The 121,896-nt window shown below is 41.7% G+C and overlaps 1 protein-coding gene across 1 annotated transcript; it reads right to left on the bottom strand.

The window, feature by feature from the left end:
• Positions 1 to 5,646: 5,646 nt before the first annotated feature.
• Positions 5,647 to 92,828, bottom strand: LOC129169658 (ephrin type-A receptor 5). Its single transcript, XM_054756241.1, has 19 exons — positions 92,572 to 92,828; positions 80,613 to 80,677; positions 70,200 to 70,914; positions 53,878 to 54,033; positions 50,672 to 51,010; positions 42,555 to 42,679; positions 41,526 to 41,615; positions 39,470 to 39,539; positions 39,235 to 39,337; positions 30,944 to 31,011; positions 30,270 to 30,395; positions 28,988 to 29,173; positions 28,700 to 28,761; positions 25,395 to 25,462; positions 25,171 to 25,312; positions 23,703 to 23,852; positions 19,170 to 19,363; positions 16,237 to 16,401; positions 5,647 to 14,917 (listed from the first exon to the last, which is right to left on the bottom strand). The coding sequence occupies exons 1-19, from the start codon at positions 92,660 to 92,662 to the stop codon at positions 14,806 to 14,808; spliced, it is 3,027 nt and encodes a 1,008-aa protein (XP_054612216.1). The 5' UTR covers positions 92,663 to 92,828; the 3' UTR covers positions 5,647 to 14,805.
• Positions 92,829 to 121,896: the final 29,068 nt, after the last annotated feature.

Below are 121,896 nucleotides of genomic sequence, written 5' to 3'. Positions count from 1 at the left end.
GAGAGAAAATCAAAACAATTTAAAGGAGCGAGAGATCAGCGCACAGCAGCATGTCTTCATTAAAGCACATGGCTAGAGGGGCTGGAAACCTCCAAAGGTGTAATCCACAACCACCTAGTTTGTCATGAACGTCTGCAAAACACCTTTATGCGTAGCTTTTGCTCGTTTGGTGTGCACCAGTTGTGTCATGGTTCTTTGTCTCGTGGCTTATTTATGTCTGGAGGATATCATTCAGTGAAGGCTTTTAAGCAGTGTGTGTGCGCACACAGCGTTTAAAGCTGTAAATACGAAGCTCATGAATCGGGTGACTATAACAGGACAAAGGCCATGGAAGGTTTTACACACAACATGTGAAGTAACCAGGCAACAATTTGCCCTTTGTCATGAACATTTTTATAAAAAAAAAAAAGTATTATTTTAACGGTTTATTTTTAAAGGATTTTTAAAAATATTAATTTAAAATACGAAATATGTATGATTCATTTTCTTTGACTCACAACTGCCTGGGAGAAGTGAAGTGTAAAAAGTTAACTAATAAGCGACGCTATTCCTCCGCACATCGTATTCATCCGCCGAGCATCCACGCCAAGCTAAAACTCAACTCTGAACCCTCAACATCCCTTCCTGTCCCCCCCCTACTCAGCTCCCCTACACTGGAACACATTTACAGGAACACGCACGAGCACAATAACATAATAGGGTCATGACATTACATTGCTGAGACAATAGCCACCACAGGAAGTACTGTACAGAAGAGGAAGTACAAAAAAAGAACAACATCAAGAGACTCTACCAATGCTAACCTGCATGAGCCTATATTATGTCTTATTTTCTCTTATTATGTCTGCTGTATTGGGTAACAAGAGTGTAAAGGAGACTATGGGGTGTTATTTCATGTCTAGAGGGCTCTAATGTTAAAAAACATGTTTAGAAGGTTGTGAACAGGTTTTCCATGCTCTAACTATGAAAATATTCCATTTGGAGTCCTACTTCGAGGACATTCACTTATCAAGAGGGATTCTGTACGCTGTAAATACTACAATTGATCAATGTTAAATCTAAATTGTCACACACTCGCCCAGCATTTTTCCTGTTTAAGTTGATTTCTACGGCAGCCTGTTCAGACAGCAGACCAATGTGTGCGCCCTTCGCTGGCCTCTGTCACGTACTCAGCATTACTCCGCACGATCAGAAAAATTCAGTGACGAAAAAGCACTGAATTCCGCCCGTTTCTAGAAGGTAAGGTTTCCTTTTTGTCCCATTGCTTGTCAGAACATACATTTTCATAACGCCGTTACGCTAGATTTCATCATCACGTGTGACTATGAGTGTGATTCCACAATAAAACTAATTAGGATACAGCATGGAGAAGAACAAAGAACATGTCTAACCAGGGAAAATCTGTGTGTGTGTGTGTGTGTGTGTGTGTGTGTGTGTGTGTGTGTGTTCACATGCGTCAGACCTCATTACCCAGGAGCAATAGCGCAGTGTGTGTGTGTGTGTATGCAATAGAGCGAGGTATATGTGTAGCATTTTAGCTATTAATATACATTTATATCCTCCTTGTCTCCCGATAACTGCTTTTTCATCTCACCTTGACCGACCTTCAGCATGCGCTCATGCATGCAATTGCGGCGCACACACCCATTACACTAAAGGGACACCGCATAAGGGACAATTCCGTTCATGTATGATTGACTGCTTGGAATAAAAGACCTTGGAAAAACATCTGGGCAAGTGACAAATACTTCCCTCTGGCTGCCTTTGTATGAAGGAGACAGATACCATGCACGCCAGACAGGGTGGGGGTGGTGTTTGTGTGTTGAGTTATCTCCAATGCTACACAAAGACCTGCCAGTAAGCTTTCTGTGTGCGTGTGTGTGTGCGTGCGTGTGTGTGTGTGTCCTTGCCAGCCGGCCAGCCAGCCACTTGACATCACACGGCCCTCTCATGGCAGGCTTGTCGGATCACAAACAGAATGGATAAGGCTATTTACCAGCGGCTTATTTGGTCGGGGTCAGACCTGCTGTAACAGTTTCGTGTCCAGGATGGATGCTGCTACACTGAGATCATCTTGATCTGCTCACACGCAACTTGAGCTAACATCCACGGAAATTGTATGAAGGGAAATCATGAAAACAGAGGGACGAAAATAAAGTAAATAAGGCATCTCAGGGAAAGTACATTGGCAAACCCGGTCTATCGAGTTGACGGCTCGGGCTGTTAGCTCGAGCCGTAGCGCTGCTCAAGTCTCATTTTGGATCTGCGGGCGCGGGTTTGAGCCCAGTCAGTATGCACACTTGCTGTTATGTTTAATTAGAACATTTCAGCAATGTTCAGATCAGCGTGTGAGAATTCTCTAGTAATTGTAATAGTTGTGCCCTCTTTTATCGCAGTTAATTGGTTCCATTCCCGACAGTGAAGTAGGATTCAAAATTAACAAATGGAATATTTTTGTATTTGGAGCATAAACAAGCTGTTTATGGACTTCTAAAAACACTATTAGAGCCGTGTAGACATGAAATAACACCCCTATAGTCACCTTTATACTCCTATTACCTAATATAGTAGACATGATCAGCAATAATAGGACATAATAACTCACATGTTAGCATTGGGAAAGTTCCTTGTTGTTGTAGCATCTCCAACATAATGTGGGTCGACTTCAGCCTATCATCCATCCTCGCTATGACATTTGTCACTTGATTGATACAGGACAGCCAGTGTGGCATACATACATATACATCTGTCAAATAATGGACACTGCTGTGTCCAACGGACACAGTGTGCGGGGGGAGCAGCCTTAAGAAGAAGGACGCCACGCGCCTGGACAAACCGGAGAGGAAGGCAGGCTCTGTCATTGGCACTGAGCTGGACAGCTTGACATGTGTGGCAGAGCAAAGGACACTGAGGAGGCTCCTTTCCATCATGGACAACCAGCATCATCTCCCGACAGAAGAGCGGTTTCAGTGGCAGATTACTATCACTATCCTGCTCCACCAAAAGACTGAGCTGATCATTCCTGCTCCATTCCTTTTCAACACAACAGAAGGGGAGCAGTAAAAACACACACAGGACTGGACTTATTACCTTATTATGTATTATTATTATTTATTATGTATTATTGCACTGCAAATTTGACGTGATCTGTTCTGTATTTATTTATTCTACTTTCTTGTTATCGTTATTTTTGTTGTTATCGCTAATGTCTTGCCTTCGTTGTTTTATTTTGTGATTTAGTTCATTTGGGCATTTCCACTTCCACATGGAATGGGAGGAGAATATTTTTTCACTCTGTCGATGGCTGACCATGCGGTGCCAGTTAAGGTAAAGTCTTATCAGTGGAACATTACTGACGCCTAGTGACCACAATACTACATACGACTTGTATTCTTATATTTTTTTATTCATAGTCCATAGTCAATAACAAAACAGCAATGACTGCACGACTGTAGTGTTGTTTTTGTCAACAATGACAACATTAGTTTGTTGACACCCCTTTTTAACGCAGCGGTAAACATGTCACTTATTGGCACGGTTCTCTGGTTATTTTCTTTTTATTATATTTACTCTAGCATCTGCTTAGATAAAATTAATGTGTGTGAATGATGGTTAATTGATTTAATCATTGTGCTTAGCAGCCGAGCATTTTCTGCGTCACATTAAATTTAAAGGTTTGGCTCTATGGCTGTCGTCGCAAATTACCTCTTGGCCGTCACTGGCATCACAAAAAATAAAAAATAAAATAAACGTCAAGTTTTGTTTGTCTTTTGAAACAGGTTTTTCCCTGAACATGTTGGTAGCACTTTTGCAGCACTCAGCTTTTGTGTGTTTTTTTTTAAATATATATTTTTTTATTTTTGTCAGTTTGTAAGATAATGGCTTTGGCACATTCATTAATAGAATAACTGATGTTTTTCAAGTAAGTGCTGTTTGTTTAAATCATGTTTTTCTTCCTTAAACGTGGATTATAAAAACAAAAATATATATATATAAATAAAACAAAATAAAATAATATATATATATATATATTTAAACAAATAATATATTTTTTTAATGTAAAAAAAATATTCCCTGCATTTGTTTATTAAAAAATAAAAAACATCTTATTCCCCTTCTGCAGGACTGCATCATTGCACCCTGAAAATACTGGAAAACATCAGTAGATGCTCATGAAATGCCATCATCCAGTCTTTCATGTCCACAGAGCCACAGACATCCTCACAACCTCATCCAGACTGACAGCTAAGGGTTCTGCTGAAGGTCATTTATCATGATTAAAGGAGGTCTCTCTGCAATGATTTCCAAATGACCCATGGGATGTCTCGGCCACTGACATCTCTTCAAGAGAAAATTACTTTATTGTGCCCTGGGACACCTGATTTTACACCGACGCCGTGGCCGGGACAGTGAGGAGTGCTGTTGCCAGGAATAAACTATGTAAAGGCAGCAAAAGGCCAAACCTGATAGAGTCAAATATGGAGATGAAGAGGCACGATGCTGTCAGGAAGACGAGGATGATCAAAATATATGACAGCGTGTACGCTTACAGAGACGGCCGTGCTAGCCCAGAGCCAGATTCTGGTTCATCCAAGAACAATCCCACTCAGCACCAGTGGGAATACAGGCCCAGTGCATTCCCAACACACACACACACACACACACACACACACACGCACGCTTGGTCTTTTCTTGAAGGCGCTGATACAGAGGTTTTTAGTAATAGCGGCACTGATGGTGTGATGGCCAATTTCACCTTCATACACTTTTTGCACGTGTGGTTGTTATAATCACCTTGAGCTAAGAAAGCAGGAGATTCCCCCAGAGATCAGCCCACCCCGCTTTCATTTGCCCTCATCACACACACACACACACACATTTCCTCCTCCTATCTAGTGTATATGTAAACAAACACTGTCAGAACAGTGCGACCTTCACACAGCATACGCGTGTACATGAAAATCAGTACAAGTGGCATAAAGGGAGGAAATGAAGACATAATTAGAGTAATGCTTAATTAGAGTAATGCTGTAATAAGTAATGCTTATTACTTACTTTTTTGGTCATGTAAAACCGCACTAGAGCTTCACTATTTCCTGAAGTAATGATGGCCTCAACAATACTGTCGAGTATACTCTGAATGCAGGCACGTTCACATTCATGTACTGTACAGATACGCTGCACATTTGGGAGTGTCCTTTTATTGTGGCCAGCCTAAGGCACACTCGTGCAACAATCATGCTGTCTCATCAGCATCGTGACATGCCACACCTGTGGGGTAAAAGTGCAAAAAAAAAAAAGTTGACCACTGTTAACATTAAAACACAAAACATTATTTAAATATTAAATTAGGGGCTTTTTTTTTTTTTTACATTAAGTGTCATACAAGTGTAAAGATAAGTTAACCACATTAAACATTAAATATTTCAATATATTATTAACTTTAATGACTAAAGGTGTAAAAATAACGAGTATTAATATTAATATTAATTAACAAACATTAACACAATAAACATGCTCTACTTTTTAGCAACTTTGACTCAAATATTTTGGACTTTGTCATACAAGTGTAAAAGTAAATGATCCACTGTTAATATAAAAACAATAAAACTCTGTTCGCTTTGATGATTTTTTTACTTTAGGTGTCATACACGTGTAAAAATTTTCTACATTAAAATACAAATGTGATTTATTATTAAAAAGGTAAAACAATAATGACTAAAACTGAGGTATTTTAATGTTGTGTAATACAAGCGTGAAAGTAAGTCATTCGCTGCCAGTAAAACAATACAAAACAGAAACAACACAATAAAACAGTAAACATTCACTTTAATGTCTAAGGCGTTTTAAATTCAAGTGTAAAAAGAAGTAAACCGCTGTTAACAGTAAAACAGGGAAACTGTACTTTAGCTGACACGTGTATCGCAGCAAGTGCTTTCCTTTTCCTTCCTCTTAGTTGTGTGTTTTGGTAATAACAAAATAAAATGGGTGTGATGATAACCATAGAAACAGAAATGGGCCTTACTGGGAAGAAGTGTTGACCAGCCTGGCTGCTGGGGTCTTACCAGAGGTGGGAGAAAGTCAGTGTTTTGCAAGTCTCAAGTAAGTCTCCAGTCAAGTCTCAAATAAAGACATGCTGATCGAGTCAAGTCCAAAGTCATTTTCGAGTCCTTACAAGTCATAAGCACTGTTAAGTAAAATGCCCTTTTAACAACGTAACAATCCATTACATTTGACAATTACAATGAATGCATTTGATTTTTAAAATAAAACAAGACCAGTGTGACAAGACTTGTCTTATTGTTACTGGAAATGACATAACGATCATGTTAGTTGAATACTTTGAATGGGGACACATTTTACTCAACACATTCACTGGAAGCCTCAAGCATTTTAATATTATCAATATTTATATTTACTGTAAATCATCAGACTAAAGTCCCGAGTCATTGCTGTCCAAGTCCAAGTCGAGTTGCAAATCTTTGATGATCTTGTCAACTCGTGTCCAAAGTCATGAAAATTGTGACTGGAGTCCAAGTCGAGTGTCTGGAGCCCACACCTGTGGGGCTTACTGTTTTGGAATTGTCACAAAAAGCCAAAGAAAAAGCACTTAATGTCTTCTGAAGTGTGATTTTGTGGCATTTTTCGGTCCGGGTAGCGCTCCTCCAGTGGATTTAGCAGGTATCCCAGCCTTTCTAGCCAAAACGCTCTCAAAACACAATTTTGTTGTAGCCACAATGTTGCAAAATTGGCTAAACATCAACGCCTGGATAAAGTGTCTTACTGGAAATGATATATTAACAATCATGTTAGTTGAATACTTTGAATGGGGACACACTCAACACATTCACTGAAAATCTCAAGTATTTTCAAGTCATCAGACTAAAGTCCCAAGTCAGGTTGCAGGTCTTTCATGATATTGTCAAGTCAGGTCCAAAGTCATCAAAATTGTGAGTGGAGGCCAAGAAGGAGGAGGAGGCCAAGTGTCTGGAGCCCACACCTTTGGTCAAACACCAAATTTGACTTTAGAGGCACTGAACTGTCAGTCTGCCAGCATGGCCTGGTACTGTTCATGCATAGTAAACATGGAAAATAGACATGAATAATGAATGATACAAAAATCCAGTGGAGTTTATTAAAAATGGCCTCATTGATAAAGTATTTATGTGGGATACGTCATCTCTCATTCTCTCTGTGATTGCCTCAACAAGCCCGGAGGCGTCAGCGGAGCAGCTAAATGATGGTCATCACCTTGATTATGCAGACTGCTACCCAGCTATTTTCTCACCTGCAAGAGGAGGTGCCCTTTGACACGCGCTGCCGAAAGGGTTTTTACCAAAACAAAGGCATGCATTCTGTAATCCCTCTGGTTGGAACGTTTTCGCACGCAGGCTGCAAATAGGGACAATTCCCCAATCATAAGTTTGTACAATTTTATTGCAAAAATATAGAATTTGAGAACACGCTACAAAAACAGCAACACAAACATAATACATGACAGTCTCAAAGACAAACTAATAGCACAACAGTTACTGAGTATGCTTTACTGTGCTTTCAATCAATCCAAAACTGTCGAGTCCAAAAACAAACAAAAAATATTTTTTTTCAGCCTGGGGGAAAATTATCAGCCGCACATTTTTACATATGAAAATGTCCAGATTCAACCTGTCTTTTCTTCTCGTTCGTCATAAAAGAGCCGTGTGGACAAACGTACAGCAGGCGGCTGCCGCATCACAAAGACATCAGCTGGACCCGATCGTCAAGTTCAATCAAAAAGCACATCACAGGTGGTAGAATGCTTCTTTTATGACTATTATGATCGACATGACAAGCATAATCATGACATTTGAGTTATTTCTCTTAAACATGAATTGTGCAGGTGATTTTCAGGATTGGTAAATGATCAAGTAACGCCATAACGGCATTGTATGTTTGACATAGGCTTGAAATCGCACATTGCTTGTTATTTGACTTAAAGATTCAACTACAGAAGAAGAAACACCAACAAATACATCTGCCAACAAAAAACCCTTTATAGCTCTCATATTGTTGTTACTTATATAAAAGGTATTGCTTTTGTACATTGGCGAAATGGAATCAAAACCTGCTTTAATCAGCAATTAAACAAACTTCCATCGCGGAACCTCAAAATGCGACCACCACAAGGATCACTCCAGGAAAAAAAACTGTAACACTTTACAGTAAGGTACAAAATTACAGTAGTTAACGAGGAACAAACATACCTAACCCTAACCACCACTCATTAGTTCTTCATTAGTTCCTCACCAACTACTCTAAATGGGCTTTAGTTCCTCAGTAATCCCTCTACTCATTGGATCCTCAGTAAGTAGTCTAAATTTATGTGCCTTAGTCATTGGTGCTTCATTAGTTCCTCAGTAACTAGTGTAATTGTATGTGCCTTAGTCATTAGTTCCTCATTAGTTCCTCAGTAACTAGTGTAAATGTATGTGCCTTGGTCATTTGTTCCTCATTAGTTCCTCAGTAACTAGTGTAACTGTATGTGCCTTAGTCATTAGTTCCTCAGTAACTAGTCTAAATTGATGTCTTGGTCATTAGTTCTTCATTAGTTCTTCATGAGTTCCTCAGTAACTACTGTAAATTTGTGTCTTCGTCATTAGTTCCTCATTAGTTCTTCATGAGTTCCTCAGTAACTACTGTAAATTTATGTGGCTTAGCAATTAGTTCCTCATTAGTTCTTCATGAGTTCCTCAGTAACTACTGTAAATTTATGTGGCTTAGCAATTAGTTCCTCATTAGTTCTTCATGAGTTCTCACTAACTACTGTAAATTTGTGTACCTTATTGTAAAGTGTGACCAAAAAAAACAGCAGAAAAACTCGGAAGCCTGAACCGTCACCATCAGTGTGAAACCTCAGTTCAGTGAGTAACGGAGGGACGTCATACAGAGAGCATACAGAGAAATGAAAGAAATACCGAGGACGCCTTTATTATTAAAGTGGATTAAACCGACAGTACTTTTACAATGTGCTGTGGCCAATAACGAAATGCAAATTGCAAGGATGAAGCGTTTCTTTTACCTGGTTTGCACCAACAATGGCAAAAAGGAAAAGTGTGATGACGTCCAGTAGTGACAAATGTGGTACAGTTGTTTCAGTCCCGGCTGCTAAGCACACCATGGCATTAAGTGACATTCATATACACCGTCAAGCCTCGTACAAAATTTCCTTACAATATTGAGCATAAAAAATGAGTCCTTTCTCATTTTCTATGCCGCTTATCCTCACACGGGATGCGGGGGTATGCTGGAGCCTATCCTTGCTGACTTTGGGCGAGAACCGGGGTACCCCCTGGACTGGTCGCCAGCCAATCGCAGGGCCTCCTATAGACAAACAAACCATAATGGACAATTTAGCCTCTCCAATTAACCTAACGTCCATATTTTTGGAATGTGGAGTACCTGGAAATCCCAGGCACGCACGGGGAGGACATGCAAACTCCACACAGAGATGCCAAACAGAGTCCAACCCCAGCTTTTCCCAATCTCCTGACTATGTGGCCAACATGCCACTAGGCCAGGGGTCATACGAAAGAAAAATAGCCTGGAGCCGCAAACGTAACACAAGTTTTAGTCTTTTTAAAATTTTTTACCCATTACAACAACAGAACACAACAAGTGCAGTTTGCAAAGCCTCTTGGGGGCCTTCCTGCAAAACTAAAATCAAATGTAGCCCACTTGAAGATAATAAAATAAAAAACACAGTTTTAGAAAACACATAAATTGAAGAACATTTCTTTAGGACTGAAACAAGATGTGTTTCTCTGAAAAGTGAGTGTCTGTTTCATGTGACTTGTGTTTCTGCTCAATACCGATCTTCCCGATATCGGGGCAATATAAGTTCTGATTACTGTAGGCCGATATTGATGAATTATTTATTTTTTGGAAGCATTCATGGTTAGCTTACCATGGGGGAATGGCCGCTCAAGAAGAAGACTTTTTAAAAATTCACTTGGAGCACCAAGATATAAAATAAACCAAGTAAAGTAATATAGGGATAATTACATGGATAAATCATATTTTTTTTCTTTTGTCGCGACTGAAAGGAGGCACAAAAAGGAGGCTGAAGACCGTGCGACCCGCCTGTACTGTAACGTTCCGTACGCATTCCTGACTCACTGTCCGTCCATTTCTTATCGAGTATGGCTGCAAAATAACCCGCCATGGGGTCAAACAACGTTAGCTTTCACATGTTTCAGTTTTTGTCTGCGCTTTTGGAACGAGTTCATAACGAACAGCGAGGTACCACCGTATGCATGCTGTAATGTCAGCTGTTGCTAGTGTTAATGGGCAGATGCTCACCTCTCGGGCACACACAGGAATCCAAGAATCATCCCTTAGGACGTTCGCACCGTAGTTCACTTCTTCTTAGACAGTTAAAAATGTTAAAACGTCATCTCACCTTCTGTGATGCTCACACAACAAGCCCCATGTAAGCAGATGTAATCAGTAGTTTTATATTATAGTGGTTTAGCACATACTGATTGCTATTTGTTCTACACGGTCCATAAAGGTCGCAGGATGGCACGTTTCCACCCCCACTTTTTTTGTCAATGGGAAAAATTGTTTAAAAAACGCAAACAAATCGGAGGTTGACTGACGTTCCACAACGGTGTGGTCGAGCGTTCAGGTTTCACTGTAGTTGCTTTAGAGAAAACATCCCAACAATGACAACAGACACTTGGCGCTGGATCTGTCATGTTACGCAGGACAGGAGCGAGTACTTCCTGTCCTGCGCCCTTATTCTGGCGAGCGGTGCTTCCGCTCCACGCCTGGTGGCCGCACAGCTGCGGCCAATGTTCATTAGTGGCAGTTAAAAGACCAGCGCCGTCGAATGCGTGGCGCTGGTTCATTGTTGTTATTGGACCTCGTTGCCCTACCGGTGCTGTCACCTAAACTTACCTGTTTATATTACTTTTATATTTTTCCCACAGAGCTTCTTCTCTGTCGCTTTTGGTTTTGTCCTTTTGTGATTCCCTGCACCTGTGCAATAAAATTACTTTTATTTTTGCACTTCGCCGCCTCCTCTCTGCATACCGGGGGTTAAGTCTCCGACAGCTACCGTCAGTCGTGACAGGATCAGGATTAAAGACTAAAGGCGTACTCACACTGTTTGCTTTTCCCACTTCTACAGTCATGAAAAAATGATGACAGCACCCTTTTTTCTTCAGTTTATTGATCCATTTTAAAGGCAGCTACAACTAAAGGTACATTTGTTTGGACAAATATAATGATGATATCAAATATAGCTCATTGAATTTAAGAGCTGATATCCAGCAACTTCCATGCTTTTCTTGATAGCCAAAATCACTTACATGAACAGCTATAGCATTGTACTGCCAAAAAATGTGACTATTTGTGTTGTCCTTGTTATATTTGTCTATACAAAGGTACCTTTAGTTGCATCATGCGTTCAAATGAACAAGAAACTGAAGAAACAAGGGTGGTCTGATCATTTTTTCCATGACTGTGTATTGCTGTATTACTGCAACTTCCTTGACTTTGTGGATTATTTCCAGTCTTAATTCAAGCCATTCTGACTATTTACATTGTGCAAGGATGGCGGCTGTCGTAACTTACTTGCGAGAGGCGCAATCGCATGAATTAAATGACGCGTCTTCTTTACCCAAACGCACGTTGTTGCATGCGAGCGAGCGTGCTGTGTTCTGTGACTGATTATTTCGAGTCTTTCTTTGCATTTCAATTATGAAATGTGTTGGTTATCATTAAGAACTTGCGAGGAGCGATCGCGTCATTCTATGACACGCATGTGCGTGTAGATGTGCCGTTTCCTAGCCCGCCAAAGGTGGGTAGGTGTGCCGTGCCTGGGCACCAATCGGTACACTAGCCGGACTTTAGGCGTGATCGGTGCAGCGTGAGCACACCCTGACATGCTGGAGATAACTGGAAATGAACCTTTATGTTTATCATTGATTGTAACAAAAAAACAATACCTACTTCATCTTTTCAAACTCTGTAACTTTGCAGTGAAATGCTGTCCCACAAACATGGTTGTTATTTAGTGTCTACGCTACAATCACACCCAAAAATTGTGCCATACATGAGAAAACAATGGTCTACACCCCTGAATTTGCTTAAAAAAATATTTCCACAGCTTTGTGCTCATGTGTCAAAACCCGATATCGCAAACCCAATTTTGCACCGACTTTCTGTCGGCGAATGAAAAAGCAGGGCAACAAATTGATCATAAAGTGCAAATGAAATTAGTTCCAACATACACATTGTCTGACATTCTTCTTATTGCCTGCGGATAACGTTGGCAAAAAGGTACATCAATAAAAACGCCGGGCACCATGGGGGGCGAAGCATTTTGGCAGGGGGGGAGGAAACGGTGGTGCTAAAAAAAGATACGAGGCACTTGTAAGAGTGTACAGTTTTCCAGTTGTTCATGCCCGAGGCACAGCTTTCCGAATCAGGGTGAATAATAGTACGGTTGCGTGTCGTCAAAATGTTTTGAAGTAATTATGGTGTGAATGAGGAATTTAAGAAATGCTAGGCCATAAATCAAACACACCCAGCTCAGTGACTTTCACTGTACTGTATGTCCTCTCCACTGTACAAATAATGGTCCATATGGCTGTTACCTCCCACTGAGTTGTACATATACTTTACTTCTGCCAATAAAATCATGAATCACTGAGCCGTTCACTGAAAACTCCGCCTTGTTTTCAATTGTTAACCAATAAAAGTACAAATACTTTTATATTAGGGAAAACCGATATCTAGCAAAACAGGGACATAATTCAAAAAGCAGACATACTCTAAGTTTTAACACCATAACTGCTTCCAACCAACCAACATGTTCACTAAAAAGTGAAACACCCCTTTAAGATCGTACATTCTTCTTGTGTGCTTATGGAACCGTCCAGTGAATGTCCCTCCGATCCCGTCTCTTATAAAACTAGTTTGTAATTTCCCCTCTTTTCCAGCACATGTACACCACAGTACAAGCTTTGAAGGAGTAGTCGGGCCACACTGCAAAGAAAAACAATAATCCAAGGACGACAAAATCATGGAATTATAAGAATCAAGCTGAAATAAGGACAAAGTTGGGAATAAATAATAACTCGGCATCCACGGCTGGCTACGTCGAGTGCAAGGTAGGGTAATGTAATAAGGATGGATGTCTCATTACTGCTGCCTAGTGACCAGAATACTACAGTACACATCGCTTGCATTTCGATATGTTTTGATGAATAATAGTAGACCAAAGTCTCCCACCAAACAGCAATCTTTCATAAATTAATTGATTTATGACAAAATGTGATATAGCGATAATGGAACTGCGATATTGCGAAGGACGCCTGGATATGTTAGTATGGCCCCAGTACTCCTTGTTCACAAGCAGACAACAGTGTTTGAGCAATAACAAAAACAATTAAAATAAATTAAAAACAGCACGTCATGGACAAAGTATATGCACTTTTCATCCACACAAAAGGTTCATATTTCTTTCAGGCTGTAAATATGACATAGTAAAATATGTACTGGTACTGTATTGAAATATCACTAGACTTTGGAAATGACTCGCAAAACTCGCAAAATATGAACTTTAACAGTGGCCCTCTCTTTCATGAATGTTGCCATGGTTAACTAATAAATAGAAATTCTTCTACTCTGAGTTGCTTGATCAATACCAGCGTGTCCACATGATGATAGACAGAAGTACAATGCTCCCTGCTTTAAATATCTATCATACATTATATACATGAAATACACATATAGGCGGAGCTTCACAGATAAAACACAAAACATTTTTTGCATTTTTCTATAAATATCAAGAAATAATAAATAAGTGATTATCCATTTATTTTATATTGCCTCCGTTTGCCAGCGGTTCCAGTTGGAGTGAGGTGTGTCCGAGGAGATCCTGTTGCATGAACTGAAGAGACTGCTGAGTTTGCCGTACCTGAATCCTGGTGGAAGGCAAGGATCCGTGAGAAGGTCAAACAATTCACTCGAATTCTTCACCAGCGCTTGAATGTTCCATTGGGTTCGAGTAGAATCCTTCCACTTCAACCAGCGCAGCCGTCAACTAATCCCGATGAAACGGTGTGGCTGATCTGAATGAGTGGCGTGGACACAGTTCGGTGCATCTCCCCCCCCACCCCGGGGAAAAAATTGGTCATGCAATCCGCGAGCAAACTTTAGAAGAACCTTAGCGTGTAGAAAGAGTGCTTAAACCTCCTATACATTCATCCAGAGCAGAGACAGGTCCGTAGAGCCAGAAAGGCGCCATCGCACCTTTGATGCATTTCAGCTTTCACTCATCCTTGCCACTCATTGAAAGGTCATGATGGAAATGTGATAGGATGGGACTCGGGATCTTACATTTGTTTGACAGCCAGTTAAGACCCCCAAACACACATCAACATGGCAGATGATGGTCCGTTAATACCACGCCGGTGATCACTTCAGAGACTCCCAACACGACTGTGCTTCCAGATCCAATTACCATACAGAACCGCTGGACTCAAGGTAACCTGAGACAGGCCTGACATATTTGTGATTTAGCCAAAAAGTGCTGGTTGCTCTCAAAGTCTCTGAGAGTCTGAATCGAATGTTGAGTCCACCGGATTCCCTTCATTGTAAACCCACTCAGTTCCCTTCGGTTTGGTCTGCAACACCAAAAAATCCCCTTACTGGTCCATAAAAACTGTGTTTCCTCGTCATTAGAAAGTGCTAAGCCGCTCTAGGTCCATTTTTTCAACTCACACTAGGTCCACATGTATTGTGCGTCGGTTGTCATCAGATGTTTACACTGGCATTGGAGCTGTTCATATGGACTCTCATCTCCTGAATACTAGTGATGATTTTTTTCTGATGTCCTGCTAGGTTCACCCCAACTCGCCGCAAGTCCCTAAAAACAGCACACAAACATGAAAATGTTACAGAAAGTCACTGAAACACAAATGACAGCAACTGCAAGTTATGAAAAGCTGGTACAGTGCATACACTCAAATCTAAGCAAGATTAAATATTGGAAATCATGGTAAAAAACACTTTGGTTTGATTAAAAGAAATTTGCCTTGCCTAAAACGCAACATGAATGACAGCAACTGCATTTTTGAGTAATGTCAGTCAAGTTAAGAAGAGCTGGTACAGTGCATACAGTAAATCTAAGCAGGTTTAGCTTGAAGAAGGTTTGGCTAAAAGAAATTTGCCTGGCCTAAAACACCATGCCAATACTTGTTTTAAGCATTTTGTGATATTGTTGAAACACAAATGACATTTCTGAGCAATGCAAGTTAAAAAAAGATGGAACAGTACAGAAACTAAAATCTAGACAAGAATAAAGATTGGAAATAAAGGTCAAAAATACTTCTTTTTGACTAAAGGAAATTTGCCTTGCCTAAAATTCCATTTCCATACTACTGCGTTCTGGTATATTGTTGAAACACAAATGACAGCAACTGCATTTTTCAGTAATGTGATTCGAGTTAAGAAGAGCTGGAACAGTGCAAAAACAAAAATCTCGGCAAGAATAAATATTGGAAATCAAGGTCGAAATTACTTCTTTTTGACTACAGGAAATTTGCACTAGCCTGAGATGCCATTTCCATACTTGCTTTCAGCGTTTTCAAAGCATTTTACTTATTTTAAGAAGTTCATCTCGCCATTTAGCCTGGGACGCGAATGGTGGTCACACTAGATGCTTACTGTTTTTCTAAACACCCAAATACAGTAAAACTGCACCTTTTGCAGTGGCCTTTTATTGTGGCCAGCTATGGCACACCTATGCAACAATCTTGCAGTCTAATTAGCATCTTGAATATCTGGATAGCAGATCTATGAAAATGTACATTTTATTTATCCATGTAAAATCTCTGCTCCCCAGAAGACAACACCCCCACCACTATAAAAACGGGGGTGTGGTGGTGGATGTCCATGTTTGACTGTGTTTTTAGAGCCATTGTCGTTATGTCTAGTAGTACTGCCACCATAAAACACCCTAGTGATGTCGACGCTTCTTTACGTTGTAGTATAACATCCGCAACATTCCTCACTTTTAATGTGTGCATTGAAACTTAATGTCTTCTTTGACCTAATGCGGAACCCTCCGCTGAGTTTTGGTTTTGACTATCTGCCAGGTACTTTTAGCCACGGCACCGGCAGCCATGCATAGAAACATAAGCTCTCTGGAGGAGACGAGAAAACTTTCAAACTACGTTGCCTTACTCTGAGGTCATCTGAGTGACTGTTTCCAGTGAAGAGTAGCCTCCTTCCATGAAGAGTTCGGTATAGCGGCCCATCTTGATGGAATCCAGCCACTCTCCCACAGTTTTGCTCCACACGTTGCAGTCCCCGTCTATGCTGGCATGCTCCACCAACAGGTTGGACACCCTGATACAGTCAACAAGCACAGACAGTAACGGAGATGTTGGATTGATAGTTTTTAGGTTGCACATGCAAATTCCAAGGTTATCGCTAGGGGTGCCATGAGACGAAACGATGCACGAGACTGGGTCCACCAGAAAGAGACCAGATGAGATTTCGACATTCATTTTAAGAAATAATATGACCGGACACACAAACTTTTATTTAACGTCACAAAATAATGCAGGTGCGTTTTAAAATCTTTGCCCCGCAAAACGACATTGTTGTCAACATTTTTCGAGACCAAGTAAACCAATTATGCAATATTTATATTTATCTCTGACTCTGTGAAGTTGAGGAACTGTCGTTTGTGACATCTGTCAAACGTTTGCAGCATTTCTGGAAATGCTGGCTTTTCAACAGTATTAAAGCGCAGCATTTCCTTTGCCATGACTTTCCGTGAACGCACACAATTTTGCGCTGTTCTGTTTGTATTGAGTGAGTGAACTCTCTTCCTGCCTGTTTGGAGGCAAGAGATGAGAAAAGCAGACACGCGTGCACACGGCAATAAATAGTGGCGGGAAAAATGATCGAGTTCATTCTCATTTATCGTGCGTTTAATCAATCAATTTATTATCGCAAGACTTATTGTTTTATGAATGAGAAACCTTGAACGAGTCACGTTTTCATCTCGTGACATGAGATCTCGTGCCACCCCGAGTTACCACTAATCAAAAAACCCAAAACAAAACATTTGTCACCTTGAAAATCGAAATGATTTTGAGTGTTTTCTGACATTTCCTCCCGCAGATGTGGAATAAATGTTGGAATAAACTTGCCTTATGGTTATTGGGTTTATATACTTGCACAAAACATAACCTCATCTGATGAGAATTGACAAAGTTTCTGAACATGGATTTATCTTGTTAAACTGCCCAGATCAGGATGACACTGGATTAAAAAATATATATAATTATATTATATATAATAATATAAAATATCTATTTTTTCCATTTTATGTTTTGTTGTTTAAGTTCTACCCATTATTAAGTAATAAATAAAGTATATTATATAATTTAATTTAGCATATGATTTTATTTCTTTATATTTATCTATTCATTTCTTAATTTTACAATAATAAAGTAATTCTATTTATTATTTCAGTTTATTATTACAGTATAGTATATTTGTAGTTTTTCCGGTATTTTTCATTTATTATTATTACATTATTGTGAATTTACAAAAAAAAAAAAAAAAAATCCTCATGAAAGGAAACAGAGGTAATAATAAGCAGAGGATGATATTTGTGCCAGTTACAATTGTGCCTTACACACACTGCTTCATGCAAGGCTAAAAATACTGTCCAGTCATGACAACCGTAACATTAGACGACACGATTCAGGTCATTATTCATGCCAGCATCAAACAAACGTACAAGCTTGCAAACAGCATTTTACATGCTGCAGCTGGCTAATAGCAGCATCATTATGCAGTATGCTGCTTCGAGGTCCTTTCAACTGTCATCCACCATTGCATGGGTTGTTTCAAAGGGCACTGACTGATTAGCAGTGTTTCTCTCTTTGGAAAGGGCGCAAAATGATCCCCCGTTATTTCATTTGCTCTACAAAGAAACGAGGACGAATCGTCTCCATTACAGCACTTTAATGTCATGATACGCTAATGTACACCCAACTAATTGGACGTTTGAATGCTTTGAGAACCAAGATGCCCCACTGAAAACAATTGAAACTCTTGCTTATTCTTAAGAAAATCAATTTCATTTAAGTCTTTGCTTTTTTTTCCCGTCTTTCCCAGCATGATTGCAGTCTTTGTCCAAAGTGATTCAATTATGCAGCCACACAAGACTGGAACAGACTCTATTTACATTTAATCTGAATGGTGATGAGTTTATTAAGCTCAAAGCTGGCCGTTGAATTCGCTTGAGAAGGAATATGCAAAAGAGAGGGAGGAAGGTGAAGAATGTGTAATTTAGCAGAGTTTCACTAGAAAAAGTCAAGGAAAAGGACGGGCAACATATTAATATAATCAAAATTAAAAATAACATGCTATTTCTCATTTTCTTGAATTTGATCTAATGATTACATCTGACATGACAGTGAAAGTAAAACTGCATATTTTGGAGTGGCCTTTTATTGTGGCCAGTCTAAGGCACACCAGTGCAAGAATCATGGCGTCTCATCAGCATCCTCTGCAAAGCAAAAGTGCTCAATAAAACACAAAAAAGGTTTTTCTTGAAAGATGGAAGCAAAAACGGAAGTGTTGCCTTCATATTTTTTTTTATTTAACAAAGCTTTTATGTTGCGATACCAAGGTCAGGTCAAATGCAACAGTCACCTGTCTTGAGTGATTTGACATGTATGCGAAAATATGCCATAACTTGAAGAAAAATGACCAAAAATATCATTCTTGTCCGTTGTGCTGGTAGAAACACACGCTGTGCGCAGGACCCCACGATCCATGGGGGGGCTCCATTTTGCGCAAGGAGCGCAATCTGGCAAATGACGCCTTTAGCTGCTGTGAGGCATGTAGCGCCAAATCAGCCCGAGGCCGAAGAGAAAAAAAAACGAGTTATCTGACCTCCTCAGTCCCTGGTGGTGTAACGGTACCGCTGCTGCCTTTGAAGGCAAATGGCTTCATCCCAGCTCAGATTTTTTTAATTCTGCTGTTATTTTGTAGTGAACGCTATTTGTATTACTGCATGTTATGGTGTGTGTGTGTGTGTGTGTGTGTGTGTGTGTGTGTGTGGGGGGGGGGGGGGGGGGGGGTGTTCTCACCTGTGCGAGGAGTTGACCAGTTTTTTCAGCGAGCAGGGGTTGCGAATGAGTTTGTCTAATAGACAGACGATCTCATCAAACTTGGGTCGGTTGCTGCGTTCTCGCTGCCAGCAGTCCATCATGAGGTGGTACAAGGCCTCGGGGCAATCCATGGGACCTGGTAACCTATAGCTTTCTTCTACTGCTTTGATGACCTGCACAAAGGCAGATGGGGGAGGGGTTAGTTGGTTGGTGAACCGACAGGACGGCTAAACACCCGAGGACAACTCCATCCCTGTGGAATGTCTTTCATCCCCTCTGGAGTTGGGAAACAGTTGTTGTGAGATAAATTGAAACGGCACAAACACCAAACAGTGGGGTGGTTACACCTTATCCCTTTTAATATCTCCATAACGCAAAGTGGATTAAAAGACAAATCGCTGCTCCAATCGTTCTGAAGATTAGTTTGTGCGTGGCAAATCTCCAGGCTATGGACTAGAAAAGCCAGCATCATATTTCAACAATGCCAATTTCAGGTCTCTTAAGCAAGATGCTAAATCCTGATTCTAGCTCCAGGGGGTGTGCACTTTCTGTGACCTGACTGAAACAGCCCTGAAATCAATGTGTTCCCATGATATCATGCATAAAAATAAACATATCAGCCAGATGAGCAGCAATGGACGCCGTTCCCAGTACTTCTATTTCTTTAAAATTGATTTGGGAAAAGTAGCACAAAAGTAACACAGAAGTTACAATTACCATCCAGATACCAGATGGAAGAAAAACAGCTGTAATTTTATGACAACAAAGTCTAAATATTAAGAGAAAAAAAGTCATATTCTAAAGAGGAAAAAAAAGCTGCAACTTTAGGAGAATAAACTCAATCGTATGAGGAAAAATAATGTCATTTTAGGAGTACAAGTTTGAAATATTAACTCATTCAACACCAAAGACGTAGATATACGCCCGATCCCAACAACGTATTTTTGCACGAGAGGCTGACGGAGGTGATGATGCAACTCCCCACCAATGTATTATGCTTCAGAGCAACTTTAATGCCAGAAAAACGGCCACTAGGTGGCAGAAGTGCATTTGACGAGAGCTCGGCAAGGACCAGGAGAGGACCGAGAAACACACGACAGGAAGAGGAAGTGGGAGAGCGTGGAGGATAGATAGATACTTTATAGATCTCCAAGAGAAATTCACATTTCCAGCAGACGGTTATTTAAATTTTAACGCAGGAACACACATAGTTCAGTTCCAAATGTGAAAATTGTAAATGGTGTTATTTGTAAATAAATTGTTATTTTGATGTAAAAAACAAACCCTTTTGTGTTGTTTATGTTGGTATAGTTGTTCAGATATTTGAGCTGTCACAAAAGCAAAAAATTTGTGCCAAAGTGAAAGTTACGCTTGAATGCTTTTCTCCCTTTTTTAGTCGGGAACTGATATTTTCCTGAAACTTCCCTATGTTCTACTGCTGACGACTACAGAACGGAAAAAGGTAGAAACAAACTTTTTTTTCCTGATGAAAGACGGGAGTCCAATCTTTGTTTCGGTAGGTTCCATGTTTATACTGTATAGCCATACAACACAATATTCCATGTGCCTTGACAGATCAGTCAAAATCGTCTAAATTGGCCGCTACTGACAGGGTTGTCTTTTGAAAAATGGCTGCGATTGAATGAGTTAAAGAAAAATGTGTTTTTTTAAGTCGTAATACTGTATTATGAAAATCAAACAGACAAAAAAAGTAGTAATTTTTGGGGGAAACGTTCTAATATTATGGGATTAAAGTCAGACTATTACAAGAACAAAATTTACAAAGATTTTGTAAGTAGAAAGTTTAAAAATTCAAAAAAAACCCAGCAAAAATGGAGGAAAAAAGGGCAAAGCCCGAAGTTGATACAAACAATTCACCTTTTCACCTTGATGACAACGCTGACGTGCAGCTTTTTCTATAACTTCTTTGGATATCCACACGTGTTGCTTTACAAAGTGGCCCTTGCATCTTTTTATTTTTCACTATGCGGCCCTCGCTGTAAAAGTTTGGACACCCCTGTGAAAAAGCATCCTCCATTTCCAACCCCACGCAACCCCGTTCATCATTCGTGCAAGATGCAGCGCTGGCTGGCTGGCTGGCTGGCTGGTTCAAAGAAATAAATCTGAGCTCTCCAATCTGATTCTGCAGTGGAACGTCGCACGGCAGGCAGGCAGGCAGGCTGAAGGTCTCAGCCTACTTCTGCTGGTGCAAGACACTGGAGGGGGATTGGGTCGTTGAGTTCATGACAGCCACTACGTGTCAAAAAAGCCTGCCGTGTATGAGACGTGTATGCGGGGAGTGAAAGCCCGGCATGCTGAGAGGCAGAAGAGCTCCACAAGGCTGACTGTCAGGGAGGCAGAGATCAGAGAGAAAGAAAGAGAGGGAAGACAAGAAGCAAGAAAGGATGAAGACGGAGACGGTGGTTTTGTGCTACAAAAGACGGAGATGGTGAGAAAGAAGCGAGACGAAGAGACCAGGGTGAGGAAGAGGAAACAGAAGGAGTGGGCTTACAGAAAGAGGCTGGAAGAGGCTGCAATTTCTTGTGCGGATCTGAGAAAATCCAGCATAGCGCTTTCAATTAAACATCAAACGTCTTCCTCTCCTGCCTCTCTCCTCTCATCCTCCCGCGCCAGCAGACAGACGGCCTAATAAGCAAAAAGAGGTGGGAGGGGCCTGAAGCGAGGGGATGAGGAGGTCACTGCAGGGCTGCGCGTGCATGTGAGTGGGAGGGAGGCGAGTGCACGTGTGCTGGGGGTGTCTGCTTCCCACTAACTCATCACCATGCGACACCACTGAAGCCCTTCCCATTAGGATGACCTGCAGGTCATGCAATCCTTGAAGATCCTGCTCCTCTGACACACTTCATCTCCTCACTAGAGAGTGATTTAGGCCGCTAGCACTCCGCCGCCACTTAAAAGTGTCATGTAATTTCCTTCTACTCTGTGTTCACAAAGTGTGCCACACTACAGCGCCGCCTCCGACAAGGTTCTGCTGAGCTCTGCAGCTTTGTGTGCGTTCATCCGTTTCATTCTTTTCCACACATGAGACGAGATCGCTCCCTGTGTTTCCATTAAAGCTATTCATTCTCACTGTCAACACTTTGCAGTAATTGATTGACAACAATTGCTTCTGACACAAGTCCCCGGCGGAGAAAGTCATTCTGCCTGTGGAAATTAAATGGATGCATTTTACCTTCAGCGCAGCGCTCCCTCCTTTTTGTCTTTGGACATTGCAACAATGCATGAAGCTTGGTTCTGGGACCACCAGCGGATCCCCGAAATCCACAAGTGATTGAGACGGCCATAAAAATGTCTGTTTTTGACACACGGCTCACTTCCTCCCCCTCCAAACTCTCCTGCTCGCTTGACATTAACATTCTCTGATTTCAATCCAATTGCAATACGTAATAATTATAATTATTCGATTGGGTTCAGCCCCAGAGCCTCTCGTCAATGCGCCTCACACACTTTTTAAAGTAATATAAGGTTCACTTTTGCATCTTACAGCAACTACGGTGCGTTCAAGGACAGCCAAACAAAGTGTCAATGTAATAAAACTCATTTTGTAATAAATTGTGCTGCCTTTTGTAATACCTTATGACATAATGCAAAAAGTATAAAATACGGCTGCTTCATTCAAAATGCAGAAAAAAATAAACATTCCAAATCCCGAGAACCAGAATCTTGCCCCAGGTGGAGGAGTTCAAGTATCTCGGCATCTTGTTCACGAGTGAGGGAAGGATGGTGCGTGAGGTTGCCAGGCGGATCGGCGCAGCGTCTGCAGTGATGCGGTCGCTGTACCGGACCGTCGTGGTGAAGACAGAGCTGAGCTGGAAGGCAAAGCTCTCAATTTACCGGTCGATCTATGTCCCCACCCTCACCTATGGTCGTGAGCTTAGGGCATCTGGTCCGGATGCCTCCCGGACGCCTCTTTGGTGAGGTGTTCCGGGCAAGCCCGGCCAGGAGAAGGCCCTGGGGCAGACTTAGGACACGCTGGGGGGATTATGTCCCATAGCTGGCCTGGGAACGCCTTGGCGTCCCCCGGTGGAGCTGGAAAAGGTGGCCGAAGACCAACAAGCCTGGACTTCCCTACTGAGACTGCTGCCCCTGCGACCTGGACCCGGACCCGGATAAGCGAAAGAAAATGGATGGATGAATGAATGAAAATAAACACAATAATAAACACCCGTAAAAACGTCTATTTTGGACAGCCTGATAAAGCCTGGGCTATGCTGCACAGGCTCGCTCCTCCCCCTCCAAACCCTCCTGCAAACCTGGAACATCCTGGCTGTGAGGCGGAAGTGCTAACCACACTCTCCACCGTGCTACCTTTTATCACAGGTTTGCAAAAAGTTTGCAGACAGTGAGCCATGTCTTCCCATTGGGTAAAAACTGCTCATGTGACTTTTGCTTACGGAGAAACCCCGTGTTAGGCGTCAGGTGCACAAAGCTTAAATCGAACACGAAGGCCATTTTAACCAATGAAGAACACCCAAAAGTGACGGCACTTACATCTTGATTGGACATCTCCCAGTAGGGCCTCTCTCCGTAGGACATCACTTCCCACATGACAATGCCGTAACTCCACACGTCGCTGGCCGAGGTGAACTTCCTGTATGCGATTGCCTCCGGAGCTGTCCAGCGAATTGGAATTTTCCCGCCCTGTGAGCGCATGCAAGCACATCATATCATCTGGTGCTGGAAATATACTTGCAGCATAGAAAGCCAGCGCAGACCTGACTGGACACAGCTGTACTAATGAACACTGATTTAGGAACACGCATGGGATAAAAAGCTTGGCTTTCCTTTCCAAATGATCTGTCCAAACGCCGTGTGCGAGACCTCATTATCGAGCTTTCATTGCAAAGACAGAACACTTCCTCGGACGACTGCTGAGTTCAGAGGCAAATGTGCTTTCAGTCAATGGGAAGTGAAATTAGCTGGATGCAGCACTGATGAACGCAGCAGCAGGATATCTTCGAGTCTGGTCCTTTTGAAGGGTCGGGGACAACATTACTCTTGCCGAAGTGTTGTGAGAGTGCGCGTGTGTGTGTGTGTGTGTGTGTGTGTGAGAGAGAGAGTGTCGAGCTGAGGTGCGCAGCCTGCTGGGAAGAGGTGACTGACGGGGGATTTTTGGCGCTAAGGCAGCGAGACTCGGTGCTAATTGAGTGTTGGAGAGGCCGACTTGAGCACTAATTGGCCCTCTGTCTGCAGGAAGCGGGAGATTCCTATGACAGGATGCCACTCTCTGCGACACAGTGCTCGTAATAAAGACCTTCACTGCTGTGCGACCCACTGAGTGTCGCCGACTCGACTCGATATCACACAGCCATTCAGGGATCTCCAACTTGCTCTAAGCACACATAGCACACATAAACAGGTCACTTCTGCAACTTTTTAGAAAGCAAGTGCCGCAGAGCATGCTGGGAAGCCTGAAGCACTCCCAGCATGCCTTGCGGCACCTTTTTGTAAACAGTTTCTTCTAGATCTAGATGTGATCTAGATCTAGATGTCATGCATGCCAAGCAAGAGCGGTAGAGGATTATTCTGACGTGAAGGAAGTGGTGTCCAACGCGCGGCCTGGGGCCATTTGTGGCAAAGAGCTTGCTTTTTTGGACCCTCGGCACATTCTAAAAACAAAATGAATACATTATTCATGAGCGATATTATTAAGTATTACATGAGCCTGCTTTGTACAAGCTTTAGCACAAGGCTAAGATGTCCACATCCTTTCATTTTTCTACATGCGCCCGTCGCTGGAAAAAATGTGGACACCCCTGCTATCTTTCAGAAGCCGTGAGCTTTTTCTTCCACAGTCGGCCACTCTTCTTTCAGTGTTTCATTGTGATTTATAAATATAGATTTTTTTATTATAGTAAAAGGAGCAGTTGGTCAACTTTTCAAATGTCACCTTGGGCTGTGGGACAAGCAGTTTCTTTCATGAGAAAATGAAAAACTGCCAGATGCCGTCCGGCCTTACCCGGGTGGTGTACGCAGCCTCGGGGTCGTCCTCTAAGACGCGGGACAGGCCGAAATCAGACACTTTGCACACGAGGTTACTGTTGACCAGGATGTTGCGAGCTGCCAGATCGCGGTGGACGTAGCCCATGTCGGACAAGTACCTGCACGCGTTGGCAGCAGAAAGGGGGCGTCAAGATGCGGTGATTTGTTGCAGTGAAGACACTGGCGTGTTTGTCTTTGTACCTCATGCCAGATGCGATGCCACGCAGCATTCCCACCAGCTGGATCACAGTGAACTGGCCATCATTTTTCTGCACAGAACATAAGGACATCATTTGAAAAAAAAAAAAGTCAGAAATGGATTTGGGTATTATTTACTTCAAGGGTGTCCAAGGCTGATTTTTTACTGGCCCGTTGAATTTTCTAAAAATATAATTGAACCCAACAGCAGCAACAATGGAAAAATCAGCAGTAATTTTACAAGGATAAAGTCCAAAATATTAAGAGAAAAAAACGGAGTAAACTACTTCCAATGCCCGACTAGCGCTCTTTGTCTCCGTCACCTTTACGGCTACTTTTCCCAAAAATCCACCGCAGAAGATCCCATTTCCAAGTGAAATTAGACGTTAAGCCTGAGGTGTGAGGTGTGAGCATCCCTCACTGCTTTGTCAAATGCTGCAACAACTAATTCGGAAGCCCATCCAGACCCTGGCAGTGTCATTTATACAATCCTCAGTACAGCGGCCATCCATGTAATTACTTGACAGGCTTTACTGAGCTGCTCTGCCTGCTTGCTCCTCCTCCTCCTCCTCCTCCTGGCACTCAGGACAGTCCCGTAAGCACTTTCCACTGACCGCGCTTTCAGTCTTTAGTCTCATGGCATCCCGGGAAATTTACAGCGCTGTCTTGACACTGCCCGTGCTGCATCACAGGAGCTTATTTCTATTTTTTTTTTCTTGAAAGAAGAGATGATGGAGCCTTAACTGCCTTCATTGAGCACGGCGGCGTCGGAAGCGATGAAAAGCTTGAAGCAGCGTGTAAAGGGATCATTCACGTTGGAGTGTCTAGACAGCGTGAAAATGACTCCCAATTGTGTCAATTGTGTGAAGTATGTTTGCAGCATGCAGGTACATTTCTGTCTGAGTGCCCCCAGTTAATGAGGCATTCATTTGGAATAATACAAGCTTATTTGGGCGCTTGCGTCGCTTTGCCAACAACTCTGCTGCAGCTTTCAAACAACTCCATCTTTCGCTTTTTTTTTTTTTAATGGCCACTGGATTAAACACTTTTCACACCAACTGTTCCTTCTGGCTTAAAGCAGCAGTGCTCCACTAACGACACTTTCACTGAGCTGCTACAGTACGCTATGCTATGCTATGCTATGCTATGCTATGCTTCAGGCGTGCTTCACAGGATACATGAAGGAACGTCATCTCTGAAAGGAAGTAGGAAGAAGCAGAAATGATTGAATCCTACCCCTTCTCTGGACCTATTCCTGCTAATTAAATCACACCAGAACTTTTATAATCCTTCCTTTCATGCTTTACAGGTTGTTCACTTCCTGTCTTTCATGTTAAAAATAGGGATACAAATAGAATACACATTGAATAAGAGTAATAAAGTAGGAAAGAACTGTTAATAATAGAAAATATATCAAATAAATAACAAGATATAATAAGTTGTTGTTCATTTATTGGCCCGCAGAACATTCTAAAATGATCAATTTAAGAAGAAAACTAAAAAAGAGAGAACAATTGGCAATGATTTTACAATAATAAAGTCAAAATAATTTTAAAAAGTTGAAATCGAACAAGAAAATGTCATAGTTTATGAGAACAAAGTTGCAATTTTACAAGAAGAAACTTGTCATATTATGCAATAAAAAGAACATATTTTAGTAGCATTAAGTTAAAATTTTAAAGCAAAAAACAGTCATAATATATTATGACAATGAAATCAAAATACAAAGTTGTCATTTTTGTCAAATTAGGTTGGGGAAAAAGTTGTAATGTTACAAGAAAAAAGCCAAAATATTATGAGAATAAATTACTAATTATTACCAAAAAAAGATGTTAGAGTGTTGAAATAGTTGAAAGAAAACTTATAATAAAGTCAAAATATTAAGAGAAAAAAATGTCACATTCCAATGAGAAAATAAGTTGCAATTTTACAAGAATAAACTTGTAATCACATGAGGAAAAATAATGCCATTTTAGTAGCATAAAGTTAAAATCTAAAAAATATGTTTAAAAAAAATCATAATACTTTGAGAAAGAAACAATTTTGAAAATTAGGTTTAGGAAAAAGTTAGAATATGGGAATAAAGTCACACTATTAGGAAAAAAATAATGTATAAGAAAGTTGAAATAGTTGGAAAATGTAAAAAAAACAAAACAACAAAAAACAGCAGAAATGGAGAAAACTTCTGTAATGTTTGAGAATAAAGTCAAAAATATTCATATTCCAACATGGAAAAAGTAGCAATTTTCCGAGGATAAACTCGGAACATGAAGAGGGAAAGATCATGTCATTTTAGTAGCGTAGAGTTAAAATATTAAAGAAAAAAATTATGATCAAGGAAAAAGTTATAATATGGGAATAAAGTCAGAATATTAGGAGAAAAAAAATTGTTAAGAAAGCTGAAAGAATCCCCTGCGATTGGCTGGCGACCAGTCCAGGGTGGACCCCGCCTCTTGCCCCAAGTCAGCTGGGATAGGCTCCAGCATGCCCGCGACACTTGGGAAATAAAAAAAACCCAGCAAAAATGGAGAAAACTGCTGTAATTTTACAAGAATAAAGTCCAAATATTAAGAGAAAAAAGTCGTATTCTAGCAAGAAAATATGAATTACAAAATTAATTACATTAAATTAATTAAGTATTAATATTATGAGGAAAAAATGTAATTTTAGTAGTATAGAGTTGAAATATGAAACAAAAAAGTTATTTTTTGTTTTAAAGTCGTAATATTATGAGAAACAAACAAAACAAAATAAAGTTGTAATTTGGGGAAAATCAAGATTTGGAAAAAATTCTAACGTTATGAGAATAAAGTCAGAATATTACAGTTATTTGTAAAATTTAAAAAAAACAACAAAATATGAAAAATGTGCAACTTCTAAGCATACGTGCATGTGTTGCTTTACTAAAAATATCAAAGTGGCAAAGTTGCATCCTTTCATTTTTCACCGTGTGGCCCTCACTGGAAAAAGTTTGGACACCCCTGCTACAAGTTATCATCTGTACGTACAGCGTCGGCTCTCAGTTACTTTCGATCATGCCCCCCCAAAATAAAATACGACTGAGACACTGATCATATCCATTCATGTATCTGTCCTGTACAGACTGAACTCCACACTGACAGCAGGAAAACACCATAAAATGGGAGGTGTGACGCATACGCGCATATTCAAGAGGGAAATTGCATGTTGAGTACCATAAATGTGTACATGTTGACAGTTCTTCACTAACGCTGAAAGTCCTCCCTGCCTCTCACGCCCCCCCTGACAGTTCACCGCACATCGACTCTGTGTGGTCTTCCTCATCTCACCTTCAGGAACGTATCCAGTGATCCATTCTCCATATATTCAGTGATGATCATCACTGGTTTGCCTGAAACAAATAACATCCAGGATATAAAAGCTCCTTTGGACGCAATGATGATGTGTTGAACACAATGAATCATGGATTAGCATGTCCCCAATATTTATATTGTTTCTTTTTGTGGTGTGTGATGGCGTACAATTGCAATGCATCATCCTGGGAACGGTTTCTCCTATTCCGGTTCTAAAGAATATATACAAATACAAAGACAAATCAATCATTTAAAGACACCCACTCTTGGTGACCACGCCCTCCAGGCGGATGATGTTAGGATGGTTAAACTGGCCCATGATGGACGCCTCCCACAGGAAGTCCCGTCTCTGATGCTCGGTGTAGCCGGCTTTCAGTGTCTTGATGGCAACCTGCATCTCTCTTTTCCCTGGCAGTCTTAGCGGGCCGCTGCATACCTCGCCAAACTCCCCTGAGGGCGAGCAAACACAGCTTCACACCGCAGCCCACCTTGACCTGCAAACGTCTTATCTGGTGGTGCAACAAGCTGGAACATAATAATGCCGTTCTGTGATGGTGTTACATTTTTAGACCTGAAAGAAGCGGGTTATTTTTTGCAGCCACCTACATGCGCTCTTGGCAGTCTCTCTTGCTGCGGAGTATTTCATCCCTCAAGTCCACTTTCACGATGCGTTATTACTACTCCAGTAAGCTCGCTTTAGTGTAATTCTTTACATGCAAATGCTGATGCTGCACTTCATTTGTGGCATTTGTGCATGAGCCGCTACTTTGTTTTTCTTAAAGGGGACCTATTATACTCATTTACGGGCATTTTTGTATTGAGTTCTGGACTCCTATAGAGCAGCAACACACGGAAGCTTTCTAGAGCTTTCAGAATCCACACCTCCTCCCGCAGTGTTCCCTGCCTCCCGTCTGTGTAATTTACTCCCCCCCCGCCCTCCTCCAGGTTCACCTCCCGCCGAGCCCACCCCGCTCTGATTGGCGACACTTCCAAGCTCTCCCGAGGACAGTTTGCTCTTCGGACTCTTTGACACGACCAAGCAACGTTGGAAAGGCGTCAGACTTCCGGACTTCAGCAACAGTTTGGCGGATAGTCCAGCTTCGTATTGGCCCATTATATATAACAGTATAACAATATAACAGGCCCACTCACTGTCATCTTACTAAGAACACTAAACTCATCACACAGCAACTTAACACTCGAAAGGAATACCTGGGAAATGTACCAACATGAACCAATACAAGTTTGAAATGAAAAAAAAATCCCAACTCTTTCTCGCATTGCGTCTGAGCAACGTATTCATTGGGGCACTGCAATGACGTCTGCCTCCCTCTGGGCTCCTCTGGCTCCCTCTGGTGTACAGAGGCAACAGTGCAGCACCATCCATCCATTTTCTATGCTGCTTGTCCTCCTATGAAATGCTTTGCTCAAACGAAATGCATTATGGGAAAACTTTAAAATGTAAAACGTGTATTGGTACATGTTTGTATATTTATTATTATAAAAATGTTGCATATACAGTAAATTAAAAAAAAATGTAACTCACCTGCTCCAATGATCCTTTCAATGGAGATGAACGACACGTCAATCTCTTGGGTAAACTCATGCACAGCCTGGTTAGGGTCTTCGTATGTGAGGGGGTCAATGTAGGTGCGAACTCCAGGGAACTTGACTGCAGACACACATGCATGGCATCATGCAACTACAAGGACTCCGACCCCGTTATGTGTATGACAATATTGTCTTTCATTGTGCGCACCAGTGTGTGAGAGCAACACACACACAGATAAATACACACTGGCAGTGCCGTCCCAGTTGCCCCTAATTGGAACAGATGGGGAGCAGGACCACAGTGCCAAAATGTTGCCAAATATATGAAGCTGTCAAGACGGATAAATGATGATCGCTCTGGTTGGACTCCGCCAGCATGCCAACAATGAAAAACCCTCAGGATCATTGACTGTCCTGTCACACACACACACACACACACACACGCACACACACACGGGCCTTCAGGGGTAAACTAACCCATGCAGACATGGCCACTGTTTGAACCCTTGAATCATGCACCCACCCACACAAAAAAATCATTGGTCTCCAATCAACATCGTGTCTCTTCAAATTTGTTTTGCTGAAAAACTCTTTGTTATGGATATAAACACAATAAAAAAACCTTTGGCGATGCTTTTCAGCGAGCAGGAATGGAATAGACACACTTACTGTGGCCGTTATGGAAGTGCATTTTCTCCTCTTCAGGATCTTGCTTAGCTTTGCTGTAGCCACAGCGCCTAGGAGACAACACATCACCATGACAGAAGCCAAAAAATAATGCTTTTCCCATTTTTTTAAAATGAAAAATTAACATTGGGTGAATGGTACATGCTTCTGGCTTCCATGACAGGCGGCACGAGTTCGAGTCCCGGCCGGTGTTGCGTCAAGAAGAGCATCACGAGTAAAAACGAAGCCAAAATGCTTAATGCGATTGGCGACTCCTAAGGTAAGAAAAAAACGTTTCCCAGCAAGGGCCACATAGAAAAACAGTGAAAAACAAAAGAATGCAAGGGCGATTTTGATATTTTCTAAAGCAACGTGCAGATGTGCTACGAAGTTACACGTATTTCAAGAGAAACCTGCATTTCAGCGGCCTCATTTTCCACGTATTTCAACGTTCTTCTTAAATAACCTTTGTAAATTCTCTACTCATACACCTTTATTTGTTTTGTTTGTCATAATATATATTATGACTTCAAAAAAACAATTTTTTGTAATATTTGAACTCTATGTTACTAAAATCACATTGTTTTTGATCATAATATTACAAGTTCATTCTCCAAAAATTGTGACTAATTTCTCGTTCAAATATGACTTTTTTCTCTTCATGTTTTGACTTTACTCTTGTAAAATTTCTCATGTTTTTTTCCCCCATTTTCCCAATATTTCAACTTCCTTCTTGTAAATTTTCTTCTCGGAAAATTCTGACTTCATCCCCAAGATATTTTAACCTTACTCCAATAATATGCTTTAATATTCTTTCTTTTCCTCTGAAAAAATTTCCAAAAATTATAGCCTAAATTGTTTTGTTTCTCGTAATATTGCGACTTTAATGTTTTAACTCTATGCTAGTAAATTGACATTATTTTTCCTGATAATATTATGGGTTTATTTTTGTAAAATTGCTACTTTTTTTCTTGTTAAAATACAACTTTTTTTCTGAATATTTTGGCTTTATTCTCGTAAATTTACTGCAGTTTTTTTTCTCCCCATTTCTGTTTTTTTTTTTTTTGTTCAATATTCCAACTATTTCAATTTTCTTCTTGTACCTTTTCTTCTTATAATATTAGGACTTCAATCCCATAATATTAACTAAACTTAATTAATTAAACTTTTTTCCCCAACCTAATTTTCCAAAAATTATAATTTATTTAGTTTCTCATAATATTCCGACTTCTTTTTTTCCTTTAATATTTCAACACTATGCTACAAAAATTACATTATTTTACGTCATAATATTACGGGTTTATTCTTTTAAAATTGCAACTTTTTTCTCCGAATATTTTGACTTTATTCTTGTAAAATTACAGCCATTTTATCCCCATTTCTGTTTGTTTTTTTTCTCCCAATATTCCATCTATTTCAACTTTCTTCTTGTACATTTTCTTCTCATAATATTATGACTTTATTCCCAAGATATTTTCAATTTATTCCCATAATATTATAACTTTTTCCCCAACCTAATTTTCCAAAAATTATAAGTTTATTTAGTTTTCTTTGTTTCTCTTAATATTTTGACTTTATTCTTGTATAATTACTGCCATTTCTTTTTTCCATTTCTGCTGTTGTTGTTGCCAATGGAAAAAAAGGCCCCTCCACAAACGGCCCCCAGGCCACACTTTGGACAACCCTTTTGTAAGCAAATGACTTTAATCTTCATGTTTTCCGTGTATCCAAAAATCCCCTTGTGTGTGTCCACATGTGTGTGTGTCCACACAGTTCCTGTATGCCAATATTTACACATCCGAGCCATCAGAGACAATCAGATAATCCAGATTAAACAGCAGGATTGATTTTGTACTTGATCCAATGTGCGCACATACACAAACATGCAGTTTGGCGCAGAGCTAAAGCTAAGTAGGATCATTTAAGTGATCCAGAAGCAATTACTGTATAACTGTATCTCATTAGAAAAACACAACATGTACTGTGCCAACAAAAGTGTCAACATAACACAAAATGCTTCTTTTTTATTTTTGGACACTTCCAGTCACTTTCTCTACCACTTGTCCTCTACTAATTGTATTCTCATCCACTTGTGTGTTGCAAGGCTAGAACAGCATTTATAGTTAGTACACTATGTTGCAGGGATCTCCAAAGTGCGGCCCGGGGGCCATTTGTGCCCACGGATGTCTTTTTATTGGCATGCGGGAACAAAAACTGCAATAATAGAAGTTTACAAGATAAAGTCAAAATATTAGGAGAAAAAAAGATTGGAATTTTTCGAATATAATGACATTTTAGTAGCACAAAGTTGACGTTGAAAAGAAATTAAAAGGTTGCAATTTGCAATATTATGCGAAACAAAACAAAAAAAACAATGATGTCATGTTTGGAAAAGGTATAAAGTCAAAATATGGCAATAAAATGATAAGAATAAATAAGAAACTCACAAGAAGAAACTTGAAATTAAAAAAACCCATCAGAAATGGACAAACAGCTGTAATTTCACGAGAATAAAGTCATATTCACTGGTGGTGTTGAAACATCATACAGAAGAGAGGTGGCGGACCTCATAGCTTGGTGTCGTGATAACAATCTCCTTCTCAATACAGATAAGACTAAAGAGATGATCATCGACCCAAGAACAAGGGAAAAGGAGCCACATACACCCCTGTTTATTGATGAGACTGAGGTGGAGAGGGTGAAAACCTTCAAGTTCCTTGGCACACACATCAGCGAGGACCTCACCTGGTCTCACAACACCCAACAAATTCTGAAGAAGTCCCAAAGGAGACTGTACTTCCTGAGAAGACTGAGGAAATTTGGCATGTCCACCACAATCCTGAGTTGCTTCTACAGATGCACCATCGAAAGTGTCCTTACCGCCTCCATCACTGTTTGGTACGGTAACTGTACAACACGTGATAGGAAGGCACTCCAGCGGGTGATCAAGACCTCACAGAACATTGTTGGGGCAGCCCTCCCCTCACTGCAAGACATTTATACATCTAGAGTCCTACGCAGAACACACAACCTCATCAAGGACAGCACACATCCACAACACTCATTATTCACACTCCTACCGTCAGGCAGACGCTACAGGAGTTTGAAGTCCAGGACCACAAGGCTGGCAAACAGCTTTTACCCACAGGCCATCAGGCTTCTCAATGAAGCACTCAGACACGCCACACGCAACACACACTCATAGCACTTTATTTATTTATTTATTTATTTGTATTATTTACTTGTATTAATGTCTCTTCTGTTGTTGTTGCTTAATTTCTTGGTATTTATGTATATGTGTTTATGTTTCTTATGTTCTTATTCTTTCTTGTGTTTTTCTTTCTTTTCGTGGGAGAATGAACAGAATAAGATTTTCATTGCATGGTATAACTGCTGTTTTACCATGCACATGACAATAAAACTCTCTTGATCTTGATCTCTTGATATTCCAACGAGGAAAAAAGTCACTTTTTTACGAGAATAAACCCACAATAGAGCAGCAGCTTAGAGTTTAGTAGCATGCAAAAATACATGTTATTTTTTAAAAGTCGTAATATTATGAGAAACAAACAAAACTAAATATTTTTTGGAAAATTGAGTTGCAGAAAAACGTTTTAATATTATGGGAATAACGTCAAACTATTATGGGAATAAAATCATAGCAATAAAATCAATCAATCCGAAAATAAGATTTAAAAAAACTATTTAAGAAGAAGGTTGAAATATTTGTAAAGTAAAAAAAATAAAAAATAAAAAAAAAATAAACAAAAAATTTGGGAAAAAAAAGTTTGCACACCCCTGGTATATCATATGTAGATTTGGTAACACTACAATGTACAAGGTACACAAAATTGTAGTAGTTAATGAGGAATGAACCTACCTAATCCTTACCACTACTCATTAGTTCCTCCTAGTTCGTCAGTAACTACTCAAAATGTATACTTCTTCATTGGTTCCTCAATAACTACTCTACATTTGTGCCTTAGTTATTAGTTCCTCATTAGTTCGTCATTAGTCCCTCAGTAATTACTCTAAATGTATAGTTCTTCATTCGTTCCTCAGTAACTACTCTACATTTATGTGCCTTAGTCATTAGTTCCTCATTAGTTCTTCATTAGTTCCTCAGTAACTACTATAAATTTATAGTTCTTCATTAGTTCCTCAGTAACAACTCTACATTTATGTGCCTTAGTCATTAGTTCCTCATTAGTTCTTCATTAGTTCCTCAGTAACTACTATAAATTTATAGTTCTTCATTAGTTCCTCAGTAACAACTCTACATTTATGTGCCTAAGTCATTAGTTCTTCATTAGTTCCTCAGCAGCTACTCAAAATTTATAGTTCTTCATTAGTTCCTCAGTAATTACTGTATTTTTGTGTACCTTATTGTGAAGTGTGACTGTAGATATTTTTTGTAGTTGCTGTTGAACCATCCCCCAACCACAGTATTTGGATATTTGACATGTGTGTGTGTCTTTCATGCACGTCATGCGCCGGGGGGTGTCTAGCTTTCCAGAGCTGTTGAGTCAAGAGGTGGCCCACTTGGCCTTCCGACTTCCTGTATGCGCGTGCATGCACACGTTGACTTATGCAGACACGCATGACTGCACATAAGTGTGGCTACACATGTGCACCGTGTTTCTATGTCAATGCGTGGGTTGGCCTGGGGGGCATACAGTGGACGTCGGGGGGGTTGCGTGCCCCAAATTTCTATTTTTTGGCCGGGCTCCATTTGTACCCTCCCCCGCACATTGGCATCTTTGTGCACTAAACATACACATCCTCCTTTATGCTTTTTTTGTCCCAGATCACCGCTACACCCGCAAATGATATCGATCCAGTTCAAATAACATCGGTAATCTGCCATACTGACTGTTAATGTATTGTTATTTCAATGTGAACACATTTAATGGTCTAGATTCATTTTTTTACAATATTTTTTTTGTTTCAATGCGCAAGCCAAAGGTTTTAAAAACAATTAAAGCACACATTTTGGGATGGCCTTTTATTGTGGCCAGCCTGAGGCACACCTGTGCAATAATCACGCTCTCTAAATCAGCAGAACTGGATGCACTATGAATGATGAATCCTCACTAACGGCGATTTACACACATTTGTGAACAATGTATGCGAGACATAGGCCTTTCTGAACAAAGACGTTTTTGATCTTTAAGTTCAGCTCAAAAACAAAAGTGTTGCGTTGATATTTTAGGGGCATGATTTAATCGCGTCCTCTCCAAGTTGTTCCTAGAAAGTGCTTGTGCACAGCAATGACAGGAACATTAGAGGTTGACCGTAAGTTGATGAATGACTTTATGATGCCCATTTCTAATTGGTGCGTTGGCTACTTCCTCAGACAGGTACGATGCACTGCAGGAAAACAGCAAGGCTCAGCATAATCCACATAGAAGAAGGTGCAATGATATTCATGAAGCTGAGCCCTGACAGTAAAACACTGTGACCACAGCAGCTGCTCTACTTGACCTCCACTGCGGATGCGGCTGAGGGCTGCAGGTTGTTCCGTAGCTGCGATGCTGATGGATGCATCGGCTGCACTGCGGACGCTCTTTACTGACCTTTTATATAAACAACATAGGTTTAACGCTGATGTGAATCGCCGACTCGGGTCTAATCAGCAGACCTGCTAACCTTGAGGACATTTTATGAGCACAAGGCAAACTTGAAAAATCAAAGTATGCAGTGTGAGATTTGTATGTATTTTTTACTTTTTTTTAAAAAAGGCTAATATATTGTGATTTTTCCCCATTATATTGTTCCTTTTGCGCAATTTTTCCAATTCTTTCACTTTAACAAAATGTCCATTCATCCATTTTCTTCCACTTATCTGGGTCCGGGTCGCGGGGGCAGCAGTCTCAGTAGAGAAGCCCAGACTTCCCGGTCCCTGGCCACCTCCTCCAGCTCCACCGGGAGGACACCAAGGCGTTCCCAGGCCAGCTGTGAGACATAATCCCTCCAGCGTGTCCTCGGTCTGCCCTGGGGCCTCTCCCGGCTGGGCATGCCCGGAACACCTCACCAGGGAGGCGTCCGGGAGGCATCCAGACTAGAAGCCCGAGCCACCTCAACTGGCTCCTCTCGATGTGAAGGAGCAGCGACTCTACTCTGAGGCCCTCCCGGATGTCAGGTCACGGACACGACTTTCGGTCACGACTCAAAGCTCATGTGGTCCTGATGGTGGGGGTGGGAACATAGATCAACCGGTAAATTGAGAGCTTTGCCTTTCGGCTCAGCTCTCTCTTCACCACGATGGTCCGGTACAGCGACCGCATTACTGCAGAGGCTGCGCCGATCCTCCTATTGACCTCACGCTCCAACCTTCCCTCACTCGCGACCAAGACCTCGAGGTACTTGAACTCCTCCACCTGGGGCAGAACCTCATTCCCAACCCGGAGGGAGCAATCCACCCTTTTCCCACTGAGAACCATGGCCTTGGAAGCTTCGCACTCAGTAAGCACTGAAGGTCACAGCCCGGTGAGGCCATCAGGACCGCATCGTCTGCGAATAGCAGACACGAGATCCTAAGGCCACCAAACTGGACTCCTTCAAAGCCTAGAAATTCTGTCCATGAAAATTATGAACAAAATCGGTGACAAAGGTCAGCCTTGGCGGAGGGTAACGTTCACCAGGAACAGGCTTGACTTACTGCTGGCAATGCGAACCAGACTCCTGCTCCGGTTGTAAGAAAAAAAATACATGTTTTAATTGAATTTCCACGATGTGGCGCAGGCCTACAACAAACACACCACATCAGGGTTGAGCCTGTGATGTTTGCGTCCACTCAGTGAGCAACCTCAAGTCTCGTTGACTGCTTAGCTCATTAGCTTCCTTTGTAGCGAACCAACAGTGGTAATTAAAGAGAGATGGGGAGTGTTAATGCAGCGGGAACTAATCAATGCATTACAACTAGGGGTGCAACTAACCATTATTTTCTTCTATTTTCGATTAATCTGAAGCTTGTTGTTTTGATTCATCGAGTAATCGGTTAGGCCCTAGACGGACCAAAGCCTTATGAACCAAACAGTTAGTGGTTTGCTTGGAAACATGAGAAAAGAGGCACACATTTCCATCACTGTTTTCCAAAGTCAAAGATGATGTGTGTGAATATCTTGTTTTGCATAAAACATAAAGATAAAAAGGTCTGCTTTCATGGATGACTAAGGAAATAAAAAATATTCACATTTGAGAGGCTGAATTCAGAGGATATTTACATTTTTAAATACAAAAACTAATTAATAAAATTCACATTAATTACATAATCGATTAATCCTTGATCGATCAATTAATCAATGCACCTGTAGTATGCATATCCCCAGGGGTACACAAATTGTCATGGGGTAAGCAACTAAGCATTGAACACAGCATGACTACGTTGGTGTCAAGACTAACAGAGTTACGCAGTGCACTCAAACACCTCATGGTGACTGGATACTTGATCAATCATCGATTAATCGATTAATTGTTGCAGCTTTAGCTACAACACCGATTTTTATTGTAATTGTACATCCGAAAACGTGGGAGAAGGCATTCGTGCAGGTGAGCTGTCCGCCTTCTGAACCTCGGTTTTGCGATGCCCCAGTTTTCGTATGATTTGGTTTTCGGACCAAAACATTTTGCATTGGGTTGTTCATGTTTTTGGGTGTCTGGCTTCGGTTTCCGCACATTTCGGTTGTCGTCTGAGCTTTTAGAAAAAATTAATAAAAACCGAGATACCCCTGTAATATACTACAGGGGTATAATATACTCCATTTTTTGGAGGTGCAGGTCACGCTACGCAACAGAGGCTGAACTCCAAACTGAAACCGGCAAAATGCGAACTAAAAGCGGACCTTTAAAGCAGCGAAGCCTGTTTAAAGGTCAAAATAGGATATGGGAGGTCTGCATCAGCTGAGTAAAGCCTGTGTGACGGCGCCGCACACATGCAGCCTGCGTGTGCTGTCAGACCCATCAAACAGCAACAATCACAGGTTGTCATAACAATGTCAGCCAGGCCACAGATGGGAGCTAATGCAATGACTTGAAGGGAATCACAACAAAAGGCAACCGACTAGCCAGTGGACGTTTAAACTCAAAACCAAGCATTTTTGCCGTCGAGCCAGATCATCCAACCTCATTGCAAAAATGCAATTCATAAATGAATTGATCGATTTTCATGATAGCGGATGTGCACTTGTTCGAATGCATTGTGAGCGTTCGTGGTTCCTGTCGTAGGTAACAATTAACGTTGCTCTTTGTAACAGGAGACTCACACAATCCGTAAACTGTATTGTTTGCCTCACCGTCCGCTGAGTAGAAATCCAGCCACCACTGCCAGTAGGACCAGCGCCAGCGTGATGGCCACGGCTACAATGGAAGCTTGGGCACGCTCGCTAGTGGCTGTCACTGCCAATGGAAAGAGATAAAAACACAAGTAAATCCACACGCACACGCACACGATGAGCTTTCAACAACAGTGTGCTGTCAAGTACAGGTGCGAGGTTTTTGTATGGCCATTCTTGCTCGCTGCGAACTCACAGTAAGGACTTGTCTGGAATTCAAAACGTCTGCTGAAAGCACCGTAGCCTGCAGATGTCCTGGCTCGAACCTGTAACGCACAATTCAGGTTTAACTTTTGCTGAAGCGCTTGGACTATACGATGGATTATCATTGTGTTCACTGGAACTACCAAACTGGATTACCTAAAACTGTACTTCCCAAGCAACAACAGTAGTAAATATTTCATTTTGTTATTTTGTTTACACAATTAGACAGAACGTGGGCAACAGCGCTCTCATTTTGAAGGCCGGAAGTGTGTTGTGTGTGTTAAGAATGTCTGTTGACGATTAAGAAGAGCGGGTGCAAGAATAAACGTGTCTCTCGTCTTTATTTCACTCAGAACTTACACAATGTGGGCATCGTAACAACGCTCGGTTACATTAACGCATTCAATCAAATCACAACCCCATCAGTGCTGTCCGTTTTAGACGATTTTGACTGATCTTTCAAGGCACACAGTAAATTGTGTTCTATGGCTGTATAAACATGGAACCTACCAAAAGAAAGACTAAGCTCCCGTCTTTCAACAGAAAAAAAAAACTTTGTTTCTACATATTTCCATTCTTCAGTAATCAGCAGTAGAACATAGGTAAGTTTCAGGAAAATATCAGTTCCTGACTAAAAAAGGGAGGAAACCAGCTTTTTGTGAAAAGATACTTTTCAAGCATAACTTTCACTTTGACACAAATATATTTTGCCTTTGTGACAGCTCAAATATCTAAACAACTATACCAACATAAACACAAAAAAGGGGTTGTTTTACATCAAAATAACACTTGTCCACGCTCTCCCACTGATTTTTCCGTTTACATGAGCCCTTCTGAGCTCTCATCAAATGCACTTCTGCCACCTTGTGGCCATTTTTATGGCTTAAAATTTCCCTGAAGTGAAATGCATTGCGTCTCATGCAAAAAAACGTAAAAGACGTATAAATACGTTGTTGGGATCGGGCGTTCAGGATTACAAAAAGGTATAAATACGTAAATACGTCTTACACGATGTAAACACACTCATACAGCCCGAGTTGCACACACACAGCCGCACTAGCATGCTCTGCTAAACTAAGCTGATCCAGCAAGCTTCAATTCAAGCGCCGTAAGAAAGGAGTTTTGAAGTTCGACAACCTTTTCGGGTGTTTTGCGGTCCGCCGGGGTAATACTTCCCCACACGAATGTTCCTTCTCCTCACAATGCCAGCATTTCATTCACATTATATCAATTCACGCGAGATTGCGTATTTAACAGGAGATTCCGTTTTCATTGGCCAATTCCGCCAGGGCTCTAGAATAGAATGGTTTTCACTGAACAGAATGTAAACGAATAAAATATTGGCTGAACAGTACATTATGAACAATGAACTAGTACTATAAAACACCCAAAAGTACAGTACATGTACTTTGACCATGTCGAGGTTAGGGGTCTACACATTTTTTCCACCAAGGGCTTCACACAGACAAATTGAAAGATGCGGGAGGCCACTTTGATACATTTCGTGCATTGAAGATACTAAAAGCAGTCCAGTGTAGTGCAGTACATGCTAGGACGGCTAAACAAAACATCCATATCTTAGCTTTGTGTGATAAGTGACAACGCAAATTAGTGTCATATCTAATAATATATTTCATTAATAATGAATTTATTTTTAGAACATGCCGAGGGCCAATAAAAACAAGCTGCGGGCCGACAATGGTCCCCGGGCCGCACCTTGGATACCCCTGTCTAAAGTAATAAAGTATTGACGCACTCTTACAGTGCAGTTTACTGCAGGAGCCTGTTATCCGGGTTATTCTGTTGACAATTACTTTGAAACATGAACAAATGATGGTGAAGAACATCGTTTTGGGATTTTTCACTCTAAAAGCGTCCAATAAAATGTTATTATTTCCGGATATATTTCACACATACTGCTCCGGCAGGGACCGTCTGAGTTATACATCACTTTGAATAAGCTGCATCTTTGCATATATTGCCAGATTTGTCTTTTTCTTGTCATCTCATTATCATGAATCAATGTCCTTATGGATTGTGTGCTGGACCTGAAAGATGTAGACTGAAGATGGCTTCAGGCCTTCCACCACCATCTCCGTCTCCCTGGATTTGATGATGGTGTAGCTGGAGTCCTGCTCCTGTTGCGAGACAAAGAGAAGGTGATACTCTTATTCGCGCACATTTCTTTCCACACAAATGCATCTTGTTCTTTTTTCTTTTTTTTCCCCTGCATCGCGAGAGCTGGATCTGAGTGTGTGTCTTCTGCTCGTGTGTAAGGATCAGTTTCCCAGCTGTAACCTCATCAGGTTTAAACAAGGCTAAATGCCCACTCCATTAGCCAGAAACCATTAGCTAACCACTGACCACAAACCTCGCTTCTCTCCCCCCCCCTTCTCTCCGGTATACCTTTATTGTGACCTTCCCAGAAAAGAATGCTTACAAGGATGAAAAGGAGAAAAAGAGGAAGTGCACAGGAGCAATGATCTGAGCCCAAGCATCAAATTGCTCTCTTTAACAACGTCCACCTTAAAAGGAAGAGCTTTGTGTGAGTAAGTTGCCTGAAAATGTCTGCAAAGCGATGGCACTACACAGCCGACACGATGCAGCAAATAATGTATGCTTACATCATCACTTTAACAAGTTATTGTGCAAATTATGGCAGTGGAAGATTGTGCTGTGCATGTGCAGAGTGTTTACCTTACGGCTCGGTCCAGAGCTACAGTGGTACCTCGGTTTTTCTATGCCCCAGTTTTTATAAGATCCAGTTTTCAACAAAAATTATTGGCAGAAATATTTCTCGGCCTTAAACTAACTAGTTTAAACGAAGCAGTCCATGGAATCGGGTGCCCACAGGAAGTATCCACGAACTGGTGACTCAGAGTGGGACACTATAGGTAGATTCCGTCCAAAGAATCCTTTAATCATCTCTATCATGTGTGTGTGTTCATTTATTCATAGAACGTGCACAGAACGATGAACAACTCTGGATCTGTCTCCATTATTCCTCACACTGTGCGCCCTGTGCTGATAAGGTGTTCGAGTGCACTGCGTATTTCTGAGTGTTAGCTTAGCATTACCTTCTCAAAATACTTGATCTCATATTCCAGGATGATGCCGTTCGGTCGGTCCGGTTCTGCCCATGAAAGCGCGATGCTGCTCTTCCCGGCATGACCCTTTCTCACCACACTCACGGGGGAAGGTGCTGCACACGCACAAACACACAAACAGCATGAATACCATCATTCAACATCAGCGTCTTACTAAAAACTGGTGACAAAGTTGCTTTGAAAGATGTTTCATGGCAGTACTCGTCCATCATGCGTTCCCCATCGCTTCCTATTCAAGCTCCTTTGGGGATGCTTGATTGTTTTCATCCCACAGAGCTCTTCCAGCCAATGAGCTGATATTCTAGGCCAAGGCAGCTTCAGCTACATTTTTGGCATTGAGAGCCACCAGCGCCTAATTAAACCATCCAGTTAAACCTTCAGCTATTCACTCAATGTTGGCAGACAAGACCACAAGTTGAACCATGACTCTGTCAATCTGGTGCTGTGTTTCGAGGGGCTCAATTGTTTGGAAGCAATACAGAGAAGCACAGTAAAACACGACGACTAAACAGCCAGCAAAAGCTAAAACGCTCAACAAAGAAGAGTAAATCAAATATAAAGTTGCTTCTTAAAAACAATATTTTACCTACAGTACAGTGTGTATCCGCTATCTGAACAGGATCCTGGTTAGACTTTGGACTGTACCATATATGATTCTGGGGAGTTTGGAATGGTTCAACTCAGATGACAACAATATATACATACTGTGGCCTTTACTGTGCCATTTAACCAAAGTCAAATTCCTTGTTTGCGTAAGCATACTTAGCCAATAAAGCTGATCCTGATTCTTTAGAAGTTTCGGAACAGTGGGGTCTTAGACGATAGCTCCTTTTGTTTGAACCCACCCCATTTTAAGTGGTAATGTTAAGAAACGTACTTAGAAAGTCATAAACAGGTTTTCTGTGCTCTAATTACAATAATATTCCATTTATTAACATTGAATCCTATATTGCAAAAATTAATTGATCGTGGTCGGGTCTGGAACCGATTAACCGCAATAAACGAGGGACGACTGTACAGCGACGCAGCTAATTCATGGTCGCGTTCTAATCTCGCAACATCTTGTTTCTGTCAGAACAGTCATTTTGCGCTTCACGCACACACCCTCGTCACGAAAAACACACATGCGCATGATGCAGATTCTTCCAAGTTAAAGGCGATCGATCGAGCAACTTTTGCTCAAGTCTGCCGGTGGATCCTGACAGTGTGGAGCCGTGCCAAAAAATGATGGAAAGGACAGGCAGCGCAAGCTCAAGGGCTAATTTGCCTCGACACGAAAGTGACACTGACAGCGTTAACGAAAGAGCGAGAGAGAGAGACTGACAATGCTTGTGACGAAGGAATTATGAGGCTCTTCAATTCCAACACTGAAGAAGACGCAGGAGGAAGATGACAGCCATGAATGACTTTCTGGTTAGCTACTGTTTAACCTGCCGTATTACATGCACTGTTCGGCACTGTTTGGAAACATATTTCTGTGGACACTTGCGGCTTATAGACAGTAATACTTTTTGTGAAGCATCCATGCTGACAGATGCACAGTACAAGATAGAAATCCAACTCAATTTACATAACATTTAGTTTGGACTCTGACTTTAACTATGATGTTTTTGTTACAGGCTAATCTACAAAGGTACATGTGTTTTTCCCATTTACGGTGTATCTCTGTAACCCTAACAGTGACACTTGTGGATTTAAAGTGCTGCAATATCTCGCAGTGCAGAACTTTCTACTCTCAGGTTGCTATTCGATTTGCAAATATTTCCATTTTTAAACGCGGATTTGGAGGTAATTTATTCCAAAAGCTCTCAAGTCAAGAGAGCTGGCTCGCGTGAGTTAGCATCCGTCACTGAGCCATCCTGTTGTAACCCGAACTGTTGGCCCAGCTCTCAGAGGGACAGTTGGACAGTCTCCGACACATAAAGAGGCTTTTAACCAGGCAAAATGCTCCCTTTGGCAACATCTTCACTTTATATGTGTGTGTGTGTGTGTGTGTGTGTGTGTGTGTGTGTGTGACACCCAACGACGTTTAGGTTTCAATAGTTTCAGCAGAACTCTACAGGGAATAAATCATTGCTACAAACACAGTAACTGTATCCTGAATAGATGGTTGCACAAAAGTGTTATCTGCGACATCTTAAAAGCCTGAAACCAAAAACCAACACACACACACACACACAGCTTCTTTTTAAATACTGCTAGAAGGCTAGGAGGCAATGATGAGAAAGTGGGGCTCCTTTTTCCCGCAGCTTAACTTGTAACAATGCATCAAAAGTGGGTTTAAATCCTACAAAAATGGATGCAGTGCGCCATGATACATTTAATCATACATTGTGGATGGAATTCTACATGCACACTCCAAAGCCCTGTGGTGCAAACACAGGATTTAGAACTACAGTACATAAATATACTTCATTTGACACGCAATGTTTTTTGCACAAATAAAGAAAAACATATTAAAAATATATATTTAAAAAAATATCAAAAAATCATCCTGCGCTGCCATTTATCTTTCTTTCAGTAAAATACAGTAAAACATGCACATTTCAGACATAGTATATAAAGTATATTATATATATATAATGTATATAAACAAATGTATTTTTAATTATTTTTATTTTAGGTATTATTAGTAATAACATTTAGTAATTATTTATTTTTTATGATATTTTTAAAATTAAAATTAAATAAAATATTGTATTTATTTATTTTATTTTTATTTTATAATCTGTTGTCTTAAACCACATGTAACTCATACTTGTCGGTTTTGCGTTCAAAAAATGTGACCCAAACAAGTAAACACGCACCTTTTTGTTGCCCTATTGTGTGAGACAACACGTTTTATGGCCACAAATGAGCATTTGCGTCCAATGGAACAAGTGTTTTAAAACTAGTGAATTGGAGAAGTGTCCGTGCGGTGGGAGTGAGCGGCATAACGGTCTGTGTTGGAAGAGGAGGTGCGAGAGGACAAGTGAGCGCTTTGATAGAAGTGTGAGAGAAGTAGTGGAGTATAGACAGGCCCCCAGCAACACTTTCATTTTAGCAATACACCAGATAAGAAGCCGTCACACTTCTTGTGCATGCTGCTAATGAGCACAGAATCTTTGGTATATAAAAAAAAAAGTTTCCAAAGCAAGCTTACGTTGCAAGACATTTGCAATGAAAGCTTCGAAAACACGGTGAAGCACCTCACAACATCACAGTGCAGACAAAAACCCTCTAGAGACCAGTTTCTCTCAGAAGCATCAGAAAAAAAATCAATACAGACCTTCAACTATCTAACTGTGTTTTATTACGCTTTAACTGGGCTGCGGGAAAGATAATCAGCGGTTGAACGAAAGCGTGAGAGAAAGGGACACGCTTTCACCAGAGCTGATCTCATCTCTTCTCACTTCGTATCTATCTGCTCTATTTCATACCATTGTTATCCAATGTGTTCAAGCCATCCATAAAAACAAAAAGAAGATAAATGTTCAGAATGTGGAAGCCAGAATTGAATGTATATGGTAGAAAAACAGGGTCAGGCCGTCACACGCTCGACTCAAAGTTCACTTTCATCCAAAATTCCATCAAGACGTAAAATGAAGAATCTCAATTTACTCTGACTTGTTCCATGAACCATCTCAGTATCATTTCTGCTGGCATCGTATTGGTTTTATTTCATCTTTTCAGCACATACTGTTGCCTACAACAGTGGTTCTGTGTTGACTTGTGCTGGTTTTGTTCGCACCGCAAGTTAGACAGGCGTGGGTCTTGATGACTTCCTGTCTGTTTGTGCTGTGTTGGCTAAACGCTGCAAATGAAGCACATTTTTTTTGCCCCGGTAAAGACCCACGACCCACTTTTGGGTGTGCACAGTCGACACTCTAAAGTCAAATACTCCTGAGTTTGTACAATTCAGAATTCAACCAAAATGGTCACAATAAATGAGCCTCAATTCGCTCAAAGCAAAGTTTGGAACGTCCCGTAGGACTCTATGTTTGTTGAGCTATTTCTTTGGCTTTTTGTGGCTTTTTTGCAACACTAAACGAGGGATTGCTGTACCTTCAAATTCGTTTGTACCAAAAAGAAATAAAAAGGGCACATGTAGACAAACCATTCACATTCACACCTCCAGCCTTCAATGAACCTAACAATACCCAGAGTAGAACCGCACAGGCACGAGAGAACATGCAAACTCCAAACAAAGAGGTTCAAGCTTCAAGATTCAAACCCAGAACCCCCTGGCTGTGGGGCAGACGTGTTAACCGCATTTCCAATGCGTTTCCCCACTATGAAGCACAGCCAATGATGTGACAAGACTCGAGGTGCGAACAGGCGCTTTCCACCCTTCCTATGCTCTCGCACACTCCACCATCATTCTTAACCTGCACTTTGGCTGCTCTACATGTATCTTCAGCACTTTTGTCGCCTCCCCAGGGTCCCACCTGCCCTTCACCTCCAGGTGTTGCGAAGCTTTATTATTCAACTCAGGGACGCAGTGAAACCGCCCATTTCACTGACCCCTCATCAAGCATGACACTTCCCACACTTCACGGGGCACATCTGCTCTGCCTCTGCCTGTCAGCTCGTTGCCCTCGACTCTGCCTCCTCTTGCACCCTCAAAACTGTCGTACGTGCAGCACAGATGCTTGCAGGGCTGATCCCAGCCATCATCGCGTAATTACATCTGTGATGTGACGCAGAGGCGACGCGGGAGGCGAGGGATTGTTGAATGGGACTGAAACGGTGAGGAATTGTTCATCGGAGTGGAGAAAGCCCGTATGGAAAGTAGGCTGCTTTGAGGCTACTGTTTTTAATTGTTATTCACCTAAGCCCTATGGCAATTTGTGTACCCCAGAGGGTATGCGTCCCAGAGCTGCAACAATTGAATGAATCAATGATTAATCGATTATGGAATTAATCAACAACTATTTTGGTATTCCATTAATGTTTTTTTGATTTAAAAATGTAAATACACTCCAATTTCAGCCTCTCAAATGTGAATATTCTTTAATTTCAGTCATCCATGAAAGCAGACCCATTACAACTTTTACCCAACCAAAATTTCTTAAAATTGCAACTTTATTCTTTGTTTTGTTTGTTTCCCATAATATTACGACTGTTAAAAAAATATCTCATCTTTTCCCCCCAAACACCTTAATTAATATTACAAATTTATTATCCTAATATATTTAAATAAATATATTTCTTTTTATAAAATCACTGCTCTTTTTACCCATTTTTAGTTTTTTTTTTACATTTTCTTGTTTAATTGTATTTTTAGAATGTGTCAAGGGCCAATAATAACTTAAAAAAAAAGTTAAAAGTGGCCCCCGGGCCACTCTTCGGACTACCCCGGTAGGGTTTAACCGATTACTCGATTAATCGAAACTCCAAGATTCGGATTAATCGACTTAGAAAAGAATTGTTAGTTGCAGCCCTAATGCGTACCCCATATTGGGAACCGAAGGCTCTAGAAATGAACAAAAGCATTTGGTCAGCTCTCTATTTGTCACAACGCTGTGCTGATCTGAAAGTTTTTTTCCTTTTCGGGATTATCTTCCAGAGCCATTCATTTTGAAAGGTATCTGGCACACAACAGCAAAGGGAAGGTCAAATCTATACATGTTCTTTGACACCTCCAATTTCCTTCCAACTCTCAAGGACCATTGATCTAAGCCGACATCGTTTCCTCCACAGGCCCCAAATCCAACCCAAGGCTGGGTTTACACTTGACCACACTAACTACACTGTTAGAGCAATTGCAGGCACATTCGATTTAACCAAACCTGTCAAGCATGAAGGCCACCATCCACTGGTAACACTGGTGCACACCAAACGAGCGGTTCATACACTTACAAGTAAAAAACTTACCATCGAATGTGAACGCGACCAAACATCAGCTTTAAGATGACGGGAAATCACGGATTAAGTACATAACATTACAGATCTACACAGGGGACCGGAACAGTCGTGCCTTTGCAGCTTCCCTGGACTACATTTTCACCAATATTGAACCGATATCAATCTTATCCGACATCAGCACGAATCATACATACTTTTATTACCTATTTTGTAGTGTGGAATGTTAGAAAAGGCTCACCCTAAGTTCCGAACGATAAGCCGCTACTTGCAAGTTCTCCCCGTGCGCGGGTGGGTTTTCTCCGGTTTCCTCACACATCCCAAACCATGCATTTTAGGTTAACTGGAGACTCTAAAATTGTCCACAATTGAATGGTTGTTTGTCTGCATCTGCCCTGCGAGTGATAGAAAATGGATGGATGGATGGATGGATGGATAAGCCGCTACTTTTTTCACACGCTTTGAACCCTGCGGCTTAAACTAATGATGTGGCTAATTTATGGCTAAAAGAACTACAGTTCCCATAATGCTCAGAGTGCAGATTCAGGAAGTAGTTGAAGTCTTATGCAATGATTGTGTTTTGATCGGACAAATGTTAGGTAAGTTTGATCAAGTTTGGCCTTACTACAGCTTCTGCTTGGACTGTTTGGGCCGCGGCAGCTGTTAAACTCTGATGCAAAAAAAACATGTCTCACGTCTCACCCATTGGAGCCAATGAGTGATGCTGGGAACACCGAGAGTAGGCAGGATTGCAAAGTGGACGCCTACAGAAAAGTGCGGCCTATATGTGTAAAAAAAAAAAAAAAAATTCTGTTTAAGTTTGGTGGGTGCGGCTTACAATTTACGGTAATCAATTGATATTACTCACAGAACAATAGTCAGTAACGCTAGGTATGAAAAAAACTCATCCTCACACGCTTTGCGGACGTTTTGGACAGCGTTGGTTGTTTGGGTCGACCAGAGATTTGTTTGTCTTCATTGTCATACGAGGATCCTCATGCTATTTTTGTGGTCATGTTGAACTTTCCCGGTTCTGTGCCACCTTGAGGGGACTTGTGCATGGTGGGCTTTGCACTCGACTGCGACGTCTCTTTTGGACTAGCACTTGCCACACGCAGATGCTGTGATCATGTGCATTCCATCCAGATAGAAGTGCTGGAGCGGAGCCTGGAAGGGACTGCTTGTATCGGAGTGCTGATATGATATGAGATGCAGGCTCATATAATCCGCTACTCATTTTTTTGCCGATATCCAATATCAATATCAGATTGGGACACCCCATTCTCAACTGCTAAAAGTATCACCATACAATACAACAAGTTCATTTTTCATTGGACGAAAATGTAGTTGACTTCAACAGTGTTACAGTGCCGTTCCACCCAGTGCCAAGAAGCAGAGACTTTGCCTGTCATGTGTAATCTGACGTAATCCCTAATCTCCAATTGGTCCAGTGACTGGTTAACTCTAATCCCGCTACAACTCCAACGCGAGTTCTGCAGTGTGGTGTAATCCACTCAGTCTGCTGACAGTCACAGTGACAGCAGGGCTAATGGTCCGTCAGCCCTCTTGACTGTCAGACCACCATCTGTCGGACTGACCATCTACGTATGTCGTCCACACCCATCCTCTAACTACTTCCTCCTATTCTACGATGGCATGCAGACCATCTGTCAAGAAGCAGGAACATGGAAGCTCCTTTACAACTCTTTATCAATTCCTCCCCAGGGAGCGACACAAACATCGTATGCATATTTCATCATGTGCCATGCTAGCTATTTCATTACAAGCAAATAAAAATTTAATATACAAGCATAAATCGCTTGTTTGCACAAAACTCCAACAACTCCTCATATTTTACAACTGGAGGGAGGCCCATTGTCCAGCTTTAACGTAATCTTTTATGGTTAAATATGGCATTGCTGATTTGCTGAATGCTACTTGCTGTTGTCAGCAATTAAGTCCACAACAACTTTCCATCACACATAACATAATTCATCATCGTTGAGCATCCTGACCACACATCATCATAAATATGGAGACTTTCAGAGACTGTCGGTTGCTTCCCAGAGTAGAAAAAGAGTCACTGCAAGAATTCAGCGTTGACTGGAAGTAAATACAGCGACAGATTTGTTTAAGTATACTGTCATATCATCATCTGGTGTTTGCTACGTATTCATACCAGGAGTTTGAAAGGGTCCCAAATGTTACAGGGAAGATACAAGGGAATAAAAAGGAGCGCATACCAGCCTGATTGGTGGTCACATTGAGTGACACGTACTGCTTAGTGCGGTCTTTGGCCAGCTCCGACACGCCGTTGATGGCCTCCAGCAGGAAGCTGTAGTTTGTGTGGGACTGCAGGTCGGCCACCATCACAGAGGTGTTGGACAGGCCCACGTGGCGCGGGAGAAAGCGGACGTTGGGGCCGCACTCTTCCAAGCCCCTCCCGTCCGGCAAGACTCGTCTGCACAGGACGTTGTAACCGACATCCTTCCTGCCGCCTGTCTCCATGGGAACGGACCACTCCAGAAAGACGCTGGTCTCGTTGACGTTGGAGATTGCGTTCCGAGGAGCAGAAGGAGGTCCTGAGAGTCAGTAAAAAGAAAAGTTACATGACCTGTCCACACTACACACTCCTGATTTGAAGACCAGTTTAAAAATTGCAAGAATTTACATTTTGCACTGTTGGATCTTAAGGAAGTTCTAAGAAGAGCTTCAAAATGTAAAAAGAAGAAATGGGAGGAAGGCAAAAACATTTCTGAGTGAGCGGTTTATGGCAAACAGACATTAAAGTGAACTAGGCTGTTCATCAAAAGTTGATCAAAATTTTAAGACCATGGCTAAAAAAAAAACGTGAAACACCACTAAAATTAAAAACAAACAAACAAACAAACAAAAAAAACAGTAATGAGTAGCTGTGCCATTCTTGTTAATCAACTCAAAACTGTGTTTGGGCATGCTTGATGCCAGTGTTTCCAGGAGGCTCGTGGGACTGTTGCTCCAGGTGGTGAAGATGGCTTCACAGAGGGCATCCGCTGTCTGGAAAATGATGTCAGTTTTTGTAAACTTCCCTTGCCATCCATCCCCAAATATTCTCAATTGAACTGAGATCAGGGGAACACGCAGGATGGTCCAAAAGAGCGAGTTTATTCCTGTGGAAGAAGCCCTTTGTCAGGCGGGCATTGTGCTGCAGTGTTGTCCTGTTGAAAAAGCGAGTCATTACCACACAGACGAGGGCCCTCAATCTGAGGGATGCCCCCTGCAACATCGCCACATAGCCACCCGCCTTTTGACGCCCCTGCACAACTTGAAGCACCATTGTTCCATTGAAGGAAAAAGCACCCTAGACCATGGTGGCGCCACCTCATCAAACATCTCAGGTAATGCCAGTAATGTTGGAAGCCATCAGGTCCGTCAAGGTTACATTTTTTTTTCATCAGAGAATACAACTTTCTTCCACCTTTCAATGTCCCATGTTTGGTGCTCTCGTGCAAATTCCCAACGGGCAATTTTGTGGCGTTGAAGGAGATGAGACCTTTTTGGACTGTATTCGGTACCAGTAACAACCTTCACTTGGACCAAGGATCATCCTGTGTCTTGACGGACAGCCAATCGGATCCTCCAGCTCAGGGCTAGTGACATTTTTTTGGGTCTACCGCTTTACTTTTCTGTTCCATAACCCTAAGAAGAAGTGTAAAATGACTGTCTTACTGCGTCCAACCTCAGCAGTAATGGCGCGCTGTGAAAGGCCTTGCTTATGAAGGTCAACAATCCCACCGCGTTCAAAGAGAGAAAGCTTTTTACCTTTGCCATCAAGAGATTGTGACAGTGTGAATACCTGACAGAAAATGACATTGAATCCACATTTTTGGTGCTAGAAGGGGGTGGTCTTAAACTTTTGGTCAGCTGATGAGCAGCTTATTTCACTTCGATGGTTGTTTGTAATAAATTGCTTACTTATTTTTTTTGTCTCACCCTCATTTCTTCTTTTTGCATTTCGAAGCTTTGCTGAGAACCTGCTGAGATCCAACAGTGCAAAATATAAATTCCTGCAGTTTTTCAACTGGTTTTAACATTTTGATCAGGATTGTAGAGTTTGTGAAACTTGTAGTGGGTACACTTGGACAGTCTAATGGAATCTTCAACAAACAAAACAAAAAATGCTGCTGTATTAAGATTCTAATGCTCAGTATCACCACTGCTGTTTGGTTGTTGGGCTTGTACTTTACTGTGGTATCAAACTGCACTGCGTCATATCAAGTGCTGTAATACTTGTAAAGACGTTGGTGGATTTTTGATGCAGGATTTATTTTGGATCAACTGAAGTTGAACGGTTCGGGTGTTGAGCAATTCAAATCCACCAACACATCTTCTTCCCAATTATCCCTCACAGGATTCCTCAAGAAAACGGTCAAATGTCTTCTCCAAGTCCACAAGACACATAAACTGGTTGAGCAAACTTCCATGCACCCGCAACGACCCTGCAGAGAGTATAGAGTTGGTCTGCAGCTCTACGACCAGGACGACAATCACACCGCTTCTCCTGAATGATAGGTTCAACTATCCTGTAGACCAGGGGTCACCAACGTGGTGCCCGCGGGCACCAGGTAGCCCCCCACGACCACATGAGGTGCCCGCAAGCCTGCTTTTCATTCAGGTTTTCAGTTAATAATGAAAGAACAGTAGAAAGAAATGCATTCTGAAATACAAAACGTGAGTTGTGGACACCAGCATTTTAAAACAAAAAACAAAACAAGCATATTCGCTTTGTTTGGGTTTAAAATAAGCTCTGAAAATAAATGTTACAAAAATGAGTAGCTATTGGCCATTTTCATTTTGTAAAAGTAGCTCTCACAAGGAAAAACCTTGGTGACCCCTGCTGTAGACCGTCCTCCCCAGAAGTGTAATCCCATAATAGTCCCCCTTTATTAAAAAGGCGAATCACCACCCCGATCTGCCAATCCAGCAGAGTCGTGGCCACCAAGAGGGCCCCACAGCGTCCAGGGCGGGTCTTTTCCTACCGCAGGGCCCTGCCACCGAGGAGCGCTTTGGCAACCAGAGATAAGAGAGGTTGTCCAGAATATCTTTGAAACTCCTCACACGAGAATTTGACCCCATTTTCAGGAAAACACAGTCGTACAGAGTCACCCTCATGCGTCCTGTAACTCTTGCCAGATATGCCTCAGCTCATTGAGTATCTTGTTTTCCTTTTTTGCCTTTTTTAATGCCTATTCCAAATACAGCAATGACAAAGAGACAACATGTGACAACGTAGAACTGTAAAACAAATTAGGATAGTGCGCACGTCTCTGTTCTGCCTGTGCAGTCAAAGTTTTCCCATGCAAAATATCATTTATATTTCAAAACGTATTGCACAGCCCACCTGATTGCACTAGTTCAATTTTAGAAGTTCTTCTGTAAGTAAAATCCCAAATGTGCAATTTATTCTTACGTGTGCAGGCCATATTGGGAGGATCTGAGTCAATCTTGTAGTATCCTTCTTCACAGCTGCATGACGTAGCTCCTGGGTGCCGGGCCACGCTGTGGGGTGGACATTTACTGCAGGCCAAAGACTCCAGCAGCGAGCGGTAAAACCCCATTTTGCAAGCTGAAAGACACAGAGCGAGCGGGAGCGGATGCCGTTGGGCGTTTGAAGAGGGGTAAAGAGAGAAGGGAGATGATAGGAGCAGATGTACAGACAGAAAAGGGAGTTGTGGGGGCAGGGAGGTTAAATGAAGTGGGAGAGGAGAAAGGAGGATAGTGGAAGTTAGTTGCTTTGACAAAAAAAGAAGGTCACAGTGGCAATCACACTCTCCCAGGGAGGTTTGATGTTATCAGAAATACCCGTTGCAGCAATAAAAGCCAAATAAAACATTTGTTAGCATGCTTTTGTTCTAATTTTATGTCAGCATCCCTCTGGGGATTGCTGTGATCTCCCCATGCTTCATCTTAAGTACAATTTCCAGGGCTTTCCTTCTGTTTTTTAAGCGCAGGACACAGACGGCCCTTCAGATGCTGACGTTCAATCATACTTTAACATTCAAATCAACTGTCTTCTCTTTTCCCGCACGCTTTATTGACTGCTCTCGGTGCTGTGAGCCGTCACAACGTGAGCATTCGCACAACTTTTATGCATTATGTATAGACACTGATGGACGACTCAAAGTGGCTGCTGCTCCACAGCCTGTCAGTCTCCAGCTCACTGATTTGCCACCGACAACTGATTAAGAATTTGCACTTACATCACACAACACATCTCACATGGACGACACATTGCGCAACAGAACCCAAGAAACAGATGTAATCTCCCGCCAAACACCAACACACGCATTCAGGTATAAGGGAGCGCTGGCACACACAGAGTGTTAAACACACACAACTTCTGTCCCCTTAGCTATCCAGTCTCTGGCTTATCATTGCAGCATCCGCTTCCTTGTGCTGCTGTTGCTCGCAGACAGATACAAATAGACACGCGTGATAATGGAGCTTCCACAGGGGAGCGGAGCCTTGTTCTCTTAAGGCGATGTGTTTGATAGCTGCTGTGGTTCCTGTTGGAGATCTTCTGGAGACCATTCAGACCACAACTGTGATTAATAACTACATTAAGCTCAGATAAGCCGCAAGATAAATTGCACACAAGGAAATAAGGCGGAGGAGAGAGAGAGCAAAAAAAGGGGGGAACGGGGGACAAAGGAGATGCGGAAGATTTGTGTGCGTTTGAGGCAGCGGAGGGTGGTGAGTCACCTTGATGGAACCTTGGCTAGTTGTCATGGAACGTTAGGCCTGAAAAATTCTCTCTCTGACCTTGCCGTCTGACAAACACATGCACAAATTTAGCATATAAGACGTCTACTTATAAAAGGGGAGCTTAAGATTTGGCTTTGGAGGAATCTCCCAAGCTGGACTGAAGTGAACCAAGCAGACGTGATGACGCTGATGTATGCAAAGTAGAAGATATCTCCACTAATGTGGAAATATTGCTGTGCATTGCATGCATAAATTAGCCGCATCGCCGTACAAGCCGTGGGGTTCAAGGTTTAAGAAAAAAGAAGCGGCTTATACACCAGAAATTACACTACATATTTTTGATCCGAAAGTACTATAAAATTATTGAATGAACCAAATAATTATGTTCAATATTACAAGTTAATTAAGTTAATTATTAGGAGTAGGGGGTACAAGGCTTCACATCAAATGTCGGAAGTGGTAGGCAGCTGTAAAAAGTTAGTGAACCACTGGTTTAAGTCACATGTGTCAAACTCGTGCCCTGGAGGGCCGAGACGCTGCAGGTTTTGTCTCCAACCAGTTTCTTCAGCAGGTGATTTAATTGATGAGCTCCTTATCTCAAACTGAAGGTGCTGATCATTAAAATCACCTGCTTGAGTGACTGGCTGGAAAGAAAACCTGCAGCATCTCGGCCCTCCGTGGCACGAGTTTGACACCCCTGGTATAATTGAAGGACGCTGATGAAGCGTAGTCTACACTGGCCACTAGGTGTCACTAGTAACGCAAACCAACAACATTTATTGCAGGTTTGAATTATCTCACAAATCATCATAATCATAATAAAAAGGGGTACTCTTGTGGTCGTACTCCAGCTAAAACTCAACTCTGAATCCCGACGTCACTTCCTGTCCACACGTCTGGAAGACATTTATTGAAACACACAAGCCTTATTTTCTCTGATTATATGTACTACATTGGGTAATATGAGTGTAAAGGTGACTGTAGGGGTGTTGTCATAATTCGAGAGGGTTCTAATATTAAAGATCGTATGTAGAAACCACATTTAGCTATGTAGCTCTAACTACAAAAATATTTGATTTATAAATAAAGAATCCTACTTTGGAGAAATTAGTTTATCACGGTCGGGTCTGGAAACAATTAACCACAATAAATAAGGCATTACTGTACATAAACGCAACATCCTGCCCTGAAAATGCTCGAATTGGCACTGAGCTGCACAGCCTGACATCTGTGGCAGAGCAGAGAACACTGAGGAGGCTCCTTTCCATCATGGACAACCAGCCTCATCTCCCGACAGAAGAACAGTTCCAGTGGCAGATTACTATCACTGTCCTGCTCCACTGAAGGACTGAGCAGATCATTCCTCCCCAACGCCATGCGGCGTTTCAACACAACAGAGGGGGAGTTATAAACACACACACAAGTGTCCACAGACTGGACTTCCTGACTGGACTTCCTGAGTATTATTTTGCATTTGAATTTCTATCTATCTATCTATCTATCTATCTATCTATCTATCTATCTATCTATCTATCTATCTATTACATAGCAGTTATTTGGTGTATGTTCACTAAATTACTTTCATAATCTAATTAATTTGACATGCTTAATCCCGTAATGTCTGTTTACAACCAATTTTTGGGCCAGAATCTTCTTAAATCCTCCTGAGAACATTGAACATGACTTCTTATTGTCAGAGTCGTTTTACCGCAAAGTAAAAGTGAAAGGACCGCATGCCGGTGCAAGTTTACAATGATGAAAAAAAAAAAAAAAGCAACTCAATGGAGAGATATGGCTCTCTCCGAACGTGCTTAACGTCCTTTTGATTAAATTAAATTAAAGTAATACACTGCAAATGTACTCCCAGGCAAGTTGCAAGTGACTGGAGAATAATGGCGGCGATAAATAAAAATCTCTGCATTGATGAGAGTCAATTACAGTTGGCTAATAAGAACCAACGTTACTGATGTTAAGGCATCCATTATCATTAAGTGTTGCTCATTTCTGCGTGCGTTGAATGTATCACGCACATGCACGTGGAATTGATGTGGGGAAATGAACTTATAAGGATGACATGCGGCATCATTTTACATATTTGTTGAACAGATTGAAACTGTTTAGTTTGTCTTAAAAAGTCAGTATTGCTTTTATTTAATTTAATTATACCTTGACAGCGAATGGCACGTTCAAGGACACCAGGACTTTCAATCATTGGTACCTAATTGCTTACAGTCTTAAAGAGTTTTATACCTGGACAAACACGCTTTCTGTGGTGAGATTATTTATGGTCATGGCTGGACTGAAATGCCTCATTCCTCATTGTCAATGCATCCAGTGCGTGCGTGTGCGTGTGTGTGTATGTGTATGTGCACGTGTGTGTGTGCGTGTGCGTGTGTGTGTGTGTGTGTGTGCGTGTGCTGCCCTTGGCCAAGCTGTCTTTTTGATGGCACGCAGCTCTTAATGCACAGAACAAAGGCTAATAGGTAATTAATATGCAATACACGCTAATGCACCATTTGTGTGTGTGTGTGTGTGTGTGTGTGCGTGTGTGTGTGTGCGTGTGTGTGTGTGTGTGTACTTAATGCCCAATTAATATGCATCACACACACTGGAATCCCAGGCAATTAAGGATCCGGTGGTGTCCTATGATAGCCCTTAACGAGCATCCTCTTTACTTGAGGACGCCACTTTAAATATGTTGGTTTATAAGACAAGCTGTCTTCGGATGGGACTGGAAAGAGTGGAAAAAAGTCAAGGGTGGTATTAAAAAATAAAGAAACAAAAAAACAAAATCATCAGTCACTTCATTAGCTGCACCAGCGTGTATCTACGTGTATAGAATCCTACTGTCGGCCAAATATCGGGGGCTAAATATTGTGTGTTGTATCGTATCGTGAGATGTATCGTGTATCGTGTCCAAACAAGCGAATTTCCACAAAGTAGGATAACTTATTTATAAATAGAATATTTTTGTCGTTAGAACATAGAAAATGCGTTTACGACCTTCTAAATACATTTTTTAACGTTATTAGAGCCCTCTAAACATGAAATAACACCCCTATAGTCACCTTTGCACCTTACCTTTGCCCAATATAGTACACCTAATAAGAGAAAATACGTCATTTAAGACGTAAATAAGACCTGTGCTGGTCTGTGCTGCTGTGTTTCGGTGCTAGGGGAGCCGATGGGGGTGGACAGGAAGTAACGTTGTGGGTTCAGAGTTGAGTTGTAACCGGGCGTGTGTTACGGCCGCAACAGTAGCCCGTGTTTGGGATTATATTGTGCCGGTCGTGAGATAATTCAAACAAGTCTGGTGCATGTGTGTCTCACCGAATATTACTGACACCTAGTGACCAGTGTAGAATACTACATATCATCACAATGCCCTTGAATGAGTCTTCTGAATGCCCTATATTTGTATTTTAGTTCATGTATCCATTTGTATGCTGGGGAAATGCTCAACTTGGGCAAAAAAATGTGTAAACTTTGCTTAAATATGCAGATTTTTGACAGCATGATTTATTAATAAGTATATTTTTGAAAAACCGTGATAGAGGGATTACTGTAGACAGATTCCAGGCAGGGAATTAATCATCTTTACTATCTGGGTGTGTGTGTGGTTTGTTTATTCATCATTATTAGTCATGGTGTAGAACAGCATCATCAGGTGTGCTCAAACCTCCATTTTTATACACTTCTTGCTTTGGATGTCTTCAATTCTGTGGGTGTACCACATGTTGAATGAAGTTGCAGGATTGACGCAAAAGTCAACTTGGCCATAATACTGTGTTGGAGGAGCCCCAATACAATGCTTGTGTTGTTAGCAGATATGATTGTGAACCAATAAACCAGATGAGGAAACACCGTAAATATCCTCTTCCTGTATTTGTCCCACAGCGAGCTACTGGATGAAGAAACACAAACAGAGAAAACGTGAACATATTTGTATGTTTGTGTGTGTGTGTGTGCGTGTGTGTGTTGGGGATTCCATTGCTCTGTGTATTATTGTTCCATCACTATTTGTATACATTCCGTGTCTATGTGCCGTAGCATGCTCGTATTTGTGTATAACAGTGTGTGAACACAAACAGTGACAGATGATAATGCGGTATTATACAATAGAGTCAATGGGCGCTTTCCTGTCGGGCTGAACAATGGCCGCCTCTGCCATCCAACAATCAGTCCACAAGCACGCAAAAAAGTCAAGATAGCGTTTGAACTTAAACCAATTTACTGGATTTATTGGAGCGCAACAGAAGATTGAACTCCATCATTTTGTCCCCCCTTTTTGAGAGGGTGCTCACATGCTAATGTTTTGGAATGAAGATACGCTACAAACAGTTGGCGGTGTATAAATAACACGCCGATGCCATACTGTAATTATGTAGTGAATACGTACACGTACCGAGGCAAAATTTCCGTAAAGACGCTAACTGGGGCGTACGCTAACCGAGATTGCATTGTATTGATTTTAACAAGATGCTTTCACACATACAAAATTCAATAGGCGTTTCCGTGATGCAAATGTATTACTTTTTTGAACGCATATTGTTTCGAGAAGCCAAACTCTTTACTTCAACGGCCCCGGCAACTCAGCGGAACTACGTTCCTTGTCACGCATCCCCGACCAGAACCGGGTTCACGGGACCGATTGGGGGGGTAAGTCACTGTTGATGCTGTACGCCGCTGACGGGGATGTCATATAACTTCATGTCAAAGAAGCCCAACTACCTCTCTAACATTGCACTCTTCTTATTCTGTGAATGGCGGCACGGCTCAAACCGTAGAGCGGTCGTCTCCCAACCAGACGGTTGATTTCAACACAATTCTGGGACATTCATACATTTCAGTTCGGCTTTGGCATTCCCACGCAATTTCTACTGAAACTGCTTCATCCAGTTTGACGTACTCCATCTTCACAAGGTGTAAGCGACAAATTCATGTCCTTTCTTCGCCATACAAGTAGAGGCGGTGCAGGGGGAATGTATCAACAGTGTGTTTGTGCTGTAAAATGAGAATAGTTGTGTAAAGGGTTTAATTTGGGAGGCTGACCTAAATGCATCCGAGAAACGGCAGACACAAAAAGACTCCGACGAGCCGCCACTTGCTGGGCCACTGGAGACAACAGGCTTTCATGGAGAGAAGCTCGCTCTGCTGAATGAGGCATTTTATCAATATTTCACCAACTGACGGAATGCGTGTGAGCATGTGTGTATTACTGCGTGCGCGACGCAGTTGGACATGTGCACTTTGTGGACACACGGATTGTCATTCCTTTAAATGTGTTGTCATATTTGCATTAGCATTTGGCCAAATTGTGGCTTTTGTGCCGGGCCCGGTTGGGACTCAATGATTAGTGCATTAAAACGTGCGTGTGTGTGTGCGTGTGTGTGTGTGTGTGTGTGTGTGTGTGTGTGAATGCCAGCAGAGGGGAGGGAAAAAGAGAGGAAGCACTACCGGGGAAGTTGGTTTACCCAACAAGCACTCAGGAAGCACTTTAGTTGTCATGACAGCATTACATGTTTAGATGATGTCGTGATGGAGCTGGGGAGGGGCGGAAGACAGGAGGAGAGGAGGAGGGGGAAGACTTTCCGATTGAGCAGCCTCTAAAATGACGAATGGCAGCTCTTTCTGCAGCAAATTGAGTCAATTCATATTTGAGGAGATGATGGAAAAGGCTTCCTGCCGCCACTTGCAGATTTGGCTGCGATCATTCACCGCACGCTTATGTTAGTGCTGCATGATGGAACGTCCATTTTTGTTCCAGCTCGTTCCTGAGGGTTTTACTCAATGGGGACATTAGTGAAAGGGAAGCTGATGCCGCAAGCAGCACTGTGTGGGATCCAAGCCCTTTCATGACTGACACAAAATATCAATTTTAGGATGAGAGGGAAAAGAATGAAAATAGAGCAATAAGAATAAAAATGGATGGTTGGGTATTGAAGACACAGATTATCCCAAGTGCAAATGAGAAGAAACATGTCCAGCTAATTCTTTCAGATTCTGTGGATTCAACGTTTTCACATTCATTCACTAACCGATTATCTTTTTCTGGCGCGGATCACTTTCTCTCATGTCCATCCATCCATGTTCTATGCCGCTTGTGCTCATTAGGGTCGCGAGGTATGCTGGAGCCTATCCCAGCTAACGTTGAGCGAGAGGCGGGGTACACCCTGGCCTGGTCGCCAACCAATCGCAGGGCACATATCGACAAACAACACACATTCACACCTATGGACAATTTAGATTTAAGTAGATTTAATCTACTGACTGTGTGGCCAACATGCTCACCACTAGGCCACGGTGCGGCCCACTTTCTGTAATGTGTCTCCCTTAAACCGTTCCATCTGCAACCTGTGTTATCTAGGAACCTTTATGTTACAATCCCACCGTAACAGACGCTTCTTTCTTGAATTCAAGAGTGTTTCTCACCTTCTTTACGAAAGCGCCCAAAGGTGTCTTATTATGTATTATGCAGCCATACGAACAAACAGAAAGCACACAAAACACTCAGAAATATGCAGTGCGCTTGAACACCGCATCGGCGCAGTGCAAACTATGCTTGTTAGGAGGAAGAACAGAGACAGAAACCGAGTTGTTCATCGTTTGTCTGCGTTCTAAAACAGATCAAGCACCCACCCAAACATATAAAGAGAAAATGATTCAATTAGGCAAACAGGATGTAAGATTTGCTCTAAAACAGGCATACTTTTGGACCAGTAGGCCGTATTCAACCACGAAAGAGCTTTTATTCATCAACATATTTTTGAACAGTGTTAAATTCAAAGCACGAAGTGGTGAGGGATTACGCGAGTGAAAAAAGACAACTCAACTCCTCTCTGTATTGTCATTGGGACTCACAGCAAAAATCAATAAGTTCTTCATCCACCACAACACACTGCTAAGTTTTTGGAGGATTGCTTAAGTCTGTTTTGTGTAATCCTGCCGAATAACAAAGCAACAGACACACGGTCTCTCTCTCCTTTGCATTCTGAGGTAATGAACGGATGAATAATGCAACTCTGGTGTGACCAAAGCACATATGGCTTATCATCGTGCACTACGCGATGCAGCAGATGCTTATGTATGGATCTGTGTGTGATTCAAGAGACTGTAATACCCTCGTCACACAAACGCCACACCATTCCTCACCGGCCATGCCAGGATTCCCAAGAGGGAGACGGCGGAAGGCTTCCCGCAGTGACAGTGGCAGAGGGACGGTTCCTGACGGCAGCAGCGTCACCGTGACAAGACAGAGTTTGACATGCGCTGCAGTGACGTTTGACAAGACGGAAAACACAGAAAAACATCAAGGGAGCCCCGCCTCCTGAGCAGAGTACCGCAAAGGGACATCCGGTCCTACCCCGTGACACACTTTGACGACATAAATAGACGGAAAATTCTCAGCGGCAGTTTTAGCATTCCAGGAATGTCTTTTAATTAATGATACCAACTGTCTTCCTGCTTTTCATTTCTATTCCTAACCCACTGTCATCCCGTTTCATCTTCCCCGCTTGCTTACGCGCTCCCTCCCCCAGCTTCTTCTCGCTCAATTTCACCGGCCATCTTATACCTTGGAGCTTTTTTTTATCTTTTGTCAGCCCGAAACTCAACACCACAGAGCTGTCAAAATCTCAGGATTCCACCTTTCTTCCCAACATGGCATTCAGCTCTCATCCCGTTGTTCCCACATTCAAATCAGCCTTTCCGTTATTCCAGCATAACATTTCTTATTCCGTACGCACACCTCTCCTTTTAAGGCCATGTGTCGTCCAGTATTTCCTTCTGCTCATCTGCGTTCACTGCAAATGACTTTTCCTCCACTAATGAGGAAATACAAGCTTTATTATAGAGGATAATATAAGATTACCTTGTATTATCCCCAAAGCCCTGAAGTCAAACGGTTCTCTCAGCCAATTATCAACCATTTCAACCTTCTTTTGTGCGTGGCGTAATTTATTTAACAACCTCGCTCTGTTCAGCCGTTATATAAAAGACGTTGTCTCAATCCGGTGTGATTTCAAACTTTTAAACCGTGTTAGCACGTACGTCGTGCAGCGCTCCAAATTAGTCAACCCCGAATGTCAATTCTATTTATTTGCAAAGTTTCTGTACTTGCGGGCTGTCTGGATGTCATTCATGATCATGAGACAAGACACTTCCATCAAGGTGGCAAAGACAGGGCGACATATTCTCCTGGTAACGCAGTAAAAGGGGCAGACAATAAATAAAACCACATTTCTCCCCAAAATTCAATTTACTCCTGATGTTACTCTCACTTTACATCCAAAATTCATTGCTCGAGTTCGGGAAGGCAAACTATCTCCAAGCTCTACCCACGCACCCCCACCTCATCTCTCTCTTTATCCATCTGCCCACTTGTGTCCTCAGTTATACGTCCTCTGTGGCCGTCGCCCCAGAAACACGCATCCGTCTCTTTGTCTATTAGACTGAAGATTGGGGATGCTTTACGTATTATCCAATCCCATCCATCCATTTTCTATGCCGCTTGTCCTTACTAGCGTTACGGGGGTATGCTGGAGCCTATCCCAGCTGACTTTGGGCGGGAGGCAGGGTACACCTTGAACTGGCGACCAGCCAATGGCAGGGCACAAATAGACAGACAAACATTCACTCTCACATTCATACCGATGGACCATTTAGAGTCTCCATTTAGCCTAACATGCATGTTGTTGGAATGTGGAAGGAAGCCGGAGTACCCGGAGAAAACCCACGCACGCACGAGGAGAACATGCAAACCTCGCACGGAGATGCCCAAGCGAAGATTCGAACCCAGACCTTCCCAATCTCATGACTCTGTGACCAACATGCTAACCACTAGGCCACCATAAATATGTTTGTGACATACAAAATTCCCAACGCAACGTAGCATGATAACGTCATGTGACGATTCTGTTCGAAGTTTTGTAGACACAAACGTAACAAGGCAACGCACATAACATAGCATAACAATAATATGTCATCTTAATTACTATTCTGTTCCAATTTGTTTTAGTCACATCGCATACTGTAGCGTAACGTAACGTAACGTAACGTAACGTAACGTAACGTAACGTAACGTAACGTAACGTAACGTAACGTAACGTAACGTAACGTAACGTAATGTTACGTAACGTAATGTAACGTAACATAACGTAACGTAATGTTACGTAACGTAATGTAACGTAACGTAACGTAACATCCATCTTCCATGCCACTTATCCTTGCTAGGGTTGCAGGTATGCTGGAGCCTATCCCACCCTGGACTGGTCGCCCGCACATATAGACAAACAACCATTCACACTCACATTCATACCTATGGACAATTTAGAGTCGCCAGTTAGCCTAACATGTTTTTGGAATGTGGGAGGAAACCGGAGTACTCGGAGAAAACGCACGCACGCACGGGGAGAACATGCAAACGCCACACAGAAATGCCCAACGGAGATTTGAACCTGACTACATGGCCTGCATAGCATAGCATACCAACAAATTGTCATAATTAAAATTGTGCAAAAAAAAAAAGCATTTTTTTTTTTACTTAAATGCATACAGTTTGCACAATTTGCAAAGAAATGGATAACTGAACAAATAGTGGCGATGTTAGACTGAGGTTGCAATGGTGTTAGCTCCTTAATCCTACATGCAAGAGTCGTGTATTAACTGAGCAAAATGTCTAAAGTTACTTATAAGGTGCTACTTGCACAATATCATCTCCAAGCACTTGTTGCAGGTGGCTGAGTCGGCGTATTTTCAGATGAAGTACGACCAAACTTTCCAGCGTATGAGCCTGGGCGTCTGTGCGGCCGAAAAACTGACGTCAAGCGTAACACAGCTGACTCCGGGGACTATACTGTACCTCCTTTTTGCCTCATTGCAGTGCCGCTATCAATCTAAGTAATTAGTCCCCACACCGTGCGGTGAGAAATCTTCCACTTCTCTTCCGTCATTTCTCTCATTCATTTGGTCTGTCCACCCATCCATCCATCTTCCATTGTACGCGGTCATTCATTATTGTATACGCAGTGTAACTCCCCCACCCCCACCCGTTCTTGTCTCGCTCAGCAGGCTCGCTGTGCTGACAGAGCTGCAGGCTCTCGCCAATTATCGCGGCTAAAGTTGTGCCAACATCCATACATCTCCCAAAAGCACACACAGTATCCTTAGCTGCCACCTCCAACAACTATGTAACATCTAAACATGCTTAATATGCAAATGTCTTTACCTCCTAGCCTTCCTTTTGCTTTCCTTTTGCCTTCTTTTGCTTGAAAAGAGAAATATAGCCTTTTTGGGACAACCCATCTTCATGGTTATGTGGCCTTTTTAAGCAGCCATGCGGTGGCGGCTAAAAAGATGCACCTAAGTTTGGATTTGGACACCAACACAGTCGCTGAGAGTCAAGAGTATCTGAGTGCTACGCCAGTGAGAGATGATGTGACGCTGAGCCACGAGTTGGGAGCTGAGTGGATGATTGCTGGCCATAAAAATGCACGTATTCCAAAAACAAAAACAAATATATTTTTTTTTATTTATGTCTGGATGAAAGTGGGGGGAAAAACTTGGAGATACATGCTTTTTGCAGAACAGTGATTATACTGACGATGGTGATGCAATGACGTCTGTTGACTGGCGAGCTCCTAGTATTAATCGTTCTTAGCCTTCGATACTTTTATACACGTAACAAATGAGATGTATCTGACACTTTTATGATGTCCTCGTCCTCCATGATTAAAGTCAAGAGAGCGCTTCAAGAGCTGTTTTATTGTTGATTTAGCGCAGGGGCTTCCAAACCTTCTCAACGGAGGGCCGTGTACTGAAAAAACAGAAGGATGGGGGACCTTACATGCTTTTAAACCAACCCATGTAGAAATGCAGAGATATTTTTTTATATTTAAAGAAAAAAAACAGCCTTTTACTGGTGACAAACTATTATTAGTATGAACTATTTCTACTGATATTATACTTTTTTCCCTTTCTTCTTGTACATTTTTTTCCTGGTAATATTATGACTTTATTATTGTAATATTATCACTTTTCCCCACCTAATTTTCTTAACTTTATTCTTTGTTTTGTTTCTTTCTCATATTACAATTTTTTCTTTAAATGTTTCAACTTTATGCTATTATGTATTCCCAGTCAAATGCGCATCATACTGTGTGGTGACAAAAGGTCCGCGTTGCCAGCATCACCATGTTCCCTGTGGAACCCACTTACACCGACAAGTATAATTGAACTGATTGTTTTTCCCAAATAGAAACATAATGTGGAGACTCAACGAGAGGAGGGGTCCTCGTGTTTAAGCCGCTGGAGTGCCAACGCAGGAGGTTTTATTAAAGAAAAGGCGGGAGGGGGATGGAGAGGAGGGGACTGGGACACAATAAATGACTGACAGCGACATGGAGATAAACTGAGAGAAAGCGGAATGGAAAAGAAAAGACATGCAAGCGTGGGGAAGATTGGAGGGAGTCAAGTAAAGATAAAAAACGAGACAGAAAAATAGCGGCGCGCCAATGAGGTGCGGTAATAAAACGAGAGGAAGACAAAAGAGGTGAGGATGAGCTGCCCACGAGCAGTTCTGTCCCACATTTACAAAGTCGGCGTTAAATCATGCTCGGCGAGGCGGTGTGCATTTTCTCACATTGTGTTGCACTTTGACCTGCAACAATTCCCACTCAGCGAGGCGTGCGTGCTTAAAAAACAAGGCTGAATAGCCTGAACGGGCAATAATGTGCAATTTTATTATTTTCACAGAGCAGAGCAGCAATAAAAGCTAATGTAACGTAGCGAATGCTGGATGACACAAAGATCCTGAAAACAACAAAGTCGATTTCACATGTGAATCCTCGCAGATGGAGGGAAACTGCACTTTTTTTTCTTTTTTTTTTTTTATTTTGCCCATCATCCACAATCCTGACGATCCATAAACACACATTGTTCCTTTTCCTGAGAAAAACAGCTAAAATGAGGCAGCGAACAATGCACATCATTCCCACACCCATTTCGACTATAAAGCTCTCCACTAACACCAACAATGTTCCAATTACATAGCGTCACCCGCATATTAGAACAAAAGACAACCCCTTCAGTAGCGCTCATTCAGTAGCGCAAATTCACTTATCACGGTTGCGATAAACGAGGGATTATGGGACCGAAAAAAAACGCCTCAATGTTTCCACTTCTCAAGTAATATCTCAATATCTGAAACAGATATGAAGTGGAAATTCCAGAAAGTATTGCCTTTTCTCACTCCATGTGTCTCTCATTAGATCCTTTCAAAGGCTGGCGGGGTGACAGCCTCATTTGCATTCTGTGGTGTAAAAACAAAATACTGCAGCTTCATTAATTGCTAGAGGAGTCACGTTTGTTTGTTTAGCTTCACTGGCGATGTGAGCCGTGTTCACTGGTGAGCAGTGAGACGTCTTTTATCCAGAAATTAATGTTGAACAACCGGTGATAATTAGCATGTGACACAACTTTGTCGTCTTAGCGGGCGGAGAGAACACGACGACTCGCTCAAACGAGTGTTGCCTCACATAGGCCGTGAATGAATTTTTAAAGACGAGCAGACCGTATGGCCACTTTGTATTTTACTTGCGATACACCACAATGAGATTTTTTCCTTCAGGCTTGAGACAAAATGTGGTAATAACGCGTACGTTTGAAAGGAAAGTAGTTACAGTCCACATTCGGGTTGCACTGATGAATCCATCCATGCAAACTTTGGATGTGGGCAAGCTAGGAAAGTGGGAGAGATTTACTGTGACTTTCTGGAGGCCTTGTACGATGGAAAACTAGACATGCTAAATGGTCCTTGATAAAGCCGCCTTGTGCACAGCCAACCCCATTCCCCCTCATAGCTTGGGGACAATGAAACAACAAAGTGGGCCGGCAGGGCACAGGGGGTAGATTGGCTGTCTAGTAATCAGAAGGTCACTTGGCTAGCGGAGCGCCACAGCTCATATTGTTTGTCCTTGAGCAACTCAAATGACGAACTACTAAAGTGAGGGTTGAAAGGATGACGGTGGATGGGAAATTACTACAAATCAAAAAGGGGTTCAGTAAGGAAACTTTATTTAGGGACTGACCAATTAATTCCACCTTATTTTGGATCACAAATCCATATGTACCGTAAATCCCGGACTATAAAGCCACTCCTTTTTTCCACAGGCTTTGAACCCTGTGGCGAATTTATGGCTAAAAGAACTACAGCTCCCATGATGCTTACCGTGCAGCTCCAGGGAGTAGTGAAGTGAACGCTAATGTCACGTTTTGAAGTTTTGTGCAGCTTTTGTGTTTTGATCTGACAAATATTAAGTAAGTTTGATCAAGTGTGGAATTACTGCAGCTTCTGCTTGGACTACTTGGACCGTGACAGCTGATGAACGCCGATGGAAAACAAGTGTATCACGTCGCACTCATCAAGTTTTTTGTCTTTCTGTGTAAATATCCCATGTTTCAATGTGAATACCTGCGGCTTAGAGACAAGTGCGGCCTATATATGTACAAACATCTTTTTCTCTTGAAATTTGGTGGGTGCGGCTTATATACAGGTGCGCTAAACAGTACAGAATTTAGGGTAGGTATTTTACCACCAAAGCGGTACAGTACAGCTTGCCACAGTTAGTCTCCAGTACTTCTTGAAAAATAACAGTCCAGTACAGTACAAAATAATACAACCTGAGTTTTCAAACATTCCCGTTTCCACCAAAAAATGTGACCAAATTTTGAATTAATAACACGACGAGACGAGTGTCACATTGTACGATTAGAAATGGGAAATGTACGAGAAATGAGCCAACACTTTTGCGTACAGTGAAAAATACGTTAACCGGGGCGTACACTAACCAAAGTTCCACCGTATAACAATATTTGTTATACAGTACATACAAGTCATAAATATTTTTGTTACTTGTTTTGTAGCGTGCAATGATCACGTGATCCTACTTCTTTATGCATCTGGTGAACAGGTTTATTGACAATCTAATGGCGGCTAGACATAATATAGCAAGTCCATGTGATTTTCTGGAATAGTCAATGACTTTTTGTCGTCCCGTGGGAGTTTCTCATGCGTCGCAAATGTTTCAAACAGTGGTGGATGACTGAGGAAGCCATGGTCGTGCGCAAATTCTCATGCAGTTTTTTGTGGCGCTGCTCCAAATGTGCGATGAAGTTGGTCGTATTAAACTTCCCCGGTTCTGTGCCACCACAGGAAAGTTGTGCATGACAAGTTTTGCAACCAGCTGCAATGCTGTTTTCGGACTTAAATGAAAAACACTGCCACACGGCCCAACATCACTGCAACTCCTTGCTGAACACGCTAGCGCACGCTATTGTTGTGATCTGGTGGGCTCTGCATGCTGAAAAACTAAAACTATAATTATTCTCTATAAAATGTATTTTTGGTAATATTTTTGGGTGTCAGGAGCAGATTAACGGGATTTTATGGGCAAAAATTGCTTAGGTTTTCTTACATTGTGTTACCTTTTGAAGGAATTGAATAACAAAAACCGATGAACCACTGTGTAGAAAATGAATGAATGAGTGAAAGAATAAAACTAATATACTTAACACCTTAGAAATGCATTCAAATATTGAAACACATGTGGACTGCATTCAGATTTAAGACCAACTAGGGTTTTGGTTTTTGTTTTGGGGTTTCAAAACGACTACATTCTGCTCACGATGTCCATAACAAGGTAGTAATACTGTACAAAGGAAATCTGCAGAGCTAAAATGAGGAAGAGTCGTAGTTGTTAAAAAGAGCATTAGAGAAAACAAGAGAGGACAGGGTGCACATGGGAATGTCAGTTGACGTCGGAGGTGGGAATGTTTGGGCTCCAGGCTTAGCAGAAAGGCGAACGTATGAGAGCAGCAAAGTGCTGCAGGGCTCAGGGGAAAACCACCACTAAGCCGAGGAAAAACACATGCACTCAGTAAAAAAAAAAGTACACTTATAGATGAATAAAGACATTCGAAGTACAAAAAGCAGACAATGCAGTCACGAATCAAAAAAAAAAAAACACTCACCTTGACAGGATCCACCGCTTTCCTCAAATCCCTGCTGGCACACACACTTCCCGATGGGCACCAGCCATTCTCCCTCGGTGCTGCAATGCATCCTGGGAGGCTCATACAAAGGCAGCGAGTTGTTGACACAGCGACCCACCACCTCCACCAGCTGCGAGGCCTCTGATCCCGGGATAGTGTCGGAGAACTCGGCCAGGCTTTTCACAAGGAACGGACAGCGTTTGTAGAAAACCCGCACCGACACGAGAGCGATGCAGGCTCCCAAATCCTGAAAGGCCAAGTAGAAGCCCTTCCGAGTCAAAGGGCCTAAATCACGGACTTCCGTGTTGAGCTTCATAACCCGATCCCCGAGGTCGAGCTCTGTGAAGCTCTCGTCAGCTGCGATGGTGTCGATTTTGATGTAGCGGCTCTCCTTCATCGCCCTGTCTTCCTCCACCGTGATCCCCTCTCCGTCCCTCATCTCTCCATCTTCCATTTCATCCCCGTCTGTCTCATAGTAGTACATGTTAAAGGTCTCCTTACAGGTCCCGACGCCCCCAGGGAGGCTGTTGCAGTCTCTCAGGGTGAACTTCAGCTCTATGTAGACTCGCTGGGCTCCCTCCGTCAATATCCAGTTGGTGTGAAGCCAGTTGTTCTGGTTCTGCTCCATGACCCGACACACTTGGTAAGTGTGGATGGGGGCATAGTCTTCATCCACTTCCCCGATTTCCTCCCACTGGAGCAGACAAAAGCAGATAAACAAAGAGGACAGGTCAAAAATGGGCCAGATGCTGTAGTGTGGACACACTTTGTGATTATTGATCAAAATTGTTTCCAAAATGTTTCCATCAAGCTGTAAACGAGTTTATACAAGTTTTATATTCCGCCTCACTGAGGAAGAAGAACATCGGTAATTATCAATATTCGCTATGTCTCCCAAGCGGCAGTGTGCCAAGGAAAAGGAAAGCCATGGAAGTGAAAATAAACATAAAAAGCTCCGGCGGTGGAGACACAACCCCGAGGAACCCCGCTGATTTGAAATTCATCTAAAAAGCCCGCGTTTGCCCAGCAAAAAACGTCAACGTGGTACCTGTACAGCACTTTTCAATAGATTTTCCTCACAGCTTATCACTAGACACTCCACACAGTAGTCTGCTAGGATTCATCATTCATATTATATGCAGGTGAAGAGTGTAAGAACCATGAAAATCTCATCAAAATGAGGTATGAAGCCCAACGCCGGGCTTAACGGGCAAGAGGAAAGTATATAAAGAACTGCGGGAAGCTCAGTATGGATAGCAAAATAATCCTCATCTCTTCCACCTCGCTTCTTTCTGCTGCAACACAGTAGAGGGAGTTACTGAGTATATGTATTTATCATGAACGGGGGTGGAGTTCTTGTCAGCACTTGCAGTTGAGCTCATCTGTGTGCATTGTGCAGCAATACCGCAAAAGTTAAATAGCCTCGCCTTCCATTCATACAGTTTGTATGTAAATGATGAGACAGCAGCATTAATTCCTTCTGCAAGTCTCCCGGGATGTGGCTATTATCTGCATCACTAGCACGCTCCCATGGCTAATACAAGCACTTCATCATGTCACTGTAATATGGCCAGAGGGACCAGACTATGATCTGGTGTTATAGCTTAATAGCCCTTATTAATCATCCTTCCTGTGGCTGCTGTACACAACCTTGTGCCTTTGTCTTTGTCTCCCTCCCCTTCATGTCTCTCTGCATCTGTCTTCTTCCAACTGCCTCCCCATCTTTTGTTCGGGCGGTAATCATCCACTTTTCCAGCGATTCACACACTGGAGACCTACATTCTTGTTTTTGTGTTGACGCACACGCGTGTGCACGTCTACCTGAGAAGACAATGGGAATGGAGATTCATTTCAGTTTGACGACATTGATGACATTCTGCAGCTGCACTGTGTGCACTGTGGGCCCTCACGGTTCCCAAACATATGTGCATGTTTGTGTTTGAGTGCGTCCCAGACTGGAGCGCAGTCAGTTCCTGTGCAGACATTAAGCCTCTTACTGGTTAGATCTCACAGATCCTGCAGCCACCGCAGAGCTTCCCGCAGCTTAACACATACACACACACTCTCACACACACACCGACATGACTGTGACCACCCTGCGGAGCCACAATATTCTTCGATTACCGGCGTGAAAGGTCGTCGGAGTTGCTCTGACTCCTAAGTACTGTAAGTCATCACATATTATTTGAAGCTAACAACACCACAAGGAACAAGCTACAATTAGAGATACAACCTGCCATTAAATCTTTAATTAAGGCTTAAATTGGTGAATTAGCGCTGGGCACTAGAGCGTGGCACTCGGTGGCCAGCGAACATGGACCGATTTTACTGAATCAGTTGGTATTAGAGCTCAGTTTATAAGTGTTTTATTCAGCGTATAAGACGCACCGGTGTTTAAGCCGCACCCACACAATTTTGAGAGAAAAAATTATTTGGACATACACACATGTCCACATCAGAAAGTGGCATATCGTGGCTCGCATGAGTCCGTGAGGACCAGCTTGCCCTTTATTTGACAGGAGCCAATCACGAGCTACAAGGGAACTCACGACGAACTTATCAACCCATCGGAAATTGCAGGATGTCATTACTCAATATAACAGTCTGACTCACTGTGTCATCTCAGAAAGAACGCTAAAATCATCACACGGCAACTTAACACTACAAAGGTAAGTAAGAACTACACAAAACAAGTACCAATACGAGTTTAGAATTAAAAACAACTATTTTAATGACTTCCCATCATGCATTGCTTCCAAGGAAAGCTGTTCATTTCTTACCTACCTGTTGAGTGTTAAGTTGCTGCATGATGATTTTAGCGTTAGCCACCATGTGCCAGACTTTTAACATGACTAATGACCTCCAGCGATTTCCACGAGTTCCCTTAGAGCTCGTGATTGGAGCCTGCCAAAGAAAGCGCTAATAATAATAATAATAATTATTATTATTATTATTATTAATAATTAATAATAATGATAATAATAATAATAATTATTATTATTATTGATTGCCTCCACAGCTAAGAAAGGTTTATGATGATTTATTTTTTATTTTACTTTTTTAAGGGTCAGCAGCATCTTGAAACTGATTGTATAATTTATTGAATAATTATGAACTAATCAATAATTATTCATAAACAATACTTAACATTTATTATATTAAAATTGTTATTTAGAAATGAAGAATTACTAATAAATAATAGCAATTAAAATGAATAATAATGAACCACCTTCACTGGCCTATAAAAGCGGCACGTAACCAAAACAGTGACACAGGCTAATCCACATATTCTGTCAGCTGAGAATAAGTCACGTTATTCGTTCTACTTTTTGAAGTGGTGGGAAACTAATGAGAAGGTTCGATAACCGGAGGTTCATCCTTTCAACCTCTCTCTCACCTCTCCATCCTGCTCCACTTCCTGTCCTTATCACTTGCATGCATACACTCAAGCATCCCCGTGGGCGTCCCTCCAGCGCCTCATTAGCGCTTGTGTTTGTTTTGCTGACGATTATGTGCACGTGTGCGCGCGTGCGTGTGTGTCTGCATTTGTCACATCAGTCAGCAGACCCCCCCCCCCCCGGCTGTGCTGAATGCCCCCCTGGCACTGGGAAGCCGTCTCCAGCTTATTATTACCGCCCATTATATGCTGACCGCCATGACACCGTAATCGAACTGTCCTTCCCGCTCCTTATCCATGAAAGAAACACCCCACCTACTTTTATTCTACTCTGGCATCCAGCTGACTCGGCTCTGTCCCCGACTGGAATCATTTTGCCGCTATGTGTCCTCTCTATTACTGCTTTAATCACCTGGTCTGACACACACACAGATGCTGTTGGACCGCTGCCTTCTTTCTGATGATTTGCTCACTTTAATTACGCGCTCTTGCAGGGTTTTTTTGTAATCGCCGGACACTAGGCTTTATTACCATCAATTCTTATTGACGAATTGGTTAAATCCTACAAAGCCATTATTTTCTCAGTAAGAAAGAGGCATTCACAAACAGCAGACTTAAAAAAATTTCAGAGTGAAAAATAACTTCCCTCAGGAAATTTTAGTTTTGGATCCTGACATGGCGCCACGGAGCACCCGTGCCCAACCATTGGGCATTTTTGTGTGAATGTTAATGTGTGCATTCAGCACATTTGTCACCCGCCTGCCCTTATCTCCGGCTTTTCATGCTGAATCAGCATACACAGTCGATGAATGCCTGAATTACCGCTCCCCAGGAGAACCGCGAGAGTTTGTCGGGGAGGACGGGCAGCAGGTGAGCAGAGACAATGGGAATCTTCATGTCGGGTTTCAATGGGCAGTGATGTCTCAGCTTAGTATCTAAAAACTGAATCGAGAGCTCAGAAGAGTGAAGTGTCGCTCCCTCTCGGTACGCCAGATGGTGTCTTTGTCCAGGATGAAAACCTGCACTTGAATGTTTCATATCAACGAGCATGAGTGGCATTTCTGAACAGCAGGTGGCAACAGCGTGCGCTTGTCATTCATAAACAAAAAAGTCATCAGCAACCCCAAATTTCCTGACACTCTTACACTGCTTTTCCACTGCGTAGCACTGAACCTCCTGTACAGGAGATCACCATTTTTCACAAGGGTTATGTTCAGGGAGCATACACACTCCAGGTCTAGGCCCTAAATATGCCTCACACACGTATTAAACATATTTAATGTATAAAATGTATATGCACTCGCCCTTAATAAAAGGATCATGTAAGATGATTGATGAACAGAAGGAATCGGAGTCACGGTACAGCCTTTGGTGTGGTCTAAAGACGCTAGCAGGCTAAAGAAGGCGTTTCGCCGAGCTGCGTCTGCATCATCCACACTGCTTGCCTTTCGTAATTCTACTACCGACTTATGATCATATATTAACTTGTGTTCACCTCACCGCAAGTTCTGAAGCCGGATTGACAGTCAGAACCGGAGCTTCCGTAGCCAAACAGCATACGCTGTAACTACTGTACATTCAAGGACTGCTGAAGAAGTGGTGTTTTCTCAACGCTTGATGAAAACGCAGAATCGGGGAAGCATAAAGCCGTGAGAATGGTGGGCTTTCTGACAGTAGCACATGTATGCTGTGAATTTCACCCATGCTATCGCGTGTGTAGCCATTATTGCCGACGCATGCTGAATGAGACGTGTTTTCTGTGGAAAAATTGGCCTATTTTTGGAGAAAACAGCACGCCAAATCAGCGGATTTGCCACGAATGCTGATTTGCGAATGTGCGGAGATTCACTGGATTTACTTCTTCACTCTTTCACGGTTTCAAAGAAATATATTAATAAATCATTGGTGTTTCATGGTTGAATACCGCCTATGGTTAGTCAAAAATGTGCATATTATATATCCTTTTTGCCGGAATTAAGCATTTTCAAAGCATTCATATGGCTAAATGAAGTAAAAATACAAATATAAGGCATTGAGAAGACGCATTCAAAGACGTTGTGATGATACATACTTGTAGTACTCTACGCTGGTCACTAGGTGTCAGTAACGTTACATTGATAAGACAAGAGCCACCCCAGAACCTCTCCCAATGCCTACCGCCTCTTCTTTGCTCTTTGTTCCACATTTTTGCTGCTGTTTTTTCAACTTTCTTCTTATATAATCTTGGGAAATTTTCTACTCGTAATCTTATGATTTTATTCCGATCGTTTCCCCAACTTAATTTTCCACAAATTGGTACTTTATTTTGTTATATTTTTAGAATGTGCCGCGGGCCAATAAAAAAACAAAAACAGCCGCCAGCTGCAAATGGGCCCCGGGCTGCACTTTGGCCGCCCCTGCCCTAGGAGGTGGCAGGCATGTGCGCAGTAATTCTATCGCCTACTTGTTGTCTGGCTGGCATGATGTTTTCCGTGTTTTTTGCAGGGGATCATTTCTCCATTTCTGCACTAATCGTTGAACCTGACAAGCACACGCCGACTCCCCTAATATATCGTGTTGTCAATCTTTGAGTTGAAATCGATCGGGGAGAAAAATGAAAATCAATAAAAAGGGGGATTTGGTATTCAAATCATCTACCCCCGAGGAAAGCACAGCGAGGCAGTTCAAATTCCAGGCATGCATCAAGCCTCATCAGATACGTGAAGTGTGAATATCGTGAGCCGGTCGAGAGCCGTTTGGTTTCCTCCAATCTCACGCCAGCTGTCAGCTGTCATGTGAGCTTCCACCTTTGATTCCTAACGTCCAAAAACTTTCATCAGTCAGCTTTTGTCAAGACTCTCGATGAGTCCAGTAGATATGGTCCAGATAAGGGATGAAAACGGGCCTGGAATTTGGTAGAATGACAGCCGGTAATGGAGAGCGGTGACATGGATGGAGCGGACCGAAAACTAATCCTTATTGTGACATCCATCCCTTTTATGCTGCCCTCCTTCCAGATGTTTCTTTATTCCTTTCTAGCTTGAAGATGCAGCAGATAAAAGCCTCTATGAAATGGCATGCGAGCAGCAGCTCAGCCAATCTACCATCACGACACAATATGGCAGACATAATGGAGGGGGCATGGTCCCGACGGGACAAAGAACCATTTAGAGTGTTCTTGCCAAGACTTGCTTCCCGCTCTGGCCTAGCTTGCAAATATTTTCATGTTGACTTCCATCCGTATCCATCTTGTGTTCATTTACTTTTTTCTGTATGAGAGTAGTAGAAAAGTTTAACCACAGGAAAAAAAAACACCTTAAAGTATGTAAAAAGGAGTTTCCTGATATTTTGGTTTCATGTTTGAATGTGCATAACGACCAATCAGTCCATTATAATAGACTTCAAATTCCGTTTGAATGTGCTTATTAATTCCACCATGAAAACTGGCTGCAGTACTGGCTGCAACCAGCAGAGGCGCTCTCGACTCATTTTTGTGGTTGAAAGAAGAGGAACATGACGTCAATGGGGTTGGGCATCGAGCATCGATGGGAACCAGGACTAACATTCTGATTCTCCTGGAATGGTTCATTTTTTTTAATTTCCATGCTTACGTTCGGTGATCGACCAGCCCACCGACCAGCAAAAATGGTGGCATAACACCAACGGAGAAGAAGTGGATTGCCCATGTACTTGACGTGCTATGCCGGACTTCTTCCAACCAGTCAGGTAAGTAAAACGACAAATTACGTCGATCTTAAGCAAACATTGAAGCAGCAAACAAATTATACTTCATACAGCGAATATGGTGGCCAACTCAAATATCCCGCTAACGTGAGGCCGTGTACTTTTTCAGAAGACACACGACCTGACGTTAACGCTAGCTTTAGCCAAAAAGTTGACCAGATCCCGCGATAAGTCTTATTCCACTTTCTGTGGTGAAGCTAATGTCACGTTGGCAGTTGGATATTCGGCTCCGTGGGAACAGCTGTGGTTCCCTCTCAGTGTGGCCGGATTGCTCTGTCATGGTGCGGGGAACTCGCACGGGAAGTGTCGCTCGCTCTAATCGCTGGTTGTTTATACAAGGGACCGTCAATAAATTATTTAATAAATTTGTAATTTTATGAGAATAATGTTGAATGTTGAGAATAAAGCTGAAATTGTTTAAAAAATGTTTTTTTTAAATCATAATATTATTAGAATAAAGTTAAAATATTATGAGAAAAAAGTCATAACGAAAAGAGCATTTACAAGAAGAAAGTTGGAAAATTAAAAAAAATTATATTAACAAGAAAAAAAGTCACAATTTGACAAAAAATAAACTCGTAATATTATAAGCAAAAATGTCATTTTAGTAGCATAGAGTCGAAATATTCTTTTTTTTTTAAGTTGGAATATTATGACAAACAAAAAACAAAATAAAGTTGTAACTTTAAAAAAACTTTAGAATATTATGGGAATACGTTCATAATATTACAGGAAGAAAATTTACAAATATTAAAGAAGAAGAAATGTGAAATATTTGGAGAATGAAAAGAAAAATAACAGCAAAAATGGGAGAAAAAAAAAGAGCAAAGGCCCAAGTTGCCCTTCATTCCTTTCATTTTTCACTATGAGGCCTTTGCTGGAAAAAGTTTGGACGCCCCGAAAGCACGTATCGCTCTTCTCAACAAGCAGCGAGTCCTGCTGTGCTGCCTTCCCCCGTCTAAAAGCACTCACAGGCTGCTCCATCTTGCATGTGACATTAAAAAACCCCACAAAAAAACAAAAAAAAAAAGTAAAAAAAAACAAACAAACAAAAAAAAACAAACAACAAAAAAAAACACAAATTATCCAAAATATGCACATATGACATACATATACGCAACATAAGTATATATACCTAGTATATAAAGTAAATATATATACTGTATATAAAGTAAAAAAACATATATATATTTTTTTGTCTGTCCCACGGATTCCATAAAAATGACATGCACATGCGTCAGTTATGCTAATTATACGATGATGTCATCCAGCACCACCCCCACCCGCCACAGACTGAAGTCCTGAAAGTTTCGAAGTTTAGAAGATTCCAAAGACAGATTCTCCAACATGGAAACCGAAGCAAAGTTTGCACACCAGTTTTATTTCATGAAATAAGACTTTTGTTGTTGTTTACTTCCTTAACGATGCCTTTCATGTGCTCCTTGAAGCACACGGTGGGGAACACAGACAGGGGACGAGGAAGGCTCGGGAGATTAAAAAAAAAGATAAGCAGATGGCAAAAATGAGGCAAGCCGTGGAAGAAGCCAATGTAAAAGACAGCAGCGTGGATAGAAGATCGGAGGAGGAGGAGGAGAATGAAACAAACCATCTGGAATATGTGACCAAAAAGCCTCCATAACATCTTATTTAGCCATACATGATTGCTGCTGCCAAATGTGTGTGCGTGTTTGAGCGTGCGCTAATAGAGGATGCTGCAGATTGGGCTCCATTGTATAAACAGCTTCCACAATAAGAATTCCAACAGCTAACAACAGTAATTCCTGTTATTTATCTCCCCCCCACACAAGTCATTTTAACATGAGACAATACGTTAAATGGAAAACAAATACTGCCTTGCAATGAATGGAACAAACAAACAAGTTAATATGTGACTTAGTTGGAGTTATAATGGGCTCCTTTATTTGGCACCGTCTCGTCTGAATGCGGTCATTTACACAATTGCATAAAAGCACGCAGAATAATGACGCTCAATTAAAATGGTGGTGGGTAGGGCTGCATTTTTAGCGCCATCTCCTCCATCTACATACAAAGCAGCCCGGCAGGAGCCGTGATTACAACACAAAGAGCTGAGAAATCACGGTGGTCAGCGCTACTGGCTCGACGTGCAAAGCTGAGCACTCGGCCGTGTGCGAGATTCTTCCTTAAGGATTAAATGGATCTTTGTCATCTTGGAGATTTAGATTTTTCTCAAGAAGAGTAGCGAATTTGCCCCGTAAGAGAGCGACTGACGTAACAGTATGACATTATTGTGGCGCGCGGTGTTGTACGACTACATTGCATCATAATTAACATATTTTCGTATACTTCGATTTAGCAGCAAGAGAAACAAAACGTTAGACACACCTCGCAGTCCGACACAGTGGCGTTGTGCACCCCTGCAAACGACAACAACAAACTTATTGTTCAATAATGACCTCTCTTTTGGTCTACCGAAACTGCATTACTACCTGGCTTTGATACTTTTGATTTCATTGACATTTATTTTAATAAGTGGAGTACACAGTGGAGCCTCGGTTAGCGCCCTGTACGCCCCGGTTAGCGTGTTTTTCTTTTAACGTAAAAAACGGAGGCAAAATTTTGCCCAAATTTTTTATACGTTTTTGCGTATATTTTGCGGTGAGCACACAATGCGGTGCGTGTCTTCTTGTGTTTAAGTCATTTAGAGGAGATAAATAAAAGTGTTAAAACTGGCTAACAAATGGCACACGGTTCCTGTCATGTTGTTGTCAGTTACACTGACCAACAGCACCTCTGCTGGTTGAAGCCAAGTAGTGCACTCCATTTCGCCCCAGTTATTTCAAAACACCACTATGATCGGATCATCAACTAGTGGATTATTACGCCCAGCATAAGAGATGCATACTTGGTGGGAGTTCGGAGTGCGACTGTGAACTGCTTTCTTATTGGTATATGAGTTCTGGAATACATTTTAAACACCGTTTATTTCTCAGTGACTATTTTCCCAACTGTAACAAGTCATTTTTAATTAGCCCGACTCTTGAGAATACTTTAGAAATGGAAATCCAATTCCTGGCTTAAAAATGATATATTCCATAGTGACTTTCAATCGTTTATTCATGAATTCAATCTAGCCTCAGGAGTTCCTGGAAGCTTAAATGACCTTGAAAATTCCTGAAACAAAACCTGCTTTATTGGAAGGTATAGCTGTCAGTCCTTATAGCTACTCCCACCCCCCTCCCAGGCTTGAATTCCTTATTTTTAGTGAATGAACGAGTTTCATGAACACTCACCCCATTTTTCGGGTATGCCACCCATCCAAGGTCACCCATCACAGAGCGAGAATCCAGCAAGTTAACTGCAAGACAAAAGTAACAGTCAGTCAGTAACGACTTGGCAATCCATAAAAAGTACAAGATGTTAGTACGGTCGTGCCTCGCCACTTTGTGCTTCCAATTTCGCAGCTTCACTCGGTTTTTCACATAAAATCAATTAGTAAATCCCGCTGTTTGGGGGTTGAATAGGAATGTTATCAGTCGTGCTGCCAGTAATGCCAGACTTGCTTGCCGGAACAACAGCCTTTTATTGCAGGTTTGAATTACCTATTTGAATAATTAACAGGCACAATAATACCTACTAAAAATCCCTAATAAAAACAAGGACTACTGTTACTTATGCAAAGCTGAAACTCAACCCTGAATCCCAGTCGTCACTTCCTGTCTGCCCGTCACTCAGTTCCCCTATCGAACACATTTACAGCAGCACACGAGCTCGAGTCTTATTTATGCCTGATTTATCTTATCGTATTATGTCAACTGCATTGGCTAATAGAAGAGTAAAGGTGACTATAGAGGTGTTATTTCATATCTCGAGAGTTCTAATGATGTTAAAAACCATATTTAGAAGGTCGTAAACAGGTTTTCTATGCTCAAACTACGGAAATGTTCAATTTCTAAGAATGGAATCCTACTTTGTGGAAATTAATTTATTCGGGTCGGGTCTGGAAACAAGGGATTACTGTACAGTCAAATGGCAAATGTTGATTTTAACACGCCCCAGTTTTTGTACGGTTGGTTTTGGTCGAAGATTTTCCCTTGATTCTCATGTCAGATCCCGAGGCGTCCCCGGGCCAGTTGAGAGACATAGTCTCTCCACTGTGTCCTGCGTCTTCCCTGAGGCCTCCTTCCAGTCGGACGTGCCCTGAACACCTCCCCAGGAAGAACACAGTGTTGAGTTTCCCTTATTTAAGGACGAGCCCAGCTGCCCTTCGAAGAAAAAACCTTTCGCTTGCTACCCACAGCTCATGACCAAAGGTGAAGGTAGGAGCGCAGATCGACCGGTAAATGGAAAGCTTTGCCTTTCGACTCAGCTCCCTCTTCACCACAACGGACCGATGCAGAGTCGGCATCACTGCAGATGCCGCACTAAACTGCCTGTCGATCTTGCGTTCCCTCCTTCCCTCACGTGTGAAGAAGATCTCAAGGTCTTTCATTTTTCAGATTTTAAAAACAAAAGTTGCACAACAAGTTATACTGTAGACCTGATTTGAGCTTCAGCTTTAGCTCGACTGCTAGCTCTCGGTCTCCCAGAGCAGAAGAGGGTCAGTGGCTGATTTTCAGACCTTTGCAGAGGTAGATCAGATCGGTTTTATATGTCGGGATCGGCCGATCCTCCAAAATTAAGGAAAACAGCCGTCGGTGCATGCTTACATTTCGTTTTCGTCGAAGATTGTGGAATTAATTAATAACATAAACTCCAATAACACTCATCCCCACGCCTGCATACGTGTCTACAGGTGTAGTGTTTGTTTTAGAATGTCTTTATCACTGGCTGACAGAATGCAAATGAGCACAGCATGCATCAAATGGTGTTAGAAATGCCAGAGTGATTACAGCTAACATGACCATCAATTTACATAAATTAAGGCAGCTCAGTTCAAACAGATCTATTCAAATCTTCCTCCATCAGCGTCTTTATTTAAGCCGTCAAGACCAAGCAGCTGACCGTTGCACTCCTCCAAAGATGCCTCCCCCCCACCCCCTGGACAATCCATATTGCAGGTTCTGTCTCAGAGACCCCGTCCATTTTTGGCTATAAATAAAACCACTCACGAAAACATGCTCTTGTCCAAAGAGGATAACAATGGATCAGCAAAGGTTCTGAGCACACGTGGAAGCACATGTTTACTTGAAGTGGCGACCATTCCTTACTTAGTGGAGGAAAATGGAAACGTGACTTTGCATGGCTGCTTCCACCTTACGCAGCTTGGTTTTACCAGGATTTTATTCATACTTTACTATTAACAGTGGTTAGCTATTATTGCTAAAATTGTACGTTACGTTACGTCCACCAAGGAAAAATCATGCAGAAAAATCAAAAAGGATGTGGGGGCCACTTTTGTATTTCTTCAACCAACCCATGTAGATATGCTGAGATGTTTGACTGCATCTCATCTTTATCGGTTCCAAGCATATTATTCATATGAATGAACTTCTCCTTTTTTGCTATTTTTATTCTATTTTTTCCCAAATATTTTTACTTTTTTGGACATTTTTTTTCCTCTTAATATTATGACTTCACGCTCATTAAATTTAGCCTTTATTATTGTAATATTACAACTTTTACCTAACACAAATGTCCGAAAATTGCAACTTTATTCTTTGTTTTGTTTGTTTCTCATAATAGCACGGCTGTTAAAAAAAATGATTGTTAGTTTCTAAATATTTCAACTTTTTGATTTTGTTGATTTTTTATGTTTTGGTTTCTCATAGAATGTTTCCCATTTTTGATGGTGTTTTTTTAAAGTTCTTGTTTAATTGTATGTTTATGTGCCGAAGGCCGGCCACGGTTCGTAAATGGCCCTCGGGCCGCAATTTGGACACATGACAGCAAGTCTTACAGTAGTTTGTACAGATACATAAATTAATGTTACAGGTTCTGGGCGGGGACCGGTGGGCATGAAAAAATATCTGTCCCTCAGGGGGACATGACAAAACACTTGAGAAACACCAGCCTGAGACCGTCCAACTGGCGCTGTCATGGTGACACTCATGTTGCTGGAAAACAATCCATTCGGATCAAATGTAGTCACTGACAGCGTAGTGGTTCGCTGGTGCCACTTCCGTGCAGCGTTGGGTTGACAGTGTGAGCGTGAATGCTTGTTTGTCTGTACGTGTCCTGTGATTGACTGGCGACCAGGCGCGGTGCAGCCTGCCTGAAGGCTAACGTCAGCTGGGACAGGCCGCAGCGCCCAGTGACCTTTAACGGGGAAAGCTGTACGGAGAATGGACGGACGGATGATCTAAACATAAAGCATCGGTGCTGCTAGAATGGTGTTGATGAGTAATTGGTAAATGAGAAGTTAACAGAATGCATCAAGGGACTTTAACCCCGACTTGGATTAACACGCTTGAAAACATGTCGTTTTCCTGGACTTGTCCTGCAATATAAAAGCAAGCCGGTCAGGGTTCATTTGTGACTTTATCTCATCCGCGATAACGCTGAACTTGTTCTGTGCATGAAGTGAGAGTCCAACTCGCTGGTCTTGGTTTTGCCACCCATGTTGTTAAGTCTCCATGTAAATAGGCCACATGCAATCTCCTTTTCACAATGGCTTAACTGCTTGGTGATTTTGGTACTTTGGCGCTCTCGGCCCTCACTCTGAAAGCTGCATCCAAAACACAAAAACAAACCGTTCTCCTGAGAAATTTGAAGGAGCAAGTCATTCCTACAGGAACTAAATGTCAGGGTCGGGGACACTGCCAAACTTTCTTTGATCGACGATGATGAAAATGAATGATCAATTATTTTTCATTGGATGGATGAATGGATGGATCTGTCTGTGAGCTTTCTGATCTCCTGGTTCCCTGCTAGGAGTCATGCCATGGTCTGTATATTGATGTCATTCAGTCGAGCTGGACAACAAGTCTCCAAAGCGCGACTCGGGGGCCATTTGGGGCCATCTGTTTTGTTATTGGCCTGTGACACATTCTAAAGATTTAACAAAAAAACCCAAAAACGACAGCAAAAACAGAAAAATCTGCAGTCATTTTAGAAGATTAAGGCATAATATATAAAAAAAAAAGTTTTCATTTAATGAGAATAACATCATAAGTAGGTACAGCAGGTCGTACAGAAACCAGAAGGTCGAGGGTTTGGTCCTCGCTCCCTCCACCCAGTCACTGTCATTGTGTCCCTGGGTAAGAAACTTCACCCACCTTGCCTCCAGTGTTGCCCACACTGGTGAATGAATGTTTGGTGGTGGCCAGAGAGGCCGTAGGCACAAATTGGCAGCCACGTTTCCGTCAAACTACCCCAGGGCAGCTATGGATACAGATGTAGTTTACCACCACCAGTGTGTGACTGAGGAGTGAATCAATAATGGGTTCACTTCATATTCAAGCGCTTTGGGTGCCTTGAAAAGCGCTATAAAATCTAATCCATTTTTATTATTAATATTATGAGGGAAAATAATGTGACTTTAGTAGCATAAAGTTAAAATATATCTACAGAAAGACTTTTTTTTTAAGTCGTGACATCATTAAAAACAAAAAAACAACAACAAATAAAGTTGTAATTTGTAAAGTTGCTAGAATGTTACTAGAATAACGCCAAAAAAGGTCAGAGCAGACTTTCTCTGCTCAGGAGGCTGAGGTCTTTTAGGGTGCAGGGGGCACTCCTGAAGACCTTCTATGACACCGTGATGGCCTCTGCCATCTCCGATAGCGTGGTCTGCTGGGAGAACAGCATCACAGCAGCTGACAGGAAGAGGCTGGACAAGCTGATTAAGAAGGCCAGCTTGTCCTGGGACGTCCTCTGGAACAGGTGGAGCAAGTGGGCAAGAGGAGGAAGACAGCCAAGTCGTCCTGCATGATGGACAAAGACTCCCACCCCCTCCGACAAACACTCGCTGCACTAAGGAGCTCCATTAGTGACGGGCTGAGATATCCAAAGTGTTTGAGGGAGAGCTATCGCGGGTCTTTCCTTCCTGCAGCTGTCAGACTCCATAATAAAACTGCTCCAAAAAATCCTGCACAATTAAGCATGCAGTAAACACGTGCAACAACCGTGAAATACTGCAAACCTGTGACTTGGTCAACATGTGTATCGCTGTGTAGAGGACACATAACCTCGTATTACCTCGTTTTTGCACTTTATCTGCTCTCGTGTGCTCTTGTACTTTCACTCCTGTAAACCTGAACCTTCCTTCGTGGGACTAATAAAGGCATATGTTATCTTATCTTATCTAAAATATTATGGGAATAAAGCCAAAATGACGATAAAATGGCAGAAATGGAAAAATAATTATAATTCATTGAGAACTAAGCCAAAATATTTAGAAAACATTTTTTACTCTAATGCAGGGGGGAAAAGCTGCAATTTTACGGGAATAAACGTGTGAGGAAAAATAAACTCATTTTAGTAAAATAGAGTTGAAATATTAAAGAAAAAAATATTTTTTTAAGCGTTGTAACTTTATGAAAAACAAAACAAAATAAAGTTGGAATTTTGGGAAAATTTGGTTGGGAAAAAGTTATAATACGGGAATAAAGTCAAAATATTACAAGAAGAAAAGATAATGGAAATAAAGAATAAAGCCAAAATATTATGAGAAAAAAAATTCTAAAAGAGAAAAAAAGTCACAATTTTACTAGAATAAACTCGTAATATGAGGAAAAATAATGTCATTTTATTAGCATAGACTTGAAATATTAAGGAAAAATATGTTGTTTTTTTTAAGTCGTAATATTATGAAAAACAAACAAAACAAAATAAAGTTGGAATTTTGGGAAAATTTGGTTGGGAAAAAGTTCTAATACGGGAATAAAGTCAAAATATTACAAGAAGAAAAGAGAATGGGGAAAAAAAAGAGCAAAGACGGACGTTTCTACTAATAGGCTAATAACCAAGGTTCCACAGTATTTCCTTCTTCTTCTTGTGAACTCTACAGAGAAACATGCAATTTATTGCAAGATATGCAAGATGAAGAAGATAAAATGCCAAAACTCTCATCCAAGTCCTTGAAAAAGTCTTTGCCCGGCGCGGAGGCGGAGTCAGTCTGAGGCAAACATTGTTCTGCACCTGAGACTCTGTCACTCTCACAAACCCTCCCCTACACCCTCCGCTAGTCTTACCGTCTCCACCGCTCTGCAGAGAATAATAAAAGATGTCCCGAGGAGGCGATTAGACAACTAATTAGGCCATAAAGAAGAGATAAGTGATGCTGAACTAGATCATATGGGATACGTGTCTGCTTGCGGTCTCTGCCTCGCGCACCTCAAACCATCGAAGTCGTGACAATGATCTACACGCCGCGTTATCAAGACTCATCACCGTTAAACGACCAAGCGGGTGTCAAGTGCTCCGCTCGCACCGTTTGAAGGATGCTTCAAGTATTTCACATACTTTGAGGAGTAAGCAGATTTTCAGCTCCAGGAATCCTGTTAGAAAATTCCTTGACAATAACTAAAAGGCCGTTAAAGGCAGACAGGTGTGTCGCAATAACACGACCTCACCACCAGCAACTTCCTTTCACCGCGTGTGTGTTTTCATGGAGCGGTTAGCTTGGATTTCTCCAGTGTCAGCTTAATGCAGGGGTGTCCAAAGTGCGGCCTGGGGAGCATTGGTGACCCGTGACCGTGCGGCACATTCTAAAAATATAACAAGAAAATTAAACTTTTATTAAATTAAAAAGACAACAGCAATAACGGAAAAGTCTGCAGTTATTTTACAAGAATAAAGTCAAAATATATATATATAAAAAAAACGTTGTAATCGAACAAGAAAACATAAAATAAATTTAACAAGAATAACATTGTAGTATTATCAGGAATAATAATGTCATTTTGGCATAAAGTTTAAATATTAATGGGTTTTTTAAGTTGTAATATTATTTTGAAAAAAAAAAAATAAAGTTGTAATTTTTGGAATATCAGGTTTGCAAAAAAAGTTATGTTATAAGAATAACATCAAAATAATATGGGAATAAAGAGGAAAAATGTCAGAAATGGACAAGCAGCTGCAATTTTACAAGAATAAACTCAAAATATTACGAGGAAAAAGATGTATTCTAACGAGAAAAAACTGTTGCAACTTTAGGAGAATGAACTGGTAATATTTTGAGGAAAAATAACGTCATTTTATTAGCATCAGGTTGAAATATTAAAGAAAGAGGCAATTTTTTAAAAAGACATGATATGAAAAACAAACAAAACAAGGAATAAAGTTGTGTATTTTTTTAACATTAGGTTTGCAAAAATAGTTGAGAATAACGTCAAAATATTATGGGAATGAAGTCATAATATTGGGAGGAGAAAATGGTAGAAATTGAAAAACTGCTGTCATTTTACGAGAATTAAGTCAAAATCTTACAGGAAAAAAATTGAATTCTGAAGAGAAAAAAGGTGCCAATTTTACTAGAACAAACTCAAAATATTATGAAAAAAATAATGTCATTTTAGTAGCATAGAGTTGAACTATTAAAGAAAAAATTTGTCTTTTTTTTTAAAAAAAAAAAGTCGTAATATGAAAAACAGACATAAAAAAATAAAGTTGTAATTTTTGAAAAATTTATTTTGGGGAAAAAGGTGTAATATTATGGAAATAAAGTCTAAATATTACAAGAATAAAGTCAAAATATTATGGGAAAAAAAATGTATTCTAAAGATAAAAAAGTCAAAATTTTACCAGAATAAACTCGTAATATTGTGAGGAAAAATAATGTCATTTTAGTAGCAGAGAGTTGAAATATGAAGAAAAAATAGTTAAGTTGTCATTTTTTGAAAAATTGGATTGGGGAAAACGTTATAATATTATGGGAATAAAGTCATGTATCGGCATGTGTTGCTTCACACAATCAAAGTGGCCCTTGCATCCCTTCATGTTTCACGACGAGGTCCTCTGGGGAAAGGTTTGCACACCCTGGCTTAATAGTCGGCCTTCTCTCAAGTGTTACAAACAGACACTTGGCTCAAGTCATTTAATATAATTGAGTCAAATGTAGCAAATGAGCCCTCTTCACAGCGCCACCATTAAGTGTGATGGTTTTGGTGCTTGCACAGCCAGTATGCATCATCATTAGTCAGATAATATTATTATTAATAGGGCCTGGTGATCTTCTCTAAAACACATGTGGAGCATCTTCATGTGGGGAGAAACTAATCTATTAAAGTAAGAATGGACTCGCTTCCAAAAGGGAGAATAAATCATGTTGGCATCATGCACAACGTTTCACCAGTGGTGGAGCCAAACCGCGCAACAACTTTTCTCACTCCAGCAGCAAGTCTTTAAATATTAAAAGACACATTAAGGTTGTTGGTCTTGGCCCTTTTCTCCTCCAGTTAATCACAAGCCTCACAAACAAACTGTGAGCCTGTGGTTCTAAGGAAGCTGCATTTGTGAACATCTATTAGGTTGATTAAGACAAAAACAAACAAATGAACGTTTGTCACTCTTTGGTAGTAGCCAGCAGGGGGCGCATGAAAATCGGAGTGTGTTGCCAAAATGGGCAGAGGAAGGATTGAAAAGAGGAAGTAAATGTTTGCAGCAGTTGCAACAAGTGAATCTCATGCTGCATTCAGGACTGCTGGGAAGTTGGAAACATCTCAAAACCCAAAAAGGTGCAACCTCAACAAGGTGTGTAGGGAAAACCCAAAAATTAGAAGCATATACATTGGAACGTATAAATAGTTCCAATTATTAGGAACTACTGAATTATTAGTTAACTCATTCAATACCAAAGACGTAGTTATACGTTTTTATAAACCCGAACACCCGATCCCAACCACGGAACTAATGGATTTCACTTCAATTTTAAGCCACGGTGGCAGAAGTGCGTTTGATAAGAGCTCAGCAGAGATCATGTGGACGGAAGAATCACACATGACGGGAAGGAGGAAGTGGGAGAGCGTGGAGAAGTGTAGCGTGCAGAAGGTTACGCATCATAGGGACATTTTAACATATGCACGTGCACACACACGTGCACACACATGGTTTAGTTCCAAATGTGAAAACTGTAAATAGTTCATGGTGTTATATTTGTAAATAAATGATTTTGATGTAAAACAACCCCTTTTTGTGTTGTTTATGTTGGTATAGATGAATGCTGCCTCAAGCTTAGCTACACTGAGGAAGGATAACATCGCTTATTAGTTAAACGTTTTGCACTTCAAATGCCTCCCAAATGCGAAGGCAAGGCTCTTCTGGGGGCAGTGCGCCAAAGAAAAGGAAAGCAATCACCGTGGAAGTGAAAATGAACATCACAAGAAGCTCAGCCACAGGAGAAACGCTCACCAATATCGGCCACACTTTTGGTCTCAACCGCTCGACTGCCGCGGGCATCATTAACTCATTCAGTATCGGCCATTTTAGACTATTTTGACAGATTTTTCAAGGCACACAGAATATTGTGTCCTATCACTATATGAACATGGAACCTACCAAAAGAAAGATTAGGCTCCTGTCTTTCATCAGGAAAAAAAAGGTTTGTCTCTACCTTCTTCCGTTCTTTAGTAATCAGCAGTAGAACATAGGTAAGTTTCAGGGAAATATCAGTTCCTCACTAAAAAAGGGAGAAAAACAGCTTTTTGTGAAAAGATACATTTAGTCAGCATAACTTTCACTTTGACACTAATATGTTTGCTTTTGTGACAGCTCAAATATTTAAACAACTCTACCACAAGATAGACAACATAAAAAGGGTTGTTTTACATCAAAATAAGAATTTATTTGCAAATATAACACTATGAACTATTTACAATTTTCACATTTGGAAGTAAACTGTGTGTGTGCATGCGTGTGCGCATGCGTTAAAGTGTCCCTACAACGCGTAACCTTCTGCACGTGACACGTGCTCTTCCATTTCATCCTTGCTGTCGAGTGTGTTCCTAACGCAAAGGATCTATACTGAGCTCTTATCAAATGCACTTCTGCCACCTTGTGGACGTTGTTATGGCTTAAAACTGCTCTAAAAGTCGCATCCATTAGTGTGCAGTTGCGTCATCACCTCTTTTTTCCTCTTGTATAAAAGAACGTAAAAGACGTATCAATATGTCTCTGGGATCCGCCGTCCGGGTTTATAAAAAAAACACATAAATACATCTTTGGTATTGAATGAGTTACATATCATATCCTTTAGCATGTTAAAGGATCTGCTCCTACGAAAAAATGACAGTAGTAACTAAGAAGTGTTGTGGTCTTTATTTTTGAGATGGACAGGTTGATAGTGCTTTGGAAGGAAGACCAGAATCAACACTGTATCCCAGGGACAGTTATGTTGATTCAGAAGAAGGCTAAAAGATTGTTTGAAACCTTAAAAAGTGAAGTGTTTATGGCTAATAAGGGGCGGTTTATGCAGTTAAAGGCTTGTGCTAATTTGCATAACCTTAAAGTTCAAGGTGAATCTGCTGGTGGGGATGATAAAGCACCTTGTATTTAGCGTTTTTATTACCGTGTTTTATTACTTTTATGGCTGTACTTGATGTCCTTCGTGTGTTCTGTGTACAGAGTGAGTGACGTAAGAGTTAATTTACTTCCGACCCAAGGCTGAATTATGCCGGCTGGCCCCGCCCCCTCCAAATCTTCCGGCGGAGTCGTGAACCGTCGAGCTGTGACTGGTCGGCTTTTCTTCGTACGTCATTTCCAATTTTCGCCTCTTGAGGAAGCACCAAGAAGTGACGCTTTTTTAACCTTTTACTGCCAAGCTTAACGCCAATAGTCGTGCTCAGTTGCAACACGGTCAGCTCACACACGTCTTAGCCTCTCCACACTCGTAACAACGAATGACGTTCACAGCGAGAACGTCAATGTTACAACAACAGGTCGTTAAAATACGTTAGATTGATGTGGATGCCACCACTCGCCATTGTTTACTACACCGCCCGATGCTCGGTTCTCAAGGAGAAAAGAGAGTTGTGGCTGCTCACTCCCAGGAAAACGCAGCCCCGATGGTTTTAATGGAGAACTGCACATTTAGCGCTCACCCCCGGCCAGAGAGCTATGCGGTAATCCCTCGTTTATCAAGGCTAATTAATTCCACACCCAATTGTGATAAGTTAATTTCCGTGAAGTAGGATTCCTTATTTATGAGTGGAATATTTCCTTAGTTACAGCATAGAAAAACCTGTTTATGACCTTCCAGGGACCATTATTAGAGCCCTCTAAACATGAAATAAAAACCCTATAGTCACCCTTACACCTGGATTACCCAATACAGTAGACATAATAACAGAAAATAAGACATTTAAGACATAAATAAAATTAAACACATATTTACGGCGGGTGTTGCTGAAAATGTGTTCCGTTGCCAAGGACACTAAGTAGGGGAGAAACAGGGTCAAGTTTTAGCTCAGCGTGAGTTACGGCTGCAATAGTAGCCCGTGTTAAGGATTATTGGGCCTGTTGTGAGATAATTCAAACCTGCAATAAAAACCTGTTGTTCCGGCGATCAAGTCTGGTGCTTGTGTGTCTCACCGAATATTACAGTCACATTACTGACACCTAGTGGCCACTGCAGAACACTACATACCATCACGTCTTTGCATGTGTCTTCTGAATGCCTTATATAGTAACTCCCTGGAATGAAATACGCCCTAAAAATAAAACCAGGACTCACCAGGACATTGTCCAAATAAATCTATCATGTGAAGAATAAGAAGGCTGATGAATGTTGTCTCTTTCTCGGGTTAATGCCAACTAGCGGCCCCCAACAACAGCCCTCATCTCACGCTATTAAAATGCAGACAGCAGCGTGGGAACGCAATCTGAGCTGATGCTGCATCGGCATCCCTCACTTAGATGTTCCATGTGATACGGGCGACTATGAATTCTATTTGCTCGGCTGAGCTGACGTGCCATCAAGTTTGCACTAGATGGTAAGAAAGTGTTAATTTGTTATCTTTCATTATCTTTACAGTCCAAGATCAAAACACCTGGTGACTTCATTCATGGGGGCGACACAAAAACTGGCATATTGTTGAAAAAACTCAGACAAAACCAGACGAACTCCTCATTCTACGGTGTCGTTTAATGTTGACAACTCAACAGGACTTTTAGGACAATTGCAGCCTTACGGTGAATCGTGTCATTCCACGTAAAACCATAAATGATGCTTATCTATAAGGTACGGTGCATGTTCCGTGCAAAGGTCTTAAGTCACACAAAAGCTGCACACACGACGTGCTAAATAAAGGGGGTACATCGTCCACTCTTGTCAGTGACAAGTCACGAAGCCAGGAAGTGGTGACATGCTCTTACCTTCGTTAGCGGGGATGCACCACGCCACACTCCAGACCCACGTCCACGCCAACACCAGCCCCGCGCCACAACTCCTCCAGCGTTCCTTCATGGCGCATCCAAAAAAAAAACACAAAAAAGCGACAAAACGGAAACAAATACAGCTGAATAAATGTGAGTTTGTGCCTAAAAAGCGGCAGGTTGTCTGAGTATTAGCGTGGTGAAAGCATGGGTGGCGTGTGGTGTCCGCTCAGCGGGGTTGGCGCTCATGTTCTGCGGCGGAGAGCTGGAGCGAAACTGTGCGCTCCCCCGGCTGGAGAGGCGGGCTGCGCGCCGGTGTGGGGGCGGAGTTAAGCTGCAGATATCTCCAATCACGGAGACTCCACAGGTAAAACCCCCCCACTGCAGGACCCACATCCGTGTAAATGGTAAGCCATTGCTCCTCATTATTTCCACTTTACCAATAAGGTAATCTCTATTAGTGATGGGTGATACTGCAAATTCTGCCATTGATACAGACACTGAAACCGATCATTTTGACTAAAAATTGAAGATAATCGAATGATTTTGCGCATGATTTTCTGACAGGCCCACGGCATACTGGCTGTATAAACATGGAACCTACCAAAAGAAAGATAAGACTAGTGTTTTTCATCAGGAAAAAAAAGTTTGTTTCTACCTTTTTCCCTTCTTTAGTAATCAGCAGTAGAACATAGGTACGTTTCAGGAAAATATCAGCTCCCAACTAAAAAGGGAGAAAAACAGCTTTTTGTGAAAAGATACATTTCAAGCATAACTTTCACTTTGACACAAATGTTTTGCTTTTGTGACAGCTCAAATATCTAAACAACTGGGGTTGTGTTACATCAAAATAACATCTTATTTACAAATATAACACCATGAACTATTTACAATTTTCACATTTGGAACTGAAGTATGTGTGTGCATGTGCATGCGTTAAAATTTCCCTCCAGTGCGTAACCTTCTGCACGCTACACTCCTCCACACTCTCTCACTTCCTCTTTCCTGTCATGTGTGATTCTTCCAGTCACATGATCCCTGCTGAGCTTTTATCAAATGCACTTCTGCCACCTTGCGGTGGTTTTTCATGGCTTAAAATTGCTCTGAAGTGAAATACATTAATTGCCAATATTATTAGTTGCGACGGCACCTCTTTTTGCCTCTCAGGCAAAAAAACGTAAAAGACGTATAAATATGTTTCTAGAAACATATAGCTACGTCTGTGGTAGTGAATGACTTACGATTCTGGAGTGGCTCGTCACTCTCTGGACCGTAATCCAATTGAAAATCTACAACATAAACATAACCCAAAACACACAACCAAGACAACAAAGGAGTGCCTCAAGAGGAAGCACATTCAAATTCTGAAGTGACGAGGTCACTCCCTGGACCGTAATCTAATTGAAAATGTGTGGAGGCGGCTAAAAATGTCTAAATGTCGAGCAACAGCCTCAAAAGCGTAAGCGTTTGGAGAGTATCTGATATGTGCACAACCCTGGTAACCAACGTGAACCCTCTGACCTATGAGCCAACAAGGGTTTCTCCACCAAGTACTTAGTGGGAATCAAACACAAATTAATTTATAACCTTTGATTTTTTTTTTGGTGCTATTTATTTGTTGATACGCCAAAAAATGCTTTAGAAAAACCAACATCCCCTCCGTAGATAGATCTTGGATGTGGGCGCATTGTTGGCAGTCGCTCACAGCTTCAGTGCCTCAAAGTAACATTTTGTGCACAAGCGAGAAAAAGAAAAGAAAGTTGTCGTGAAGCTTCACAGCAATTTCTTGTTTGTTTGTTTTTTTTCTTCATCTTTATTCAGGCACTTGTGCTGCACTCGGTTGCCTTCTTTGCTGTGTTATTGTGGCTTTTGCAGACACCCTCAGGCGACAGCTAATCAAGGTGTGAATCTGTGGTGTAAACTTTTATGAATCGTAACTCACTGAGGCGTGTTACTGCGCTCTTACCGGCATCTGTTGTTGACGACAGTATTCGTTTTCTTCAGAACTTTTGTGTGTTCATGACGGGCATCAATACAGTGGCAGACATGCAAAGTGATGAGTAAAAACAAAGAAAAGCAGATATATTGCAGGAATAACGCACATTATGTCTTATTCCCTCTAAACCAAAACCAGGCTGCTGCTCAAGTCTGCTTGTCCTGGCTCCCTCTAGGGGTCACGCCACCTTATTTGCGTTATTATGAAGTCTATTATTATTTCTGGGTTGTAGAAAATGTTTAATTACGGGCCTAGCCACACATCTCAAAGTCAAAGACACATTAAACAACACAAAACCATAAGAATTCCAAAGATTTCTTAGTTGAACAGAACTGCATTCAAACATAAAGTTGACACACTGTTTAATGAAAAACAAAGTAAAATAACACAGCAATATATCCCCATGATGAACGTATGCAAACGGCACACCGTTCATGTACATTCATGTAAATATTATAAAAATACGTTTGAGTCATTTATCTCCAATATGACATTTCCATTTCCAACTGACATCATAGTCCATTTGTCACATTTTTATTTCTGCCAATCCAAAGCGTTGCTATTTTTCTTTAATCGCTGAGGGATTGGTGGTAATCTTCCTGTGGTTTACCCCGCTGACACGTCCTACACGCCTCCACCTACAGTACATAAATAGGCCTATAAACACATTTCCTTCATCTGGATCTGAAGGTGTGATGATGCCTTCCCTCCACGACCTCCCTGTGACTTTCCTTGTGCATTCTAAAAATTATCTCCTTCTTTTTGAAGACCAAACAGACTCTCAAACTTTGTTGCATCTTGCAATAAAAGATGAGAATTGTAGGTGTGATGCCAGGGTGTTGACTGTGTTTGCGTGTGTGTGTGCGTGTGTGTGTGTGTGCGCGCACGCGCGTGTAACAGCGGGTGTGGAGGTGGTTGTGGGATGCCTGAAAGTGTTTGTCTTCTGGAGGTGTCGCCGTCTAATTCTCTGCGGTGTTTTCGGAGAAGAATGCCTTGCGTCTGAAAACTAGGGCTGTCAATTGATTACTTTTAAAGTCTTATTGAATTAGAATGCTTTGTAATGAATGAATTGCAGTAAATCACTGAAACACAATAAGCAATGTTTTTCACTTCAATAGATTGGGGAAGACAACTGAATCAATTGGATATATTGGATACATAAACTTAAAGAACAAAATTATGTAAATGAAGAATGTTTATTGTTGATGCTACTACATACACACAGACTTGTGGAATTTTTACCAACATGCAATCATAGGAATATGATTTGAAACTACATTTTGAGCTGCCAGTATGCGCAAGGCTCCAACTCATGAATTCATTTGGCCATATTTAACCTTGTAAAGGACTTTCTGTCAACTCAAGCACTTTCACTGTCTAGAAAATGATTTTGCACAGCAGTTCATACGTTCAGTCAGTTTACTCCCGAATGTGGTCTGCAGTCTAGTTTTTCCAGTGAGTTTGTTAATTTCTCAGACGTGTGCTTAGTTATTTTGGCTATCTTGGCATTTTTGTTTGTTTTGGGGGTTTAGGGACCCCCAAAAGCGGAAATGATGTTGTAGAATAAATCTTTCGGTGAACTCCCCGGCACGAAAAAAAAAGGTCCAATTTACCTTAGGTTGCTTGACAGTTGTTAACAGTTTTATAACATGTTTTGCTAAATTCCTTAAGTGTGACGTGCACCCCTTACATAAGCTCGGGGTCTGCCAAAAGCCCCACTCCTATTGTTAAATGTCCTCGTATTTGTACAATTTTAAAATGATACAACTTTAAGACTTTCCAAATTTGAGGTTCCACTGTATGTTTTTAAGGAGTACTGACAAAAAATGGTGCTGAAAACTCTTCTTTTTGCCATGAGAATTGACTGTAATGTAGGCATGCAAACCATGCCTCTATTTCACTGCAAAACGGCAATGTGGTGGAAAATGTCAAAATGGGGCATGTCCTTCAACATTGTGAACTGTTTTTCACACTTTTTGGGCAGTGTTTAGCACTTGGTTTGACTCCAGGATGCAGCAGTGTTTGGTTTCCAAATGCACCGATTTGGTGTAATGAGACGTGATGGTACCTTGCGGGTTCAATCGCCGACTGTGGTTTCGTGCCAAGCCCACTCATGACAGAAGGGGCGGAAAGCGGGAAGCAAGGTCGTCTGTGACACACAATATACACTGAGCAGCATTCTAATACATGTACAATACAGATACAATATCAAAGGTCTATGAAAATATCTGCTTACATAAAGGTCCATGATGTCTACAGTTGCATAACAGTGTTAGTCTAACAGACAATGATACTGTCATGCCCCTGTTAAGGGACAGAAGTGTTGTTGTTGTTGTTTTCTTACACTTCTGAGTCCCACTTAGAAGTACAGTATGCATTGAAGCTCCTAAGGGCATTGCTGTAGTCAGGAAGTAGGAGACGTACAATGTGCCACACCTGTCTCTTGTTGAGCCGTAGAAAATGTTTGCCTGTAAGCGTGTTATGTAAGTGGAATCTAAATTTAAAGGTCTAATTAGCATGTCAATCGCTAATTCTAATTGCTAGCATGTATATGGGATTTCCAATGTAAATTAGCATTGAGCTAATGCATTTTTTAAAATCCATATCGTTTATGTTGAATGTCACAGAGAAAGTATTTGTATCGTATGTCAGTCATGCTTTTTGAGTCTGTTATCTATGTGGAGGCCAAATACTAACCCATTGCGGCCCCCTCGACACCTCACCCCTCACTATTTGAAAAGCACTGCCCGAAACTATTGTTAATTGCTGATGATCACGGTTGGTTCAGTAGACTTGTATCAAAAACACCACATATAGGTTCTATAAAAGTACACACAAACACACTATACCCATAATAATCAGCTTTGGGGCTTTGACCAGCTGGCCTCTAACGCAAGGAAATGCTGATTACACTACTTTAAGAACTTTAGGACAACTTTGACTTAAATACCGTAGCCCTGGATCCAGCAACATATCCTATATTAGATTGACTAGTAATTGTTTTAGGTAAAGAGCAGAATTTTGTGTCCCTCCTGTAGGTTTGAAGTGACTTCTTGATCTTCATGGACTCTTAGAAATAAGAACCGCTGCTCCTCCGCATTGAGAGGAACCAGATGAGGTGTCTCGGGCATCTGGTCAGGATGCCTCCTGGACGCCACCCTGGGGAGGTTTGATTGGTAAGAGGCCTCGGGGTAGGGCCCAGGACATGTTGGAGAGACTATGTCTCTCAACTGGCCTGGGAACGACTCGGGATCCGCCAGGAGGAGCTTGGCAAATTAGCTGGGGAGAGGGAAGTCTGGACTTCCCTACTTAGGCTGCTGCCCCAGCGACCCGACCTCGGATAAGCGGGAGAAGATGGATGGATGACGTGGCTTGTTTAGTGACCACATTTGAACAATGGCGAGAGGTCAACCCTTGGAACAAATAACTCAATTTGTCCATAATTTCTTGTTGGGAAAATCAATTCAACATCCAAACAAATGCAAGGTTGTTTCTTGGTTCTGTCCATGCAGGTTTACAGCGATTTAGGACCTCTTCATTTTCTTGACTGTATTTCTGAGCAACAAAGGTCAAAGAGTAAGACATGAATGAACTTGACAACTGTATGGTTGACTCGACTGTTGTGGACCTCATTAGCTGTGCCAGTAAAGTTCCTCTCTGGCAGGTCAAAACCAGCAGGTTACGTCCCAGACTCCTGAATCACCACACGTCCTCCATCCATCCAATTAGAGGAACATCTTGTCATACTGATAGTTGATGACATGACAAGTTATGAACCCTCAAACAAAGTTATGCTATACAGACTCTATGGCCTCTGTTTGAACCCGAAACATGGAACTCATGTTTTGGGCTTATAAAGAAGGAAAGCTCACAAAAACACACACACACACACACGCACGCATGCACACACACACACACACACACACCCTTGGGCATCGTTAAGCCCTGCTTAGCAGCTCAGTCTAGCAGGCAGCACTGCTGATATTCTTGCTCTATTTTGGCTGCTCCCCCTCTGCATGCTGCTCCAAATCCTGCTGCTCTCCTTTCACACATTTTATCTCCCAAGTCAAGACTTACAGAATATATACTTCATGTGAGAAGTGGTGTGTGTGTGTGTGTGTCTGCGTGTGTGCGTGTGTATAGGGCCACGGGGATAAATTATTCTAAGTGCAATACTCATAGAGAGAGAGAGAGAGAGGGAAAACGATTGCCTGGGAATGCGAGACAAGCCTTTGTATAAACCCTCAAAGACAAAGTGTTCTCATTTAGACTCTAAGCGCAGCTCTTATGATGATTTTATTTGAGTACAGTAAGTGAAATATTGTATTGGTTTGTAGTTGAACACAATTTGATGGGGAACCTACCAAGTTGAGCGTAAACTTGGCATACACTGTTAGCCATGTAGTGTACAAGCGGAATGTACTCGTATTGGCAGCTCCTGATCAGTCAAACGATGATTGAATCGGTCAGAAATTTGCTCGACCAAAGACGAATGCTGACTCTTTCTTTGGGTTTTTGGCACAGATGATGAATTTTAGCATTCAGAGTCCACAGATATTTGGAAAATCCTCTTCTTGAGTTGTTTGACAGCCTGCAACAGTTTGAAATGTGCTTTACAGAGTCATGGCTCTCATTTGGTCAACACAATGCGAGGGCCTCGTCATTAGCTTTGACGATCGAGGTAGGCACTCTTACTGTCTGATGCGCTTTATTTGGTTTTTAAATTCAATATTTCTTCAGACTGAAATTTTAGTTATGTTCTAAGGAAATTTTGACTAGCTGTTTTTTTTATTGACGCACTGCACATTCTACAAATACATCCATCCATCTTCTATGGAGCCTATCCCAGCTGATTTCAGGCGAGAGGCGGGGTACACCCTGGACTGGAAAACATGCAAACGCTACACAGAGATGCCCAACGGACATTCGCACCCAGACCTTCCCAATCCACTGTGTGGTCAACATGCTAACCACTAGGTCACCGCGCGGCCCTCTAAAAATACCATTAAACTAAAAAAAAATAACAAAAGTATAAAAAAGAACAGTAATTTTATGGGAATAAAAAAAATCTCAGGAGAATAAAGTCATAGTAAGAGAAAAAATAGCAAAACGTTTTTAAAATCCAAAATAAACTAAATAAAAAATGTTTAAATATTAAAAACTAAACATTTAATTTTTGTTAACAGTTGTAATATTATGAGAAACAAACAAAACAAAGAACAAAGTTGCAATTTTATCAGATTTTTCAAAAAACGCAGATATAAAAATGTACCGATTATCGGTATCAGTCTTGAGAAGCAGGAAGTTATCGATATTGTCTTGAAAAAAGAACATCGCGCATCCCGACTATTTTACTGAACTGACACTGTGTGGACGCCTTGCATTTTGGCATCTCCTTGCCCAAGTCAGAGCTTTTCTTCCTGTCATTCAAACACAGCAGCCAAGGGGAAAGCTGCAGCTGCAGCACAGAGACTTGTTTGAAAAAAATGTATGAAAGATATTCACCTTCAATTGATGAGGTTACTCGGGCTTCCTCCCACATTCCAAAAACATGCATGTTAGCTTAACTGGAGACTCTAAATTGTCCATTGGTGTGAATGTGAGTGGTTGTTTGTCTGTCTGTGCCCTGCAATTGGCTTGTACCCCGCTTACCGCCCAAAGTCAGCTGGGATAGGCTCCAGCATACCCCGCAACCTTAGTGAGGATTAAGCAGCATAGAAAATGGGTGGATGGATGGATGAGGTTACTTAGAGATTATTGAACGTGAATGTAAACCGTCTATTGCTTTTCACTGTGGTTGTGTGGGCTGCAAAATATGCTGTGTGTTGTTTATTCAAATTTTTCAAGAAAACACAAACATTTCCAATGCAAAACAAGGTTGCCGTGTACTAAATCTCATCTGCAAATAAAGAAGACAGAGAAAATCATCTAAAACTCAACCCGGCCACATAGCTGATGGGCAAATGGGCTCAAGCTGATCCCATTAGAGATGCTTCTGACCCCCTCGCTGCTTGATATTTGCGATGCAGTCGAAATGTTGACTTATGCTCTTCTAACATTATGGGATGCTAAAACGGGCTCGCCTCCTCGTGTTTGTGCCACCGCCGTTGTGTGTGTGTGTGTGTGTGTGTGTGTGGGGGGGGGGGGGGGGGGGGGGGGGGGGGCTTGAGGTGTGATTAGACAGTCAGATGAGTCCAACCCTCGCAGCCGCCATGTTGCAGTTATACAACACCCAATCCCGTTTGACTGCTTTAAATTGATTGCATCAATATCCCACAGGCACGCACTGCCTCCCCCATTCCTTTGATCGATTTTGCCTTTTTTGTCTCTGCCAGCAGATACCCCTCTCTTCCCAGCTGTTTACTGCTTATTTTTGTCACTTTTTTTTTCTCCCTCCTTGTCGCCTTTATTTTCTCTCTCCATGCTCGGTGTGGATTTTTTTCCTTATAAGATTTCATTACCCCCACTGAGGAGGTTACGTTTTTATTACCTATACAGGTAGGTGCCTTGTCCACTTGTAGAGCTGCCAACTGTCTCGGTTTCTGCAGGAAACTTCCGGAAATTGCCCTTTTTGTGTAGAAATAAAATACTTAAGTTTGTCAATCAAATTGTGAAAATAAGAAATGCAGTTGAAACCAGAAGTTTATATGCACTATATATATATTTGTTTTTCACGATTGGAATTTAAATCAGACTCAACTTTTCCTGTTTTACGTCAGTTAAAATTACCAAAATTATTTTCATTTGCCAAATGCTGCAATTATGAGAGAGAATATTTTAGAGATTTTTTTTTTTTTTTTAGTTTTCATACATTTTCTTGGTATTTGTTAAGCATTGCCTTTAAACTGTAGGCTATGACTTGGTTGAAGTGCTGTCATAGTTTGCTGGGGTTCTGGCCCGTTCCTCCTGGCAGAACTGGTGTAGATGAGTCAGGTTTGCAGGCCGCCTTCCTCGCGCACGTCTTTTCAAGTCTGCCCACAAATTTTCTCGGCGATTGAGATCAGGGCTTTGGGCTGGCCAATCTGAATCTATGGGTGTCTTACAACAGTCGACTATTCAATGATTCAATGCGGAGGAGTCTGAGTCAAGCTGACCGTCGAATCATATAAAAACTGTCATGTGATCAAGATTGTACTATTCTGACTACATGTGGGGGGGGGGGAGCATACATTTTTCCAAAGAATGGCTTTGTTCTTGTCAGAAATGGCCTATGGAGATACAAAAACAATAAAGAATTGAAAATGGCGTGTGTGTTAAAGAGAAGACATATTTCCCAAGCATTAATAAAATCATCTGCTATGACATCCCCATCAACATCAGCAGTGACTTGACTCAACACAGTCGACATTCTCCTGATGTTTTACTGTGGAAGACGTAATTCCACTTCGTCGTAAGTCTAGATGAGCCTTGAAAACCGGAAAATGACAGACTTTTGCGCATGCTTTCTTCTTCCATCTGCATGTGTTTACAGCGCCACACGTAGGCGTGCCTTGTGTATTACATCGTTTCCACGCCTGGATGCAACTATTTACTAATCCGGCACAGTGTGGACGTACATTTTTTTCAACCCGCCAAAAAAAAAAAAAAAAAATCGCCGTGTGGACAGGACCTGGAGGAGGTGTGGAGGCTTTTGGAGGCGTTTTAATAGCAGGCTTGCAAGCGGAATAGGTGTGTCAAATTACGTGCATTAATTAGCTACCTTTTTTTTTTTTAGCTGTTTTTATATCTTTAGAGCACACAGACAAGAGAAAGACGTGTGTGCGATTGTACATGATGGGCAACATTCCAAAAAAGTGCAGTTTTCATTCAAATAGGCATTTACCACCACATGCTGTATCCATCCATCCATCCATCCATCCATCCATCCATCCATCCATCGTCTATGATGCTTATCCTCACTAGGGTCGTGTGGGTATGCTGGAGCCTATCCCACTGACTTTGGGTACCCTGGACTATTTTTTCCTTTACTCCCAAACCTATGACATAAGACACACCTACACCCTCCTCCCTTTATATCCTATTATTCCACCACACACACACACACACACACACACACACGCACACATACGCCGGGCAATCGAATCGATTGTTTGTCGAGCTCAGAGGTATTAACAGAAAGCCGGCATCTCTTTATCATATACATAAATCCATCCATCGCATTTGTATTTCCTGGGAAAATACCCAAGTCAATATAAATGTTAACACTTTTGAAGTACATTTTCTTAACTTTGTTTACTTACAAACTGCACCAACAGAGTTGCACGTGTGAGCCAATTTAAGCTACAGATCTTTAGTGCGGGGGTGGGTGCAGGCCTTTAGATCTGCACACTACTCATCTGTCACATTAGTTTACCCTTATATTAATCCTATAATTACCTTCACAAGTTGGGATTCATGTCACTATGCGACCAAACAGCATTGAATGTTGAACAGGCAGCAGCATAACGCTGGTATTGGCTCTCCTAATGTTATGGCCAGTTAGTCTAACCATTTGAATGCATCCTTATTTATTTATGACATGGGTGTTCCTTGGCATTAAAGTTTATTTGAACATTGAAAATGAGAAGAGTTGATGATGTGTGCAAGGGAAAGAACCATTAAAGTTCCCTGGGGAGGCAGCGCATACCATATTTGCCTTTGAATCCCACCCAAGGGAAGCAATCATGAACAAATGTACGCATGATTCTATGCGCGTGTTTGTACGTATGCAAAAAGATAGTTTTGTGGTGAGTTTCCAGACACATGAAGATGAACAGCTGTCACAATGACACGTTTCACACGTACACATCAATGACTTACTTCACTTTTATCTCCTTAACGTAGGTCATTTGATTCCCACATCTTTGCGTGCTTCTGTTTATGTGACAGTTGCGTACAGCTATGTCATGCTTACATTAAAATTATAATTAGCAGGAGGCATGCAGAGGGAAAAACATGTTTAATTTCATGGTATATGGTGGAACATAATCCTGATTAAGTGCACAGCATCCATGACCACACAAAGCTGCAGATTTTTGGAGAAAAAAAAGTTTTGGCCCAAAAAAAGGCTGTTTCTTCTGCATAAAACACATCGCATTCACCATACGCTATATGATATTCAGGTGAAATATACAGCATACGTGTACCACTGTTAAAACCCCCCACCATTTTTACATCTTTATGCTTCTTTTTCGTCAGGTGTAGATGTTTTGCACTTTGTTCAGCGGTCCTTGAATGCACCATACACCATATGGTTGTTTGCAATAAATTGCCTACTCCAAATTTCCCAACCATTTCTTCTTTTTGCATTTTGAAGCTCAACCGACGACCACCTTAAGAACCAGCGTTGCAAAGTGTACATTTTTCAGCTAGTGTTAAAATATGGATCAGGAGTGTAGTTGCTGTGAGAGCAACTACGCTAGGAGGCTCTGATTCCATCTGTTTATTGATCATCTTACATTATCATTCATCAGTGGTGAGACTTTTCTCATTTGAAGGCATTTAATAAGTGTGTGAGGCATGTTGAGGGCTCTGGAGGTTAATTACAAAAGTCACTTTTATTGCAGACGTTGCGCCGAAATCGTCATAGAACGCCAACGTCAGGCTAGCAGGAGGCAAGCCGTGTGTCAAAATTAGACATTTTATAGGCATACTAATAACCTTTTTATTCAGTTATGTTTTCCGCGAGTCATTGTTGGCCCTGGGCCGTAACCCCCGTGGAAACCGGTCGTCACACTTTACATTGCTGCCATACTAGCATAAAGCACAGTTATCCACTGTGTGCTAAAACTCAGTAAAGTACAGTAATCCCTCGTTTATCACGGTTCATTGGTTCCAGACTCGACCATGCTAAGTGAATTTCCACAAAGTAGAATTCAGTCTTAACGAACAGAATATTTTCGTAGTTCGAGCATAGAAAACCTGTTTACCATCTAAATACAGTTAAACATTATTAGAGCCCTCTAGACATGAAATAACACCCCTATAGTCACCTTTACAATCGTATTACCCAATATAGTAGACATAATAATACAAAATAAGACATATAAAACATAAATAAGACATAATAGACTCACATGTTACCACTGTTGTTGTTGCTTTATACTTTCTGACCGGATTGTGTAAGGTACTTCCTGCAGTGGCTATTGTCTCAATGAAACATTATTGACACCAAGTGACCAGTGTAGAATACTACATATCATCACATCTTTGAATGTGTTTTTTAAATGCCTTATATTTGTATTTTTATTTCATTTAGTCATGTTAATACTTGCAAATGCTTAATTAGACCAAAGATACATCAAATTTGCTGAAACATGCATGTTTTTGACTAATTAGAGGTCGTAGTCAACCACGAAACAGCAATGATTTTCAACACGGTGGGTTGTGGAATGCATTTGAATGTAAAAATGACATGTTTGCAATGTATTGTAATGTAACATTTATTGGCAAGCTTCTCTGAATTTGTGTATGTAGTCGACATTGAGCCGCACGGTAGCCTAGTGGTTAGCATGTTGGCCACACAGTCAGGAGATCAGAAGAGATCTGCTTTCCAATCTCCGCTGTGTGGAGTCTGCATGTTATCCCCGTGCGTGCGTGGGTTTTCTCCGGGTACGCCGGCTCCTCCCACATTCCAAAAACATGCATGTTAGGTTCATTGGCGCCTCTAAATGGATGTGAGTGCGAAAGGTTGTTTGTCTATACTGTATGTGCTCTGCGATTGACTGGCGACCAGTCCGGGGTCAGGGTCACAGTAAATTCAACACTTTCCCTCTTTGGTATCACGAAATATGCAAAAAAAAACAAAACAAAGAAAAAGCAAAGCGCACTCTTTTGATACATTTAAACAATGTGTTTTTTTTGTTGTTTTTTTTTAGAGGTGTTTGATTGTTGAGGTATATTTATCCCCAAAATAGTCTACACCGTACCACTTTTGAGGCATCCAACTTCAGAGGACCCACTTGGATGTTTTTTTTTTTTTTTTTTAAATAGCTGAAATATCAGTTAATGTGTTTTGCAAAATAAAAAAATGAAGTGGCGAGCCTGAGTCACAAAGAATGCTTTCACAGGGACACATTTCTTGTCTGCATTTACCGGTACTCCTATTTCTGTCTTCTCTTTTATATGCCCAGTGCATACGGCAGCCAATTTTCATAATGATTCAAGTATAATTCCAACTACGGGGACAAAAAGGGAGCTGGCGGAACATTTTCAATCTGCGGAGGCATGGAAGGTGTGATAATGGGGTGGGATAAATTGAGCTTGTTTGGCAGGGAAAAATGTCTCAACAGGAAAGAGAGCAATGGGCATTATTACAGCCAGTCCTGCTGAAGCACATAATATAAACTCTTTAAAGGCATGAACATGTTGGCTAAGGTCATACTGAGAGCCTCCAGAGTCCAAAACACTCCAATTTGCCACAGTCAGGGATTTACTGTGGTCTTGTATTCAGGTCTTTTTCACATGGGACTCGAATTATTCCATCGCTAAGAAAATTGATTCACCATGCCATTGTATAAACACTGCAGCCAGTTTAATAATGCACAGTAATTGGCCCTAATATGATTTTTAGCACACTGACACCCTCTTCATTTGCATTTGAAATGCCGTCTTTAATCTTTTATGTGTGACATATAGTTGACCTTGCAATTTTACTGTTTCAATAGCTGAAATTGCTGGAGTGAAGAAGAACTGCTGCTCCCGGTGAACAGGTTTGAAAGCATTTCATCTGCACAAAAAGCTAAAAGAGCAAAAAGGTAAACACAGATGCGAGCAAGCCGAGGCAGAATTGTGCTAAATGACATTTTCTCACCATGGCGGTGGTAGCGGTACGCTGCCAGTTATAAGGAGGACGTTTATAGACTTGTGCTTGCCTGCACACACAGATGGTTTGGTGACTGTAGGGTGCTTGCCAGGGAAGAGCTGGCACAGCTGGTGGACACTGCAGAGCCTCTCCAATAACGCCTTCAATATGGAAGTACCGCATGCTCACAGTTGAATTACCAAGAAATGTAAACCTGTTGGGCTCGGTGGTCATTAATCACGGTGATATTTAGTCAAGAAATGATGCTTCTGAAATACTGTAGCTCATATTAAGAAATCTGTTTTTGTTAGCAGACAAACTTGACATGCTATCATGCAATAGCTTTGAAACAAATGACACTTGCCTAAAATGTAAACCTTTGCTTTGAAATGGTTTTGTGTGGCGTATCATGCAAACACTTGCGTCATGTTAATAGTTTAGCCTTGGTAGAGGTCTCTACACTCATTCAATTTTAGATTTTCATGGAAACCAGCAAGGTCGTTTTTTTTATATTCTGCACACAAACAACAAATCGGATAAACATAGTAACACATCATCTTTCGTTTTTGACTATTTTGGTAACAGTTGGGCCCAGGTGGTAGAGCGGTGGCTGCCGATTTGATCCACAGTCATCCCGTGACCGTGTCAACATGCTATCAGCCCTTTCTCAAAGCGTTTTGTAACTACAACACTTGCCTAAAACAGAACCCTTTGCTTTGAAATGTGTTTGTGTTGCGTATCATTCAAATATATCAACCTTTTCATGTTAAAGGAGACCTGTTATACTCATTTTCGGGCCTTTGTATTGAGTTCTGGACTCCTATAGAGCAGCTACACACGATAACCCGAACAGAAAGCTTTCTAGATCTTCTAGACTCTGCACCTCTTCCTGCAGTGTTTCCTGCCTCCCGCCCAAACGGTCTGTGTAATTGACTCCACCCCCGGCCCACCTCCAGGTACGCCTCCCTCAGAGCCCACTCCGCTGTGATTGGTCACACCCCAAGCGCTCCCGAGGACTTCCAGACAGCTGCCGGACTCCACACAGAGATGCCCAAGCAGCGATTCGAACCCAGATTTTTCCGATCTCTTGACTGTGCAGCCAACATGCTCATCACTAGGCCACCGTGCGGCCCACCAGAGCACACATATTTTTTTTGTTTTGGACTATTTTGGTAGGGGTTGCACCCTGGGCAGCATGGCTCAGGGGTACAGTGGTTGTCTCCCAACGTAACGTTTGCTGGTTTGATCCTCAGTCCTTCCGTGATCCTGTCAAAGTATCCTTGGGCAAGATACCGAAGCCCCAGTTGCTCCTGTTGCTGCGTTACCAGTAGGTAAATATTGTAACAGTGGCAAAGCGCTACCTTGCACGAGTACCTTGAAGGTAGAAAATTCTGACCCAAGTGTGAAAGCACAGGGAGAGACGCAAGGCAAGCCAAGGTAAGTTTATTTACAGAGCCCAATTCATACACAAGGTAATTCAAAGTGCTTTTCAGAAAAGAAGGGTAAAAATCATTCCATAAATCATAAAGTCATTCTAAAATAATTACACAAAATCATTACATAACACAAAAAAATATATTAGTGAAAGAGTGCTGATAAAATAATTTCGGTTGACATACGCACAGTTGAATTTTCAGCCTGGATTTGAACATTGCCAAAGTTGAGGAAGTTCCGGAAGACTGTTCCAGATTTTGGCAGCATAAAACTGAAATGCGGCCTCACCGTGTTTAGTCCCGACTCTGGGCACCCGCAGGAGACCACTCCCTACTTTGGCGCAAGACCATGAAAAGACTTGTACACAAGCAGAAGTGTTTAAAGTCTATTCTCTGAGCGACAGGAAGTCAATGCAGAGATGTAAGTACTGGACTAATATGGTCATATTTCCTGGTTCTAGTCAGGACTCAAGCAGCAGCACTCTGGATGTACTGCGGCTGTTTTACAACTCGTTTAGAGGTATTTTGTTCTTTGTTTGCCTGATCACGTAAAAAATACACAAACTATTTCCAGGAAACTTTGTGGCGTTGTGGCACATGCTCCAAGGAAAAAATGTTTTAATACAAATCCGGACAAAAATATGAATCATTTCCTCGGAATGCAACTGTTATAGTCCCTCCCGTCGTAATGTCTTCCATCATTCCCCATGAATCAGAAAGTAGCTTGCTAACTTGCACAAGGACAAAGTCACCAAAATACGGCTTTTTTTCCCTCTGTCCTTCTGTTGGAATTTATTTTTTCTTTCTCTTGTTTGACACACAAATGACGTGTCCACTGCCCCAGAATTAAAAAAAAATGGTACGATCCTTTATCCTTTGTGTAGCACACTCTGTGTTTTATTGTCATGAAGTCCGCCTTGTCTTTTTTGCCAGTGTGGCTTCACAATAAAGGCGATCCCTTGCTCTCTATTGCCCTGTTCCTGTCAGAGCGCATGGTGCTGATTGCCGAAAGCCCTGCTTTGTCACACAAAACAACACTAATACAGCACTCCAATGGTTTTTCCAATGTTGTTAACAGTTCAATCATGCGGGACATCTGTGCTATTCTTATTGGTCATGTTAAGGTTGCATGAAGGTCAACATCGCCATCCTTTCCCTGCTTTCCATATGTCAACACACATTATCTTTCTCATACTACCTTAAATGTAGCCACTTGAGATGCACAGCAAATTTCCCTTAAACCGCTGATGGTTCAACACTGGCTTGCCTCATCAGGTCTCATCATTTACCTGCCAGGGAAGCGGCAGCACAGCTGGCGACGCTGCAGCGGTGCTGCAAGAACAGCTTGCTGTCAGACACATAGGACAGTAATGAAAAGAGACATAAAAGACCTTATGGCTTGATGTTTCTCTCATCTGCTGGGAGACAATGTGGCCAAACATGCTCAAACAACTGATGTACATCAGGGATTCACATTCTGACATCTTTATTTAAAACTCACACAATGCCATGTGGCATTAATTGTTAGGGCGTAAAATGCAAAAACATCAAAGTTCTCATTGGGTTTCATATACATCTAAAAAGAAAAAAAAACTAAAGAAAAAGGCACGTAGAAGGACATAAAAAAAGGTTTCCAAAAAATGTATTCTACTAGATGCAAATCTACCCATGGATCTCACTATTTGAACAATTTTTGTGTAAGAGATGTTGAATTCCAATTTATCATCCAGCGTCTCCTTTATAAATAAATAAAAACAAAACACACGCGCACAGATACAAGCAGGGATTTAACAAGGTGATTTATGTTTGCATATTTGCTGTTGTTATGTGTGTGTGTGTGTGTGTGTGTGTGTGTGTGTGTGTGTGTGTGAGTAGAAAATGGACCAGCTTATTTTAATCTTGCTGTATGGTGGTTTGGACCAGAGTGCATTCCTGCATACATTGTGCAGATGACAAAGACAGTGCTGCATTCCATTATAAACCCTTATTTGTAAAACAATGTGAAAAATAATTTGGTATTAACTTGTCGCATTGTCATAGCAAGAGAAAAGGGATTAGATACCTCATTGGCAATTCACATAGCAGCTTCTGTTTCGCACTGTAACAAAAACGTAAGCAGAAACCAATCTTCTATGTTGATTGCTTAAAACTAAATCTATGCAAAAAGGCCAGACAAGTGAGGGACACCCAATCATTATTATAAACCTTGCTTACCAATAGTTTTCAATTAACAGTTACATTTAGTCGTTTTCAGAATTTCTCTCCCTAGCTGGTGGTCAGCACAGTGGAAGGGGGTACGGAAGGCAGACTGCAGAGGACAAGTGGTGTTAAGAATGTGGCTTTTGACCAGAGTGCCTGGTGTTGAGACTGGAATGTGATGCCCTTGTGCGACACCCCTAATTCAAAAACCTAATTTTCTTGGTTTGCAAGCAACTGAATTGGTTTGTCATTATAAATGAGTGCCTGCTGTTTTTACTACGGTGATGGGTTCAATCCAGACGTCAAGTATGTGTGAAGCCAATTAAAGGGGTTAGGTGGATGGAGAAAGAACTGGGGGGGGCGCTAATCTTGACTGGACAAACTGAAGAGGAGACCACTTAGGCCAAACAAGAGACTGGGCAGAGAACTGGGACAGGAGACTGGGTAGACGGAAAAGGAGATTGTTACGACAAATGGACAGACTAAAGAATTACAAGAAACAAAGAAATTGGGGAACTGTAAAACATACTGACAGATACCAATTCAGGAGACTTGACAGGAGGAGGCTGGTTAGACTGAACCAGAGACTGGACAGTCTGAACAGAAGACATGACAGGAAACTGGACAAACTTAGCACGAGACTGGGCAGGGTAAAATTGTCTGGTACAGCGACCGCATTACTTCAGACGCTGCGCCGATCCACCTGTCGGCCTCACGCTCCAACCTTCCCACACTTGTGAACAAGACTCCAAGAACTCCTCCGCCTCGGGCATGACTTCACTCCCAACCCGGAGGGTGTAACCCACCCTTTTACGTCTGAGAACCACGGCCGGTGCTCATGTTCTAAAGAATTGAAATAATGATAACACTCAAGACATTGGGATGGACGACTACCTCAGAAAACGTCCTAGTCTTACCAGGAAATGTCAGGCTTTAAATGAGTAGTTAGACTGAACCACAGACTGGACAAACTGAACAGAAGGCTGACCACAAAAGTGGATGGACTGAGACTGGGAAGAGTGAGAGGCTGTTGAACAGAAGACTTGAATGCCACACTCCATGTGTTACCAGAAATTACCAAAGACAAATTGATAAAATGGACCAAGATACTGAATCGGAAGTGGCATGGGCAGGCTACTGCTTTCAAGGTATACATTGCATGAAAAAGTCACAGTTTCAAAACCACTAAAATTGTGCGTCATACCTTTCTATGACATGAGAGAAAGTGGAGGTCCGGCGTGGCCACTACGTGGAAATATTTTGTTACATCTTGTGTTATTCCTCGCAGTCGGAACTGGACTTCGATGTTTAGCCAAAAGTAGTTACCTGCCTCGTTAGCCGTTACGGCTGCGCAAGGTGGGGCTAATGAGACCAGACAAAACCCACGACATACACATCGAGAGGACCAAGCCTCACACCCAAGGGAAACATTAATTAAGAAGTTCAGCATGGAAATAAACATTCCAGACAGGACTGTGACAGATCCTTCTTGAACATATTCTTGCTACTATCATTTGTCCTGTATATTGCATATAAATATAATCACATTGAGTTTCATGGCCTGCAGTGATGGCTAATTACAAAGGAAATGAACCAATCCCCAGTATAACCCCATTAATAATCCAGACAGATGTAATATATACCACAACACAACCTGTATGTGATGAAATTACTTGAGTGCCTGGCTGTAACTGTAAAAAATGGATCACATTACATCTGAAGTCCCCCCCCCAACGTACCCGCTTGTTGGTACAGCACACACAAGCAGCTGGAAATGAAAACTTCAAAGGGGAAAATGCAAGAAGAGCCAGAAAAAAATAGGAGAACCCCCCAACTTCTGCAGTATAATACCCCCTGGCGGTTGCCACATCACGTTAGTTCCACCACTTTGACAGCTTTGTTAACTTTATTCCATGCTGGAGTTTGCTTATGTGAGTTTGCATATATTTTATGTTTTATAGTCTGATCCTGGTCTGGTGCTTGCAGTTCAGTATTTATCTCTGGATGTACTGTATGTGGGTCCTGTCCATGCACAGCAGATTCATCTCAGGTGCTTCTAAATTTGTGACAGCCACATGCTGTAGTAGCCCCATTATGCAGCTGTCTCATGGTGGATGCATTGATATGTGTCACAAAAGGATCACAGATGGCTCCCTGTCCTTAACAATGTCTTTCTCATCTCCATAATCCCTCCATTCCAACGGAGAGGAGAGGAAGTGAGACAGTGTGTCAGACAGAAGAAGGGAAGAGGCAAAAGGCAGAGAGAGGAAGAAGGAACATAAAGAGGATTGGAGGAGAGAAGAAGAAAATGCTGGAAGAGATGAGTGATGAGGAGGAAGAAGCATGAGATGGATGAGACAAAAATTGAGGGGAGAAAAGAAACAAAATGGGACAAAATGAAGTAGGGCTGGTGTTGGCTTTATGGGGAAATTAGTCCACGCAGCCCATTAAACATAGCATCCATCATTGTGAACATTCCAATACCCAAACTGTTTCACTAATTAAAATCTGCCAACCCGTGTAACAAGTAAGATTATGACATAATAAAATACTGTGGCACTGCTGGTCGTAAAGGTCACTGTCATGTACTTATTGTCACGGATAATCAGTAATTAAGAGCATTCAAACTCATTTATGATAAGCGTCTATAGCAAATACTTTCAGCATTTTGTTCATGATGTTTTGATAGTGAAATATTGACCTAGATGCTGGGTACACAGTCGTCCCAAGCTACATTGTGGTTCGAACATCTCTATCGCGGTTGTCCAAAAATGTATGTATAAATGATGGCTGTTTTGTGGTTGACTATGGCCTATTATTCGTCAAAAAATATTGAAAGACAAGTTATGTGTAGTATTCTGGTCACTAGGCGTCTGTAATGGAGTCAGCCATGGCATCTCCAACATGATAGACAAAAAAAAAAAAAGTTCTCCTCCCATTCCGTGTGGAAGTGGTAGGTTTTTGACTTCTTACTTCTTGTTCTTCTTCACCACTCCTCAACTTTACACTAAGTTGCTATATTCTCTGAGCGGTGGCTGTCTCTTATGTCCCTGCAGTGATCCTGTAGCCTGAGCATTAGTGTTGCGCAATGAGGTGTAAACAGAGACTAATAAGAGTGTAAAGGTGACTATAGAGGGCTCCAATGGTAATGGTGATGGTTTAATTTGATTTGAACATGCATACAAGTTACAATGGAATACATCACATAATGATGAGGAAAAACTGCAAGAAACAACGCTGGCTGCTAAACCTGTCTCTCTCGTCGAGTGGAGACCAGCATGTACAGGCTCCCATTTGCAGAAGAACAACTGTTTAATCGCCTGGTTTTGAACGAGTTCATGTCTTCATGCAACACACCATGCACACTCACACAATTGGCGCAAATGATGTCGACATCATGCACCATTATTTGCTTTAATCTGCCAAATATTGTACAACAATACTGAGTGTGCATGTGGTCATATCCATGGTTGGATTCACATCGGCACAGCGGAAGTGATATTCTAGGTCATGTGGTTGCAACCCAGAAATTAAAGTATTAGAATAGTCATGATAAGTATCCCAAGCAGTAATCACCCCTTTATTCATCACTGCATCTGTTTGCGTGAAACAGGAAATTAACTTCTTCTTAAAATGAACTAGCTTTGAAAATGAGACTTGAAAGACACAGAACACTGAATTCAGAATACAAACACATCAAGATCGGCCAGCATCACGAAATGCATTGCATTTCATTATTTACTACACAGACTGTCATGTACTGACAGTATTTATCCACTCTACATTTCCACCACTGAGGATTTTTTTGAGCAAACCTTGATCAGCAACTTTTGCAACATTCAGGGCTTGCCTCCATTTGGAGTTTTTTTTTTTTTTTTTTTTTTTTTAAGATGTGCTGTTCAGTGATTTCACTGAACCTGAAAGTGGAGGTTATAAACCAGCCGAAAAGGGTCGATCTTGCCGTTTTCAACAAAATAAAGTTGACCCATAAGAAAAATGTCCATTCAGGGAAATAATTGGGGGGAAATGACAGAGGGGAAAGAGGAGAAGGGGGATTAGCTGTAAGGGTCAAAGAGATAAAAGAAAAGGTAGAAAGGTAAAAAAAAGAGGAAATGGGGCAGACAGTGATGACGATATTTAGGCAGAGCCAACTCAAATGTATATTTGCTGTATAAGGAAAGCATATTACAAGATATAAAGATGAGAACTTTATTAAGGTGCAATGTGCAGTCTTTCAATGGGATGAAAATAGATAAACAGACACACACACACACACACACACACACACACACACACACACACTGCCAGACAGGAACGAATGGCGCACAGGAAGTGTGATGTCAGTTGACCCAAATATAAACAAAGAGCAATCACCGCCACGCACACGTACACACAGAGAGTAACCCTGAGGGGAATTTGGCAAAGCTCTGGCATCACATCGCTGCCTGATGCAACCGATTAAGCCCTCTCAGACACACAGTAACACATATGTAAATAAGGCATACAGTATATATATCCATATGCATATTGCTGCTGTCGCAGAGAGGTGTTTGTGACGTCTGCGTCATCCTTTAAAATGCGGCATGAAGGTTCCTCTGACAGAGTGTCAGCAGACGTCTGCACGAGGATCAAGAGGAAAGGAGATGGGGGGTGTACAGGAGGACACGATAAAGAGTCAAGAAAGTAAGAAGATAGTAGCAGAGACTAAAAAGTCCGACCTGTCACGAAATAGCTGCAGGCATAAAGTGGGAGTGATGAGATTATTGAAGACGTCGGGATGGGAAGAGAGGGTGTTATGGAATGCATATATTTGCTTATACATTTTAGCTCTTTAGTGCCATGGAGGTTATGTTTGTTTGTTTGTGAGCAGTATTAAATTGTGGTGGGCCTAAATTTGAATTGAATAGTGCATGCATATTGATTTAAAAATCAAGCATATGCAGCAGTTATGCTGAAATAGGCTCCAGATCAATCTGTGAACCGGTAACAAAGGAATGAATGCAGGAGGTGTATAATTTGGCACTGAGCGAGATAGGCATTGACAGCCCTACAATGGTCTCGTCACGTTCTGAAGGCCATCCATCCATCCATATTCTTCCTCTTAGCAGAGATCGGGTCGTAGGGGCAGGTGCCTAAGATGTGAAGCCCAGGCTTGCCTCTCCCCAGGTGCATCGTCCAGCTCCTCCTGGCGGATCCTGAGGCTTTCCAGGCCAGCCCAGACTTAGTCTCGCCAACGTGTCCTGGGTCTTCCCTGAGGCCTCCTACCACTGACGTGCCGTGAACACCTCCCCAGGGAGGCGTCTGGGAGGCATCCTAACCAGATACCTGAGCCACCTCATCTGGCTACTCTCCATGCGGAGGAGCAGTGGGTTTCTGCCAAATAATAATGCTTCTCACCTTATCTCTAAGGGAGAGCCCAGCGGAAACTCATTTTGGCCGCCTGTACCCACGATTTTGTCCTTTCAGTCACTACCCAAAGCTCATGATCATAGGTGAGGGTAGGAACGTCAATCGACCGGTAAATTGAGAGCTTTGCCTTGCCTCCCTCTTCACCACAACAAACCAATGCAGCGTCTGCATCACTGCAGACACGGCACCAATCCACCTGTCGATCTCACGTTCAGTCCTTCCCTCACTAGTGAACAAGATCCCGAGGTACTTGAACTTGAAAAATACTTATCAAGTAGCTTGTCCGTTTAAGCAGTGTAACAAAAAACAAAAAAAAGAGATGGGCAAAGGAACACAGACATGGGAAAGTCTCGAGTGCAGTCTTAACAGTGGCCAGCAGTATTGGCAGGATTACATGGTGGCTTTCTAACGATCAGTTAGCCTTTTAACACCATAAACTTGGATAAACTAAAACAAAGTGGCATTTGGAGCACAGGTCACAAAAGGGTCTGCACCCTTGGACAGAAGCAAGATCAGGATTAATTGGAACGAGGGCTGCACAAGAATTATCGGACCGATATCGGATACCGATAAATCAACATCGACAACATTAAAAATAGCTTAGATAACCGATAATTTAAAAAAACACTCCGATGAGGTGAGATTACCTGTACTATGCGGGTAAGCAAATCAAGCCCTCCTTTTTTTCTCCTGCCTGTGACACTAACTGTTCGAGACTTCTTGTACCAAATGGTCTGTGATGACGTCACATCACTATCACACCTGGGGCTTGTACCATGCCGTTTGAAAAGTGCAAAAGATTTGGCAGACACCTCCGTGGCATCACACCGGCTGCTCAGAGCGTGTGCCCGATTACAGTGCACCATGCTGGGCCACACCAGGTGGCTCCTCCCACTCTGTACTCTGGTTCTCCTGGCTTCCGTAGTGACACTGCAGCTGCTCGGAGCCTGTGTCCGAATACAGTGCACTTTGCTGGGCCACAGCAGTTGGCTCCCTCCGGTCTATACTCTGGTTCTCCTGATAGCAGTGATGTGGTAGTAGTAATGTCATAAACAAATCAACAGGTACAGTTGGTCAAATCCAAATTAGTTCGAATCCTTCTTACCTCCAGGTGTGCACAAACTATAGTTAAAATTAAAAAAATTTAAAACGTAAAAAAGTTATCCTTTATATATATATCAGTCTTGAGAAGTAAAAAGTTACCAGTGGTACCAAAGTACCAGTTTGAAAAAAAAAAAGATATGGTGCATCTCAAATGGGATTCATACTGTGATGAACTGAATTCTACCATTGGTGGAAATGTTTCATGGCGTGAAAGAATAAAGAAAGAACAAATGTTCTTACATGGTATGGTAAGAGCCATTGACATTCAAACCGTGCTGTGTGTATGGCACACAGCTATGAAGCAGAGACAACACACAGCCATCTCTTACTACACACGCATACACAGGTACATCCAATACAGTAACATTTTCGAGTGGCCTTTTATTGTGGCCAGCCTGAGTTACACCTGTGCAATGATCATGCCGTCTTTATATGCCACACTGGTGAGGTGGACGGATTATCTTGGCAAAGGAGAAGTCCTCACTAACAGACTTATGAACAATATTTGAGAGAAACATTAATTTTGTGTGCATAGAAAATGTTTTAGATCATCATCAGCTCATGAAAAATGGGAGCCAAAATGTTATTTTTGTTGAGTGTATTGGCTCAATCTTTCTTGATACCGTTTGATGAGATTGAGCAGCCTCGGCCACACATGAAACAGCTGTGCTTAAAAATGAATTCCTTTCTGAAAATGTAACATGAAACTAAGAGCTAAGAGGTTCTCTGCTACCCCTTTGTCATTCAAGGCGGACAGGAGAATGCACAATGCGGAGACACCATTTGTCTCCACGTTTTACGGTAAAGCTCGAGCAAATTTGCTTTGGTATAAAAAGTAACCAATCACTTCTGTCGTTGCCGCAGACCCCGCCTCCCACCGCTTGATTGAGATGTCTGCCATCAGCTCCTCGCTTCCTTTTCATCCTGGTCGCTCTTTTTAGAGTGTCTGTGGGTGTTCAGCGCTTATCCGTCTTTCTCTTGTCAACCTGTCTGTCTTTTCCTGCTTTTAATCTCCTAATTTTCCAATATCCCCATCTTTTCTCTCGGCAGTAAACACTGTTCAAACTGTAAGACACCTCACTCTCCTCTTTCTCTTTCAGTTTATATCCTTTTCGTCACCCTCGTTCTCCCTCAGCCCTCTCATCTTTCCCCTCCCCCTGCAGCCCCCCGCCTGCATCTCACTCTGTCCTACTTTCCACAGCCCGCATTATGAATTATGTGCAACTAGCTTGCTTCATGAAAGAATCATCTCGGCCGATGAATAATAGATGTTGAGGTGAATAGAAGTGTAGGTTACAAACTGTGTTTACCCTCGCTGCCTTATCGACTGTCTTATCAATTTCACAGAAACATCTGACTGATTCATTCTATCAAGCGCTGCTCTTGCCAAAAAAACAAAAACAAAAACCAGGCAGTTGTATCAGCAACAGATTAGTCGTCTACGTTTTATGGTTCACTCCGGTTCATACTATTTTATTGACCTGATGCTACAAAATACTCGCTGACAACTCCAGTCTATTATTATTCTTCACTCCACCCTTTACAGTTACAGTGGTACCTCGGTTTTTGTTGATAATCCGCTCCAAAGGGTCCGTCCAAAACTGAATCTTACAATAAACAATGAAACATTTTTTCCACAGGAAATAATCCAACTCAACTATCTGCCAGTCATACGGGTATCAGAATATACTCAGCTAACGAGACGCAACGAGATATTGGGTTCACGGGAACGAGACAGACAGACAAGATGATATTCCAACATTACTTTTGAGAAAACTACCATGACAAAATACAGGACTGTACAGGCTCTGTTAATTTCACCGAGTCACAAAACAACACAGATGCATTTTGGAAGATGTTATAACTTCCAATCCACGACTCTAAAGCATGATGCTTTTACCCGTTGAACTTCTTTCTACAAATTGCAGATTGTAGTTTTATGTTTACGTTAAAAGAACTACAGTTCTCATGATGCTGAGAGTGCGCAACCAGGACGCGAGTATCACATGTTTTGATAGAAGTCATATACAGTGATCATGTTTGGATCTGACAAATCTTAAGTAACTTTAATCAAATGTAGAATTGCTGCAGCTTCTGCTTGGACATTAAAACCGTGGCAGCTGTTGAACTCCGATGAAAAAAAGGAGCCACACGTCTCACCGCCTGAATAATAAAGGCCAGCTTGGATTGCAAAGTTTATAGAGTGCACAAAGCACTTAATGTGCAGATCCAATTCTGGTTTGCGCACTGCCACTTCCACTACTATCTGTATTATCATTCACGGTACTTCACAGTCTGATTGGTTTCTAACTGCACTGTGCAGATCTCTCGTGACATCTCGTGACACTCCTCGTCAGTTAGCTATAGCTATAGCTATAGGGAGCTGTTATTTTGGTTTTCCTAGCATAATAGCCTGTTAAACTTGATCATAGGGCTAGCACTGTAGCTCACAAAGCTTTTGTTAATGTTGTTAACGTCTGTGTCCTCCCCCACTCCTCAGTGTTACATTGTTGTATGTCATATATCACGTCTGTTACAGTCGACAAGTGCAGAATTACAGTATACGTAATCTGCCGTTTATCACGGTTAACTGGTTCCAGACCTGACCGTGATAAGTGAATTTCCACAAAGTGGGATTTCTTATTTATAAAAGGAATATTTTTGTAGTTAGCATAGAACACTTGTTAACAACCTTCTAAATACGGGTTTTAACATTAGAAACCTCTCAACATTAAATAACATAGCTATAAACAAATATCCGGGGACATTCCACTCTGCATGAAAAGCCAGTTTTGTGTGTAAGCAATAACTAAAATTAAAACTTGTAGAACAATGTAAAATATGTTTTTATTTGAATTATTATTATTGTTTATGTATTATAAATGAATCAAAGTTGTTGAAAAAAAGTCAGTCCTGGTGATGTAAAAGAGCTAAATTGATATGCAATGCAATTCCATATGGATTATTCAGCATTATCCAACATTAATAGAAAGCAGATGTGAAATGATGTGCTTATTACCGCATTCTGTGGAGCGAGTAATATTATTTTCTCTAATCACGTAATTATGACTGTGTCACATCTTTTCAGCTCACAACCACAAAGCAACACTATAATAATTTGAAGTTAAAGTCAAATTAAAATGAAAAGTTTGTATTAGAGTGTACATCATGTTATCAACATTCAATTAGCTGATTGTTGCATGCCTTCGCAGCAGTATTGGAAGAAAAAAAATGGTCAAATGACGATGTATGTGTCTCTCCATGTCCACAAGCAAGGAAGGAGGAAGAGCCAGCGGTAGAGAGTTGTATGGTAATTATAGATCAAGAGGACGGTAATTCTGCGCCTCCATCCCAATAGGATGGAAGAATTGAAAGGAGGAGAGAGCAGAAAGAGAATAGAAGGACTCGAGGGTAGAGAGAAGTGACACTGAGGGAGGGAAATAATGTTTGAAAAGTGCTAAAGTAAAAACATGGAGAAAAAATATTGCAGTAGTATTGTTGTCTGACATTTCTGGAGTTTTTCCTGGTATTTAACCCATCCAACATGGAGGCGCACCAGCATTTCTTTTATATAAAAACACCAGTGCATTCAAAACTTAACCGCTCTGTTTTTTTCCCCAGACTAGAATGTGGACATCCTTTTTAATCATCTAACCTTGTTTCCAATTCCCACCTGTCTGGAGTTCTTCCAGTGCAACAGGTCATAAAAAGATCTTATCCAGGGACCACCCCTCCCCATCGTATCATCAAGTCAACATTGTTACGTGGTTTAAAATCATTGTGCACAAGCAGGTGCCCTGCATCTCTTCATGGGGAAACGCTTGGCTGAGCAAGACAGATTGTTGACGGTCTCACTTCATTGAGCATGACTTCATGCACGCCATTCGATTAATTTCACTTAACAAAGTTGTGACCTCTGCAGTTTGACTAATGCATTGGGTCTTGCAGTCAAATGATAAGCACAAGCACACTTAATGTACTTTCAGGGGAACTACTGACGTCTACTCAAGTTCAACAATGAGTCAAGCCGATAGACAAGATTAACACAGGTAGAGTCCCTACTGTCTCTTATTGTCTCATCTTCTTATTATCGCTGAAATCGTATTTTATGTCCGTTACTTCATCTATCATCATTTTCTTCCGCTTATTCGGGTCCGAGTTGCAGTAGGGAAGCACAGACTTCCTGGTTTCTTCCAGCTCCACCGAGATGACACCGAGGCGTTCCCAGGCCAGCTGTAGGACATAATCTCTCCAGTGTGTCCAAGGTCCACCGCAAAGCCTCCTCCCGTCTGGGCATGCCTGGAACACCTCACCAGGGAGGCGTCCAGGAGGCATCCAGACTAGATGTCCGCGCCACCTCAACTGGCTCCTCTCGATGCTGTAGTGGCAACATCAATATTTCCATTGGATGAACTTTTGCTCTGTTTTGATGCAATTATTTTTGGGTCTTCACTCCTTCCTCGTTTCATCTTTATCTCACCTAGATAGATGTGTTCAGGTCTCTCGCAGCTGGCTCTCTTTGAGAAACGATTGTGTCTACTCACCCAGAGAAGGGGAAAAAAAACCCTCACTCATGTACCTTCACGCACTGATTATATATGCCTGTTTGTGTCTTTGTTCCTTGCACTTTTGAACAGACTTCCCAATGTTCAGTAGTAACTAGAAAGCTTCGACAATAAAACAGACAAAAGACAACTTGGTTTCTGTGGACAGTATTTACTGATAGAAAAATTGCCAAAACAATGAGAAGGAGCAGAAGCTACTACTATGAGCTCATTTCTTATGACACCCTGTGTAAAGCCACCCTACAGAGGAAGCTCATTTCAACTACTTGTATCCACAATATACCCAAAGCTCATGACCATAGGTGAGGGTAGTAACATAGAGCGACCGGTAAATCGACCTCAGTTCACTCTTTACCACGACGTTCCAGTACAGCGACCGCCTTACTGCAGATGTTGCACTGATTCGCCTGTCGAGCTCACACTCCGGCCTTCCTTCGCTACTGAACAAGAGCCCAAGATACTTGAACAATCCACCCATGGCCTCAGATTTGGACTTTACGTTTGCAGATTTTCTGTCTTTTATGTTACACGAGACGCTGGCACTAACATTGTCCTGCATCTAAATCGTCTGAGTCCAAGATGCCAGCTTTCTGTGTAAAAGCACACAAAGGGACGCCAATATGCCGCTTTTACGAAAGACATTTATGTCAATATGAATCAGCCTCTTCCAGAAATGACAGCAGCACCTTTTATTTGTGTTTTATACTATGAATACAGACAAAAACGACACCTACAACCTAATGTCTGAACACAGATACAGTTGTTTATGAAAGCCTTAGTCTCCATGGTGCAAGTAAAAAAAATAAAAGCTGTCGTTCAAAACATTTGTGCTCGCAC

Source organism: Dunckerocampus dactyliophorus, chromosome 17 (assembly GCF_027744805.1).
Source record: "Dunckerocampus dactyliophorus isolate RoL2022-P2 chromosome 17, RoL_Ddac_1.1, whole genome shotgun sequence".
In the NCBI taxonomy this organism is placed as follows: domain Eukaryota; kingdom Metazoa; phylum Chordata; class Actinopteri; order Syngnathiformes; family Syngnathidae; genus Dunckerocampus; species Dunckerocampus dactyliophorus.
This window is presented reverse-complemented; position numbering and strand designations above follow the sequence as displayed.

Coding starts and splice junctions, on each gene's coding strand:
- LOC129169658 (XM_054756241.1), bottom strand. CDS start 92,662: ATGAAGGAACGCTGGAGGAGTTGTGGCGCGGGGCTGGTGTTGGCGTGG. Junction 41,616..42,554: donor AGATCAAGTATTTTGAGAAG/GTAATGCTAAGC, acceptor GTCTCGCAACAG/GAGCAGGACTCCAGCTACAC. Junction 28,762..28,987: donor GGAGGGCGTGGTCACCAAGA/GTGGGTGTCTTT, acceptor TATTTGTTTCAG/GCAAACCAGTGATGATCATC.